Below are 142,969 nucleotides of genomic sequence, written 5' to 3'. Positions count from 1 at the left end.
GAATTATGGGAGTAAGCATAAAATCAAGTCTTGCACATCAGTTAAGTGGATTGATAAAGCTAAACATTCAAGTAACTGAAAATAAAATCAAGGAAAAGGATAAGTGTGGAATGGAGTTGCTGTGGGGGAGAGACCTTGTATTTGGGAAAACAAATGTGAAAGAAGTGGAGCAGATCAAACTAGAGGGAAATACAAAAACAAGAATAAGCAGGTACTGAATGGCCAATAGCCGTGTGTTACAAGCAAACTTCAGGCAGAGCTGGCAGGCGCCACCTAAAGTTAAGGTTGCCCTACACTTTCCATTATTAGACCCTGTTTGTAGTTTGCCAACTTCAACTATTTGGACTGAAGTTTCCTATGCTGGATGTGTCTCCAGCTGAAATTTTTTGGAACATGTAATCAAAAGTGGTTAGTTGTTTCCAGGAATGAGGTTAGGGGGAAATGTTTTGCCTGTTTTTTGGTTGTTTTTTTTTTTAAAATGTACACTCATGTCATTGAGATACTCTAGTGCTTCCACTGCTTCAAAGCATGACTTGAAATTTGTCTGGGTGGGGTCACCCTGGAGTCAGGGATGTGTCTTTTTGTCATCTCAATAGGAAGCCCCACATTTGCCCAAGTTATACGGGTTTGAAAAATCTCTCTGCACATGTTCAGTAGAGACGCGTTAGGATTTGTCAGCTAAATTCTCTGAAGAGTCTTAGCATGCGCCAGAGTGGGGCCGAGGAGGATTTTCCCTGCAATTGCTGCTCCTGGCAGGTACAGGCTGCTGTGACACTGGCAACAGGAACTGAGAGCAAAGAGATTCTCTCCTGGGCTCTGTGCCCCCTTTGCTGGGCTCAGGCAGTGTTGAGGAGGAGAAAACAGCCTGCTTTGAATGCAAAGGAGTGAAAATGGGATGGAGGAATAAGAGGGACAAATAGGAGTGCGGGCTGCAGGAGCTAAGGGTGTTGGGGAGCAGAGGAAGCAAGAACTCTGGAGTATGAGTAATGGGGGTGGGAGCCAGGAAATGAGCTGGATAGCAGTAGAGGTGATGTGTGGCAGGTGGTGGGATGGGTCCACATAGGAGCAGAGAAGGGGGAAATGAGGGTGGGGGATAGGGGGACAGAGCTGGATGGGAGCAGAGGGCATGAAGATAGACTTGAGACACGGGTAGAAGGACAAGAACCACTAGAGCACATTCCCCTCCAGAGCTCAGAAGTCCTCCTCTCCTGTCAGTAAAGAGATATGAAACTCAGTGGCAAGGGAGTCCACACAGATGATAACCATATAGAGCCTAATAGGGCTACCAGTTACTCCACTGGCTAAAGTAGCAGACCCAGGGGCGGCTCCAGGCACCAGTGCTCCAAGCGTATGCCTGGGGCAGAAAGCCGTAGGGGGCGGTCTGCCGGTCACCGCGAGGGCAGCAGTCAGGCTGCCTTCGGCGGCATGCCTGCGGGAGATCCACTGGTCCCACAATTTCAGCGGCAATTTGGTGGTGGGTACGCTGAAGGTGCAGGGCCATGGGACAGGGCCGCCTAGAGAATTCAGGGGGCCTGGGGTCTTCGGCGGTGGGGGGCACCTGCTTTGGCGGTAATTCGGTGGTGGGAGGTCCTTCCGCTCCGGGACCCGCCGCCGAAGTGCCCCGAAGACCTGACACTTCAGCGGCAGGTCCCAGCGTGGAAGGACCCCCTGCTGCCGAATTGCCACCGAAGACCCGGAGCAGAAGAAGACCTGGGGGCCTGGCTCCCGCAAGAGTTTTCCGGGGCCCCCGGAACGACTGAAGGACCCTGCTCCAGGGGCCTCAAAAAACTCTCGTGGGGGTGCCTGCGGGGCCTGGGACAAATTTCCCCACTTGTCCCCTCCCCCTCGGGCAGCCCTGCCATGGGACCTCCTGCAGCCATCCCACCACAAGCCACTCGACTGCCGTGCTTGGGGTGGCAAAATCCATAGAGCCACCCCTGAGCGGACATCTGAGCTGTGAATCTGAAGGACAGAACTCCACTGACTATCCAAGCTGGGGGTTAATAAGGTTCCACATGATAGAATCTTTTTATTCTTGTTTCTTTAATTTGAAAATAACACTTTTTTAATGTGAAGTTTGGAAGTCAAGCAATCAGAAGTTGGAAATGCCAGAATGAAGAATGCCTGTGCAATGTTAATTTTATCCCCATGTGCAAATGCATTCTAATACAGTTTTTAATTACATGATTATGCACTGTTTTTTTCCTACAGAACTCCTGTCTCATTCAGTGCATAGGATGGACTCTACTTTGGGAATGATTCAGGGTTGTGTTGCGAAGGAGACTGTAGTACACCTGCTCTGTTAGTTGCAGAAGTGTTGGAAGGTGCGTAGTGAATGGGGGCAGGGGAGGGGGGAAGTTTGGCAGGAAGAGATAGGATGGTCTCCTGGTTAAGGCAGTTGCATGCTGCCCTGGAAAACTGATTTCTATCCCTGCCTCTACCACATCCTGTGTGAGGCTGGGCAAGGCACTTAAACCAAAATTTTTAACAGGTGGCCACTGTCTGTGTGTTCCTTTGTTGAGTGCCCAGCATGAGACACCTGGGACAAACTTGTAGAAGTGCTGAGCACTCCTGGAGTCGTTGGGAGCTGTGTTTATGGACTGCAAAGTACTCTTGAAAATCAGAAGTTGGGCACCCAAAATTAGTGGATGCTTTCGGCCTTAATCTCGCACGTCAGTTCTCCAGCTGCAAAATGGGGGCCAACCTCCGTATGAGGTAAGATGGTATTGTGAAGATGAGTTCATTCATGTTTATGAAGCTCTAAGACACTCTGGTGATATCACCTTAGAAATGCGTGGGAGGAAATAATTCTGTAAGCAGTGCGGGGTTTGGACGGCATGTGTTAAATAAGGTCTAGGGCCACATATTGAATGTGGAAGATGAAAAATATACAGAATAACTGTGATCCTGTAATTGAACTGTATCATCGTGCATACCCATAAGGGGGCTGAATTAAGGTTGTACAGGCAACCTTGTTTCTGGCATTTCCTAACTTGAGTGCTTGCCTTAATGTTTTTTTCAATGTAGTTTTTGGCATGTAATATCGTTTATATGATCCTGTGGTTTCAAATGAATTCTAACTCACTTTACAAAGCAGAAACAAGGAATCAAAATTTCACTCTCAATTAGCTTTCGCAGTTGATATGATCTGGAGCTCTCTGTTCTGATTCTTCCCACAACCCTGCGCCTTCATCAACAGCATTATTGAATAAGGAGAATAGATGTACAAACCACATTAGCCTCGTCTGCTCCGTTACAGCCATGGTAAGGAACACAATTATGACATGGCTGTGTTCTAACCATGCTATAACATAGTTTGGATTTGCCTGTGTCTTTTAACCACCACGCTAAGGGAATCATGCTATCGCCTTATGGTTATAACATGGTTTGGTCTGGTCCTTGCAAGCAAAACCAAACCATATTATAGCATGGTCCGAACCCACCCTTGATGAAAGTGGGTTCTCTACCATGGCTGTAATCGTAGTCTGGATGTTATCAAAGTGCTTGGATTTTTAAAGCCTGGAGGCGGCATGGAAAGGGATGATTTCAGTGCAGTTTAGCAGGGGCATGCTGAATAGTGCGAATGGTGTGTTGTCTGTGCCTTTGTCTCAACTTCTCCAGTGAAATATGACCAATTCACTCTTAAATCGCTAAGGGACAAAATGCTGGCTCTGGGTTTGCGTCTCTCACATAGTGAGAACTGCAGCCAGGCCTGCTACCAAGGCCAGGTGTGGCTTTCAAGACAGCTTTAATCTTCTAACTGGCAGGATGTAAGCAGCCGGTGCTGAAACTCCCCTGAGCCTTAAGCTCTTTAGACTAGTAATTGGAAGGTATTACACAATTGGTGAAAAGCAGGCTCATTTGGTTGCACCTGACTCTTTCTAACTGAGCTCCAGTTGCCCAGGTGGCTGGTACCTGGGAAGAGTAGTGTTGTATTTAAGTCCCATGCATAGACAAAAGTTTCACAATGCATCAGACACCCAAATGCTTTAGTGCAATAATGTTGAGCGCTTTTCATTGTGGCAGAAACCCAAGTGAAACAGGGAGCCTGCAATGAATGCTGGATTTTTCTGAAGCAAGGCAACCCCCTTTCTGTGCCACTGCAGGCAGAGCTGTCTGCAGAAGACACAGCCAACAAACGTTCTCTTGGCCTAATGAACAATCCATCCTAATCTAGGAGGCCAGGAACACAAATGGGCTGGTGACTGCTTTGCCCCCCTATCTGGCTGAGGAAGCCTGTACCTGTCAGTAATTCCTGCTTTTAGGGACCTTCATTTTCTTTCTTCCTGCCTAAAGATCATACGCAGTCCCCACCACTACCACCCAGGGCTGGCCTCAGCACCACGGAGACTGCAGCCACAGGGCCCTTGGCATTAGCGACAGCAGACTCATTTCTGGCTGCAGGGGACAGAGGTGGCTCTAGGCATTTTGCTGCCCCAAGCACGACAGGCATGCTGCCTTCAGCGGCTTGCCTGAGGAGGGTTCGCTGGTCCCGTGGCTTCGGCGGACCTCATGCAGGTACGGGAGGTCTGCCGAAGCCACGGGACCAGTGGACCCTCCACAGGCATGCCGCCGAAGGCAGCCTGCCTGCCACCCTTGCAGCGACCAGCAGAGCGCCCCCAGTCGCTTGCCGCCCCAAGCACGCGCTTGGCGTGCTGGAGCCTGGAGCCACCCCGGCAGGGGATAGGGTTGCTCCCATGCAGGGCTGGCTTTAGGCTGATTTCCCCCGATTCCCAGGAATCGGGCCCCGTGTCTTAGGTGCCTTTTAAATGTTTTTTACTCTCCCAGCACCCACGGGGAGGGGTCCTGGTCTTTGGTGGCATTTCGGCAGCAGGGAGGGTCCACTCCGGGTCTTCAGCGGCATTTCAGCAGCAGGGGGGGTCCCCTCTGGGTCTTCGGTGGCATTTTGGTGGCGGGGGGTCATTCAGTGCCGTGGAAGACCCAGAGCAACCCCCCCGCCACTGAAGTGCCACCGAAGCCCCGGACCACCACTGGGTATTCAAATCAGGCCCTGCAGTTCATAAAGCTGGCCCTGCTCCCATGGCTGCTCACAACACTACAGTTGTCACAAAGCTTCTACCCAACTGACTTCTCTGCAGTGTGTGGCCTGCTCAACAAATGAGTAGCAGTCTGGTGCCGGGCTGTCTTTGTTCTGTGCCTACTGTCCTAGTCCGTGACCGGGGCTCCTGGGTACTTCGGTAATACAAATAATAATGGGACTGAAAGCAAGGGGCCTCATGCATTATAACTGTAGCACTGCCACTGATTCTCACTGACCTTCAGCTGAGCCTCTTAACCTTCTGCCTGGGTGTCCTCCTGAGATGTGGTGCTGTGATGAAGGCTTATAAAGCTCTAAAATTCACCAGAATGTTCCTGCACCCTGTAATGGCCCAATCTTAGTTCAGGAATCGTCCCTTGTAAATGCTGGCAAGTGTGTAATGGACGCAAGCGACTGAACTCTTCTGGGACCGGCACAGAGGTTATACTCCTTACACGCACTCTTTGAGTCGGTGTGGTTAGCCACAAAGAATCCTCTCCCCGAGTCCTCCTCACACCCTCGGCCCAGCCCTGTGATCATGGCTGACAGGCGTTTAGAGGAGGGAAGCTGTTGGGGGTTCTGTGTATTTCCAAGGCAATCATTGGACCCAGTTTGACTCTGAGGCAGCATTGAGTCTAAGTACAAACACAAACATGTGGCTGGTTTAGAACCAGAATGGAAACGGATAAACACAAGAGTTTCTTTTCTTTAAACTCACCCGGAAAAAATCTTATTTCAGACGTTTTGTCCGTATCCAAGGGACTGAGATGACTTGTTCCTGTTTGTGCAAGACAGTTTGTGAGGCTCCAATATTTTAGTATGTGAAATTATTGAGCACTCAATTCTCCTGTTGCTCAGTTAACCCCCTAAAATCCACATGAAGCTGGTAGTCTAACTGCCAGTGGCATCATGCAGCTGTCAGAAATATTGTAAGTTAATAAACTTTCCTTGTGACTGGCGCTGACGGTGACAAAGTGAGCAGTCGCAGAGCAGCTTTCGTGCACTTAAGCATTCAGCTTTCTCTGGTTTTCTCTGTCTCCACCCATCTGGAGTCTGCTCTGGCAACCTTCCTCCTCCCTTGGCTGAGGAGGAGGGAAAGGGGTGGAGAGGGAGGACCAAACAGCTGTTCCTTTAGGCTTCAAATCAATGCGGCTCCTTAGCGAGCTGGCAGTGTGAGTTCATACGTTAGGAAGGCTGTCCTTTCATGCAGGGAGACTGCAAGAGCCAGTTCTTCCCTGGCCTGGGGCCGATAGGGTAGAGAGTTCAGCCTTTTCCAACATGGACTATCAGGCTGGCACAGGTTTCATATGTTTCCATTATGGGATGATACAGACTTGAACTGTACAGCGAAGGACCGTGCTGACACTTACGGAGCGCTCTGGTGCTATTATTTCTCTGCACACTACTGAAGTTTTGCAGTCTGCATGTTAACTTCCCTTTGTGTATTAAAGCCACTCTGCTGAGAATGTGTATGAGATCTTGATGTTTTAATTTAGAAGGGCCAAATTCTGCTCTTTTAAGCCTGTGTAACTATAGAGTGATTTTACTCAAGCCAAACTGGGCTGGTGTCATCAGCTGATTTCCCCCAGCTGAGGATCTGGCCCAATAGATTTGCGCTGGTGGAACTAAGAGCAGAATCTGGCTTTGCATAGTCGGATTTTAATCCTACAGTTTTCTCTGCTCCTCACATGACCTCCAGATAGCAGGAATGGTTGGTATTTATAAATGCTAGTACAGTGCAATACGTTAGCTGAACAGACATACCAGAGTAATGATCCAAAAGCAAATGCCACTTACAGAGCAATACCCAAATCTAAAAGGATAAAGGAGAACATCACCCTTCCTTTCAATACTGAAGCAGGATAATAGGGGTCTGATTTTTTAGAAGTGCTGAGCACCCACAGCCCCAGTGGAAGTCAATGAGAACAGTGGATTTTCCATCATCTGTCTAAACTCAGGAGTTGGGCTTTAATTCAGGACTAACACATACAGACTAACACGGCTACCCCTCTGATACTTAGTTCAGGACTGTTGCTCCAGGCATGGCACCGGAGAGGTCTGTTTCCCTAAGCAGTTGTGTTTAAAGTGGCAGAGATGCATCTTGAAAGCTATGGGTGGGGAGTATTACAGCTGAAATCTCCCTAGTAAATAACATGTCTTGTGTACAGAATTCCACATCCCCTTCATTGACCTCTTGCCCTGCAGGATTTGACTGGCAGGCCTCAGGATAGTTTCTTGCCTTTTCAGTGTGAACAGAAGGTCTGTGCTGGTGTACAGGTGATACAGGAAGAATGCCTGATGATTGCATTACAGGGGGAAATGGGGATTTCAGCAAGCCTTCTACTTAGCAGCAGAAAAGTGAATTACTGAAAAAGATGCTGCTTTTCAGCTGCTGTATTTCTTTTTAAGTAGTTGAGGGTACGAATGCTCTTCTACCATCTGTTGGACTTGGACTGCAGCTATTGGGAAGTGGCCTCCCACACCAGTGCCAATCTTTGGAACCCTAGGAACCTGCCTGAAGATTAGGTACCATTACTGATAGCAGCAGCACGTCGAAATGAAAGTAATGGCAGAGACTCCAGCCATAGGGGCAGAAGCAGCGAGAGCAGGGAGCTCTGGACGTTCAGAGATCTTCCTGTGTCCTATGCCAATTGGTGTTTGCTTCAGCCCCCTCCCTCTTCCCCTTCCGCCCCCCACCCCTTACCAAAGTATGGACCTAACCTGAGAATTGCTGTCATCATGTAGGTAAGTCTGTATTTTACCCCATCCCTCATCCTGTCTGTCTTGGTCCCTGCCCCGAAGAGCTTACCATGCAGCTGGGCATCTGCTTCTCTGTGTTTGTACAGCACCTAGCACAATAGATTTGTCCCTCATCACTACTGTAACAAACAGCATTAAGAATGGTGAAAAATAATTGAACTACCAAATACATTAGCCTAATGCCATACCAAGGTGTCAGCGATGTAATGTTTCCCTAATTAAAGATGGTTCCTGTGTAGTCACTACTCTTCAGGGCAGTGACTCTCTCTTACTCTGTGCCTACAGTGCCTAGCGTAATGGGCCCCCCCAGCCTGACTCATGAGACCTCGAGGTGCTACTGTAATACAAATAATTAATAATAATGCCCTTAGTTCTAGCTGTGAAACCCTAGTGTTTTCATGCACTGGTAATTGTAATTGGGAGAAAAATTATTTGCAGACCCCCGAGGCTGCAGAGCCGTTCCAGTAGCAAGGATGTGCGCAGGGGCCTCCTGTTAACAATTCTGCAAGACTTAGACAATAACCCGTTCCGCTCCCCCACGGCTGGGTTAGTTCTGCAGTGCGACATTGGTAAAACACAGTGAAAATGTACAGCAGAGTGCCCTGAGGAGTGGCCCCTGCTCAGGAGTACATCTAGTGCCCCTGAAATAGTAATATTAGGGCAGTGCAAAGGAGTCCAGACAAAACTTGATTCAGTGCAGGGGGAGTGGCTGCTTGGTCACTGGGCTGTCCCCGTTTTCTATCTGCGCTGCCTGCTTATTCCTTCTGAGTCCAAGACTTTACTTGTATTTCTACCCAATCTCCGCTATTTGCCTGCAGCCCCTGCTGCTCTAATCTCTCCAGGTCACTCTGGGGTTTGTGTGTTTGCTCCCCCTCTGTTGTTTGCTTCCATCAGCGCATTGGATCATGGTTGAATTTACATCCAGGAAACACTTGACCAAAAACGAAGGTTGATAATAGACTCCCGTTTCTTTGTAGCAAGCAAAATAGGCTGAGGCAGACAAGGGAGCTGTGGCAGGAAGAGAGGGGAGCTGGGCTCTAGTTTCAGGCTTTCAGCTTAGCTCTGCTTCCCTCTTCTGATAGAAGTGTTGGATACTCACCATAACTGTTAAAAAAAATCGAGAGAACTGCCACTGATACAATGGGGAATCCAGGCTAGAAGGAAAATAAAGCTGGCATCATTCCTTTCCTATGAAACCAGCAAGTGTCTAGAAAGCAGGGAGGCATAAAAACGCCACACGCTAACCAGCAGAGAGGAAGAAAAAGTCTCTGCTCATGGGGGAAGAACTGCTGGTATTGTAGCACCAGCAGCACAATTCATAGCCTATCCCCACCGCCCCCCAGGAGCGTTGAACCAAACTTCACAGTGGAGATAAAAGGGTCTAATCCAATATGTGAACTCTCTGCACACGTGGCGCCTCCCAATTCCCTCCCCACACCTCAAAAGGTGGCTGAGAAGTGCCCAAGTGGTTTCAGTAGTAAAACGCCTAACCTGGTGTCGGGACAGCTGAGTATTTAATCATCTCCACTTCTGACAGGCATTCCAGACTGTCCTTTTTCATATCTAGGGCATTTGCTGCTGAGAGCTGCCTTGTATTGTCATAGTCAAAACAATAAATATTTCTGTCCAGTCAAGATTACGCAGTGACGTATAAGAAGCCTATTTGTATCAGCTCCCAGAGTTAACAAAAAGTCACCGTGAGTGTCATCTGATTGTCCTCCTTAGGGCTTGAGTAACATGTGCAAGATTAGGCTGTGCATCTCTTTGAGATGTGAAGAGGGTTTTGTGCACCTGTGGCCCAACTAGACTCTTATTCCTCTACAAGGAAGCAAAAACAAATACCATCCGAGCCCTATATTGTTTCTTATAGGATTCACCCCTTGGTGTGCAGCGGGTGTTATGTCTGGAGGAATAGGAAAGCCAGGGCCTGATCCATCCAAAAATATCTGCAGCCTTCCAGGCTCAGCCAGTCCTGGAAGGCTGCACATGCTGGCTCTGCAGTGGCTTGGTCTTTCTGGGTGAAAGGTGAGCTTACTGAAGACTCTGAATGGAGCATCAAAGCCCAGTTGACAGGAGCTGTGGAGCTGCTCCAGGGAAGAGAGCTCACGTAAATACTCTCTACAGCTGCCTTGGTACTGGTAGGGACCTGCTGCCCTTTTCCTCGACTGAAGCAACACAGCCAGCAAAGGCTCATCACCCTGGAATAGGGGCCAGGCACAACTCTGAGAGGAACATCAGGTTCTGGGCCAGCTTATGCTCCGCTGTGAGCTGTCTTGGGAGCTGGATTGCTTTCTAACATTGAAAACACAACCCTCACACCCATCCTTCAGCCTGGAATGGCTGAATACATGGGGCCTGATTATTTCCCCTTTCTGAATTAGGAAACAGAGGGATGCCTGGCCTGAAATCCTAGATTTGAATCTCGTATCTCTGTAATCGGCCTAACCGAACTCATCCAAAATCTTCAGGCACTATGATAATGGCAGTGGTGCCAGCAGGCATCATTTTACTGTGACTTTCCTCAAATCTAGTGCGCTGTGCTCAGATTTCCCCCATCCCAGGGAGAGGTTGGTGCTCTGAACTTGGTTTTGAAACTGTATCTCTAGAGACCTGACTGGCAGCTCCGCAGCCGGTTTCCTGGGATTACCCCTGGGAGGTGCTGGGGCACAGAAGCCATGCATCTCTGGGAGGAGCCCTGTCCAGCCCCACCCACCCCTGCCAGCTGGGCTCCTTCCTTGCCTGCCTGTCCTGCATTCTTGGCATGCCCTGCTCCCACTGCTGCTGCGTCCTGCCCTGCCCACTTCCCTCAGGCCAGGAAGCAGAGAGTGCGAGGGCGGCAGCGCACGCTAGCAGCAGGAGAGGCCAAGGGTGGAGAAGAGCTGGCGCAGGTCCAGCCACTTGAAGGGAGCAAGGGTTGCCGCACAAGGGAGCTGAGGAGGGAGTGTGAGGCTGTCCAGCTGCCTGGGGGTGGATCTTCTGTTTCTCTCAGAGGGAGGGCGAGGGGAGGGGAGGGTTAGAAGAGATGCAGGAGCAGGGGGAGAGATTGGATTTGGCTGGGGGACAGAACTGGTAGCCGAGTCTCCCTGGCTCCAATCTCTCACAATAGAGCCCTGTGTTCAGTCTGCGTCCCAAGGATGAAAAGCCAGAGCTCTCCATACAGTGGCTTGGGACGTTCCGAGCCTCCCTCAGGCGGGCCAGCGCTGCGCTCCATTGCCTGTATCTTCGCTGCCTCTGCAGCAGGGGGTACAGTCCCCCCAAGTGTCAGCAAATTGTCTCCAGCCACTAGCCCCCAGCCAGACGGGAAGGCTTTGTGGGCTAAGCATGGCCTAGTGGTGCCAGCTCTTGTGATATTTGTGTTTTTTCTTAAAACCCCAGCAGCTGGACTCATGCCACTACATAAGAATCTCAGCTTTCATTTTGAAAAAAAAATGTTTCTAGCCCTCATGGTTGCAGAGAAAGTGCCCCAAGAGCACCCTGAAGGCTCAGCAACCAGCAGGCACCAGGAAAAGAACCCAGCGCTTATTATTTTGTAAAAATCTCAGGGCTTTTTCAGCCAACCTCATGATTCCGGGGGCCTTCATCATTTCTGAGCATTTGGGGATGGGCACACTGCACAGGGATGGGTAAAAGCTGGATTGCTTGGAAGCATGGACTCAAATCCTGACACATCCTTTCTTCCCTTAGAGGTAGTGTGTTTGAGTGCTATGCTGTTTACTTTGTGGGCAAGACCATAGAAACTGAAGTCCTGTCTGTTCTGATTAGAAAGGAAAGATTCCCTGGCAGCTCGGAGCACAGGTTTGCCCTGATGTCCTTGGCTGACATTCCCTTCTGCCTAACTGTTGTAAAGCTTGCTGTGTGTGCCAATATAACCCTCCCTGCTGCCCTCCACCCCAGAGGTGGCTGCATTTCATGATGATGCTTGTAAAGTGCTTTGGGATTAAAGGTGCTATATACATGTAAAATAAATATTCGTTAGTGGTGTCCAAATGAATCTATCCTCTGTTGTTAAGTGAATGGCTAAAAATCCACCAGGGCCATTGCATGTTGCTTCAGAGGTTGGCCTCAGTACTCAGAAGACTCAGCTTTCACAGCAGTGTAGTGAGAGTGAGGAAATCCCTAGCCTGTTTCTTCCATCCTCCTACTCTATTTCCACTCAAACATTACCTGCCTCAGGCTGAAGATTTGATATGGTTCCCTCTGCATCTGGTCTATGCTATTGTCTGTATGGGGCACCAGCCTAAGAAAGCGGTCGGCACACATGCTGTTATTCAGTAGCTGATTGTTTTACCCTCCCTAAGGGCAGCCCTGCGATCTGTGGGAGCCGTAAGCCAACCCCCTCAACCTGCCAGCTCACGGACATGGAACTAATGCTCCTTGACGGCAGAGTCAATAAATAAATAAATCCATCTTTGAAAAGTCATTTGACAGTGAACTGTAAAGTAACTTCTCCCCCTGTAAGTTGTCGCTTCCCTTTCTTGTGCAGTAGAAAGCTGGCTGGTCACTGTTTTAAAAGACTGAGGCTGGGAGGGATGTGGGTTTTTAACAATTTAAATATCTGGTCATTGCCGCCTTCCTGTTTTGCTGGAGGATCTTAGCAAGGTCTCTGGAGGCCCTGGATTGTGCAGTCTTGCTAGGGTTGCCAACTTTCTACTCACACAAAACTGATCACCCTTGCTCTGCTCCCTGCCCCACCCCTCCTCTAAGGCCCACCCCCCACTCACTCCATCCCCCCTCCCTCTGTCACTTGCTCTCCTTATCCTCACTCACTTGCTCATTTTCACCCAACAGGCTCCAGGGGTTGGGTCGTGGGAGAGGGTTAGGGGTGTAGGCTCCAGGCGGTGCTTACCACAGGCAGCTCCCCAAAGCAGCATCATGTCCCCCCTCTGGCTACTATGCAGAGGTATGACCAGGTGTGTCTGTGCACTGCCCCAGCTGCAAGTGCCACAGTTCCCATTGGCTGTGGTTCCCAGCCAATGGGAGCTGCAGAGCTGGCGCTTGGGGCGGGGGCAGCATGTGGAGACTCCTGCTTGCCCCTACTCCTAGGAGCCAGAGGGGAGACATGCTGCTGCTTCCCAGAGCCATGCAGAACCAAGGCAGGGTGGGAGCCTGCCTTAGCCCCACTGCACTTAGGGTGACCAGATTCCAGATTTTATAGGAACAGTCCTGATTTTGGGGGGCTTTGTCTTATTTAGGTGCCTATTACCCCCCCACCCTGTCCTGATTTTTCATACTTGCTATCTGGTCACCCTAAGTGCACTGCCAACCTGACTTTTAACAGCCCGCTCAGGGGTACTGACCAGAGCTGCCAAGGTCCCTTTTTGACCAGGTATTCTGGTTGAAAACCAGACACCTGGCAACCCTAGGTCTCGCTATGTTGCGTGCACTTTTCCATTAGTGATGCCACCCAATTAAAGAGACAGCATTTTGAAAAATACATTGACTTTCTCTTCTGCCTCTGGCTTGTGGAGCAAATATATCTTGGACTGAGATATGGAGCAACAACAGTGCTCGATCCTTGCTGTTGCCCTGAGCCAAGCTTAAATTGCCCTCTGGCCCAGTCCATCTAGCAGCAGGAAGTAAAAACCCAGTATGTTGCTCCAACAGATCAGAGAACCATCAAGTTGTCTGTACTGAAACAATGATGGAGTCAAATCAAAACTACAGGGGAAAAACTGTCTGGAAGCACCTGTGTCTCTCTTCTCTCTTTGTGTCTTTTGCCCCCTGTGTGTCTCTCCTTGTTTACAGTTGTCCTGGGCCTTGACCTACCTGGTCCATAGGTAAATACAGCACTGCAGCGTGGAGCAAATGACAGCTGAGCAATCATTGAAAAGGGGACTCAGAGCTGAAATACCACTGCGGTATGGCAGTGAGTCCACGGGAATTCAGAAAACTGCATCCTGGAGATTAAAAATAATATTCTCCTTATGGGAGTAGTAAGACTCCTCACTAATTGTTGGTTTACGTGAAAAAAACTGAAACCTACTGAAAAATTGACTCAGTTACTGTATCTTAATCGCCTGGTTCCTTTCTCGCCTTGCTAATAAGAAGTAAGGCTAATTTAATTTTTACAAGGCCCCAGATCTGTGGCTACACAATTCAGAGGCTTAATAAGCTTCTCCTGCCAAGCCAAGAAGAGCTTAGTGGTTTTCAGCTTGTTTTCTCTTTATGTATGTTCAAGACACTCCTGCAGTGACCAAGGCAATCGTGCTAGAAAAGCCTGTATTTCATCAGGCTTAGCCAGTGCCTCTGCTTAAGTGATTTTATTATATACATATGTCTATCTCTGTATAAAAACCCAGCACTATACTCACATACAAACTTCAGAGCAGCCCAGTGACCATGCAGATGTTGCAGCTGCTCCTACCGCCATATTTATATGGTGGTACATTGTTACTGTGGTGCCTCTTGGGGTTCTGTGAGAGAGTTCATGATATCAATAGGTGCCTGTTGTTTGTTCCCTATGATAACACAGCAGCAATATACATTCATGTAGAAGATGTATTTCAGGCATCCTATTCTGGAGTTATGTGTCAACTATTTTGCTGGGTGACAACCAACTTCTGCATTATGGCGAGGGGGTGCACAGTAAGCCTTGGGCTTTGTCCACAGGCGGGAATGGCATCATGTTAGAAAATGTGTTAACTGACATGATGTTAAACTTGATTCGTCCCCTTAGTGTGGACAAGGCTAGTTGGGTTTAAACACCTGTTAGCTGGGCATGGCGAGGTGTTAGCTTTCCATGGTTATTAGTTGACAGGCCTCACCCACAAAGTTAACCATGTCCAACTACCACGTTTTACAGCATGACTTGTCCCTGCCTACACTGGCTGCTAAAGCACTTAACAGCATGGTTATTACAATATGTTGTTTGACACATTTGTCAGCAGCCTGCGTGTCTCTGGCAGAGAAATGGTCATAACAATGGGGGGGAGGGGCATTTCTGAACCCAAAGGTCCAAATTCTGTTTTCACTTACAGCTGGTAGTTACCCCAGGGTAAATCTGGTGTTAACTGAGAAGACAAAATTGATGAAAACTGTCCACAGTCTTTTTTGGTTGTATTTTGCTTGCCTGGTACAGGTTGCTAGGTTTGCTCTCACCCACGTACAACTTGCTAAGAGCTGGGTTCCTGGGAGTTGAAATCTTGTCGATGTGACCTGGAGGAAGCGATTCAGCACTGAAAGCAGCCCAGCAAGTTTGAGACGATGACTTTCCCAGGCTTAATGTGTTGTGTTCCCCCTCCTGTCAGAAAATGACCAGCCAGGCGGAGTGGAACTCTACCCTGAAACACTCAGCCAGAGCCCAGACTTAATGACGGGGTTTGGCTCAGAGCAGATGTTAGGGTGCGTGGAATGGTGGCTGCGTTGTGCTGCTACCGAGTCAAAGTGCATCTGCTCCATGCTTGGATTTGTGAAGTTAATGGGTGGGGCAAGGCCAGCGGCAGCCACAGCAGGAGTGCTACAAGGCGGTGTGCACTGCAATCATTTACCTCAGTAGCAGGGGCTTGGTTCACACAAATAGGGGTAGGAGTCAAGCCTGTGCTGTGTGTATGCAGCAGCCCCATGGAAATGTTACTGCCTTCTGGCCCCATTTGTATTGCAGCCTGGCCTAGGGGTGATTAAAGATTAACTACACTGTGGGCTGGTGATTTTCAGCACCTTTCCCATCACCCTGATTGTTGTATGGGCCGAGCCTGGGAGCTATTCAGTACCTGCCGCCTGGGGCTAAGCATCCTCCACTTCCAGCAATTGACAGCAAAGCACTCAGCATCTCCCAGGCTCAGCGCTAGGCCTGTGCTGTGCTAACCTTGTCTTCCACCTTTGTGCGCCTATTTCATCACCCTAACCCAAAGGAGTCTCACCTCCACACCCCAGTTCCCTTCCCTCTCTCTTCCCTGTATGCACCAATTAGTGCCACCCCACCCCACAGTGGGCCATTGGCCCCATCTACCCCCTTTGCTGCAAGGAGCAGCTCTGGGTTCCATCCTGGTTCTTTTCTGGCTGGTCCCCTGACACCAATTCCTGCCCTGAGGGAGTGGCTGGGAGGCAGCAGAGGGGAAGGGGGGGAATAGGAGTTTTGGCAGGAGAACTAGGTGGGGCTTGCTGCATCTTAGAGCCCAGCCTTGCTCCCACTTCCAAGTGCTAAGCATAGACCCTGCCCTCCCACCCCAGCTGTCACTTAACCCATCTGGGAAGTAGCGAGGCCCCTGTGTGCCTGCCCCGGGGTGTACCACTGGAGCTGGTTGAATAATTCATAGCAAATGGTTCACTAGACAGATTTCCCCTCTTGCTCTGTCCAGCGGCCATTTGCAATATTCATAAAGGTGTTAGTTGTCATTAGGTATTGTTTACATCCCAGTAGCACCCACAAGCCCAGGCACCATCCACTCAGTCATATAGTCATTTGAATAATCATGTTACTTTCTGAAAATAATTCTTGGTCTCTTCAATGTCCACGAGCTGTTAAAGTGGGGCTATTCAGTATCCATAATCTGAGGGCTGCTGGTTACTTTGGCACAGTCCCATGGCACTGGAGAACTGGGCTATAGATAGCAACATGAAATGCAATAAAGACAAATGTAATGTGCTACACTTAGGGAAGAAAAACCAAATGCACAAATACAGAATGGAGTGGGGGGGGGGATGGCTTGGCAGCAGCACTGCTGAGCAGGATCTGGGGGTTGTGGTGGATCACAGCCTCAACATGAAACAGCAATGGGGTGCTGTTGCCAAAAAGACAAATGCAATATAAGGTTGCATTAACAGAGGCATCGCATGCAAATCATGGGAGGCGCTAGTACTGCTCTGCTTGGTGCTGGTTAGCCCTCAGCTGGAGTACTGTGTCCAAGTTTGGTCACCAATGTACAGAAAGGATCCAGAGGCAAGCAGCAAAGATGACCAAAAGGATGGACTGCGTGTCATATGAGCAAAGGCTGAAGGACCTGGGCACGTTTAGTTTGGAAAAGAGACGATTGGGGTGGGGGGTGGGGAGGGCAGGGGTATAATAGCAGTCTTCAGATACTTGAAAGGCTACCATAAAAAAGCTGGACAAAAGTTGTTCTCTCTTGCCGCAGAGGGCAGAACAAGAGGCCACAGGTTCAAACTACAGCACCGCAGATTTAGATTACATCTCAGGGAAAACTTCCTAACTGTAAGACCAGCAGGCCAATGGAAAAGGCGCCTCAGGAGGTTGTGGGGACTTCTTCACGGGAGGTTTTCAAAAGAAGGCTGGGTGGTTTAGGCACAACAGAGCCTGCATCTTGCCAGGAGGTTAGACTAGATGCCCTTTCTAGCCTTAGGATTGTTTCTGGCCTTTGAAGGGTTGAACATAACTCTTAGGATCAGGTTTCTGGTGCAGAAAGTCATGTTGGCGAGATCTACGTAGCTTTACCAGGAATAGTCACTAACATTTGCTGACAATTCTTTGTTTCTGTGAACATTCCTGCCAATCAGCTCGATCATTAGGGTGTTAGCAAAGCAAAGCAAAAGGGGTGCGAGCAGAACCACATTGAAGCCAGGTATTGCACAGTAGCAGATATTCCTAGGGGGGGTCATTTTGATGCAATCACCCACCTCTTCTTAGAATACTGTGAGGCACTCGCCTGACTTGGCAGCTATATGCTCACTAGGCTCATGGCTGGACTGGATGTGGCTGCCCCTCCTCATGTCAGTTTGGTTTTGGGCAGTGATCGCCCTTTCCGCTTCATCTCCCTGGTCCCCCGCTCATTTTTGCCTTGCATTCCCTCAATTTGTCTAGCTCACAGACTACAGGGAAATGATTTCCCTACACACACACTCCAGCTGTGCAGGTGCAGTCGGTGGAGTTGCATGCATGTATCTGAGTGCCAAACACAGCCCATAGATATTGGAAGGACCTACAGTCCTGGAGTCTTAACTTGCACCTGTCCTGCCCAGGTCACAGGACTGCAGTTACTGGCCATGCAGAGGGGAAGCCTTTGCAGAAGTTAAAATTTCAGGATTAGGCCAGTTAGTTTCTCTGCTGCCCGGGCAGGATTATGCCCCAGTGTTCTGACAAGCTCATCTTTAAATGGCTCAGGTCATGCTGCTGGGTCCATCTCCATAGTGCCCCATACTGAAGGGTACAGGGCAAATTCTGCCCTCACTTTCAGCCAGCGGAATGGCACTGACTGTGTGGAGTCTCAGGGGAGCAAGAATTAGGAGCAAAGAGTTGCTCTGTTTTTAACCCTTGACGTGCCTTAAAGCTATGGTTATAGACACTACAAGGCAGAGGTTCTCCACCTTCTTATTTCTGTTTTGGGGGACTGTGACTGAAGACAAGCAGTGGTGCCCCTCCCTGTGGGGCTGAAGCCGGGAGCTATGGGGCTAAAGACTCCAGGGCTGGGGACTTAGGACTCTGGGCTCCGACCACCCGGCAGGCATAGGCATGGTTTGACTTCTGGTTTGGGGGCAGGGCCCAGAGGGGCTCAGGCCAGTTCCACACAGCAGGATGTGGGGTGGAAGCACCACCTCCATATCCTGACCGAGGGGGAGGGGCAGGGTTAGCTCAGTGGTTTGAGCATTGGCCTGCTAAACCCAGGGTTGTGAGTTCAATCCTTGAGGGGGCAGCTTAGGGAGCTGGGGCAAGAATCAGTACTTGGTCTTGCTGGTGGGGGTAGGGGGCTGGACCTGATGACCTTTCAAGGTCCCTTCCAGTTGTAGGAGATAGGTATAGCTCCAATTAAATAAATAATAATTAAAAAAAGACTCACCTCAGCTTGTCACCTAGCCAGTCTGGGTTGTGGGGAGGGGTGCAACCAAAAATTATAGCTCAAAGCAGGAGGCTGACTCAAAAAGTGCAGGCAGGGGGGTAGCTCAGGGTGCAGGGAAGGGGTAGTGAGGGGCTGTGTGCAGGCAAGCAGTAGCTGGGCTGTGTGCAGGCAGGGGGATAGCTCAGGGTGCAGATGGGGTAGCTGGGCTGTGTACAGGCAGGGAGTAGCTCAGGGTGCAGGGAAGAGGTAGCAAAGGGCTGTGTGCAGGCAGGGGGTAGCTCAGGATGCTGGGAGAGGGGGAGCCTAGGGGCTGTGTGCTGGGAGGGCCCCTCACCTGCAGGTGCTGAACTTCCTGCGGGCTCTGCAAGCCCCAGGGCTGGCTCCCCCTGCCTGGGCAGTTCTTACCGATGCACAAGCAGTCAAAGGGAGCTGGAGTGGTCAGTGGCAGCGTTCCCCGTCTCCTCCTCCTGTAACCCCAGACACCAGCAGGAGGAGGAGACGGGGAACGCTGCCACTGACCACTCCATGGCCCCAGCCAAGGCAATAGCAGCTCCTGGCCTCTGACCTACCCAGGGGCTGCAGGAGAGACAGAGGGATGGGGGGGTGGGAGAGAGCTTCCCCTGGGAATGTCCCTTCTCGCTAAGGCAGTGTAGTTTGGATTGCAATGACCCTATGCCCCCCAACTCCACTCATGGGGTCAAGGCTTTAGTCCTGCAGGGAGAGGCAGGACTTCAGCTCCCAGCTTCACACTCCCCCCCCTCCCCCCAGGGGAGCATCGGGGCTTCAGCCTCAGGCCCTGTGACCCTCCTGAAATGACTTACCTCCGGTTGAGAACCGCTGCTTTAAGGTATAGGTTCACATTCAGTTTTGTACATAGAGGTGATGCCTTAAAAGTGTATAGTGGTGGCATACGTTCCCTCGCAGTCACAAGCAGACAAACCAAGAGTAAACGTCTAATCTGCAAGTTCTTTAGTTAAAATAACTGGAAATGGTCCCAAGCTGCCGAGTTCAGATCTGGATGGGGACTCCCTCCCTCCCTCCCAAAGCCCATCAGGAATGTCTGGCTCTAGGCCTGAGGATTTGGGCTTGTAATGAAAAATAAACTAGCTTACTTGTAGGACAGCAGCTTCCTGACGTTTTCCAGAACATTAGCCTTCACATAAATGAACTTCAGCAGGGTTCCCTGATAAACAGAGTAGGTTGTGGATGGGTGAGATGTGTGCGAGAGAGATGCAGACTACATAGGGTACATCCACACTGCAATAAAAAACAAACAAACATGGCTCCGAGTCTCAGCACCCAGATAAATTGACTCGAGCTTGTGGGGCTCAGACTGTAGAGGCTAAAAATTGCACCATAGACATTTGGACTCAGGCAGGTTAATGCAGAAAATACAATACAAGCCGATGAGATTCCAGCTGAAGAAAAGGCAGCATTTTCCCAATGATGCCGTTTTTCTCCATATCCTCGTACACCCGCCCAGACAAGTGGATTTATTTCCTCCTGCCAGCAGGTAGAGACAAGAGAAGAACAAGATTTGGCCAAAAAAGCCCTTGCTGGCTGCATCAGCTCTGCTGGACGGTTTCCAGGCAATGGAACTAAACTTACCCTGAGCTGCCTAGAACTGTTCTTCCCCCCCGTGAGTGGGTGGCGGAGGAGAAACAAGCTCAACAGGTATGAAATTACCCTGCCCCAAAATCTTACAGTAGCAGCCTAGACAAGTCAGACTACTAAAGCAATAGCCACCTTTCGCACCTAGAAAAGAGGCAGGCACCTACGGCCTACAATGGACTGCAGACCCTGCAGCAGTGTCACCAACTCCGGCGACTGTTAGAAAGCGTCACAACATTTGGTGTCTGTCTTAAAGCCCCAGCGCTTGGAGTCAGCTTATTTCATGAGACTCTCAGCTTTCGGTTAAATAAATAAAGTTGGTCACTAGCCCTCATGGTTGTGGAGAAAAGGGGACCCTAAGGATTCAGTAACCTCCCCTCACCCCCATTTATTATCTTTAACATCTGCTGGTTGTTAAGCTGGTCGGATGATTCCGGGAGTGCCTGAGGCATGATTTTTTGAATGCTTGGGGGCAGCCAGAGAGAGGCACCGTCAGAGTGAGTGGCTGGACTCAGTCAGTAGTGATGGCAGCAAGTATGGGGACAGGCCCCATGAGCCATTCGCTGCACATACATGTCAGGACAAAGCCTTTGCTTTCTCCAGTCAGGATGCTGTCACTGGCATAAGCCTCCCAGGCCTCAGGAGGCTCTGCACCAATGCTGACTAACTTGTTCTCCCTGACTCAGTCTTGACTGTATGACCCCACTCCTGGGTGTCCCTAGGCAGTGCACATGGCCTGCTTTCCAAAGGGGGTAGACCTCTCTGATGGACATAACCAGAGCCCGTCTGCCGTCCAGCATGGGAAGCCCCTTCTCCTTCTGCATCCCTGGCCAAGGATGCAAGGCAGGTGGGGCCACAGAGGAGCCTCGCCTGGGGCAGTGAGTATGGAATAGCAAAGAAGCCAAGTATTGCAACTAACCTCTTCCCTGCACTGGTTGTCCCTGACTGGCCTGGCGTGCGAGTCCCTCCTGCAGTCACACCAGGGGCCGCCCTCTCAGGCTGGGGGAGGCTTTAATCAAACTCAGGGCAGAGTTAACTCCTGGCTGGAGTCTAGAAGTGGCCCCACTAGAAAAGAGAGAGGGGAATCAAATGACAAATTAAATCTCATTAAACATCAGAAAATTGAAATGAACTTAACTGGCTCCGCAGGCTGGCCCTCAGCAAGTGCTTAACTGCAGCCATGTGTCATGGGTGTTGGTGGTGGTGGTGTGTGTCTGTCCATCCATCTGTCTGTCTTGCAGGATAGCTCTACTGGGAGGGGACTTGCAGAAGAGAGACCTAGAGCTCCATATGAAAACACAAGTGACACAAGCAGTACATTGATGGAATTACAGAACCCCCATCCCCCCAAGAGTAACCCGAAGAAATGAGCATACCCTGAAGTAATGGGCAAATCTGGTATCATGATCTAGTTACACAGCTCTAAGCCCCATCGTGTGGCTCTACTTATAACAGTGCCTTAAACTGGGCTGGCTTAATCCCATTAAGGAAGCAGGCCTGAGCTACACTGCTTTATCCCAGCAGAACTGCAGCCCCATGTGGCAGCGCTGTACTGGTATAACTAATTGTAGCGCTAAAGTGGCGCAGACTTTCTTGTGTAGCCAAAGCCGAAGGCGCCTAAGTGACTTGAGCACTTTGAAAATGTTACGCAAGCCCTTTAGCCCACGGTAGCTGGGCCATGTTGATGAACACATGCCACCATCACACCTTTGACGCCTAGCCCAGCAAGGCCTTTGTGGTAGTGAGCTTGGCACGGGCACCCAGTGCACTGACGTGAGGATGTGGGAAACTGTTTTTGCTGGTGCTGTTGCAATAAAGGTGTGTGTTGGGAGGAGGGGGCAGGGAAGGCCTGTGGCCTTGATGCACACACTAGTCCAGTGCAGGCTTCCAGACACAGAATTTTTTGGTGCAGTTTTTGAACAGACAGGCAATGGCACCTGCTCTTTGAACATTTTCTGGGGGAGGGTGTTCTCGCCCAGATCCCTCTTTACTCTGCTGGTTCCTGCTTGCTTTTGGCTAGCTCCCAGCACAAGGAGAATGGAAGGTGAAGAATTGGGGGGAGGGAAAGGTAACAGGTTTAGTTTGGGAGTGTGTGCAATCTACCAGGGACGATGGATTATTTCTAAAAGAGGGGGTGGGGGCACAAGGCCCTGCCCCATCCATGCCCCCCTTCCCTCCCCCCAAAGGCCCCACCTCCCAGTCAAGCCAGACGCTAGATCCAGGCTGGGGAGCCTGGGCACCTCTACCTGCCCGGGTGGCAGGACTTGAGAGCAGATCCCTGCCACTTGGGCAGGTGGAGCGGCTGTGACTCCCCACAGCAGCCATGGGTGGCTCTTACCCTGTTCTGGCTTCTAGCTGGGGGGCAGGGAGGTTCAGAGCTGCAGCCAGGCCATGGTACAAGTGCCAGGGCAGCTGTGGAGCCACGGACCCTCCACCTGCCCTGGGTGGGGGATCCGGGGAGCGGGGACACAGGCCAGAGGATGCTTTTGGGCCCTCCCACCGCAGGCAGGTGGAGGGTCTGCAGCTCCCCACAGCTGCTCAGGCTCCCGGACCACTCTTACCTGAACTGGCTCCAGCTTCTGACCTGGCTGGGAAGTGGGGCCTCAGGGGGAAGAGGAAGGGCAGGAGGCTGGACCCATGCCAAAAAGTGGACAGGCCAGGTCCATCCTCTTTCAAAAATGGGAGGGCCATGGCCCCTTTGTTCCTCCGTCCATCCCGCTATCTACTCCCCACCTCATCCCCAGCAGCACCTCCCTCCTGAACTTGAAACCCCCTAGCGCTCCTCCCACTCCTTCAGATGAGCCCACCCCTTTACCCTTCAGTCCTACATTAACATTGGAGCTACTCTACTCACTGCCCGTTCTCCACACCAACTCTGAATTTCAGCTTCACAGAAACTGGCTGGATTCAGTGACTGATCAGAAGCACCGGCAGGCTCCAGTGGTAATGATGTCCTGTTGCCCCAGGCCTAGGGAGTTGCTTTGATGCCTGTACTATGCTCCTGCTGGAAGGTTAGGGGAGCAGGCAAGGAGAAATGGAGTCCCTGGTATGAAGAGGGAGGACACCAGATACTCCCTGAACATAAAGTGATAGCCTGACTCATTGCCTTGATGGTTGGCAGCAGATGGCTGCATGAGCAAGGGAGACATGGACTTTGGGAATGGAAAAGGGACATTTAGATTGTAGTTGCTCTCTTGCTTTGAGGAGGGGTACATTTAAACTCCTCAGCAGAGTGACAGCAATAGACTTGCATGACTGTCCCATCCTTCCAGAATGATCTAGGAGTCCCAACTCAAATACCATGGGCCTGAGTCTGATCCCGTCTACACTGATGTCATCGCATGGCCCTTAATGGTGCTGCACCTAATTAAACATGGAGTGAGGTCAGACTCACAGCACCCTTCATTTCCCTCACTTGGGCCCTACAGCAGTAACAGCACAAGCATCTATTGTTTGAGCTAAAAGAGTAACTCTGTTATCTAGCAGCTATAGTAGACCCTTCTCCTATATGGACCAGCCATTAAAAGGAGACACAGATCACTCTGCCAGTGTAGGGAAAAGCCCTTAGCTTATTGAATTGGAACAATAAGCAGAGCAGCTTTCAAAAAGGGGACAAACTCCACCCTCACCACCAATCCAGGCAGGGTAGAAACTGCATTCTACCAACAGCTTGAGATGTAGACTGAATCTATACTCTATTCTGCAAAAGTAAAGATCCATGTGAATAAATGGCCAAGATGTTTTAAAAATTAAATGTCAACCAAACTGGTATTACTTAAAAAAACCAAAATCCCCACCCCTTTACTAATAGGCTCCAGTTAGGTAATTAGGCTAATGATTCCTAATATTGGATTAAGAATATTAGATTCCTTAAGTGCAAGAGTGAATGTACAGTGCAGATGGGAGTGCTAGGGAGAGTGAGCACGCACTACACATCTGATCAGGTATCGAAGAGTTTGGGGAGATTGTTTGCTTTATCATCGCGCAGTTACATTTCACCCTTATTTAAATGGTTCCTGGTCTTAAGAGAAATAGAAAAGCAAATTCCCCCACTACATCACCACCAGCCTGTCCATAAGCCTCCCAGTCATCTCACTGGCCTCGATATTTCTTGTGTCCTCTATTCCTGCAGCCACTTGTTACAATTGCCGAGCAACAGACCTTAGTAGCAGCTGGTCTGCAGCGCTGTCACAAGCATTCTAAATGCAGTCCCCTGCCATTGCTGGCTGTGATTCCGGTAACATGAGCCAGCTCTCTGTAGTCGAGATGGTGTCTGTGGCATGTTAAGACAGGAAAACTCACTGCTTTCCTGCAGTTTTGAATCCCCAGCTCAAGCTGCATCGCCAGTGTCTGAACCGATGGCCCTGACTGAATTTGTAAGAGCACCACCACCTCTGGGAATATGCAAGGCCAAACGTAACCAGGGTGATAAGATTCAACTCCTATGTACCTGACCACAGCAAAACCCAGTCCTGATGTAGATTCTGCTCAATGAGACGCATTATTGCTTAATACTGCTCGAGCAAAGACAAGCCCTGGCCCTCCCCACTCCTGCTATCCTGGGAAGTAAATACCACTCAGCTAGAGCTGGGGTTTTCAGGACAAAATTTTTAGTGGCCTCAGAGTGTGGCCACCAACTCTTGCTGGTGGCCACTCTCCAATTTTTTCCTAAAACACTTAATTAGCTTTAGGAAAAACAAATAAATATGCACATATACATCACTGTAATTCCTTTATTGCCAGCTAGTAAGTCTGGTGCGAAAAGTGGTATTAACAAACATACAAGTATCATTTTTTGCACCAGACTTACTCAGCCCAGGCAAGCTCGGGGACAAATTAAGCCCTGGATAGGTAGGATAGGAGAGTGGGGGCGGCAGTGGGGGCTAGAGCCTGAAACACCACAGCCACAGCCGAAAGCCCTGCGGCAGAGGGACAGGGCCCAGGGATGGAGCCCAAAGCTCTGTGGCTGGAACCTGAGGCCTGCCGCTGTGCAGCCAGAGCTGAGGGCTAGAGCCTGAAGCCCCACGGATAGGCTCTTCTCCCCTGCCACCCCACAGATGAAGCCCGAAGCCTGGGCCCCACCACCCCTGGGAAAGTGGAGAACTCACCTGCTGCCTGTTCCCCAGGTGACTCCAGGGGGGTGCAGGGCTCAACCCCTGCTGGCAGCCCCTGAAAGCAACACCAACTTCCAGGAGCAACATGGAGGGGGAGAGGCCATCCCCCCACTCCTCCAAAAAGAAAAAAAAACCCACCACAGTCCAGGAGGCTGTGGCTGCAAGAAAAGTCCCTGGTGGCCACATTTGAGAAATGCTGACTTAGAGGGATGATAGGGTGACATCTGAAATCCAGCAGGGGATTATATAGCAAATGGTTCCAGCTAGCTTTTAATGCTGTAACTTAAAGTGCCTTCCGTCCCTTAAAATGGGACAGATTCTGTTCTCAGCTGCACCAGCTGAAATCCAGAGAAACTCCACAGAAGGCCCCAGGATTACTCCGGGCTCACCCCAGTGAGAGCAGGATTGTTCCTTCTTCTCTGTAAACTGATGCAGCCCCACCAGTCAAATGCAGCTACTGATTCTACATCTAACACTTGGTGATTAATGCTGCAGGACATAAGGCCAAGACCACACTGCTTCCACACTAAACTCAGGGCTGGCCCACCCTGCCCGCAGCCAAACTATTCGGAGGGTGCTCCAAGGGCAGAATCTCCCTCGGGAGTGTCCTCTTATTGTTGTTGGGGTGCAGGGTCTGCTCCCCTGTGGAATGAGCCACCTCCAACCCTGCAGAGACAACTAATGGGAGTCAAGATCTATCCCTGTGGAGGCCTTGTGCCTGGGCGGTCCTGTTCCCTGACGCCCCTCGTCCAGCCTGGCTCCAACTTAGCTATGCTACCAGCAACTGCCACCGACCCTTCTCCCTTACAAGGAAAACTCGTATCATGGAGGGGGTTCCACAGGCAACGCAGGTCAAAGCTGTATTTACCTTTCTGGGGGAATCTCCACAGAGGAACTAGGGAGTAGAATGCGTCTCGCTCGCACCACCAGTCCCATTCAACCGTACGTGAGGCCAACCCTAATCTAACGGAGATGGAGAAGTCTGGGGATGCAAACCCCCTTCCTCGGTCAATAGGTCTCCCAAACCCTGTCTGGATTCCCTTTTAACACAATGTTTTGGGTCATGAACATAAAAATAAGGGACAAGGGTTTTGTATCTTTTAATTGTTTATTGTATAATATAAAACTACAAAAGTAAGACTGCTCATTTCCATGTACATTTGTCCAATTGTTTTGATTACAGCCCATACCTACATGTGAATACAGTAATCTGGGTTCAAATGTATATGTCTGTAATATTGCATAGAAAAGGCACAGCGCTAAGGTCTGTGGGGGAAAAAAATACAGCCTTCTTTTTGACAATAACAAGCCCTCTTCAACCACCATGCACGGAACATGTCACACTATATATATACACACCTTTTCCAGAATCTCTGCCTTTACAGATTCTAGCCTGGGTTACATTATTAACCCTCTAAAAAGTTTTTGTTTCTTTTTAAAAAGAATTCCAGAATTTGCATAAGGCCTATTTCCTGAAAGAGGGGGGGAGGGGAAGCTCAGACTGAACTAATTTCTGAGAAACATTCAGACTCATTAACGTAAGCACTGAAAGCAACTTTCACAAGAGCAGGATGCTGAAATCTGTTCAACATTAAATCAATGTTCAAGCCTCCTCGGAGCGAGTGAACCCATTTCTCAGGCAGGAACCATTACAATTTGCTCGTTTAGTTTTTGAAGAACGTTTAAACTTTGGGATCACAACATTGAAGGTGATTAACATACAGCAGGGAGAAAACTACAATGGCTGCAGCACAAGCTAAGAGTTTAGTCTCACACTGGGCGTTTCAGGTGGCATCTCGATCATCTTATTTTGTAGCTCACTGCGAGGAACATGAATAGACAGATGCCTTTAATTTTTAATACTTTACTGCTCCTCGAAGTTTCTTTTAAAAGGAATCTCTCCTTGCTTTGCATACAGATATGTGCAGTCCACTAGGACTCTGAGCAGGGACTGTTACTGGGGCCAATCCTGTATTGCTGGCAAAATTTCCACTGAGAACTACATATGAGCAAGGACTGCCTGATCAGTAAGCAATAGCAAAACCCAAACCCATGCAAAAAAACATGGAGCCCTTGGAAAGTGCATTTACCACTTTTTGTCTGTGTCTTACCATTTTGCACAAATGCAGTGTCAGTTCTGTTGCACTTTCTGGAGTAAGGGCATCACTCTGCAAACTCTTACTCGCTCATAGAGCCCCACAGACTTCACGGGGACTGCTTGCATCAGTAAAGATTTAGGGCAAGTCTACACTACAGTGCAGTATGGGCGAGCTGCATTGGCTGTAGCGCGTCTTGTGAAGATGCTCTTTGCTGATGGGAAAGTGCTTTCCCATTGGCATAATTACTCCACCTCGGTGACACGCCAAAGCTACGTCAGTGGGAGAGTGTCTCCCACCGATATAGTGCTGGTGTGGACTGAGTGAAACTTGTGCTGCCCGGGGGGAGGCTTTTTCACACCCCTGAGCGACATAAGTTAGATTGAGTTAAGCGGTAGTGTAGACCTGCCCTAAACTCATGCATTTACAAGATCAACCCCTAAAGGAACAGCAGTGGTATGTGGACCTTGCTGCTGCTTCTACTCAAGACTCCACCTGACTTTAAAGGGCGCAAGCACAAGCCCCTTTAAAGGAACGGATGCATTACTAGTCTGATTTTTAGGACTAATTTTGAGTATTAAAGTCTCCCTCATCCATACTTTTTGCATATTTCAAACAACCAGACCCATGTTGGAAAAGAGTGTGTGTATGTGGGGGGGGGGGAGGGAATTAATATGAACCTTGCATATCCCGAATAGAACCCAATGCATTTTCTCTGAATCAGGCTCCCATCCCTTTCCATACAGATTTACATTCCTACAAGAGAATACATTCCTACCATACATTCTGCACATGTTACAATCCAGATGTTGTTAGCTCCACAATAAAATAAATATATTTACAATGAAAAAAAGGAATAAATAACTTATGAAAAAATCACTTCAAATCCAAAGCTCTTTTATTCTGCTCTCATCTTGTCACTTCATTGCACATCATTGTCAATATACATCACCTGGGTATTCATCTTTTATAAAGAAATCTTATCTTGACTGTTATACTCAGCCCTTTGCTAGAAGGCCATGCTATAGAAAGAAAGTTACTGCCAAAGCAGAAGATTCCGATAAGCATTTCAATCTATAGAATTAAAGGTTACAGTTCAAAATAAGAATGATCAACCTTTTGCCTAATTTTATAAATCAGGTGTTTTGCTCTTTGTGTATCTCCTGTCAACTTCCTTTAAGTACACCTCTACCTGAATATAACGCTGTCCTCAGGAGCCAAAATATCTTGTCGCGTTATAGGTGAAACCGCGTTATATCAAACTTGCTTTGGTCTGCGGGAGCGCGCAGCCCCGCCCTCCCGGAGCGCTGCTTTACCGCGTTATATCCGAATTCGTGTTCTATCAGGTCACGTTATATCAGGGTAGAGGTGTACTCTAATATTAAGGATTTCCCTACTTTATTACCAAGGATACACAGATTTCTTTGGAGTGGTAAAGAGTATTTTGAGATTCTCTCTCTTGTTCTGCAATTACAAAGAGACTTCAAACAACCACTTTCAAACAGCAGTTCACTGCTCTGAAAAATGGCGTTTATTTGAACTGTTGCCTAACATATGGTGCTTGTCTAAAAACACAATTAACTAATCCAAAGAAAGGGCAGTTGTTAAGAACTGCTTTACAATAACTTAGAACAACAATAATCAACTGCTTACCATGTTATTGTTCTGAACAATCAACATTATTGCATGGCTTTAGGTTTTTGTATACAGATTGATACACCTTATGGTTGCTATGGTTCCTTGGGTGTTCCAGTTATAAAACTTGTGGAGCCTGTGGCAGGATTGTTCTCTTACAAGGAATGGAAGCTGCTGAATGAACAATAGCCAAACATTACTGGATGCAAAACAGAGCGACCCTTCCCCAGCTAGCCCTGAGCCAGCAATTAAAAATGGTCCTTAATTTTAGTTGGCTGCTGCTGTTCTGTTTGAAGTTAGAAAATACTATATTGTAAGCAAACAATTGCGATTATATCAACATCTTGTTGTGTCAGATACTATTTCTCTTTAAAATAGACTAAAACTGGCTGATTAATTAGGATCTAGAAGCATTTCCGAATTGTACATGATGCATGCATTTAGAGTAGCAGTTCCTTCACTGCAAAATTTATTTGCTTTGTGTTATGTGTGTGCATTATGTATATTTACTAGTAAATATATATGGCCTGTTTAAAGTGCCAATTTATAAAGCTGCCTTCTTAAAAGCAGACAAGACCCAATTTTATCCATGACAAGAAGTGAGCAGAACTGACTGAATATTGCCAAATGACATAAAACATAATTTAAAATTTCTTAAATAAATATAAAAGTTATTCCTAAAGAAGCCATAGGCATGTCAACAATATAGGTTGTAACCTGCACTCAGCAGCTAAAGTACCATTGAAAAACTAAAATGCCATAGCAATTTCAGCAACAGGCATGATACATTGCAAACTTTTTTTTTTTAATTAAATGTACACCACAATGAATACAAAAATGCTATTGGTGCATCTCAGGTGTTACTGGGGAAGGAAACATGCATAGAAAGCTGTGTCTGTATATTCATTGTAAAACAGGTCTATAAAGTGTAAAGCAGGTAACACGGTTGATACAAGAAACGAACCCTAGAGGAGATGCCAAGTGATGTAACATGACTGGCTCCAGTTTCAACAGCAATGGATACTAAAAATAAGTCCATCCAGTGCAGATAAGAGATGAGCTTCACTGCAGTAATACTGAAGTTGCATTTTTCAGCACTTATTAACACAGTGAGGGAGAAAGAATGCTCCAAGAAAGGGCAAGTGGAATCTTGAACGCAAATTAATTGGAACAAATACCATGTAGATCTTCTTTAAGAAAAATTACAAAGATGTATTTGTAAATGGTGTGTATATTCTCATTAAAATAATTCACAATCACTTCAGCTAAGGAAATGCCGACTTGCTAAAATGGTAACACATTTCAAGTAACAAAGACAATTGGCTGTTCCAAATTTAGAAAAAAAACCAAAAAACTTTGCTTAAAAATAAAAAGATTATACGTTTGCTTGACATACTGGCTTCAGGATCAGGTTTTCAGTAGCCTCACAAGAGAACACTTAGAATGAAGTTTCACAATTATCTCCTGCCAACTGTTTAACATAGGTCTCGGAGTTGACATGGCTCTAGGTTTTCAAATCACAGCAGTGCACAGGTGGCTACAGCAGCAAGTAAATATTTGTGAAACAGCCCCCAGCCCTTTCTTAAAGCACAGCTTGCATTCAGGGAGACCTAACTGCAGATTTATTTGATCCATATTTCTCTTTGCACCATACACATATAAAACATTACAACTCTGTATAAAAGTACAAGTGGTTCTTGTACATCAATTATGCAGGAACTATGTGAGCAAATCCTATCAAAATAGCTATTTTTTTGTGTGTATAAACAGCATTTGTTTTTAGAAAAAACAATATAATAAACTGCAGAATCTGTACAAAAATATAAAATAAATTTGGGCAGCAGTTTCTAAACAGCCATGTAAATGCAACACTTAAAGAAGACTAGTTAATGCCTCCAAAGGGCTGAATTGCTAAGTCAACCTATACAGGGCTAAAATGCCAAAAAGGTACTGAGATTATCTAAATAATAATTTTTTTACCTCTTGCAATAAAACTTATAGAAAAAATAGACAAATATGCACATGCAAATTTACAGCTTTCCCCAACATAATCCTTGTGCTTAGCTTTTACAATTCAATTTTTTTGTCGTAATATCATTGTAATATTGTCTACAATATGTATTCTTTCCTATACCAGGGTATTAGGTCTTCCTTGAGGAACCACTTAAAAAAAATACATTGAAAGTGGTCATACACGGATGAAGGCACTCCAACTCTGCTTGAAGCAAAAACTAGTGTGATCCTTTTCTTTAAAAAAAAAAGGCAAGCAAGGACGCATGCACAGTGCTGTGAATTTGGAGGGGCGGGGAGGGAGGGAAGGGTTGTGAAAATACTACCAAGTGTATATACTGGTACATAAAAAGTCGGTATACTTTAAGACCCAACAAGCACCTCCATTATGTGATCCAGTTCTGTGAGGTCCATTTTGAAAGGCTGATTTGGGGTTACTGGTTGACTGCTATAGGGGGCTAGAGTTTTTAGGAGATCATCTGCTGAGACAGGAGCCATTTTTGAGGCAGCCCCTGTAGCAGATGTGCAAGGGTCAAAATCATACATAGATGTGTCAATGTCAGCAAACAGAATATCATCCAAGGTCAAGTCTGTAAGAAAACCTGTGGAAGTTGTTATTTCAAAATTGCCGGGTAAAGAGTCCATGAGTTTTGATTCACTTGTTCTGCTCTCTTGGACTCCCTCAGACTTTTGAACATTAGACTCACTGGAGTTGTCTTTAGAGTCATCTATTGTTGCTGCTGCTTCTGTTGCTACTACTACTGCCTCGGTAGAGGTAGGTGTTGGACAAAGCTCCTCAATTTCGTCCAAGGCCGAGGAGAAACTGTCTTTTACCGGTTGGACAGCTGGAGGTGGTAGTTTTGTAGGACCATCATGTTGGACAGTCTGGGAAGTGCAAAAAGTGTCATCCTCAAGCAAAGAGGCAGGGGTGAGGCAAGACTCTAATGGTGTAGTGCTTACTAAGTCAGTGGGGTGAACTGGCTGAGAGGCAAGATGACTGAACGCAGGCTGAGCCTCTCGAAAGCTGTCACCCAGAGGGTCAGTAGGCTGTGAAGTGGTGATGAACACAGGCCTCAAGCTGCCTTCTTGTTTGAGTTCCTCCTGGATTCGCCTCAGCATGTTGTTAATTAAAACTGTCTTTTGCAAGCTTGGCTCTGTTAATGGCCTGTGGTTATAAAGTTTCATAAGGGAAATGTTGAAGATAGTCTGGCGCTGTAAGGTGTAAGACACCTTAGATGGACCGTCAGTAGGAGACACCGCTTTGCCTTCCAACCCATCTTCATACTCGTCAAACTTCCGCTTCCCTCCTTTCCCCAACATATATCTGAAAAAGAGGGAAGGCGCAGGAAACCATTACAATAAATCATTTAAAATATTTGTATCTTACAGCAAAACATTGTCTTTATGCTTCACACCGACAGCTCAGCGTCAAACAGTTTCTACCTACCCTAGGCAGATATTCTACATACCAGTGACACAGATGGGCCTGAATCAGATCCCATTCATACTGGTTTCCCAATGGAGTTATTCCTGATTTACACTGGTCCAATAGAGAGAACAGAATTAGGCACAGATAGGTCTAGTCAGAGCAAAACCTACCTTAGTAACACTACGGCTGATAATTTAAACAAACCTAAAGTAAATTTGAAGTATGTTTAGAGCTGCAACTATAACCCAGCCCTCTGCATACCTGTAGTATTTACACTATACACTGTTAGGTGCATTAGTTACATCCCTCTCATGCCAATGTGGGCACGCAGGGTGGAAATGAGGCTCTTCCATTCCTCTCCAGCATTTGCTGCTGCTTCCACCTGCTCTGCGGTGTTGAGGCTGACCTGCCCTCCTCCCTCCTAGGTGTATGCCTTCAAATACAGCTCTCCTACAGGCATTAATCATTCCCAATCATAACACTGCATTTAATGTAGGGGGTTTTATACTGAATTTCCCTTTTTATTTTAAATTAAAAAAATTCCAAGCAACTGTACACAAAGAGATTGCAGAGTCAACTCTCTGGCATTCCACATATATGCATACCCCAACCTGTTTTAGTCAAATGATTAAAATAAACTCTAGACCGGGAAATGCTTGTTTCACCTCTCCAAAGCACATACATTACAAATGAGGGGGAAAAATCTTTTCAAGTCATTTAGTCCATCCTCCTGCCAGTGCAGGACTATTCTCTCCTGTGCAGTCTCCCATTTAGGGTAATGTTAACAGCTACAGCCACTATCAAAAAGCTACTAGTAATTTGGGGCACCTAAAGTTCAGGGTGCCCAAATTTAGACTCCTTAAAGAGGCCTGATTTCCAGAATGTGCTGAGGACCCACCCTGCAGAAATCAGACACCCAATAATCAAAACACTCAAAAAACAAAAAAATCACTGATCCTGGTCTATTAAGAGTATTTGTTTCTAGGCATTTCAATGTCCCAAACTGAGGCAGTCACAAATGCGCAGTTAAATTCGTCACCCTATTAATGCTGAGCACTAGGATCATGACAGTCTGACAGCCTACCTCTGCCACCACCTGCCCTTTGGGTGGGGGGCTCGCCCTGCATATTTGCAGTCACTGTGGATCTTAGGCCCTGACTTTTAAAGGTATTCAGCATTCATCTGCTCAAGGTTGCAAGGCCTAGGCCCAGATTCGCAAAGGTACTGAGGTAAAATCAGTGGGAACTAGGCACCTAAATACCTTTGAGAATCCTGACCTAAGTGGCTGACATGGCTAAATTCTATTTTCATTTTACACTCCTATGTGCCTAAATCACATTTGGGACTGGGACTCGGGCGTCTAAGTCACTTGGGCCTTGCAACACAGAGAAGCAATGCCTTTACAAATCTGAACTTTGCCATTTTCTATGTTCATTTACTTAAGGGAAGGAGCTTCCATCATTTTGTTCGGGGCACTATTTAGGCTGAACAACAGGAAACGTTGACTAACAATGTTGTCAAAAGTTTCATTTCACTCATTTTTCACCTTGTTTATTTGAAGAAACATCAGCTGCCTTTTTCCAGTTGTTAGACTGTGTATAACATCCACATGCATCTGATGCGTGTATCTCACTAATCATACTGAATCAACAGGGGAATATGACACACTACTGCACTTGCACAATGAGTCTTATTTTAAAAAGCCTAATCAAAGCACCTTCCTCACTGAGGCCGACATCCATGTAAAGTTGGAAGCGTAACAATTTCTTTTGAGGTATCAGAGGACAACATTAAAAAAAAAAAAAAGTGTCAGCGTGCACACACATCTTCCTAACACTAAGATACATTTTAAAAAAGGACCATCGGAATTTCACCCAACTTTCCCAAGAACGTAAGAAAGCAGCATGGTGCTTTTCTAATCACAGATGTTTTATCAGAAAGTTAGAGAGCACCTGAAAAGAGAGGCTAGAACGTGTTACTCCCATCTAATCAGAGTACCATAACTATGACCATATTATTGCCAGCAGTATTCATTGAGTGGAAAAACATCATATTTGAGACACACAGTAATCAGCTCAACAACCAAATTCTACCTTCATAAGAAGAGGTGCATCTTATGCTATACACTTGGTGTGTACACAGTACTCAACTACTTGTCAACCATGTGCAACTTCCAATAGTTCTGGAAGCAAACAGAGGTTTGGTTTTGCTTGGGGTGTTTTTTGAATATCAATTATTATTCAGAAAAACAGATTGCAAAGCCTGATGTGGAAATATATTTTCTGCTACAGCTGGCCTCCAGATATTTTTTCAGTGCTTGTGAGATTTCAGCCGCAGTCATTTTCCCCCTACAATTAGGCTGCATGGAATGAATATATTGTACAAGAGGTTTTATTGGACCTAATCTAAACAGTCGAGAAGAGAGGCCATCAATACATCTCCCTTACCTGCGCCACCTCCATCAACCCCATCTGAGGAAAATCCTGCAGGAGGGAGACACTCTAAGCTGCTCTCACTGCATCAATCCACTGTGGGGGGTGGAATATCGCACGTTGACACGGGGTAGAGGGTAGAGGGCCGAGGGCCCTAGCAAGCCCACATGTGTACAAAAGCCTCCCCCCTTTGCATTGTTCACTTGGCTCCCGCACTCCGGAGTGGCACTTCACACCCAGGAGCTGTGCTGCCACTGGCTCCCTGCCCACCCTTTCCTTTCACTGGGGCAAGGAGGATAAAGCAGAAAGTAAGGAGCAGAGAACTCACATGGTTTGACCCGGAGACAACACAGAGCTTTGTGAGAGTGCCTTGAAACAGGCCTAACGAGTGAGAGCACCGAGTCAGGCGTGAAACACTGCAGAGATGCACCTCCAGTTACCTGGAATGCTGCACCAATGGTTACTGCAATGAAAAAACGAACCACAGAGCTGCTGTCCCCTCAGCCTGACACCTCACTCCCCCAAAGTGCAAGGTTCACATGGAGGGCTATGCAGGGGGCTGGCGGGGCAGTGCTTCCTTGGCTCAGCTTCCCTTGCTCTAACACCCCCTCCCCATCGGACAGCGGTGGAGAGGAGGCGGCCTAGAAAGATTCTCATTTACTCAAGGCCATCTCTGCTCAGTCCCTGGGGTAAAACACAGAGTGGCAGATGAGATCAACTCCAGATGCACAGACGGAAATTACAACAGAAGTATAAGTAGATCTGAACCCCAAACCTGACCCTTACACAATCCTTACTGTGTTGCCATAAAGGTCTAAGGCAGTGGCCCCCAAACTATTCACAGTCACGCCCCCCCTTACTCCTATCCACATATCAGGGCCAGGAGCGGGGCAGTGTGGCTGCAGCAGAGAGCTGCCTGAGTCCAGAATCGGGCAGGATTATACTTGGAAATGCACTCATGCTGCCCATGCTCCTGTTTGTAGTGTGCTAGCTCGTGTATGTCTACATAAGCTGGACATTTCGTCTTCCAGCTGCTATGCAGACAGACCCTAAGGGGACATCCACATAGCAATAAAAGAAGAGCCGTGGCCTGCTATGGCTGGCCCAGGTCTACTGACTTGGGCTCAGCTCGGGTTCCCAGTCTCAGAGCTCAGGCTCCAGCGTGAACCAGAATTTCTACACTGCAGTTTTCTAGCCCCTGCAAGCCCAAGTCAGCTGACCCAGGCTCTGAGACTCAGTGCCCCGGGGCTTTTACTGTAGTATAGATATATCCCAAGAGACAACTTCTGCAGTCCTTATTCAAGCAGAATTTCCAGTTCACCTGATGGGAGTTGGGCCCGAGGAAGGACTGCGCCGCCTGTACCCACTGGTTTAACTCTTGTGCAGCTTTCATGTGAATTGATCTAAGATCTTCAATCTTTCTTCTCAGCCCCACACTTGTTTTAGGGTAAAAGAAGCGTGAGGGAAATACTCTGACACTTTCTGAAGTTTGTCTAACATTGAATCTAAAACAAGTGGGGGGAAAGTCAATCTTTATGCCTAAAAATAAATCCAAACTCCAGATCTCTTTCTGGAGTTACACCTCTACCTCGATATAACGCCGTCCTCGGGAGCCAAAAAATCTTACCGCGTTATAGGTGAAACCGCATTATATCAAACTTGCTTTGATCCACCGGAGTATGCAGCCCCGCCTCCCCTGGAGCACGGCTTTACTGTGTTATATCCGAATTTGTGTTATGTCAGGTCACGTTATATCAGGGTAGAGTTGTACATGCAATTTAAAAAGGGGGAAGGGGGCAAAAAACCCAAAGAAACCAAGAAAAGCTGAGGAACCTGAAGGCACTAATCCAAATTTCTTGGCTGGCTACCAAAAATCCTTGTGCCTGGAATCTCGGGTGAACGAAAACTCTGAAATGTAGCATTACCCCATGGAAGTCTGTGTTTTCTCTCAACCCTAGTGCCAATTTCACGGAATGATCAGTCCTTTTTTTTGGTTTAAATTCTGCAGTGGCATGCTTCCTTTCACTTTAAATGTGCGTGCCAAGAGCAGAATCGCAAGGCTGACAGACACAGGATACATCAAAGTAAAGTGTTCTGAGCCCAGCAGTTTTAGAAGCTTTGTGTTAGGATGAGCACTGGCAGCGTTACAAGCAGAAAGAGACGACTATCAATAGAACGTAACAGCCCTACTGGGCCAGGCCAAAGGTCCATCTAGTCCAGTATCCTGTCTTCCAACAGTGGCCAATGCCAGGTGCCCCAGAGGAAATGAACAGAACAGGTAGTCAAGTGATCCATCCTGTCGCCCATTCCCAGCTTCTGGCAGACAGAGGCCAGGACACCATCCCTGTCCATCCTGGCTAATAGCCATTGATGGACCTATCCTCCATGAACTTATCTAGTACTTCTTCTCCAGATTTGTTTTTAAAGCAGAGGTTTTTTAATGGTGTGGTGTCTGCTGGAGAAGGTTTAAAGTTTGTCAGACCCTGGAAGTAGTTAGTGTTTTAATACTAGAAAATATTCACCGTACAAAGCAAACCCTTCCTCCCTCCCACTAAGAGGAAAGCAGGCTGTTTGGGTGGCTAACACAGCCTTTCCATGCCAAGTTTTTTGGGTTTTTTTTTTGTTTTTTTTTTTTTGTTTTTTTTTTAAAAGGAGCTGGTTTCTCTACTAGGCACCAAAGAGCACAGTACCTGAAGTAAGCTCCTAAAGTGACAAAGGACGGACACACACACACACACACACAACCAATAAACAAAATAACTTCTCTACATTGTTTTCCAGGAAGCTTAGAAATGACTGAAGACTTCCTGTACACATGACAGTCTAGCTTTCACATATCATTCAGCCTTTACGCAGCTCAGTTCAAACAGAGTGCTGGTGGTGTCTTTTTTAAAGACAGAATGTATCAAGTAACTCATAACTTCACCTACTAACTTTACAGTATTTCCCCCCTCCAGAAATCCCCTATCAAATGGCTCTAAAACTTTCAATCTACAGAAGTAGCTACTTCTAGCCTACACAAGGAGATTTTCATTTCCCTAATTAGGGGACTAGAATGACTAGCATTGGAACATAAATCTAGCATTAAAAATATTTTAATTCTGGAGCATAAATGGGAATTGTTTTGAAAAAAGAAGAGTCTTTCCCAATTTCCATCAATTGCTTGTTCATTCCACATGACTCCTCTCCCCCCCACCAGTGATCTTGGGTCTACATTAGAAAACACTTCAATTTTGCATATCTTGACTTGTTAAAGTATTGAGTGATTTAAAGTAAAAAATACTGAGGGAATATGCACCACATAAGAAACACTCTCTCCAGCTTGACTCCACTGGACTTGGTGAAGAGCCCGCTCCTACACACACAAGTCAAAACTCCTGTTGAGGAACTGAGAAGGCCAACTTACCGGTCCGGCCAGGCAAAGAGTAAAAATTAGTGTAAACTTAAATATATTCACGCCCTCCACATATAGGAAGTCACAGTAAGTCTGAGTCAGACAATTATAGAAGGCAGGGATAAACAACCCGACAAAATGCAGCACTGTCATGGACCATTTGGTATTCTCAGAAAGGCAGCGTCCAGTAAGAACTCCAAAGTATATTACATCTCTTAGGAGCTGGTTTACAGTGACCTCAGGACCTCTTCCTGGCTACACAGGTTCCTTTTCCTTGGTAATTGTATCCCATTTCTAGTAATCTCTTGCAACATATTTCTGTAGTTGTGTATAGTGCTATTCAGGTCAAGCCCAAAGATGACCGACTACATGCTATGGTCACGTGTTTTAAGGTTTGATGTGGTCATGGGCACGAGCTACTTTTAAAGAGAGAGACAATGCAGAACTGATTCAGCCATTCAAAAGAAAAAGAAAAGTTGCTTTGAGATTTTTCCGAGATATTAGCCACAAAGTAAGCTTCACCGGCTCCAGCTTTTGAAAGACTCAGTCCAAAAAAGCATCTAAGAACCATCCACTCTGTTTCAGTAAGTCTGAACTTGCTTTTTTGTCCCCTGCACTTTAGGATGATTACATACACTCTAGTAGAAGATGAACTTTACAAGAGTAAAGCTAATGTCATTAGCACAGTGGGTTTGGTTTGGTTTTTAATTAAAAAGACAAGTGATGTTATTGAAAAACATCTTTTGCCCTTTATGAAGAATCTGGTTTTGTTTCACTGAAGAGAAACTGGTTTTGGTTTTGTATCACCAAAGAGAAACAGTCTGAAGATGGTGGCTGTCTAAAGCCAACGGCAAATGATTAGTAAGTGTGGGGAAGCTTATAACATTTCTGGTTCTAATTACTGATATGAGCCCTTCACTTTCTAGAGAACACAGATCCATACACATCTCTGAAGTAGTATTTGCCAATCCTGGTCATCAGGGTATTCTTTGCTATTGCTGGGCCCAATCCTGAAGTCTTTACTAATTGGGAATTTTGCCTAAATAAGAACTGCAGCACTGGAGCCATAAAAAGTAAAATGAAAAAGAAAACGGTTTGGTCTTCTTGTCCCTAGACAATACAGGCTTGGTTCCCTACTGTATATACTGCAAGGCTTTTCCCAGTTTAGTTTTAAATGTCTCCCATTCACAGTGGCTTTTCTTGGAAAAGCTATTCCAGAATGTAACAGCCCTCATTGCTAACGACGAAACAAAAAGGTTATTTTAAAAAGCAGTTTAACACCTCAGGAAATATATCCTACAGAATCCACAGAATTGGAATTGGATTTTTAAGAAGCCATATCCCCAATCCTTTTACTTGCGCAGTCAACCTTAGGAGTTCTCGATACCGAATGGCCTAAGACTCACTCTCAAAGCTAACCCGGAGAGTTTTTTAAAAGGTACTCATATAAATCTCCACAATTCACAGGCAATGATTTGTCCTCATGGGTCCAAAGTTTGAAGGAAAGAAAAAACTAGGAGGAGCTGGTGTGTGCAGGGTGGCTTAAAGCAGACCTGGCAGCGTCCACTTCCTGACTGAAATCCTGTATAGCTGAAACCACAGCACTTAAATAAAAATTAAAAGAGAGGGAAAATGGATTATTTCACTTTCTTTTCCCTCAGAAAAAACTAAAGCCCAAATGCTGCAGGCTGAAAAGGGAACTGGGGAAATTTTCTCTAACTCTGAGTACACAGCTTTTCAAGCCTCAGTGATGATCGCTCTGAGATTTTAAGTTTTTCAGGCACTTTCTGTGCTGTTTCTGTAACATGGAATATTATTTCTCTTCCCTACTTCAAATCTCAGAGGGCCAAATTCTGGTGAAACTGAAGTCAGCGAGTGTTTTGTTACAGACTTCAATGGAATCAGGGTTTGGCACGCAATGCCACAGGACCATGAGTAAAGGGTATTTTGTGTCAATTGGGTAATTCAACTGGCAACACCATGGGCCAGCTCTGATCCAGCCCATCTGTGTTTGGCACAAGGACAGAGTGGGCAACTTTAAGCCTTCTTGATAATCCCAGATCCTAGGGTTGGTCAGGGCAGCCAGAGGGACAAGCTTAAATTATACCCAGCCACCCCTGGGGTCAAGAGGCCATTTGCACAGTGAGGAGCGAGCAGAGCAAAAGCACACCTCTTCATACACCTTTTCCCTCGGCCACACCCTGGAGTGAATCCCTCACAGGGCCAGACCTGCCAGCTTTGTGGCTGATTTGTGTTGCCCAAGCAAAGCCCACGATCTGGCCCCTAAATTCCTAGCAAGGAAGACACTGATTGTGCCACCCTATGACCACCAGCTGGCCAGAGGAAGGAGTCAGAAGATTAAATCTGTCCATAAAGATGGAAGCCCTCCAACCTCCTAAAGGAGCAATGGACCCCTTCTCCCACAACCACTTGTTAAAGCTAGAAAGGAAAGGTCATTACCAAGGATAAAACGTGGTTACTCAGCTCTGGCTGGAGAAAGCGAACAAATCTAGCATCCATTTCTCATTTCACTTCGTATTTTTTTTAAATCCATACATACTGGGTTTTACCAGGGAATTAGAAGAACAAATTATGTTGATTTAAAAAACAAAACAAAAAACACCCACAGTCCTTAAATCACACTTTCTTAAAGATTTTGTTTGCTTGGTACAAAGGGGTTTTTAAATCCTAGCATAGCAATGTCACACTGGGTAGCTAGTACAGTACGTACTCCATGGTAATGAGCAACTAGATTTGATATGCTGCAGCTGGCTCAGAATCTGTACGTTAACTGTTTTTGCAAGACTTCTTAGTGTCTGATTCTGATCTCTATGATGCAGGCTGAACACCAGCGTGATTCAGCTTACTCCTAAGGAGTTTTACTCCAGAGTTACACTACTGTAGGCAAGAATCACATCCCAGGTCTTGATATTATGGGCACATGACGGGTGGGAGAAGCCAGAAAAGATGCAATGCTATATGGAAACGGATAATACTGAGGTTGCTCTCCTCTCTGACTTTTAATAGTTAGGATTTCCCATTTACAGTGGTTTTTTTTCCTAACATCAAGTCGTTAGTTTTAGGTCAATTCTGACCCAAGTTCCCTCTAAGCCACGTGGCCGCGCAGCAAGCTATCAAGGGCCATGCAGGCAGGGAGAGGCGCCTCTCCTCTGGCCCCGGGCTGCTGCTAGGAGGAGTCCTCTCTCCCCACCGCAGCCCCAGGGCAGCCTGCATCCCAAATCTCTCATCCCCAGCCCCACCCCAGAGCCTACACCCCTCATTGGAGCCCTCACCCCCCCCAACCCTCTGCCTCAGCCCTGAGCCCCCTCCCGCACCTCAATCCCCTAATCCCTGGCCCCATTCCAGAGCCCACACCCTCAGCCGGATCCCTCACCCGCCTGCATCTCCTACTGATTTTTTTTTTAAGGAGTAAAAATATTTTTTAATAAGCATTCGCAAAACTCTCTCGGTTGAATATCAAAAATTACAGTTCCGCACTCCCAGAGAGCATAGCATCACTCACATTCACCAGCCTTCTCTTCAAAGTGCTAGCAAAAACTGTAAATGCCAGGTGGTTTTGGGGGGTGTTCTGCAGGAAGCTACCTCCCATTTGCTTTTGTGGGCTGGTCTACACTGGGGGGGGGTAGTGATCTAAGATACGCAACTTCAGCTACGTGAATAGCGTAGCTGAAGTCAAAGTATCTTAGATCGATTTACCTCGGGTCCTCACAGCACAGGATCGACATCCGCAGCTCCCCGTGTCGACTCCGCTACCGTCGCTTGCTCTGGTGGAGTTCCAGAGTCGACGGGAGCGCATTTGGGGATCGATATATCGCGTATATCGATCCCCGAAAAATCGATTGCTACCCGCCGATACAGTGGGTAGTCTGGATGTACCCTATGTGTGTGTGTGGGAGGGGGATTATAGCAAGTTTTAAACCTCAATAGTAGAGGCTAGTAAAAATGCACCCCATACATGTCAACTCAAGCTAGAATTTTCAGAGGTGCCAGTCATGCACAACCATAGTCATGACGGCCATTGTGTGTGTTTAGTTCCTCTGAAAATCTGGCTGGTTTTATACAGATACTGTGGTACGCACTGACACCTGGTAAATTAAATAATAATGCTTAAACAAAAGAAAACAAAAACCCCACAGGGGAAATTTTTAGCAGCTATCTTAAGTAGGTTTTAGTGCAGCGTAATGAAAGTTATGGCAGTCGTAACGCTAGGATTCCCGAGGAAGTTTAGAATCTCAGTATAGGAACATGGGAAGTCCCGCCGTTATCGCTGGAGTTCTGCTTTGCACTTCCAGGAGGTCTGAGGTCCCTGCAGTGACATCCATGTTAATTGGAAAGTAAGGTGAAGCCTTCCCTAACAAATAAGCAATGCAATTATAAAGCAAGTCAATAGCGTAAACCCAGCTAATGTGTTCCAGTGATATTTTGAAACTGTAATCCGATACTACTGTTTCCATCCTCGTGCCTTGCCTGCACTCCCTTGTTGCATACTGTACTATTTGAGGCCCAGAGGGCAAGGCAAGCTCCTGCTGTTTATTAATGATCAGACACTGCATTTCAACTGAGATCCGCATGCACACCACCCGCACTACTTTCTCATTAGTTCCTTAAACTTGCAGATTGAAACCCTATCAGAAAGTTAACCTTTTTGGAACAACTTAAGCAAGCAACCCCTCCTCCCCTCCCCGCAACTCTCTCGTTTTAAATCTCCAGCAGTTTTTACTGTGCTAAAAAAGGCAAAGCCACTCGAAGCAAGTCTCTACTCTTGCAGTCTGCTAAGTTTTGCAGGAAGCATATGCTTCTATTAAATTAGAAACAGTTTCTAATGCTGTCAGTTTGCTAAGTGTAACCTTTTCTCTTGGAAGAGAAGCTGGTTTAATGTTTTTGACAAACTGCACTCAGCAAACAGAACTATGTCAGATAAAGCTGGAACAGGCTCCAATAAATATAATTTAAAATAAATTAGGGCCTCATTAAATAATCATTTGAAAGAGGGGCAGGTTTTGTATGTTATAGCTGTGTTAATAAAAGCGTTCATAATAGTAGAAATTGTATTAAGTTTTATTGCCCTAATACAAGTTGAAATCAAATTGACCCTCCCTTAGCTTGTTAAGCCAGTAAAAATTACACTGAAAAAATTAGGAGGTGCTCCAAAGTACACAGGTGTTGTATATGGAAGGAAGACCAAGCATTTTAAAATGGTCACTTGAATAGAAATCACGAGCAAATAGCACAGGCAGTATAACACAAGTGATTGGATCTTCTTTCTGATACAAAGGAGAACAAGTGATGTGATTTTAGAATAAAGTATTAATATGTAAAACACACACACTGCTTACTGTCTGGCATGGAGCTGTCTTTAAAGCAGGAATGAACTGTTTTGTGGCAATACATATTATTTTTATGCCAGAGCCCCCAGCTAGCCAAAAGGTCAGTTCTGACATATTCTACCTTGTGTAGAACTTCTCTTTTGCCTCCTTGAAACAGTGACCAAGGGCATCAGTCAAGTGTGAACAGGGTCACGAGACTCAAGCCTACTCCCTTTAGGGATCAACAACTAGGGAGTTTCATGCAAAAAATTGCTACCATTGCTAACTCTGGCTCAGCTCCACCAGTGGGAGTGCTAGTATAGACCCTATGACCACGGGCATAATTTAGACCTGCTTGGGGCAAGAGTAGTTAACACTGTGAAATACACTGGCAGCTCATTTAGACCATTGCTACCACTGGCATTGGCAACGAGGGGAAAATATTTGCAAAACACAGACATGGCCTTATCCTGGGGGCACCTGTTTGTCCAAAGTCCTCATTACTCTTTTCCCCGGAAAATCTGCGCACACTGCAAACCAACGAAGGCAAAACCAGGATTCCTACATGGAATCTACAATGCCGCCTGGGAGCGCTGGGAAAAAAGAGCACATTCTCCCCTGGCAGAACGGGAGCGGTAGCTCTGCAAGGATTCGTCTCAGCCAACGTGAAGAGCGAGACTGAGGTTATTCTGAAACTCGGATCTCCACGTGGCAGTGCTGAGGAAGTTGTCAGGCCTGCCAAGCACGACTCAAGTTATATTATGCTGTATACACATGGTTCAGACTCCTTTCAAATGGTGAATTGTGCTGCCAATATACAGTAACACCAATATCTCAAACATCATGGTTTGGTTCCCTGCACTTCTTCTGAGGGAGAGAATAAGAAATGCATTAACTAAATAGGATCCAAGGCTAATCAAGGTGCATGGACTGTACAGAATAATCCTAATCTGATAAAAAACAGGTGATGCTTTTTGTTATCTGAAGCTACGCCATGGGGCCTATTCAAAGTTACCTCAGGGGGCTGAACTCAGTTATGACGTCTCCGAGCATGTCTCACATTAAGGGGCTTTCTTGTCCAGCAGTCAGCAATGCTACGGGCCACAATCCTGAAAGGAGAACCACATGGGCAGACCCGAATGAAACCGCACTCAAACCCATGGGGCTCTCTGCAGCATCATGCACTTTTACTTGGAGAACCTGGTCCCCAGTTTCTCAAAGCCGAGAAGCCTCAACAGTTAAGATGACTGGGCACTGCTTTAGGGCCAAATCCAGTTGATTGTCCTCCATTCCCGCTGACTTCAGAGGCTTCAGGAATCCGTATACTGAAAAGCCTACCAGGCAGGCGCAGCTTAATTGTAAATTAAATTCAAAACAATCTGAAAGACTACTACACTAACAAAATAGACCTTTTCCTTTCACAGTTAAAATTGTAACCTGTGATCATGGTATGCTACTGTACACAGACGATAAGGGGGATGCTGAAATATTTAACACTTATTTATCCCTCCCTTCCTCCTCCCTTGTAATTTTGTTAATGTGCTAAACAATGGGGTATGGCTGTGCTGTGTCATGTTCAGCTGGTTAAACAAGACATCTTTATTGGCATATACATGTCATGGTCTGCTTGATGTATTTAAAGATCCAAAAGTCTTCAGAGTCTATTCTTCCCTGGATGCACGCAATTCCTGTAAAGGTTAATGGAATTATGTGCGCATCAAAGGGAGACGAGGCCCCTTTGTGTATAATAGAAGGTAGTTTCTCTCATGTATTTATAATTACTTGGATGGAGTCTTTGCTTTCAGCCTTTTCATAGAGAGTCTTTTCCCCAAAGGTACCTTGTTTTTCCCCTCACATTTTAGGCCCTTAATACAACACACTGAGAACCCCCTCCCCCCCACTTAAAACAGAAGTTGAAGTGTTTGCCAGAATGCATATTATAGCTTTGAAAATGGAGTATTGCATAAGTTACCACAGTCAAACTGAAAAGAAGCAACTAGACTGTTTTTTTTTCTTTTCTGTAAAGAAAAGTGTGCCATAAAATGCAAACTACATGTCAGCAATGGGAAATCATCTTAGCTTCTGTCTTGTAGGTTTCATATGTTAACCAGTTTCTTGCCTCTGAAAGTAAAAAAACCATGAACAGACTATAACAGAAAGTATTTCCATGATGCTGTTCTCAAAGTGATTGTTCTTATGTGCTTAGGAGTAGTTATCAACTTTTTTGCTTTAATAAGCGAAGCACCTATTGCTTTAAACAGACAGATAGGTCACAACAATCCTCAGGATCATTAGATTTACATATGTCATCTAATCAGAGGTAATTGTTATTTTTGTGCCAGGTACTGCAAACGGAGGGCTTCAAATGTTCTGATACTAAAGAATCTGTGCATTATTACATGTAACAAATCTTAATAATATGTTGAAAGGAGAATAAAACATTTTAATTTATTTCAATAGAAGGAGTAGCTATTATCCTGCCTCTACCACACGTGTGAACACAAGCAGAAAAAAATGATCCTGAAGAACCAATGTGAAAGTTTGCCAAGACAGCATTAAATGAGGTTAGACAAGTGGACAACTGTTGGCCTTTCAATCTAGTGCACTAAAGCTCTCGCATTTGTTGAAATACAGTGTGTGTTTTCATGTTTCCTGAAGTAGAATTCCAAAAGCTGATAAAGGGAACTTTGGCTAGCGTTGAACTATAATGAACCTATGGCAATGGCAAGTAAGAGGCAGAGAGATTTAATTTTCATGGTCTCTGATTCCACAGTCAGAATAACTAAATAGACACACAAAAATAGTATAATTGTGAATATTAACCCACTCGAGCTGCATAATGTCCAGTAATTGAAGTGCTAATATCCTCAGAAAAAAAACTGTCATGCTACACCTACATGGTTTTATCCAATTATCCTATTTTGGAACACTTATATTTTATGGCACACTTTAGGATCAATTCCACATTTTAAAGCCTCACTAATACAGGTCAGTTAGCTTGGAATACTGTAACTTAAACACTGATACAGTGTGTGCATTTGGGGGATGGGAAGCTAGCCCACATTTCACAGAAAAGTAACCTTAGAAGAACAGAATAAAAAGAAAAGAGAAAGTGTTCTAAGTTGCATTTCTCCTTTAAGCCAGACACAAATCATACATCATAGCCAAGTTCCACATTACATTAGTTTTCTTTCAGAGTTACAGAGACTAGAAAAAAAAAACGTAACCCAACACAGCAACTGTGTATTGCGCATGTCTTTTTGCACTCACAACTAGGGCATCGCACCAGACAACCAAGGCTTAAGTTTAAAAATACAAAAAGGTATAATATTCCCTTCTGTACATTTGCAATATTTTGTGCAATGAGTGTGTGTGTAATCTTAGAAGCAACAATGTCCCAAATATATGGGGGTTGGAGTGTTTCAGAGGCTATGTATCTCATCACAGGAAGGTAACAGAAGTAAAATTACTGTATCCACAGGAAGGTGGGTACTAAAGTAGCCCCCTATTCAAAGCCCTCCTGACTGTGAGTGATATGTTACTGGTCTTGGCGAGAGGAAAGGCAAGGGGATATGCGCTGATTTGCAGCAAAACACACTATAGTGAATGCTTAAATATTGCAGATCGTCACACACACACTCTCTCTCTCTCTGTGCAATAAGGAAGCAAATTTTACTACTGTTGAAAACACTCGGGTGGATTTCATGCACACCAGAGTCTCCTTTTTATGATGAATTAAGGAGACTTACTCTAATAAAAGAAAAATGTATATTTTACAATATTAAAATACTATATATTTTAAAGAAAAAAATATTTTTCCAGGGGGAGGGGCTATCCTCAACACGTGAAAAATACTGAGTGCATGAGAACACAGGAAGATGTTGCCATATTTATGAATTAGATTTAAGAACTTCATTTTTGCAGCTACCTACAGTTAAGACAAAGCTGCCTTTAGGCATTTAAAACTAGTCAGACCTGCTGTAGCAGCTGCACAGTCTGCTTCGAATATGCCCTCTATACTCCTTCTAACCCCCACCCCTACATATCCGCATAGTTTACCTCCAATCATGGGCGTTTCTTTCTATAGTGCAGTTCACTCAACAATCTTATTGCCTCCTGTGCAAGGGAAAGAGTTGCAAAAAGAGCAGTGTGAAAAGACTACTAAGAAAAAGTTGGATGTTAGCAAATCATAGATGCTAATCACATTTCAGTTGAAAGTCTGTTCAGATCCTGCAGCACAATCGTTTTACCATGGATTCAAAATCATGGCTCAAAGAAAAAATGTGTGGTTTGTTACAGATAATCCTGTCAGGTATTAAATCTGAGGAAATGAAATCCTTTCCTTAAACACTGTAGTGACTGAATACGTGTCCAATAGAAGGAAGGGTCTAAACCTACCTCATTCAAAATTCCTTTGATCAAATTAGTACCATTTTCTGTCACTCTGTTTTTTAAAAAGCAGTTTTTAAAAGATTCCGGTCATGCACTTGTATCTGCTTCATATAATTTTCATATATGTCGTAACACTTCTCTTTTGCTGTTTTTTTCTTAACAGGAAACACAGGAAACGGGACCAAATCCGGTTCATTCACTTATGTGTAAGTAAGCCCAGTAGGATCTGGCCCCCACTGATTACACAGAATGAGACATATGACACTTAAAGTAATATAAAAATTCAACTCCAAAGCCCCCTGGGAGAGGCCATCCCAGCTTTTCCAAAGGCACAACAGGGCTGTAATGGGACTGAGGTTCTGGATCAAAGACTTCAACAGAGTTACACCAGTGTAACAGAGAGCAGAATCTAGCCATGTAATCTACCTACCACAGTCACATATTATTTATATTGTGGTAGTGCCCAGAAACCCCAGTCATGGTCCTGGACCCCTGTGTGGCAGGCACTATACAAATACAGAACAAAATGACTGCCCACCACAAAATCCTTACAATCCAAAGGCTGTACAGTCACTCTGAATTTGGCTTCTCCGGACTTTTCATTGACTGTGCAATCAGAATGTTGCAGTAACAGTTTGTGTTCCGTTTACATTACACATTATTTTTTGCTGACTGCACTGGTAATGCTGGGAAAAAACAAAAAAAAAAAGGAAGACCAGTTGTGGCAAACATTAAAGTTCACTTTATTTATAACAGGTAAAAAAGTATATACATTAAAAGGTCTCTCTCAATTCAGGAGAAGCAGGCCCTTCTGTTCAGAAGCAGCTATACTTTTCCTGATTGATCAGTGTACTTGTAAAATAAACTATTGGTAGAAATATGTCAATTGCATCTATTAAAAAAAAAACCAACACAGCTACCATTCTCAGATTTGCCGATTCCACTTTTTATAAACTAATAATTAGTGAGACGATCAGCTACACTAAGGATTTGCACTATTACCAGCTGGCTTCCCTTTAAACTGGACCTTGCTCTCTTTTCTTTGCTGCATTCATGATCTTTGGACTCAGCAATTGAAGTCTGCTGTTTCTGGCACAGATTGATTTTTTTTTTGGCCAAGAAACTGTTGCCACTGAAGCGGTCTCCTTTTGCGCCCGGCTTACAAATATGAACTAACTCACAAGATAGCATACTTGCATTAAAAAGAACTTATAAAAGTAAGTGGGTCATCAGAAGATTGTCTATACTGTTGAAGGGATGCATTACCTTTTATGAAAAGCTACACTGTAGTATATGTTACCTAAATGAAAAATGGTCATCACAACTCTGGATTACCTGCCTTCCTTCAGCACTCCCAGTCATGGACTATGGCAAAGCATTATACATCAGTGTGAAATATAAAACAACATTCTAAATTGTTTTTCAGATAAATGATTCACAGAAAAAAAAGGCTCATTAATTGTTGGCAACTAGATACTACTAAGATCTGCTGCATCCAATGGAGATGAAACTTCACCTAAAGAAAATGTCAACCTACATTATAAAGTTTGAGTTCTCATGCTGACTGCTTTTAGCACGGTGTGCACAATTGTGCGATGTCTTTCAAGCAATCATTTTCAGTACTTGAGAATTATTATTTGTATTACTTCCACCAAAAGCATTGTGAAAAACTCATTATCTTATATTTTGGTAAATTATGCTAATAGCAGCAGCAGGTGTCTAAGGAACACAGGACACTTCACAATAAATCGGCATATACACCTGTTTAATTCTGTATATTGAAATGGTTTTAAATAAAGACAAACCTACATACATTTAGGCTAAGAAGTTTCTTTCGTTTGCCTGTTTTTTAAACAAACTTCCGAGTGAATAAAAATCAGCTTGACGTGAAAATCAAAAGGAGTACTTTAATAAGCACAAGGTATAGCTTCATTGTCCAAAGAGCGTAATTCTGCTTCTACTGAAGACAACTGGAAGTTTTGCTATTGACTTACATGGAAGTAGAATCAGGCTCTAAAGGAGGAAACTGCAGCTGTTATGTTAGATGCTGCAATACTTGTCTGGACAATGGAAGTGTTCCCTAGGATACATGCCCTAATGTACCTGTCCAGGACCATAAGCTACTAATCCTCCTTCCATCTCTAACAGAGGGAGTAACAGTATTAATACTAGCCCATAAAGGTAAATCAGGCTCAGAAGACACCAAGCTTGTTTTATTATGCATTAAAAAATATCAGTTTTACTGTGAGCAGGAAGAGCTACTTTTAATTAGCCTACCTAATCAACTGCTTAGTTTATAAAGTAATATATGTATGTTAAGCAGTAAGTTATAAGAAAACTTAATTAGTTATGTAATTTCTTTACCATGTGAAAATCCTGATGGCACTGGATCAGAAAGCTAGGTAGGGTTGTGTACCTTGTGTACAATTTCTATACCCTCTATACACTTTGTCTGGCTGTAGGGAGTCTTACGCAGGTAAATCTCTGCACACTGAAAAGAAAAACTATGAACCTGATTCTTCTGTCACTTTAATCCATGTAAAATCAGAAGTGGCTCCATTTACTTAACTGGAGTTACACTAGTGTTAAATTGGTATGATGGGAGAATCAGTCCTCTGCACTGTGAGCAGTACAGGTATGCTGTTGGGGAAGAATACAAAATCCCCTGGAGTCAGAGAGAGTTTGTCCAGTGATTTCAATACACAATGGATAGGCCCTGGGTGAGGGATGCCTGACTGTTGCTTTGGACTCCTCTGAACATGAATTGCCAAGTGCAGCAACTCATACCACTTTCTATGTCACAACTTAGTAAAGGCAACAACCTCCACCTGGGAGGAAACAAACTAGCAATTTCATTTTTCGCCATCAGCTGATCAGAACTGGAACCCAAACTTTAATCAACCACTCCTGGCTTCTCCATAACTGCACATGAACAATTTGGTGCTTCCTAACAAAACTCTCCTTGCATCACAAAATACAAGAACTATAGCATGTAATATGCACTACAAATGAATGCCTTTCCCTTGAAAGACTCACCTTTCCAGAAGGACCAGTGAGTGACACACAAGAAATGCTAAAATCTCAGGATACCCCAACAGCCAGGAATCTACTTTTACAAATCCCAAAATATTCATGCAAATAAAGCATAAGTCACTTTGAAGCCAACAGTCACTGCAGAAGAATAAAGTAATTCTTGCTTTGAATAAAATGCTTCCAACATTCCCTAAACCTGCATATTCCTTGATGTGCTGACATTACCATCAAAAAAAAAGTGATTAAATCTTGTTCTCTAACACACACACACACACACACACACACACACGTTTTTCCTCTGCTGGCATTGCTTCTCTCGAGGAGAAATATAAATGCACTGCTGCTCGATGAAAAGACACAATAACCCCCTGCCCTGATGCCACACAGACACCAAGCATGGACTAATCCAGCTCTTCTCTAACCTATCTGGGACAGGCAGAGCCTCCACCAGGGTAAGTCGTTTCAGCTCCAACATATCTGAAGTCTTCTAGATTCAGAACCCCCTCCAAACCCTTTAGTTTGCCCTGCAAAGATACACACTTCCAGGGGGGACTCCCAAGTCCTGTCTGTCAGGGTCTGAAGGCAGTGGGGGAAGGGAAGGGAAGGGGGAAAGATGGGGCAGATTGTAGATGCAATTGTATTGCACCTTGTCTCTTGCCGGTTTCCAGAGCTCTCCGGCCCATACTTAAAGTTATCACAGCACAGACTTGTTTCTGCAAGTTGGAGGTAAACAGGGCTCTGGGAACACTAACGCGCAGCGCTCACAGAGCGCTGCCCAACAACCCCCCTTGAGAAAGTACGTACACATTTAAACCACACACACACACACACACACTTGGAGACAGTCCTTTTAACACGATCCTCTTTTCTGCTCATCCCCCTCAGAGCCCAGCCGCCTCTGGAGGGGGCAGATCCTCGCTCCCGAGGATTACAAATACTGCCCCAAAAAAAAAAAAAAAAAAAAGCACTAGACCCGTGGCTCCCCCTACCCCCAAGTCACTTCTTGCAGAGTTTTTGTCTTTAGTTCTAACTAACCAAGGGAAATCGATTGTTTGTAGACACAGCACCAGTGTCATTGTGTTATTACGTATCGACCCCCCCCCCCAAAACAAGCACACACTTTTCTCCCCAGCACCTCCCCACCTTCTCCTCCCCCAGCACCTGCAGTCCCAGCCGCCCCCGGCAGCTGGACAGCAGAGCCCCCCCGCGCAGAGAGCTGAACTTACCACATGCAGTTCCACCTGAGAACTAAAGCATCAGGGTCTGCACGCTCCGACCCTACACCCGCTCCATATGTCGCTCGCTCGCTGGCGGGGACAGGGGGCGGGTGGGGGGAGGCGGAGGCAGCTTGAGGGTTTAAGCGGCTGGTTGCTCCGCGCTGCCGCCGCGCTCACGAAGCATTATACAATGGAGGCGGGCGGCCGGGGGGGCGGAGAGCAGCCCGTGTGCCCAGCACTTGCCATGCACAGTGACGCGGGGAGCAAGTGAGGCTCTGGCGAGCTCCTCGCCCCCTGGCTCACGGCGAAGCTCCGCCCCTGTGCTAGTCTCCCCCCCTCCGCCGCCTGCTGCTGCTCCTCCTCCCCCGGCTCCCGCAGCAGGGCTGGGAAAGCAGCGGCGCGTCCCCGGGCCGGGCCGGCCAAGGCGAGGCGGAGCTGCGCTCCCCGGGATCCCTGCACGTGCCTTTGTCCCGGGAGAGCCCGGCGCTGCCCGCCGGGGAGAGGCTGGGAGCCAGCGGCAGCACCTCCCCGAGCCCCCCCCCCCAGGGGGGCACCTGCCGGGGTGTGCGCAGCTGCCCCGGGCGCAGGCGGGGACAAAAGGCAGGGGCCGGGGCGCACCGCGCAGCCGGCCTGCGCAGCGCAGCGCAACCACAACTATGACAAGCATTCGAGCTATCCGACAACTTGGGACTGGTCTGCAAGTCGGGCTGCAGCGCGGCGAGTTCCTGCAGCAGCGGGCAGGCTCCGCCGGAGGAACAACAGCTGGGGGCCTGCCCCCGCAGCTCGCAGGCGGGGGCGGGCTGGAGCGCTGCCCGGCCCCCGGGAGGGCCTCAGTCATTTGGCGTGTGCAAAAAGTGGAAGGGCCGATTGGGCACCATAGTTGTGCTGCACTTTCTCTAGGTTCCCCAAGCACCAGCTAGAAACCCCCCACCCCCATCCCCGGCGACTGTTAGGTGAAGGAGGAGAAAGCCCAGCGAGTTGCGCAACTGAGGCCGGGGTGCAGCAGAAAAACACAAGCAGAGCAGTGGGCTTGTAAGGTCCCGAGCTCCCTTCTGCTTCTGGAAATGTTCTTTGCAACCTCAAGGCTCTTTAGAGACGAGTCACCATGTCCTGATGAACCGCCCCACGCCTTCCCCAGGTCAAAGTCTTCATCCAGCCTGTCTGTGGGCTGCAAAAGGAAGGACTGGCCTAAATCAGTTCTCAACTTTTCCGGACTATGGTAGCCCTTTTAGGAGTCTGATATATATTCTAGACCCCTCCTAGGTTTCACCTCGCTTAAAAACTACTTGCTTACAAAATCAGGCATAAAAATACAAAAAAGTGTCACAGCACGTTATTACTGAAAAATTGCTTTCTCATTGTTACCATACAATTATAAAATCTATTGACATAAACATTGTACTTACATTTCAACATATAGTATATAGAGCAGTATAAACAAGTCACTATATGAAATGTTAGTTTGTACTGACTTTGCTAGTGCTTTTTATGTAGCCTGTTGTAAAACTAGGCAAATATCTAAATGAGTTGATCTACCCCCAGAAGACTTCTGCACATCCCTGGGGTATGCATACCCCTGTTGAGAAAAACTGGCCTAGACTCTCCCTCTTTTCTATTTCAGAGTTAAGAATGTGTTTTGGTTTTTCAGATTTTTGTATTGTAGCTTCTAAAACTATACAAACAGAAAAACAAGGTGCACACATCCCCCTCTATGAACAGAAAAATAGTGCCTTGATCAGTGCACTGTACAAACACTCAGTAATGCAATCCTGTGCAGTTAATTATGTATTACACCCATTTTACAGAAGGGGAAACATACAGAGAAATTAAATCATGAAAAAGGTAACACAGCAAGTCAATGGCAGTACTTGGATTATTATTAAATTCTTAGTTCACAGACTTCCTTTGGGTGTCACAGTGCCCACCCTCAAACACCTCACCTTTTCAAAAAAGGGTTACGTGGTTTTAAAACAAACTAGTAGAGACAATTAAATTAGCAGAGAAACCTGTGCACACTTGTTCTCCCTCATCTTGGAAATATATTTTTACCTGGGAAAATTAATTTTGATAGTGATTTTTCTTCCCTCTATAGAATCCTAGATTCTAAATTTGGCTTTACAGATATATGCCCATGCACAAAATTAGGCCAAATGGGTGTGTTCAAATGCATAAAGACTTGAAGGGGGAAAGCTTTGAACCATGTGTTATCTGCAAAGAAAGACTGTTATAAGTTACCTAAATAATTATGCATTTTAAAATGCATTTCTAGACAGTATTATAAAAGGCAATACAAACACCTTCACATTTTGGCTGCAACCCCAAAAGCATCTCAGATCATTTTGGTCCACTAGACCAGTATTTTGTGACAATAAAGCTTTAAGACCTAACATAAAGGAGGTCATTAGTCATTAATATCACAACAAGTTTAGGTATTATGTTCAAAATGTTCTAGAATGATTTGCAATCAATTCAATTTATGATCTTGTTGCAATTTTCAACCAGAGAACTGAAAGAAGAATCATACTTTTGAAAAAAGCTGAATTTAGCTGGAAGCTGCATGCAGATAAAATCCACAAAGTCAAAACATTTTGAAATGAAAATTATCATAAGAAACCACTGAAGATTTTACTAATTTTTAAATTATAATTTAAAAAGACAGGTAATTTATATTTTAAATTTCTAGTCTTTTAGGGTCATTTTTAGATGGTACTTCACTTCACATGGTTATGGCATACATCATTAAAAAAATATTAGACCTGAAGCATTGGTGCTTTTCCATTTCCACCAGAGCTGTGTATTTTGGAGGCCTCCTCATATCTTAGTGTTCTTTCCCATTCCTCCCTCCCTATCAGTCACTCATTTTGAGGAAATCAAATGAAATAATACCTATAATCTCCTGTGATACAAAGGTAGCACTGAAGCAGATTTGCAAAGCAATTCATGAACCATTTATTGAATTTTGATAAGTGGCTCATGAATTGATCAGAAGCAGGAAAAAATTAATAGTAGTCTTTCTGATAGCTGGATACTATCCAGCAGATAAGAACCTTCTGTCTGCTTGAAGGAAGCAAATCGTGTCTTGAAGGCAAAAAAGAAAAAAAAAAAAAAAGTAACTTCATTTTATTGCTGAACTGAACTGTGATATAGCAAAGACTCAGGCAGGTTTCAGCATTCTCATAAGCCACTACATATTTTTATGTATATTTAAAAATAATTTCCACGTGCTATATCTACTCAATTTTGCTCTCTGTTGCGTGAATGAACATCCTGAGTAACCCTTCGATTTTAGTGGATTTACACCAGAGAAACTATGAACAGATTTGGCCTACAATAATTGTTAGATTTAAATTTCAGACAGTATTATGAATAGATTTTCTCCAATATCTTTCATAAAAGAAGGCCAAGGCACATAGTGGATGCTACAACACTTACTAATACCACTCCTACACTAGGTGATTAACTCTATAAATGGAGAGGCCAGATTCTGATGTGTTTTTTTAGGCTAGTGTCATTTTGGAGTAAATCCACTGAGCCCAATTCTTCTCTTAGTTACACCAGTGGAAATCTGGAGTAATTCCATTACTTTCATCAGTTACTCCAGATTTGTACTGGTGTAATTAAGAATAGAATCTGGCCCTGAGTGTGTTGCCTATACGATACGTTCAGACTACAGAGGCCTGCACCATGGAATTCAAAAAGTTTACAATTAACTTTCAGCTTCTGCACGCCAGTGAGTTTGCTAAAGAAGCAGTTGGGTTTGGTTCTGATATCTAAGGGCTCAGTCTTGCAGTTATATATTGCATGGCATAAGGCCAGAGTCCATATCAGTTTTAAACTGGTATAATGCTACTGACTTCAATGGAGTTGCTTCCAATGTACACCAGACTGAAGAAAAATCAGGATTAGCCTACCCTTCTGCTTATAATGGTTAGCGACCCCACTGGACTTTTCTTGATGAGAGTTTTTTTGGTCATGTGGTAACACAATTGTTCCCTCCAGTGGGAATATAGTACATCCTGTGTCTGTGCACAAAAGTCCCTCAACTGGGTGTCGTCACACATGCTACGTAGCCTAGGAGCTTCAGCACAACTGAGGGCTTGTCTACACTACTCTGCAGGGTCAATCTAAGATATGCAACTTCAGCTACGTGAATGGCATAGCTGAAGTCGACATACTTACATACTTACCGCGGTGTCTTCAACAGCTGACGCTCACCCGTTGACTCTGCTTGCGCTCTTTGTTCTGGTGGAGTCGACGGAAGAGCGCTCAGCGGTCAATTTATCGCATCTATACTAGAGATGTGATAAATTGACCCCAATGGATCAATTGCTATCCACCAATCCAGCTCCACTATGTCAGGTCAATATGTCACTGCCAGTGTACACAAAGATTACACTACATATATCAGATGAGCCTACCATTGGCTGTCCCACACTGTGAACATGGCTTCTCTGTAACAAAACTCTACTGCCTCAAGATCAAACTGACCAGATCCTGCTATTATGGCGCTAGGGTGAACTCAACCTTAGACCCCTTTCAGTCCCTCCGAAGTACGTCGTTTAAGGGACTGCACTAGCTTCCTGCACCTCACTCAGAGTGGAGCCAGGCAATGCAACCACTTTGGATGTTGGCCCCTCGGTTCTGAACCATGCTAACAACACAGGTTCAACTTGGTTTTGGCATCTGTAATACTTTCCTTTCAGGAGTGTGACAGTCTAAGTTTGCAGTGACATAGACAGACACAGTGTCTTCAAAACAAAGCCTTCTTTGTTCCGCAAAGCATATAGAACAAAGGGTAAAAACAATAAGAGGCCCACATACGGGTCTTAGTTGTACCTTAAACTTTCTTTGACAGCTGTTGCAAGTTCCCCTCAGCCCAGTTAACTTTGGGCTGGTCTACACTGGGGGAGGAGGGGGTATCAATCTAAGACATGCAACTTCAGCTACGTGAATAGTGTAGCTGAAGTTGAAGTATCTTAGATCGATTTACCTCGGGTCCTCACGGCGCAGGATCAATGGCCGCAGCTCCCCATGTCGACTCCGCTACTGCCGCTCGCTCCAGTGGAGTTCCGAAGTTGACAGGAGCGCGTTTAGGGATCGATATACTGCGTCTAGATGAGACATGATATATCGATCTCCGACAAATCGATCGCTACCCACCGATACGGCGGGTAGTCTGGACGTACCCTTTGTCTCTATCAGGAAGAAGCAGCCTATCCTACTGCAGCAGGCTCCCCGTCTCTGCGTGTCAGTCAGATGGTCAGCTTTCCCAGACATTCCCTGGGTAGCCTACGACCACTCACTCAACTCCTCTTTCCCCAGCATCTCTGAGGTTTAGGATCCTATTTGATCTTAGGCTCAGCCTTGGAAAGAGCCAGCCACTCCAGTCCGGATGGAGCCAGCTGGGGTATTCCCCAACTGATAGTTGTTTCCTCAAGGAGCTTTATCTTTCTCATTGTTTCATTTCCCGTGGATTGGTTTCCGCCTTTACAGCCTCCTTTGATTTAACTCCTGCCATTCAAGCAAGTTAATATCAAATAGATAATCTCAGGGGCGAATGAGATTTGTGACAAACACTACACAGAACTCCCCATTCTCCACAGTGCCTACAAGAGGTTCGCGTAAACCATGTTGGTCAGCACAGAAACAGCTGGGGACTGAGACAGGTGTTGCTGCACAGAGAAATAAGTTGATGGAGGCTTCTAGAACATGAAGGAATTCTGGAAGTTTGACCATAATCCTCCTGGGCATGCACAAGTCCTCCCAGAGGGCAGTTAGCAATCACCCACAATGCACCACAGTTTGGAATGGTGTGAGCAATGTTTTCGCAGAAGGCATTGCTGCTAAGCTGACTGAATGCAGATCTAGTCTGGATGCAGGGCATAACAACCAGTCTACTAAAACATGAACATGAATGCCACAGGAAGATAGCCTGCACTGTGTTTGCTACAACGGAGTCCAAGCATAGCCTCACACCTTTGCTTTGATTGGTAAAAACATCCACAGGATAGATCAGGCTCTTTTACGCTTTCAAATATTTGATATTGAAGTATTAGCATAACGTTACCATTACAAGGCTCACCTTTGAACTCCTTACTTAAGCAAAACTCACCGGAGTAAGAATTGCTGCAGCAGGCCTGTCACTGGTATCCTTACCCAGAATCCAGGTGTGACGGCATTTACAGCTGCAGATTTTTGGTTCTTCTCAAAGTAATTAGACTATTATGAACTGCTCAATAACATTTGAATACCAAGATGCGTGCTGATTAGGAAACAACAGCAATACTGAGACTGCAATATTAGTTTGAACATCTATATCTTTAAATTTTTCAAAAAGAATCAGTAAAAAAAAGTTTGTTGCATTTCTAGTGTGATCCTTTACCCATTTTAAAATGTATTGGACACTAGTGTTTTGTGAGATTTCACCTGGTAATTCTAGTTACAAATCTAGTCGTTAACAGCATTCTCAAGGAATGATTTTGTATTGAACTGAATTCAAACAACAGTATTTGGTGCTATAAAGAATTTTTACCTCCTCAGTTCTCAATTGTTGAACAAGATTGAAAACACAAGTGAGATGTTTTTTTAAGACACTTTTTTAAAGAAGTGGAAAAATAGCAATACAGGAAGGAGTCCTGAGCTGGATCAATGCAAAACAAAGGAATACATTCTAAATAAAAGTACAGAAATGTTGGGAAAACACCAGAGGAAGCAATCAGTCTATGGGCCAAATTAACCATCGGCATAAAGAGACTTAACTCCACGGAATCCAGCAGAGTTGGGCCACTAATTCTAGTTCCGAGCATGCCCCAATGTGTGAATGGTACTGCTGTTTACTTACAGAGTGTGTTAGCCCAACAATGTCTGTAAAAAGGTCACCACACTCAGTTTTACTGATGCATTATTCACTTCAGGTTCATAATCAAAATTGGACTAAACTTCAATAACTCAGTGTACAGCAAGCTCTGCAGATACTACAGATCTTTTTTGCAAGAATGCTTGTAATAAAGTAATTTCCACAGTGATGTAATACAGAGACACATTTACTAGTGCAGATGCACCCAACACAGATCCTTAACATATTAAAACACAGTTTGGTTCTTTCTACGCAGGCAAGACCAAACATGTTATAATATATTTGGGTCATTACCATGAAACAGGGCTTGAATACCATAAATTTTTAAGCATGAATAGGACCAGATAGGTGATCACAAGCAGAATTTGGCTAGCATGGCTCGTAAAGGAAAATGCGCTGGCTCACATTTATTGATAGCAGTGACTGCTGCTCGTGCAATTTCAGTCATAGTAAGGATAAAGCCTAGATGCTGATGTGGACTGATAAACTCATTTAAACCCATACTGTCAGAGTTCCAACATGCTCTTGTTTATATTTGCTACGAACGTGCTTATGCTGAAGAATAAATTTTGGTCTCGTTTACGTGTAAACATGCATATGCATGTACACATCAAAATGGATGCCCATATTTCTACCTACTTTTGCTTAAAACAAAAAAACAAAAACCACCAATGGTACAATCAAGCTAAGCTTTCATAGTGTTTCTGAGGTTTGACACTCCATTAGAAACTTTAGGAAACATCACAGGGAGTACAGATTCAAGAGGTGCCTACTGACACAGGCATTTTATTAATAACCCAAAATTTTAATGCTATAACCCTGCTTCTATCATCACAAAAAAGTGCAAAAAGTAAAAGAAAAAACCATCATGCAAACATGCAGTTATCTGAGGGTCTGATCAAACAGTGAATGATCTACACCAATGGTTAACAAGTCGTTCTTTTTGGGCTCAGGACCCACTTGTAAATGTTTATTTACTGGGTGGCAACAGGCCATGGTCTGGGGTGGTGGGTAGGATCCGGGGGGAGATGGTTGGGTGCTGGCCAGCACTCACCCTACAGGGGCGGCTCCTGCACTGTGTGGCTGGCTGGGCTCGGCTCTCCACTCTGGGTGTTGCAACCTCTAGGGTTGCGCAGCATTGCTCAAGTTTAGCCCCGCCTCCTGGACTGGACCCCTCTCAGAAATTTGGAATTGTGTCCTGGCTCATGGGGTTGCAGTGCCACTCACTCAAATGTAGCCTACTCAGACTCCCATCCTCATGATGGCTGGGCGGAATCTGAGTGCCACAGGGAGGGTCCCGGAGGCTGCAGTGCCTGGAGCAGGGAGGGGAGCTCAACCAGCCCTGTGGGGCAGAAACCGCAGGAGCTGCTGCCCAACCCTTTGAAACATTCTGGCAACCCAATTTTGGGTCCCGACCCACAGGCTGAAAGCCCTGCTCCACACAGCTTCCCCTTACAAAAACAAAACAAAAAAAAAAAAGAAGTTGAATCTGCACCACCGAATTCAGAGGATAAAGTATCTGACAGCAACTTGCACAAGATCAGATGTAGCATAAATTCCCACTGCTGTTCTGTTCCATTACAAATAATTACACGGCAGACAGGGCCTAAAGTCATTGAACCAAGGCATTAAATTACATTTGCAAGTGTTTCACCTTCCCTCCCTTTAAAAAATACAATAAAATGTACAACCTTTGAAATCCATGTAAGTGAATAAAGCCTCATGTCCAATTCTTTACTGACCACAGCTACAGTAATGACTCACTTGGCCTTATTAGATTTATGTTAGGTGAGAAGACGAGTCAGCAAAATCCAGTACTGAACATGCAGGTAAACAGCAACTAGTCTGTGGAAGCAACATTTGCAATCCCAGCACCACCTGAAACTAACACCGTAATGGTCATTACCACATTACCCTCTAGACGATTAAATAAAAAGGACTACATGCGTAATAAAATTTGTATATTTCCCTTTTAATAATTTCTAATTCTTTCCCACTTCAAGCACAGAGTGAACAAGAGCAGTTCTCCATCTGTAGGAGAACTGGACTATTACAGTGATGGTTTCAGGTGGTGCTGGGAGTGCAAATGTTGCTTCCACAGGCTAGTAACTATTTACCTAAGACTTGACGGCTCTACAAATCACTATTTCTAATTTACAGGTAAAACATAATATCCTTGTGGACAGACTCGAGAATCAGTGTCCATTGCAAGGGAGAGAAAGCAGAAGAGACTCCGAAACTCAACACAAAGGGCCATGTACTCCCACTCTTTCCACCTGTGCTAGCAGAGGGAAGCCAAAGCCACCAGAATCTGGCAGGGCGTGTGGAAGTGGGGAGAGGCAGCTGTGCTCCATTTATCCCCACCCCTCTGCTGTCACAGCCTGTGAGTAGAGATTCAGAGGAAGGAAAGGGGATATTACTGAGGCAGGATGGCATGGAGCTGGGGAAGCAGTTGCTTATGCGGTATGCTCCTCCCTGGGCCTGGTGGCGTTCTTTGAGTGAGCTGGAAGCTGCACAGCTTTCAAGTAGCATTAACTCCCGCTTCTGTGCTTTCTAACCACATGGGAGTAGGGAAAGGAGAGGCAATACGGAACACTAGGGCGGGGGGGGGGGGGGGAGCCGATGACAAGGCAGAGCCATTATGCCAGACAAAAGGAGTGGCTAAGTCACAACCCTGGTACCTGCCAGTCTGCAGCCTGGCTAGGCTCGTGGGGCTTCCCAGCTGTGCCCTGGGGAAAGGAGAATGGGAAGGCAATTCCATGAGGCAAACCAGAGCCGCCCCCCCGCCCCCGGCTTTTCCTCCTCCTGTGGATATTTCAGCACAAAGAAAAGGCCAGGCCCCTAGATCTCCTCTCTTCCATGAACAGATGAATTGTATTTGGTGGAATAACTTTATAAGCAAATTTCTATCTAAGCACATTTCTTAAAGCAAACACAGGAATTGCCATAAGGCCCATAGTCCATCTAGTCCAACAGCCAATCCTTGACAGTGGCCAGCATCAAATGCTTCAGTGTCAAGTGTTAAAATCCCTGTAAGGAACAATTATAGAATAACATGGCTGCAGGAGAAGTTTCTTCCAACACCCTGTCAGTTAGTGGTTGGTTTCTGCACTGAAGCATGACTGTCTATATCTTTTTATTAGCCTATCTAATGTAACAGTGGATGATCTAAATCATTCATAGAAGTAGCTGATCATTTCTTGAGTACTGCTAAACCTGTGGCAATAAGTTGCACATGCAGATTTCCCCACGTGGCTATGGACTTTAAAAGGATTTCTGTTAGCCTTTAGTTTAAATATTTGTGGATGTTCTCTTCTGCAAACTCCGTTTACTCTAATGTTTAGCCAAGGTCACAATGATAACAGTAGAAGCAAGGCACATCTTCAAGTACACCCTCCCCCGCCCCCATCCCTGCTCAGTGCTCAGAAACCTCTCACATGCCAGTAGCTCCCCCAGAAGGAAACTCTCTCTCACCCGATATGTTGAGATTCCAGAAGTGCAAGTAGTGTACTCCTAACATAAGTAGTTATGAGGCCAATCAGAAAAGATGTCTCCTAAAAATGGCAGGCACTACTTGCTGGCCCCTTAATGTTCCAGACAGCTTAGCTATAAATTTAAAAAGGAAACTTAGGGTTTGTTTTCTTTTAACACCACATTTGCTTTTAAGTAATAGTGTCTCCCCCATGATGCTCAAGTGAACACCTCTAAAACTCCAACACATTTTGCCTGCCTTTTGTGAGCTCTCTTTTGGTGGGAGAAAAAAATGCATTTGTCGTCTTGAACTTTGGGAATGCGAGTTGCCTCCCACTTTACTGAGTGAATCTTCACCTTAAGTAAATTGAAACAGGTAGATCTTTTTGAAATAAGACTTAAAAAAGTTTTAATCACACAATTTCTTGCTAGCTCGCAGTCATTCAGTAGCTAGGTGGTTCTAAATAAAGAATTCTAGTCAACAACAGGAAATAACTCCCACAGAAAAAAGGGCAGAATACAAACTCTCACCAACTCTCGTACACAGCTCACAACGGTCTTTAGTTTCATGCACAGTACGTCTAAAATCTTTACTTTTCAGAGCATGTTCTTACTAAAAAAAAGTTTTCTGACAAGATTTTCAAAACGGACTTGTTCTCAGTCAGAGACATTTCACAAGGGCCTGATTTTCAGAAAGCGCGGGGCACCTGCTTTCTGAAAATCAGACCCTTTTAAAAGGTGTCTCCAGCTGGGAATACCACAAGTCACCAGACATTTTTAACAGTTTAGGCCTTTATCTTGAATGATCTACTTCTAAATGATATGTTATGGGCCTGATCCTGGAAACACTCTTAATTGCTTGCTTCTTCAGCATGGTTTTACTTCAATGGTTACCAGGATCTGGCCCTACAAGTAACACAAGACAATACAAATCTGAGTCTACATATTCTGGGAAGGAAAAGGAAACATTTATACTGACTCTTTTTACACCACATTTCTGTAATTCAGATTAACCAGTCCAGATTGATGGGCTACTCTGGCCTTCATTCTACAAATTAGACAGATTGATAGGAGGGGAAGATGTTCACACTGACAACTCCTCGAGGTTCCCCACTCAGTCTAGCCTCCAGTTCAATGTTTCTGTAGAAAAATGCAGAGAAAAACTATCCCATCTGCATGAATCAGCTGAAATGGAAGAATTCTGGAAGGGTGACTGAGGCTTCTCTACACGAGCATTTAGTTCCCAGGAAGCTGGGGTGTAAATCTATGTCGCACTAGCCCGCTGCACACTACCTTTTCCACACAGACCCTACTGACATGCACTTACAGTTCCTTTGTGTGCTTCGATTTCGTCCCACTTTGAAATATGACTAAACCAACGTGCATTAAAAAACTGTTAGTGTGCATCAACAGGGTCCCCAATGACTGTTAGTGCAGGGTAGATTTACACTCCAGTTTGCCACAAACTAAATGTTCATGTACACAAGCCCTAACTCAAAGAAGTCCAGCTCAGCCTGGCCCAGCTGTGGACACAAGTAGTCCTCTACATTGCTATTGGAAGACCTGGGTTTGTTGTTTCCAAAGCTGGCTGGGGCTAGATCTGTGGTAGCTCCAGTGCTCAGTCTCTTCAGGAAGGAGCCCAGAAAGGGAGTGCCTTGTGTTGCCCCATGGTAACAAGAAGCATTAATGAGCTCTGGAAAGAATCCAATCTTGCAGAAGTCTTCAGCCAGAGGATGACCAGGATGCAAACCCTAAAAATATGCTGGGCTATCGACTGGGAGCAAAATGAGGAAGGACCCTCAGGGCTCCAATATGATGAAATAAGAAAATCCAACTTACAAGTAGGAAATGTCCCTTCCTGTGCACACTGACAGGTTCTGCATAGTTGTCTCACCCTGCCATTAGTTAACAGCGTGAGAAAGCTAAGAGGAATATACATAGCGAAAGTTAGCGCTAACTTTAATGAGAGCAATGAAAACTCTACAGCCAAAATCTTGCACTAGCAGAGGCTCCAACATCTAGTCAACTGCATCTAGAAAATTGATACAAATCATAAGCATTCAGAAATAACAACTAACTAACTAACTAACTCACTCCATATTCACATAACAGAGCCATTAAGGAAACCTGGGTCAATAATCTGCATTTTTTAAAAGTCCTTCAATTTTCATTGACCTTATTCTGTTATTGTCAACATCCTGGCTGCAAAATGTACTAGGATTTGGGGCAGTGAGGTTTGAGTACACATCCCTGTGCTCTTAGGGTACGTCTACACTACAGGATTATTCCGATTTTACATAAACCAGTTTTGCAAAACAGATTGTATAAAGTCGAGTGCATGTGGCCACACAAAGCACAATAATTCAGTGGTGTGCGTCCCTGTACCGAGGCTAGCGTCGATTTCTGGAGCGTTGCACTGTGGGTAGCTATCCCGTAGCTATCCCATAGTTCCCGCAGTCTCCCTCGCCCACTGGAATTCTGGGTTGAGATCCCAATGCATGATGGTGCAAAAACACTGTCGTGGGTGATTCTGGGTAAATGTTGTCACTCATTCCTTCCTCCGTGAAAGCAACGGCAGACAATCATTTCGCGCCCTTTTTCCCTGGATTGCCCTGGCAGATGCTATAACATGGCAACTATGGAGCCCGTTTTGCCTTTTGCCAGTCACCATATGTGTACTGGATGCCGCTGACAGAGGCGATACTGCAGCGCTACACAGCAGCATTCATTTGCCTTTGCAAGGTAGCAGAGATGGTTATCAATTGTTCTGTACCGTCTGCTGTGCCATTGTAAATTGGCGATGAGATGACGGTTATCAGTCATTCTGTACCGTCTGCTGCTGTCATGGGTGCTCCTGGCTGACGCAAAGACAAAAATGGGAATGACTCCCCGGGTCATTCCCTCCTTTATGTTGTATCTAAAAATAGAGTCAGTCCTGCCTGGAACATGGGGCAAGTGTACTAGAGAACCAGTGTACCAGAGAGCACAGCCGCTCTGTCAGATCCAGCAGAAATGATGAGCTGCATGCCATTCTCGGGGGTGCCCCTGCAACAATCCCACCCGTTGCTTCCCTCCTCCCCCAACCCTCCTAGGCTACCATTGCAGGGTCCCCCCATTTGGGTGATGAAGTAATAAAGAATGCAGGAATAAGAAACACTGACTTTTTAGTGAGATAAAATGAGGGGGAGGCAGCCTCCAGCTGCTATGATAGTCCAGGCAGGACATTAAATGGTGGTGGGGAGAGGAGCCCAGCATCCCGCTGCTATGATAGTCCAGGCAGTACAGAATCTTTTCTTTAGACATGAAAGGAGGGGTGCTGATGGAGCTCAGCCCCCAGTTGCTATGATGAGGACGGTTACCAGCCATTCTGTACCATCTGCCGGGAATAACCGGAAGTCATTCCTATTTTTACCCAGGCACCCCCAGTCGACCTCACCTGAGGCCAGCCAGGAGCACTCACGAGATAAGGACAGCTACCAGTCCTTCTGCACTGTACCGTCTGCCACGAGAAAGGGAGGGGGGAGGATGCTGCTGTTCAGTGCCACAGCACCGCGTCTACCAGCAGCATGCAGTAGACATACGGTGACATTGAAAAAAGTCAAGAAACGATTTTTTTCCCTTTTCTTTCACGGGGGAGGGGAGTGTAAATTGACAAGATATCTCCTGAACCACCCTGGACAATGTGTTTGACCCTACAGGCATTGGGAGCTCAGCCAAGAATGCAAATACTTTTCGGAGACTGCGGGGACTGTGGGATAGCTGGAGTCCTCAGTACCCCCTCCCTCCCTCTATGAGCGTCCATTTGATTCTTTGGCTTTCCATTACGCTTGTCACACAGCACTGTGCTGTGGACTCTGTATCATAGCCTGGAGATTTTTTTCAAATGCTTTGGCATTTCGTCTTCTGTAACAGAGCTCTGATACAACAGATTTGTCTCCCCATACAGCGATCAGATCCAGCATCTCCCGTACGGTCCATGCTGGAGCTCTTTTTGGATTTGGGACTGCATCGCCACCCATGCTGATCAGAGCTCCACGCTGGGAAAACAGGAAATGCAATTCAAAAGTTTGCGGGGCTTTTTCTGTCTAGTCGGCCAGTGTATCCAAGTTCAGATTGCTGTCCAGAGCGGTCACAGTGGTGCACTGTGGGATACTGTCTGGAGGCCAATACCATCAATTTGTTGCCACACTAACCCTAAACCGACATGGCAATATTGATTTCAGCACTACTCCTCTCGTCGGGGAGGAGTACAGAAACCGGTTTAAAGAGCCCTTTATGATCGATATAAAGTGCCTCGTTGTGTGGACGGGTGCAGGGTTAAATCAGTTTAACGCTACTAAAATCGGTTTAAACGCATAGTGTAGACCAGGCCTTAGTGGAAGTTTGCTGTCCTCAGCCTCAAAAAAAGGGAGGGTACAATCTGCTCTATCAGGAGGAGATTTTAAACTAAAATTTCCTTTCAGAAAAATAAGGCTCTTGACCCAAAGGGTGGATTATCACGCTGTCACAAGGTGCACTAGGTCATTAAAGAAGGAACTGCTCCTGCCCGCCTGTGCCACATTAACAGCCTTGGTGTGGGGCCTGATGAAGGACAGGGATCCTGTAAGAGCGCAGGAAGTGACAGTGAGAGGGAGAGGAAGCTGGGCAGACAGCAGGAGGCTCCTGCAAGTAGAGTGACCAGATGTCCCGATTTTATAGGGACAGTACCAATTTTTGGGTCTTTTTCTTATATAGGCTCCTATTGCCCTTCCAACCCCATTGCGATTTTTCACAGTTGCTGTCTGGTCACCCTACCTGCAAGAGACCCTGACTGGGAGAAGGGCTTGCGCCTGGAAGCCAGAGCCAGAAGGCTGAGGGCCAGAACAGCAGAGGGTTTTGACTGTTCACTTTGCAAAACTGGAGAGTTGAGCTTGCCCAGAGAACAATGAGAATGGGAGTTGAACTTGCCCAGAGAACACTGTAGCCTAGTGTTTTGTAGTTCTAAGCTGGGCACCAGGAGGTTGTTGGACCCTTTCCTGGAGAAGAAAGGATTCCAGGTGGGAATACTGGGGAGTTCTTGCTGGGAAGAGGAGGGACGGACTCCAGCTAGAAGTCCTTAAAAAGCGGGCTGGGACGGAAGAAGAGCCTCAGGACTGGCAGAGCTGAACAGGTGTTGCATTGATGGACTACATTTTGGGACTTAGACGACACTTGGAATTATTTTGTGTGTGTGTTTGTTATGGACTTAGGACCCAAATCTACCAGCTTTACTCAAGTACAGTAGTACTTTACTCCCTATAAAATAACAGTTGATATCTCACCAAATGGCAGAATCAGGTCAAAAGATTAAGGGCCTGATCCTGCAATGTAATCCTCACTCATCAAATAGTACCATTTACTTCACTGGGACTACTCGTGGTAATAAGGATTACATGGCCCCCATGTATAACCATGCATACTGTGAGACATACCAATATACGGATTATTGCCCCAGTTATCCCTCATAGATCAATTGTGCAAACATGTAGATAGTTTAAAAATGCATATTATTTGCTAGCTACCATGTGGTAGGCATCTTTAGGACATTGTTACAATTTGTAAATACTGTACGTATTTCAAAACCACGTTTTAGAGTTACATGTCTCAAGCATTTCTACTTCAAAAGGTCAGTGTTATTATACCACATTATAACTTAATCCCAAAACAAAATTTGATTTTAGAACTCCAAGCCTGGTTTGAGTCATACAACTGCGAGAAGTCAGTTTGAATTGGTCAGCTCGCTTTTCTTATTCCCTTCTTTAAAAATTTACAGAAAAGGTCAAACCAAAATTTTATACAAAAAAACCTGACTCTTTGGCTGAAAATTCTATATGTAGGGATTTAGCCTGGGATGAAATTTTGTGGCTGTGTTACGAACCCTTGAAAAAAGTAGGTGTACAGAGTGTCGATACCATGGTCTTTGCTACTACTGAGAAGCCGTGGTGGTCACTGCTGTAGTGGTCAGACGTGACTTTAGCACTTTCTAAGGGAAGAAAAGCTAAAACAGACAAACAAGTATCCAGCAGCAAATGCACACAGTTCACAAGCTCTCAGCTGCTGGCTGAAATACTATAACTATTTCAGCTGATTATCTGACTTTTGAACAAGTACTATACTTCAGTGATATTTCAGCCCACGTATACTGACACACACAATGTCTGAAACTGCCATGATTCATCCTCAGTTCTAGTCATGCTCACAAGTGATGTGGCATGCTATATGTGCCTACAGTATCTGCGTAATTTAGCTTCATTTTCCTCAGCCCCCATCCTGCATTAAGCGAAGCTCCAACAAAACACAGTCATCCACCTCCAACTCATCCTCCTACCTGCTTGGAGGATGCATACAGCAGGATACTGATGAATAAAAAGGATGACAAAAGGTAGAGAGAGTTGTTAGAAAGCTTTCTAACATCTTCCGAGAGTCAAAAATAATAAGGATAATAATTGAAATAGTCACTGTATAGTGTAGTCGTATTGTAGCAGCTGCACTTATCTTAATTAATTATTACACATTTCATATTTTTGTGACCTTGCCTTTAAGTGACTGTTTGCATGAAAGAAAGATTTCTCTCTTCTTTTTTATGTCACAATCCAGGTTTCATGAAGGCACCCACAACATCAGCTGCTTTCCACAATAACCCTGCGGCGACCACTAGCTTTCCTACCCTGTCCTGGTCAGACTGCTCTGACTAGGCACAAGAGTTAGTGCAACCTCCCTACCAGTCCAACTGTAGATCTCTTGTATCCATGGCATCCAGTGGCTGCCAGTCATTCTGAATTACGTGTGGTGGTTTTGTGATCCAGCTTACAGATCACTGAAGACTGAGCTAAAATCCACTCGTTGGAGACATTAGGTCGGGTTTGAACAGAAATGAAAGACAAGCTCTTCATTTGACAAATCTCATATCTCACCGACATTCAAAATACACCCCAGTCACAGAATTACAATGTCGTTCTAAAATTACTTAAAGCGTAGTGATGCTTCAGCATATAAATGGTGCATGATTTAGAAAATGTTTACACCCCTTTGCTAACATTTCCAACCTTTCTTTCTTGTAAGATGGAGGGAATAAACACTCATTTTTATTTATTTGTTTACAATTGAAAAGGAAAAAATAAAAAAAAAGTCAGTCGTGTTCCTTGCAGCAGCAGCAGCAGGAGACCCCAGATAGAATGAGTCACCTCGCCTCCCTTAACATTGCTGTAGAGGGGCTGCGTGACTTCCCTCCCACCCCCAGATGTTATGAAACTTGGAAGAAGGGCAATTAGCATCAGAAGACAGGAGGGAGAGAAGGTGCTGAAATACTGTGATGTTAGGGGTCATAGAAGTACCGAGGTAAATCTAGAGTAGACAAGAGCAACAACAAACGAAGAGAATGGATAAATTCCTCCGTTTACAGGGTCACTGTGTCTGCCTGTCTGTCATCATCACCCACAAAACCTGCCAGCTAGCCAGTGTCACATTGCTGATTCCCCATTCATGATCCTAGCTGACTCAACACCAGCAGGCCAGAGCAGAGATTAAATTCCCTACCTGCCCATGGGCCCTCCCTTGCTCACTGAACTGTCATTCAGCTCTGCCTGCCTGGCTTGCCAGCCAGCTTTCTGCTACACCCCTAGCTGTTGCCAGATGTGTGTGATTGACAGGCATGAGTACAACACCTGCTGGGGTGTACAAGCTGGCTGACCTGTCAAGACCCAGTGGATGAAGCTCATGAGGCAAACTGAGTTATCCACAGTCTGCAAAAGTTGCATCGTAGTGGTGCGACTTGCCCAGAATTCATCACTTTCTCATCAAGTAAGTTCAGTTCAAATCAAACCACGAATCAGTCAGCGGGACAATAGCAGTCTGGCTGGCTCCCCTCCCTACCTTCTTTTACCAAAGCCCCTGAAGTGGTGAGCGCCACTCTGGATTTTATTTTCTTAAGGTACATTTTGTTATACTGCACTGGCCCAAATGCCAAATCATTGCCACTGGGTTTTAAATCTCCCTCATTCCACCAAAGAACCTGGTTTCTGCAGGGCTTGCCCAGTTTAGTTCTTAGGCAGTCTGAGAAATACACTGAGTTTTCTTGTGTTCATTTGTTCCTGCCCCCTCCTTTCCTAGTGCTCACAAATCCTCACAAAACAAGTGAAAGAGTTGCCATAGCTTGAGGGGTGAGTGGTCACTGGCAGGAAGTGACTGGGGTGTGCGTTAGCTATACAGTAGAACCTCAGAGTTATGAACACCAGAGTTATGAACTGACCAGTCAACCGCACACCTCATCTGGAACCAGAAGTACCCAATCGGGCAGCAGCAGAGAACAACAACAAAAAAGCAAATACAGTCCAGTACTATGTTAAATGTAAACCACTACAAAATAAAAAGCAGCATTTTTCTTCTACATAGTAAAGTTTCAAAGCTGTATTAAGTCAATGTTCAGTTGTAAACTTTTGAAAGAACTGTAACATTTTATTCACAGTTACTAACAACCTCTGTTCCTGAGCTGTCTGCAACTCTGAGGTTCTGCTGTACATGAGGGCTGGAGGAAAACTTAGTCCTAAATTGAGAGGGTGCTGGCTGGAGTCCCACGTGGCTGTTTGACACGACATAGGGCTCTGCATATGCTGCGTTAGGCCCTGAAGGCATTAGGGGATTGTAGTAGTAGTAGGGGATTTTAACAGTAGTAGAAGAGTAACACCCAAAGGCCCCAAGACAACTGGGACTTGTGTTAAAGCACAGTACAGACAGACAGAAAGAATATCTCTATGTTGTAATCCAAGGTGTGGCAACAGCGCGGGTAGGTATAGCCATACTAGCATGGCTACAAATAGCAGCATAGATCCCCTGGCATGGGCTGTGCAGGCATGCTGGGGACACTAGGTATGCGCTCCTGTTGCTAGCCAGTGCCAATGCGCATCCCATCACTGCTACAGTTAAGACATACTTGTACAGGCAGGTCTACCTGTTTCTGCAATCACACCTCGGGTTGCAATGTAGACCTACTCTGAGATGGAGCTTACAAACTAAACAGACAAGACAAAGGCTAGGAGAAAGGAAGGATTAATCTCATTGTAGAGATGGGGAACTGAGGCACAGAGAAATTAAGTGACTTGCCCAAGGTTACACAGGAAGCCTGTGTCAGATGTGGGAATTTGAACCCAGATTTCTTGCATTCCAGTGCCTTAACCACAAGTTGATCTTTCCTCTAAATGTCTAGTTTATAAACCAGATCGTAAGGTCTTCAGGGCAGGGATGGTCTCTCTTACTTTTCTATTTTATGATGTGCTCATTCTAGGTTCCTCCAGAACCTATAGATTTCTCATTCTGTGCACCTGGTACATACATCTAGATAAAAACATAAGAATATAAAAATAGCCATGCTGGGTCAGACCAATGGCCCATCTAGCCCAGTATCTGGTTTTCCAACAGTGGCCAATGCCAGGTGTTCCAGAGGGAATGAACAGAACAGGTAATCATCAAGTGATCCATCCCCCTGTCGCCCATTCCCAGCTTCTGGCAAACAGACACCACCCCTGCCCATCCTGGATAATAGCCATTGATGGACCTATCCTTCATGGACTTCTCTAGTTCTTTTTTGAACCCTGTTATAGTCATGGCCTTCACAATGTCCCCTGGCAAGGAGTTCCACAGGTTGACTGTCCGTTGTGTGAAAAAAAATACTTCCTTTTGTTTGTTTTAAACCTGCTGCCTATTAATTTCATTTGGTGACCCCTAGTTCTTGTGTTAGGAGAAGGAGTAAATAACACTTCCTTATTTACTTTCTCCACACCAGTCATGATTTTATAGACCTCTATAATATCCCCCCTTAGTCATCTCTTTGCAAGTTGAAAAGTCCCAGTCTTATTAATCTCGCCTCATATGGCAGCCGTTTCACACCCCTTATCATTTTTGTTGCCCATTTCTGAACCTTTTCCAATTCCAATATATCTTTTTTTGAGATCTAGCAAGCACATTCGCACACAGTATTCAAGATAGATTCAGAGACACTCTCAAAGTGTCCCAAATTGGGCATCCTGTCCCAAGCCTCAGAGAACATAGTTTCCTCATTATTTCAGCTCTTCCTGTCCCAAGGTAGGAAAGCTGTTGGTCTCCCATGTGGTAATGCATTATGTTGTCAGCCCAGCCTATTTTATTTAATTTACTCAAGAAGGTAAGTGGCAGACCTCCTTGTGCAAAGGTTTACAATGTGATCTGAGAAACAGCAGTCGTAATCATATACAATGGCAGGAAAATCCACAGGGAAATCATGTTAATTCATGGAGATTTTTTCCTTCTCCCCTCCAGCAAGTGTTAGAGCCAAGAAATTCAGAATGAGCCTCTGTTAAATATCTCCTGGTTAGGCTAACAAAATGGGTCAGTGTCGGTTAGCCCACTGCTTCCCTAATAATGAGGTTTACAGTTCTCAGCTTCTCTGAAACACGAAAAAAGATGCTTCAGTGCTTAGCTAAAGATGGCAGGTTCATCAGTCTGTGCCCACAAGAAGTGCCAAAGCAGAGAGGAAAAAAATTGTTTTGTCACTATTATCATTTCTTCAAAGTAGAGATACAACAACCCCAAACTTTGCACTTTGCATCTTGACCATGGTCTAACCAAGCCGCGAAAGACTTTTCACATGACAAACCACCAAAAATCAGTTCAGTCATTTGTGCGATGGAGAACACACGTGCAGTTTCAAACTCATTCACAAAAAAAACAGTTGCCACACTAACTTTTCAGCAAAGATTTTTTTAAAATGAGTAACGCCGAAGCTCTGAGGAGCAAACGCTACAAACACTGCACCACAATGGAGCCCATTCTTCTCCCCATGCACGTGCATAACCCATTAACATGAACGGGAGTTGAGCTTGCCCAGAGAATATTGTAGCCTAGTGTTTTATAGTTCTAAGCTGTGCATGCTTTTTTCCCCCTCCCAGATTCGACCAAGGAGAGCCAAGCTCCCAGAGTGATGATCTTACACTTTCAATATGGATTCTGATCAGCCAACTCACTCCTGGCTATTTTGAAAGATTTTGGTAATTATTCTTCCTCAACTGATGTACATCCCTAGTTGATTAGGTCACAACACACTTGTGTACAAACTGATGTAACAGAGATATCTTTAACCAGCTAAATAAAGGCATGCTTTCTGTTTTGAGAAAGTAACTTAACTGGAGTGCATGGAGAGTAAGGGCTACTTACTGAAGCAGTTTAGATACAGAAGTATAACAGCCACAAAAAATTAACGTTAGAGCTTTGAAAGAGAAACTGGGCATAGCCTAAAAAAAGCTTCGCTGTCATACACTTTTGGTTCATTTTGTTCGCTAGTTGTGCAGATCACAATGGTTCCTGAATAGTTACAGTTATACAACAACTGTCTCCCGGAGGTACAAAGGTGATTCAGTCTATGGGATGGAAAGAATTGAAAAAGGTAACTTCTGCTTCACATAAAAGAAAGCAGAGTCCTTGTCCGCTCAAGTCGGGCCTATTTGCTTTAGTCATTAGAAATGGACAAAAGTTATTTTTACACGCACGGCTAAGAATTGCAGCATAGATGGTTGATTTAATGCTGATGGTTCCATGAGCTTCTGAACACTGGAGTAATACCACCTACTGCTGGCCTGCATTCTGCTACAATTTCTAATGATACACCTCTACCCCGATATAATGCGACCCGATATAACACGAATTTGGATATAACATGGTAAAGCAGTGCTCCGGGGGGGCGGGGCTGTGCACTCCAGTGGATCAAAGCAAGTTCGATATAACACGGTTTCACCTTTAAACGCAGTAATATTTTTTGGCTCCCGAGGACAGCGTTATATCGAGGTAGAGGCGTATATCCATCATAGTACAAGTTATTTGCTTCTTAAACCCTTGCCCTCTCCCCCGCCCAAAAAAGTCCAAACACATACAACCACTCATGGGGACCTGACTTCAGAAAAATGCCCTATTTACTTCTTATATTTAAAACAAGATTTGCTTTACGGACTATGGCCCTGATACTGCAAACATGTATGCACGTGCTTAACATGAGCATGTGAGTAGTTCAACTGAAGTCAAGCATCTGCAGGACTGGAGCCTATTCTTCCTGTTGCATTGAAGAATACATTATAGAGTTATGAATAAATAAAAATAATAAAAACTAACATGAGGTTTGACTGACACAGAATTCCCCCACCCCACCCCGCCCTACCCCCACACAACCCCAAGCTGACAGAAAAACATTTACAATTTAAAAATATATATATATATGATAAGGACTTGGCTCGATCAAGCTCTATTACCAGCTTTAGACCATGTTGGTTTTAAAGCCTGGAAACAGATTGGGTGCCTCTTAATCTCCTAGATTAAAATCACTTAGCGAATATTGTATTGTTTTACTGTCCTTGCTGTCACTTCAGCATTCAAGGGCCTCACTGGAGTTCTTCTGCTGGCTAGTTTACAAGCTAATGAAACCTAGCACAGGAACAGCTGCCTGAATCTATGTCAAACTGCATCTGGCACCCATCTATCTTCCAACCAACTAAATTCACCTCTGAAATCATACAAAAGCAGCCACAGAGCTCCCTGCAGCCACTCCAACACACCCGTCTTTGTCTCATCAAGCCTGTTAAGCAATTTATTTTTTAATTTGCCTTGTATTTTATAGTGGCAGCTTTTCAAAGGAAGGGGAGAAGTTAAAAAAAAAAAAGGAGTATGTGTGTAGAAAATAAAGCCTTAACAAAAAGTGCTGTCAAGCTCTGACTATCATTAAACCAGTTTTGGCTGAAACTGTATGTTTAGGGGTTTTCCAATGGAGACACTCTGGTGCCTGCAACACCCAGACAGGGAGGGGAGACTGCTATACAATTCTTGAATTGTTGTCACGGTTATTAAATATGCCGTAGTACAAACACCCACCAGGGCTGAAGGTTTTCAGTGCATTTGCTCTGGAGAGGTATCAAAAATACTGGTATTAACTAGCAGATAATTTACAGTTACAAACTCTGAACAGAAGATTAAGTCAATGTTGGAAAAAGGTTATTAAATCTCCCTTATCCCCCACAATTATTTGGCTTAAGTATCTTGTAAGTTAAAAACATTTGACATTTTTCTTTAGTGTTCAATTGACTGAATTGCCCTTAGAAATTGAGGACCTACTTTCTGTCCCCCCTATAGCACACACTCACACATGCACACCCAGAGCCTTGCATCTTACGGCTTGCTACACTTGGGTAAAGATGTCTGTGGCACTGACACAGACAAGCCACAAGTTGCTGACTAAAACAGGCGAATGAAAAACAAGTTAGTGAGTGAAAATGAAACTTCTCATTTCTCCCAAGAACAGGGTGTATTTTTCACTTGCTGCGCTAGCAAGTTTAATGTTTGCAAAAGCTGCTCAATAGACAAAGTCAGGTACAGCAATACAAGTGTCACTGCACTGCCTGTGTCAGAGCACGCTAGCAGGCAGGCCTGCCTGCAGAAGGAAAAGGCCTGGCCCTAGTGTTTGAACACAGATTCTGGACTGGAGCCAGGAAGTCCCCAAATTCTAATCCTGGGTCAGTCTCTCACCGTAAACATGAGCATGTCACTTAGGAACGAATTTTCAAAGAAGCTTGCATGTACATGCAGCGGGACTTGTAAGCACATGCTCTTCTGCACACATTGGGGGCATCAGTTTTCAAAGATTTATGTGGGCATCTAGACAGACTGAAAAAACTGGATAGCCATTGTGTGTAGCCAACCCCTGGGTCGGCGGAGATTGCAGCTACATGCACAACAGCGGGATCTTGAAACAGGGGCTTGTGTGCATCATCCAGCTCACATGTCTGTTTCTGCTCCCTGGGGGCATCGGCAGCTCAGATTGTCATTATACCATAGGGCCAACAGTAGATGAAGCACCAGGCTGTTTTGACCAGATGCAAGCTGAATGTTACAAGCTGTGGAATGAGCAGGAGATGAACTGGATGAATAGGCCAGTCTCCTCAACACACATCTTTCTAAGACTTTGATATTTTCCTAAGAAAAAGACCCTCCTTCCTTGACTGGACCTAGAGCCCACACAGAGCTGCTCAAATACATTTCGAATCATTTGCAGTCGATGTCTGAGGGTTGGGGGAGACGATTACTAGGACAAACTAAGACTACTTTTGCATATAGTCCTCCTATCTATCCATTAAATTATTTTATATTGTAGCCAGCACCACTGAACCTGAACTGCTTTGGCAGGTCCATGATCTGCACATTTCCAGTAACCCCCTTTGAAAACTCTATGCATGCCCCTTTCTTGCTTGGGTCCCAGATTAAGCATCCAAGGACTTGCACTGATGCAAGTGTTTGAAAATTTGGCACTTCATCTCTCAGCCTCACTTCCCCTCCATCTGCAACATGAGGATGCTAAATATGTGCTTACCAACCTCAGAGAGGTGTATGGATTAAATCTGGTGAGGCAACTTTGAAGATGAAAAGCTCTATTTCAGTTTGGTTTTCATGCCATCCAATCCTATGGTCTCCCAGTTGGGATTTGCAAAAAGGAGGCCTGTTGAGATGGTGGTCATCTTGGTGTGGAGAACTGTCCATTAGGAAAAAGACTGAGATCAGCAACTCATTTTACATAGCAAAATGGAGTGCATCTTAACCAGTCAGCCTAGGGACAGAAATCACCTTAGCCAGCCAGTGGAGCTATAGTATACCGAATTTTTACAGGGTTCTTCCCTCCCCCATTTATAAATGTGATAATGCCCAATGTTGTGAGCATTCTCACAAGCTGAAGTCACTGCTTTGAAGATAGGCACGTTTGTGGAACATCGTATGACATGCAGCAGAATACACAGTTGGCATATGATGGTCATCCACAGAACAGGTTTGGATGTCATTGTTTGATTTGTATCTACGCTGGGAATGTCAATTTCATAGTGACTCTGTTCTCAAAAAAGGGTTTTTATTATAATTTAGCATCATTGGTGTACTAAGCCCTGCACAGGCATGTCGTCAAAGTCTCAGTCCTGAGGAACATACAATCTAGAAATACAACATGCTGATGAAGAGTGGAAGACAGAATGGTGACAAGAAGCAAAGTGACATGGAACCACTTTTCACTAGAGTAGAATCTCAGAGTTACGAACACCTCCAGAATGGAGATTGTTCCTAACTCTGAAATGTAACGTTTTGTTCAACGTTACGAACAGTTGTTCTTTCGAAAGTTTACAACTGAACACTGACTTAATACAGCTTTGAAACTTTACCATGCAGAAAAAAAATGCTGCTTTCCCTTTATTTTTTGAGTACTTTACATTTAATACAGTACTGTACTGTATTGGGGGTTTTGGGGTTTTTTTTTTCATCTCTGCTGCTGCCTGATTGTGTACTTCCAGTTCCAAATGAGGTGTGGGGTTGACTGGTCAGTTCATAACTCTAGGGTTCTACTGTACAAGATTTTACTAGGCCTCATGGAAGAAGAATGTTTGCAGACGGAAATAGGAAGAGAACAAGATGGAAGCGCAGCAGACTAGGGCTACAAAGGGAGAGTACTAAGCACAAGGACTCAAGGGGAAGAAGACACAGTGAGGTGAGTGAAGGAAATGAAGGAGTTCTGTAGCTTGGATTGAGCGAAAAGAGATGAGAGAGGATTAGGTGTTTGAAACTAAACTGTGTAGGCCTTACAGGTAAAGACAAGGAACTTGTATTCAGTGTTGATGCATGGGTATACAGAATAGTACACTATATTTAGGACACTGTATATGGTTACTACTAAACATGCCAAAACCCATGTGAAAGAAAAGTCCCTTAATTGAGGGTTACGTGTATGAAAATCCACAAAAGTCCAGGGAGGGAAGCTACTAGTGATCTCAATCTCAAAAATTAAGAGCTCAGTTTTGGATGATTGTGGTGATATCATCCTTACGATATCCTCCCACACTCGGCTCCATGCCTACCCCTTTCCCTTCCCCAGCCCCACAAAAAATGGCAATAAAGCACTGAGAACCTTCAAACATGCTGAACACCTCCCTGCCACTGGGTGCAAAGCAGATCACCTGCAAAGGAAGCACCCATCTCTCACGGCTACGAAGTGTCATCATAATTCTACCAGAATGTGGCTTCATGACCAGCACGAGAAATTAGCAGGGGGTATCTAACACAGATATAATTCTTTCCTCTGCTGATATATTGCCTTCTGGCACGTAAATTTATTCCTTAAATATTTTTCCCCAAATGACCATTAATTGGGAAAGCCATGATCAGCATGGTTAAGAACTGTCTCAGGTCATATTTATTTATTAACTGGATAAGTATGACAATTGAGTATAATGGCAAATCTATTGCCCACAGAGGTTCATTCCGTTAACAGAGAAAATATTTGTTTAAATAATCCTCTATTTCACATACTGTGCACCACAAAATTAGTTTCCTGGCAACTGAAAACTGGTACCATTTGACAGATAACTTTCAGCATCCTGTGTAAAATCTTCTTTGGCATGAATTGATGCATCCTTGATCTCCTTACCTTTTGTTGCCAATTTTACATAACTTCTTAGAGTGACTTTCCCTGCCAGAGGTATGGAGCTAGGCACTAGCATCCTGAATGTTTGCAGGATATTTATAATACACTCTCATGCAAAGACTAAGTACCCAGCTAGGCATCTAGAGGGCAGGGAAAGAAATACTCTCTCCACTGCCACTCTGCAGAGGACATTTCCACCCAATAACTTTGAAGGAGCCCTCCTTGGCCTTAGTGCATCATCATGGGAGAGGACCTGTGCAGCAGAAGATCCTGTAGGCCTGTCTCTTCTTTGATGCCTACCTATTCACTGCTCAATGCTTCTGTGCAGGGAATTCCTGGGCAGCTGTATCTTTGTACGTTGCAGTAGGTGACCTGTCCTGACCCAGTGCTCTGTGTTGATGTGCAGGGGATGCCCTCCAGAGCTGTGACGCAATAAGCATGTAGTGCCTGCGTGGCCCACAAATCCAGTTCCTTCAACCCTTCCTTGCCTTAATGGTTCTGATTCCATGAGACTGCTAAGGAGGCGGGTGCTGGATGTGTCCCTTGAGGCATAATTTGGAAGGGTATTATTGTTTAAAAATATATATATTTTTTTAATGGAAAATCCAGACGGCTTTTAATTTAATGGCGCTGTTCCTGTGTTGGGTGTTTGTTAGGTAAACTTTACTGTAGGGAAACAGTTCTCCAAACAGGCCAGCCAAGAACTCTCACATTTGGTTATCTATAAATCAGGGCTGGAGAGAAAGGGAATGTGGTCCTAGGGTGGTGTGTTTCAGTTCAAGCCACTGCTAAAACAAGCCATGTAGGTAAGCAGCTAAAAGACCCCGTTAACAGTCAAAAGGGTCACATATATGGTGTTAAAGCACAGAAACAAAACTACAACAAAGTCCACTTATTTATGCAAAAGGGACGAGCAAGCTATCAGCATGCACTTTACAGACAAACAGGAGGAACGCAGGGTGACCAAATGTCCCATTTTTATAGGGACAGTTCCGTTTTTTGAGACTTTTTCTTATATAGGCGCCTATTACCCCCACCCCCTGTCCCGTTTTTTCATAGTTGCTATCTGATCACCCTAACTAGGTTCTTGTGGCAAAGAGCTTACAACCTAAACGGTGTATAAAAAGAGGGATGCAATGCAAGGGGCAGCAAGTGACTGAGCCGTGAGGTTATTCTGACGTTTTGCGAGACAGTGATTATTCGTGACCAGTTTTGCTAACACTTCCCTGTGGACGGGATGAAGATTTACAGGCCCTGTATTTCACAGAGGAATTGTTCCGAGTTAAGGGTGGAGGCCCCTTTGGATGGGAGATTCCAATCACAGGGAAAATGGTGCGAGAGATGGTAGGGACACAATAAAGCGTCTATTTGTGCAGCTTGGGCATGGCAAAGATAGCAGGCAAAACACCAGGGCACAGAGACAGGCTGGAGCGAAACTGTGCAGCCTGAAGGAAAGAATATGCTGCTTAAAGCGGGTAGAGAAGGTGCTCCAAACCAGTGAAAGGATTTGAAGAGGGGCTAGACCTGACTAGAGCAGCAGGGAGCAGACATGATTTTTGCAGCAGCACTTTGGATGGATTAAAGGGGGCCGAAGGGAGAGCCTGGGAGGCCAGGGATGGGGAAGGTTGCAGTAATGCAAGCAAACAATGATCGGTTTGGACAAAGGTGTTAGAGGGAACGGAGAGGAACGAAGGGAGTTTGGAAATGGTCTGGAGAAAATACAGCAGGATTCGGCAACAGCATCGATGGGCGGGAGGGAGTCAAAAAAATACTGAAGTTGCAAGCCTCTTTTCACAACATTAATTCAGCAAAGAAACACTGAATCAAATGGGTCTGAACAATGGACTATTCATTGAGTGGAGGGGGGGATGTTGTTCCCTTCAGCCAAGTAAACTATTGTCCAGAGATTTTAAATATTTTTTAAAATTGCAGAGGGTGAACCACTACCCGATAGCTTTGTTCAGAACTGCTGCCCTTGTGCCCAGTCACAGCATTGTGTGTTCTTTAGTTTTCTGGTGAACATGGGGATAATCGCTCTCTGTGTAAGTAAATAACTATGACTACAAAGTGACCCTCCCTCCCCCACTCCAATCTGGAAACAAAGTGATGCACAAAAGGCTGCTACATTTTCAATTGCAGTTCTATTCTGGAAATCGACTCTGGTTTAAATAAATACATAAAACCTAAAGGCATCCTCTTACTCAACAGATGCTTCCTCGGTGTGTGTCAAAGCTGAGCACTTCAACAGCAGGCTTTTTGCTACCCCTGCCTTTAGCACTGCTGTTATAGGAGAACGAACTGGATTCTATTCTAACTTGCACATCACCAAGAGGTGTTTAGGAAGTTCTAGTCAGAGGTTGCTTTCACTGACAGCCATGCAACCCCACTGAAGAGACAGCTTGGAACAGAGGGCAGAATTTGACCTGCAGAATCTTTCCTGCTGATGTCAAGAGCCGGACAGACCCTAGCATGGCTTTCAGAGCCCACGATGAGGGTGTCAGACTGGCTATTAGAAAAAGACATCATTGGGCCTAGAAAGTATGATGGCTGGCACTCTCCGAGTGCTGAGGATAGGCTTTCTGCTTGTAAAGTGAGCACCCTTGGTATGGAAGTCGAAGAGGACCAAGGAACCCCACAGTGACATTTCTAACTTGCAGTTCAGAACCACACTAGTTGGGGCAAACCAGGAGGCTCTGTGCAGATAAAACACTTCAGGTCAAACCATAACATTTAGCCACCAGGCCACAATCACATGGCCGCAGGGGGTGCTCTAAGATGGATGTGTCTCAGCCACAACGCTCCCCTGAGCCGCCAGCCCAGCATACTGGCGAACATGATATCCTGTTTATCTGTTCATCACTGCCCTGGCCCCCGAGTGTGGCCTCCATGCTCTTGGGGCTAGCATGGGGATGCGGCCCCACCTCCTCTAGGTTCCCAGGGGCATAGGGAGGGAACAGTCCTTGGGCTCTGCAGAAAGCAGGGACTGCAATTGCGAGAGGTATTTGCATCATCTATACAAGGGGGGAGGAAGGCAAGGCTGCCTGTGCTTCCCTTCCCTGCACACGTGCGCACACACACACGGGCATAAGGACCTGTCAGTCTGGCCGACCTATATTCAGAGATTAATAAGACCAGAAGGCACCTGTATGATCTTCTATGCTGACCTCCTGCATGACACAGGCCACAGAACCTCACCCAGCAGTTTGTACATCGAGCCCATAACTAGTTTGTGCTATGGCATATCTGTTAGAAAGCAACCCAAGTCTCAACACCACTCTCCCTGCAGAACTGTAGTGGAAATCACCTGGGCAAGGGGCTGTCTCACAAAGTTTCTAGTATTTCTTGCTTCTGCTGAGGTCAGAAATACCATAAGAGCCTGTCTAGTTGGTATTTCATCACTACTACTTCCACCAGGAACCAGGAGTTACTTCTGTGCATTGCTAAAATGATCCTTTTAAGCAAGTCAGCCAAACTTTGGATTGTTTAAGTAAAGCTTTGCAGGAGAAAGCTCAGCTCCGTTCTTTTTGTAAAATCCAAGCACAGTCTTGGGAACACCAGAAATGACAGAACACCACCTCTTATGTTTTGTCTTTCATACAAAAACGCCATGGGCTTCATTTAGTTCTGGAATACACTGCCAGCACAGGGGCCCATCAGAGAAACGTCAGCCTGACTGGGGTGGGGGGGGGAAACTGTACAAGTAGCATTTAATTTGTAATTTAATATTGCATAAATGTAGTCTGTGCATATTATATATTGCACACGCAGTTTGCACACAAAGACCATACCTATTACGCAGGAGAGAAGTGAAGGCAGATGAGGTGATATTATATAAAACAGTCCAAATCATCAAGTTTACAATTTTCATATACACGATACATAATTTCATATTGTTTCATATTTAGGGTTAATGTAGTTCACAAAGTATCTTAATACACCACTCAAGCATCGTGAATGACTATAGTTTAGGGACTGACATATAATAAGTGTCAGCTAAGCGCCAACAAGTATACCTTAAAAACACCACACTTCAATCTCCTGGGTAACTGGTTGTGCCTGGAGTCCACCTTTGTGGCCCCTGGCCATAAGTCCCATGGTTTTCCAGGTCTCTCTAACATTGATTTGAGCTTTCACTTTAAGAGGAAAAAAAAAAAGTTTACCTCTTTTCATTGTGAAAAGAACCTTCAAAATGTGAACTGAAGGCTAGGGCTAAAAGGACAAAACAACTCCCTCCCCGCCCACCCCCAAGTCATTCATAGTCCCCACCACCCTCTCCCCAAAAGAACCATCACACTAGGTTACCAAAATAGCTAGGAATGACCCCAGCTGTGCCGAGAACGCCTGCTTGCAATTCTTAGGCTACTATGCAGAATACACACTGGCAGATAACTATACTTCCCAAGGCTGCTCTCCTCACAGCTTTGCCAGTATGCCTGCACCACACATTTTTGTCTATCACCTACACACCGAGGACTTCTCCAATCCCCTCCATCAAAGGTGCAGAGGGAAAATGATTCACAGGCTGGCTTGCAAAGCCTGGCCTGCCCTTCAGGAGCACTACAATCCCCCGAAAAGCTACTGCTCCCTTTTCCTTCCATGCAGCCACCAACATACAGAAGAGAAGGAATAATGCCAGGATAGGGTCAGGGAAGAGAACCATTGGGGGAGGAAAGACCAAGAGAAGGCATGAGAGGAGATATGAAGGTGAAGTCAGACCAGTAGGTGAAAGGTTTGAGGGAAGAAGACTGGTGGGTGGAATGAAAAAGAGAAACAAACACACTGAAGTTAAGAATTAGAGGGAGGACATGGCCAATTCAGAAAATAAAAGGAAAAAAAGACTATTTTATAGAAAGAAGAAAGGATCAAACATTTAAAAATGATGACGTTAGCCTAAGGAAATGCACTTACCTTGAAAATGATTACAAGGAAGATATACCAATAGAGAGAGACAAAACAAGTGGAGGATAGGAAGAGGAAAGGAAAATAAGAAGGGAACAAACATGGAACCAGTTATTTTTGCCTTCACTCACACAAGTGCAACTCTCCTTAAAGTTCATGTTTAAGTGAGACAAGAATTGGGCCCCATATTTGACAGTCCCAGCAGATCATCTTCACACTAGGATTAGTGGCCCCCTCCACTCCAAAAAGGATATTCTAAGAATGCCTCTGACAAACCCTCCATTACAAGCAAGGACATGCAGTATCTAGACCAGGGGTCAGCAACCTTTCAGAAGTGGTGGGCTGAGTCTTCATTTATTCACTCTAATTTAAGGTTTCGCGAGCCAGTAATACATTTTAACGTTTTTAGAAGGTCTCTTTCTATAAGTCTATAATATATAACTAAACTATTGTTGTATGTAAAGTGAATAAGGTTTTTTAAATGTTTAAGAAGCTTCATTTAAAATTAAATTAAAATGCAGAGCCCCCCGGACCGGTGGCCAGGACCTGGGCTGCGTGAGTGCCACTGACAATTAGCTTGCGTGCTGACTTCTGCACCCATGCCATAGGTTGCCTACCCCAATCTAGACTATTCTCATTGATTTTAAAATCAGATTACCAGACTCAAGGTACCGATCAACACACATTATCAGTTCAAATTATTTCAGCTGAAAATTTTTAATTTATCAAATACATTTTTTACTTGTAGGTTAAACATTGTAGTAACAAAACTTCTAAAAAGCATTGCACTATCCCCTATGAAACAAAAATAAGGCTCGCCCAATCACATACCAGTACCACACTTTGCCTCCAAACTCCATGAAAGTCTGGCATGAACTTCCCTTTCAGGCATCATACTTCCCAAGGACAGACTTATAGAAAAGATGCACTAGATCCCTTACATCATATGTACATGGACTCAGGGGCAGATAAAAAATGGCTGTGTGAATGTACTCTGTGCAGATGAAGCTGCAAGCAAATGTCTTCACTCTTTCTGTTGTAATATGATACCTGGCTTTCGTGATCATTCCAGCTCTTGAATTAGGAATGGAAAATGTGAAAGCTCTTTCACAGCAACGGTTTAGGCACAAAAATCTCCATGCTACTTTCTTATGATATTTGCTTTACAATGGACTTTAACACCTGTGATAGACACGCACAGATCTGTGTGCAAAGGCTGCCAACCAGTGTCTCTTATACTGTGGCTCCCGTAAAGCCTAAGTTTCCCTGAATTTATTTCAAGTGCCATATTTTTAAAGGTGGCTTCTTCAGCTTTGCTGCTGCAAGTTGCAATTTTGTGGATGCAAAAAAAGCATTTAAACAAATAGCTACAACTACTAGTTAATGTTGCAAATCAGAGAGTTAGATATCTAACTACCAATAGCTGCTTCTGCAAAAACTGTTCCTGTAGTTGACTGCAGGAGTAAAACAAGAGGCTGAGTTGAGATCCCTACAAAAATTTTTGTCGTCCTTAATTTAAAAAAAATAAAATAAAAATTCCTTCAGTACACACATGCAAGCGAATCAAGGCATCTTCGTGCACATTTGCTTCTTAATGTACCCTCTCATACAACTGGTAACTTTAATTCCCTTATAAAGTATGTGTTTTGTTTTGTAAGGGTATACAGTCATTATACTTTGCAATATAAATCTAAATGCTTGGCTTCCACAGACAGTTTTGCATTGGTGAAAGGTATGGTATAGTACAGGGATCGGCAACCTTTGGCACATGGCCCGCCAGGGTAAGTACCCTAGTGGGCGAGACCGGCTGGTTTACTTGCTGCGTATGCAGGTTTGGCCAATCGGGGCTCCCACTGGTTGCGGTTCGCCGCTCCAGGTCAAGGAGGGTGGCGGGAAATGGTGGCCAGCACATCCCGCGCCGCTTCCTGCAGCCTCCATTGGCCTGGGATGGCAAACCGTGGCCAGCAGGTGCCACAATCAGCCAAACCTGCGGATGAGGCAGGTAAACAAACCGACCTGGCCAGCCAGGTTAACGTGCCAAAGGTTGCTGATCCCTGGTGTAGTCGCATGCTCCAAAAGGAGAAACTTTCTCGCTGAGTGTTGTGTCAAAGTGATTTCAATTAAACAATTATATATGTTGCCACGCATTACTGTAAAATGCTGCAAGGCTTTTGATGGCAACATGATTTAATACAGGGGTTCTCAAACTAAGGGTTGGGACCCCTCGGGGGTTGCAAGGTTACTACAGGGGTGTCACGAGCGCTCAGCCTCCACTCCTAACCCTGCTTTGCCTCCAGCATTTATAATGGTGGTAAATATATAAAAAAGTGTTTTTAAATTTATAAAGGGGGGGATGTCACACTCAGAGGCTTGCTATGTGAAAGGGGTCACCAATACAAAAAAGTTTGAGAACCACTAATTTAATAGGTGGGGAGCAGGGGAGTGGCACAGCCCCACAATCCTGCTGAATCCAGCAAAATAATTCTCGATGTCCAATTTGCGACTATTACTATAGGAAAAGGCAGAGTATCTTCTTTCCCCTCTGTTCTAATAGAGCTTCCCACTTAGGCTCGAGGTCTACAGGAGAACAGAAAAATGGTTCAATATGGGTCAAGAGAATTTGGTAGCTCTTGAGATTAGCATACTGATTGCTTCCTCCAAGTGACAGAGCTTTACGTCTAACTCAGGTGGCAAATTTCTGCATGCCCCACAGTGAAGAAAAAGTAAATCAGTGCAGCATCAGTCAATGACCATTCAATAAAAGCCCAGAATTCATTAATATAGCATCAGGACAGTCATTTTAAGACTTTGCATCAGAAAATGCAAGCAGATTAAATTACAGAAGCAGGGCCAAATTCAGAGGAAGTCAAAGATGGTATAATTTCACCTCCCACAAAGGTTTAAGAGCATTCATTTTTTCATTGGCAGTCTTGTTGTTATAACTATGTTGATCCCAGGACATCAGAGAGAAGGTAGGTGAGGTCATCTCTTTTATTGGACCAATTTCTGTTCAGGAAAGGGACAAGCTTTTGAACTACTCAGAGCTCTTCTTCAGGTCTGGCAGATCTCATTTTTCTGAACAGCTGAGAGGTTTCTAAAACTGCAGCTACTGTGCATATGGAATTTACTCTAGTGAGACCATTGTGGGGCCCCATAAATGTTTACATTTGGCCGTGTGGTGGGAAATAGGAGTTCATTATGCAAATTAATAATGAAAAATAAAAGCCTGCCCTCTGAACTAAACATTAGGGCAAGGGGAACCTAGACTGCTGGGTCCGAAACTGTGTTTTGTGGAGCGTTGGCTGGTCACATGTTGCTAGCTTTCTATCTCATTTCCAGCTGCTTCTACAGATGCCAAGGCTCTTCATTGCAAAGGAGAACTGGCAGACTGGTAAAAGCAGCCAGATCAGTGGTTCTCAAACTTTTGTACTGGTGACCCCTTTCACACAGCAAGCCTTTGAGTGCGACCCCCCCCCCCCATATAAATATATAAAAAAATGTGTTTTTAATTTAACACCATTATAAATGCTGGAGGCAAAGTGGGGTTTGGGGTGGAGCTTGACTGCTCGCGTGTCCCCCCCGCCCTCTGTGTAATAACCTCGTGACCCCCTGAGGGGTCTCGACCCCCAGTTTGAGAACCCCTGAGCTAGAGGAAAAAAAGAGGAAGCGGAAGCAGACTGGCTGTCTCCAATAAGAGCATCAGAGGGCACAACTGCACTGCCCTCCGGCACCACTAGTATGACTGGAGCTGCTAACCACCGGTAAAAGAATAATAACCAGGGAGAAAAAACTGAGGCAGCAAGATATTATGTCTAGGGGAGAAGGGACAGAAGAGGGCCAGGTCGCTGGGCAGCATCTTAAAAGAGATGAAGAATGGAGCCAAAGAGAGGAGAAAAATGTGGTCAAGTAAGAGAAGCATGTGCAAGAAAGAAGGGAAAGAATCACAGAGTAGATGGGAGGAGATGATGAGTAGACACAGTGAGCAACTTCTTTTTCCCCAGATGGGTCTGACCAAAATGAAGACAACTAAAATGTAGACACACTTTCCTAATATTACTTTGCTATGTAGACAGTTGAGATGGTCCACAAGACAAATCTCTTTATTCAGATATGGTCCAAACCATTAAAAAAAAAGGCCCTCATCCCAGTCTCCTAGTGCTAACGAGTTACATGTTATGCTGTGTCTGTCTTTACTGTAGCGCCACGGTAGCAGTTCTGCATGTAACACAGAAGCAGTCCTATTGCTTCCAGCATGATCTCCCAAATACTCTCACCCCCTGCCTGTGGCCAGGAAAAGACTTGCCCTGCAGTGTAATTTGAACCCATATCCTAAACTTTACCTGCATCAGTAGCCAGACATCTAAATCTCTGATGCCACAGTGCTGGCTTCTGCAAAACACTGCTCCTGTAAAGGAGCTATTCATGGAGCAGCTGGGAATGCTTCTCTCAAGCTTACTGAACATGGATATATGAGCTAAGATTTGCTATTACATATATTTACAAAAGGTGCCTGTCTAGACCCATTTTACATTATTTAGATAAAGAGACATTTTCCCCATTACAGGGAACATATACCGCTTTTCCTTCTGTATTTATTGGTCCAACCTCCACGAAATGGGGGAAGAGCCAGAAGACCAATCATGGAAAATTCTTTACAGGCCTGGACAAATGTAGCCAGAATCAGTCTCAGATGGGTCTCTGGTGAATGCCTGCTGTTGAGAACATGCTGCACCCAGCTTCTGTGAGCTCTCCTACTGGGACAAAACACAGTAGACATATCCCTGATGAGCACAGGTGGCATGGTGGCAGCATACAGGAAGAGGCCATCTTTGAGAGAGCCAGATTCTACACCATGCACAGCTTTGCACACCATAATAATTGGTCCCTTGAATTTTTCCCAGACACAGATTGGCAGCCAAAGTAAAGTATGGAGGACAGGTGTAAGATGCTCTGGCCAACATGCCCTCTTCCCAAGGTGGGCAGCTGTGTTCTACAATAGCAGCTCTTCTGGGAAAGGCCCACACAGAGTGCCCTGCCACAGTATGGCCATGCGAAAGGGAGGCAAAACTGCATTTTACAGAAAATGCTGCAAACTCCTGGCAAGCCAAAAGATGAAAAGGGGCATCTCCTGGGTCACTAGAGAGTGAGAATCCAATAGAAGTGACTGTGATCCCCTTTGATAACTGGCAGACAGATTAATCAACTGGGAGTGCACTCACTGACCGTGCAAATTTCTCAAAATTTTCTCCTTTGCCAACATGCTTCACCTCCCTCTTATCCAGGCGGTGCCAAAGCTCACTAGATTTCACACAAGTCACCATCTCACCAGACACTCCACTTAGGTAGGTGCCTTAGGCAGATGCTAAGTGAGCAGGGAAGAGCTCAAACTGGGCCTGATGAGATGGAGACAAAGAGGAATGTTGTCAGTATATCGATAACACTTGCAGCCCTCAGCACCTCACAGTCTTCATATATACACATCAGCAAGAGAGCAAGACTGAACCCTTCAGGTCTCCAGACAAAGTATCCTCATGACACAGGATGGTAAAAATGTCTCAGGCTGCAATTACATTTCCTTTAATGCATGGACTCTACACACACCTCTCCTGCTTCATCTCTCACAGTTCATTAGAAATTCATGGCAACCTGTTAGGATGATTCGGGGAGAGGGGCCCATTTGGTCCTACAGCATGTCCTAAACTAGGGATGGGCAAACTACGGCCCCGGGGCCACATCCGGGCCTTCAGATGTTGTAATCTGGTCCTCAAGCTCCCGCCGGGGAGCAGGGTCTGGGACTTCCCTGTCTCTGTGCCGTGGCTCTGCACAGCACACCCCCCCTCTGGTTCCTATGTGCAGGGGTAACCAGGGGGCTCTGCACGCTGCTGCACCCAAAGCTCCCATTGGCCAGGAACTGTGACCAATGGGAGCTGCAGGGGTGGCATCTGAGGATGGGGCAGCAAGCGGAGCCCCCAGCTGCCCCTGTGCATAGAAGAAGGAGGGGGGCATGCCACTGCTTCTGGGAGCTGATTGAGGTAAGTACTGCCCGAAGCCTGCACCCCTTACCTCCTCCTGTGCCCCAACCCCCTGCCCTAGCCCTGATCCCTCTCCTGCCCTCTCCTGCCCTCTGAGCCCCTCAGTCCCAGCCCAGAACACCCTCCTGCACCCCTAACCCTTCATTTCCAGCCCCAGCTGGAGCCCTCAGATCCCCCCCACTCCCTCCAGAGCCCCTCCCCACACCTTGAACTCCTAATTTCTGGAGCCCTCACCCTCTCCCGCAACCCAACCCCCAATTTCATGAACATTCATGACCTGCCATACAATTTCCATACCCAGATGTGGCCCTTGGGCCAAAATGTTTGCCCACCCCTGTCCATCACAGCAGGCCTATTGCACAGTAAGAAGGCTGGAAACAAACACTTTTACCTTGGGCTGGAAGAGATCGTGCTCAGACCACGCAAGTTCCTTATACCCCCAGCATCATACTGTAAAAATCAGGTCCAGGGTGTATCCACTTACACAATTAGAATCAACAGTCACATGGGATGACCTCAGGAGTGACATGAAAGTCATGAGATGCCAGGTCACTGAGCTAAAGATATTGTCCACACAAAGTTCCCCAGGGCAACCAGTCTTGGTGACACCAGTACAAGCACCTGTCTGCCAGCTCGAAAAGGAAGCCTGTGAGGAAGAGGGATGTACACCAATAAGATTGCCAGCAGATTGTCACAGGAGTTGCACATCAAGAGGGTGCACTTCAACAACTTCAACCTTGATATGGGGATCTTCTACACATAGGGCCAGATGGAAAAAAGCAACAGAAAATGGATGGTGCTGTGAAGGAGATGGTCTACTTGTAGTTCATCTGTAGAACTATATAAAACAATACGAATGCGTTTTATCAGGCCATTTATGCCAGGACATTTAGAATTCCTTCTGGGGATTGGAATCTTGTAGACACATCAGACTAATAATATTCTTGTTTTTATAAAAACACTCTGGTATCAAGGTTATATTGTTCGAAAACAGTTCAAACATGCAGTTTCAAATCACAGTTTATTTGTAAAATGTGTATATCAAAGGGGAAAAAAAACTCCAGAGCTCTGGAAATTTCATAGATCTACGCAACACGAACACAATGGTCAGCAGGATTTACTGCATTCGGAAGAATACTTGGAAGCACTGGGTGGGGTGCCCCAACAGATGCTGACCACTGCTACTGAGAGATGTAAAATAGAAGTGAGGCCAGGAAATGGGTGGGGAGGGGCGAACAGTGAATGACATGGCCGTGGTCAGGAAATGCACTTGGCAAGAGGTGTGGAAAGCAGAGCTTAACAGGAGTAAAAGACACACCACAAAGCAGGAGGAGGAGGAGAATTGCCAGCTATGGAGAATTGGGAATGGTGCCATTTGACAGCACATTACGACTAGCAGTTGCTTGGTGCTGGTTAAGGCCTGGTATCATGTGATCTGTGCTCAGATACAAGGGAGTAAAGGAAAATGAAGACTAGGAGACACCTTTATAATAAGGTAATAAAACAGTTAAAATTAGGAGGTTGGAGCAAACACCTCTGTCAAGAGCAATACATTGGAAACAATGGATTTCTATAGGGGGTTAGTTTTGCAGTAAAGGCAGTCACCAGTAAACTGTATTTGACAAGCAAGTAAGCTACAGAGCTGTCCCTTTACACGGCGGAGCTGAAGTAATACTTCCCCCTTTTTAGGATGATGTATCTTTTGAGAAGGGAATAAAATAAGAGATCAGAGTGCAGGGCACTGTACCATTTTGACACCGACAGATGGCTCAGTAAGTCCCAAGAACGCCATCAGAATCATCCTGCTGCGTCTGGATGCCAGGCCCAGCGATAGCAAGTAGCCAGCCTGTGCAGGAGTTACACCCTCTTAAATGAGAGAGTGCATGTGTAATGTAGGTCAGAAACTGGAGCAACAACAGGGCAAAAGAACAGTAAGAGAGTCACTTGAAGGGATGCTCCCAAGATAAGGAGATATCTAACCCCAAACACCATTAGGGATCCAGTGGAATCTTCAAGACATGAGCATAACTGAACTGTTCCCCTCATACTCAACTCCTGGTATCGTCTTATAGGACATGGATCTTTACAAATATATGATGAGAAAAAATCTCTGCCCCAAAGAACCTACAATCTAAACAGAAACGACAAAGGGTTGGAGAACGGTCATATTATTAATGGGGAATTGGGGCTGAAAAATTAAGTCACTTGCTCAAGCCCACACAGTGTGTGAGTGACAGATCTGGGAACTGAACTCAGTTCTCCAGAGTCCCAGTCTAGTCGTGCTTTTAGCACAAGACCATTCTTTCTCTCCTTATTGTCTCAATCACCCAGAGGGAAGGATAGCTCAGTGGTTGAGCACTGGCCTGCTAAACCCAGGGTTGTGAGCTCAGTCCTTGAGGGGGCTATTTAGGGATTTGGGGAAAAAATCTGTCTGGGGATTGGTTCTGCCTTGAGCAGGAGGTTGGACTGGATGACCTCACGAGGTCCCTTCCAACCCTGATATTCTGTGATTACAAAATCTTCAGGGCAGGTATCAATCCCTTTATTTATTCTGTGAGGTGCCTAACATTTTTGGGTGATGTAAAAATTAACATATTCCCTTAAAAAAACCACAAAGAACTAATCTTACTTGGAAGGTAGGAAAATGGGGTGTTCTATTATTTAGGGACAGGCATCTGTATTTGGGGCAGCAGAAAGAATAACTTCGGGGCATACACAGTACAGAAAAGAGTAAGAGAAAGTACAGTCTTATGGAGGCTAACTGAAAGCTCCTTGAGACATTACAAATTAGTGATGTTTGCACAGTATTTTGTAAACGTAAAATAATAAGCATTAAATATTAGGGATTCCTCTTAAATCAAGCCTAAGGATGTCTTAATCTGAGGGAATATTTCCAGTGACACCCAGTGCTTCTTGCTGAGCATTTAGGAACTGAGAATTCTGCACATTAGTTATTGCAAACTACAGTACAAAATGAACCATGAAGCTGGTTATTAGTGGAGTTACTGGACCAACCATGTCAACTAGGTCACAGGTTAGCTCATAGATGGGCAAGCCTAGAAGTGTTCATAAGGCCGGAGCTTTATAAACCAATGTGGTTCTTCACAGAGGGATCTTTTTGCCCAAGTGTAAATTAACCATTAAACATTTAAAATTACAAACAACATCCTTTGTGCACATATTCCAAGCACCCCATAACTGAAAGGTCAGTAGAATGTACAAAATGTTGTCCATTTGAAATACAATACTTTTATGAGAATTGTTTTGATTTAGCCAGCTTTTGGAACACAACAATTGACCTAACTTTGTGCAGCATGCTGACACAAGTAGCTGTTTAGAGCACACAGCTAATATAAATTTTTAATATATTGTGGTTTGACAATCTGATTCAACACGTGTCTGATTTAACATGCTTATCTGATTTCCCAACTACTAAGAAAAAGAAAATACTTTGACAAGGATTAGCACTATGCAAATATTTTGTGATGACAATTTTTCAAAAGTTTGTTTAAATTGGCTCCTGAGGCACGGGAAGAGAGCCCTTCACAAGGCAGTTTGGAGAGAACTGCAGTTTAAGAGCACTAGAGGATGTGTTTGCTCTCCAGGCTTACAGGAATCCCATTTCACCCCTCTCTAACTTCTATAAGTTGATCAGTACAGAGGCAATGAATTTTGCCGTCCTGGATGGTGCACAGAAAGTTACGATGAGTGCTGTAGGTTAAGACATCTCAGCATACTCAGTTTCTGCCATCTGAAACCAAACACAATATTCGCTACCTGTAACTAGAGACACCGGTTTATTTCGCTGATGCTTGCAAGTTATTTTTATAGGGACTTAATTATTTTTCTCTGGGTCTTGCCACTGCCAACTTATTATCCTGGGCAAAACCCGTCGGTGGTGGCAGACTTGCAGTCATGCACCTGTAACTGTGATTAGGTGACGGAGAACTGGACACCACTCACTCACCCTGACAGTGACACACACACACACTCTTCTCGAAACACCTTTCCAGGCCTTAAGAAAGTTCCCGGATGAAATCCTGGCTGCACTGAAGTCAACAACAATTGGCTTCAATGAAGCCAGGATCTCACCCCTGTCTTCAGCCCATCTCCTCAACCCTACCCCCTTTACAATCTCTGTAAGGTAAAGATCATAAGATAAATATCATCTTATTAAGGTAAAGCTCCTATTTCAAAGGCTGGTGGTCACAAGAGTAGCACGAAACTAGAACAGACACTGCATTTAACAAGTCCCAAGTTCGCTCGAATTACTGCCAAAGATCACCAGGCCTTGTAATGAAAGCCAAAGCCCAGCATGTGTTGTCCAGTTTCAAGTTTTGTAACAGAAGTTTCTCTCAGCATTATTGCTGTTTACCTTAAATGTTGGGGGGTGGGGAGGGAAGAAAGGTGTAAAGCGTGTGTATTTCAAGTGGGAACATACATCTCAAGTTCGTATCACTACAAATATTCCTTTGCCCAAACAATTTCTAAACAAACAAAACAAACCAAATTGTGTCCTTATTTATATTCAAATCAAGGGCACTGCCCGGTTATAACCAAGGACAGAATTTGATCCACTGTGCAAAGTTAAGTCAGCTAAAAAACTGGAAAGTGAACTAGCCCTCAGGGACTGGATGGCTCAAGGGACCCAAATGCAGTATAGAGCATCAGGTAACCTGTTTGAATCCAACCCAGACAGAAACCAGATCCCAGTTGCTGACTTTCCCTAGGGATATTTGAAGTCAACTTTTCCCCCAGAGAACTTCAGAGAACTCACCTCTGCAGCTGGTACTAACCTGGCTAGCAACATGCAATAAGAACAACCAAGGTAGGCAGGGCTGACTTTAGGCCAATTCAACCAATTCCCCTGTATCGGGCCCCAAACCCAAGCCCCAGTACGGCGTACGGGCAAGAGCCAGTGCACTGTACCAGGGTGGCCTGGCTTCCCCAGGGGGCAATTTAAAGGGTCTGGGGCTCCCAGCAGGGGCTGGAGTCCCAGGTCGTTTAAATTGCCACCAGAGTCCCACTGCTGGAGCCCTGGGGTGGGGCTGCAGGGCTCTGGGGGCTATTTAAAAAGTCTGAGGCTCCTGTTGCTTCTACCGCCCCGGCCCCTTAAATAGCCACTGGAGCCCCACAGCTTCCCCAGGGCTCCCTCGGCTATTTACAGGGCCAGGGCGGTGGAAGCAGGGGAGCCCCAGGCCCTTTAAACAGCCCCCGAACCCCAGGCTGCTGCTACCCTGATGGGAGAGGGAGGAGGAGGGGGCACTCACCATATAGGGTTGGCTATACCCGCAGCCAGCCCCTGCTGCATCCCCTGCCCGCACCAACCTTGTATCCTCTGCCGTACCTGGACCAGCCCGTCCGCAGTCAGCCCTGCACCTCCTGCCCTGTTCGCACCAGCCCGTCTCCAGCCAGCCCCACACCCCCTGCCCTGTCTCCAGCCCCGCACCCCCTGCCTGCACCAGCCCCTGCCTGTGGCCAGCCCCGCAGCCAGCCAGCCCCGCACGCCTTGCCCTGCCTCCAGCCTCGCACCCCCTGCCCTGTCCGCACCAGCCCGTCTCCAGCCAGCCCCGCACCCCCTGCCCTGTCTCCAACCCCGCACCTCCTGCCTGCACCAGCCCCTGCCTGCAGCCAGCCCGTCTCCAGTCAGCCCCGCACCCCCTGTCCGCAGCCAGCCCATCTCCAGCCAGCCCCCGCTGCACCCCCCTGCCTGAAGTCAGCCAGGCCTGCGCTCCTCTGTCTCCAGCCCGGTCAACCCATGCCACACACCCCTGTGGCCTTGCCTGAAGCCAGCCAGCCCACCCCACAACCCCTGTCTCCAGCCTGCCCCGCACCCCTTGCCCTGCCTGCAGCCAGACCCTACCTCCAATCAGCCCCCTGCCCTGCCCCCAGCCAGCCCCATGTCCACTGGTGCCCTGCAGTTCCCAGGGCAGTAACTCTGCACACCTGCTTCAATAAGGGGGGCAGGGAGCAGCTGGGACCCACACATTTGCACACCGTGGGGGACCAGACAGCAAGTGTGAAAAATCAGGACAGAGGGTGGGGGGTAATAGGCTCATATATAAGAAAAAGACCCAAAAATCAGGACTGTCCCTATAAAATTGGGACATCTGGTCACCCTAGCACACCCCCAGGGAGCTCCACACATGTGAAACGGGGCTCATTTCTAGTTCAGGCCCATCTTTTTAAAAAAGAACTTTAGGTAGGGTTAACATACACCCGTATTTTCCCGGACATGTCAGGCTTTTTGGTTCTTAAATTGCCATCCGGAAGGAAAATACGGACATATGGTAACCCTATTGGTACAAAAAAATACATACTGTGGCACATCCCTTAAATCAGAACTTTTTATAGGGAACCGGTTGCTAAGAAATGAAAGACTTTTTTTAAACATGCTTTTTTTTTTTTTTTTTTAAGTCATCCCTGCTGGGGTTATAACAGGCCCCGCCGAAAATGTTAGAATTGGGCCCCGCACTTCCTAAAGCCAACCCTGAAGGTAGGAATGGATTTGGAGACTAAGGGTATGTCTACACTACAGGATTATTCCAATTTTACATAAACCGGTTTTGTAAAACAGATTGTATAAAGTCTAGTGCACGTGGCCACACAAAGCACAATAAGTCGGCGGTGTGCGTCCATGTACCGAGACTAGCATCAATTTCGGAGCGTTACACTGTGGGTGGCTATCCTGTAGCTATCCCGTAGCTATCCCATAGTTCCCACAGTCTCCCTCGCCCATTGGAATTCTGGGCTGAGATCCCAATGCATGATGGTGCAAAAACAGTGTCACGGGTGATTCTGAGTAAATGTCGTCACTCATTCCTTCCTCCGTGAAAGCAATGGCAGACAATCATTTTGCCCCCTTTTTCCCTGGATTGCCCTGGCAGATGCCATAGAATGGCAACCATGGAGCCCGTTTTGCCTTTTGTCAGTCACCATATGTGTACTGGATGCTGCTGACAGAGGTGGTACTGCAGTGCTACACAGCAGCATTCATTTGCCTTTGCAAGGTAGCAGAGACGGTTACCATCCCTATTGTACCATCTGCCATGCCACTGTAAATCGGCAATGAGATGACGGTTATCAGTCGTTCTGTACCGTCTGCTGCTGTCATGGATGTTCCTGGCTGGCCTTCGATGAGGTCATCTGGGGGTGCAAAGACAAAAATGGGAATGACTCCCCAGGTCATTCCTTCCTTTATGTTGTATCTAAAAATAGAGTCAGTCCTGCCTAGAATATGGGGCAAGTGTACTAGAGAACCAGTGTACCAGAGAACCAGAGAGCACAACTGCTCCATGTCAGATCCCGCAGAAATGATGAACTGCATGCCATTCTAGGGGGTGCCCCTGCAACAACCCCACCCGTTGCTTCCCTCCTCCCTCAACCCTGCTGGGCTACCGTTGCAGCATCCCCCCATTTGTGTGATGAAGTAATAAAGAATGCAGGGATAAGAAACACTGACTTTTTAGTGAGATAAAATGAGGGGGAGGCAACCTCCAGCTGCTATGATAGTCCAGGCAGTACAGAATCTTTTCTTTAGACATGAAGGGGGGGGGGCTGATGGAGCTCAGCCCCCAGTTGCTATGATGAAGACGATTACCAGCCATTCTGTACCTTCTGCCGGGAATGACGGAGTCATTCCTATTTTTACCCAGGCGCCCCTGGCTGACCTCACCGAGGCCAGCCAGGAGCACTCACAGGATGATGAGGATGGCTATCAGTCATTTTGTACTGTACCGTCTGCCACCGGCGAGGGGAGCGGAGAGGATGCTGCTGTTCATTGCCGTGGCACCGTGTCTACCAGCAGCATGCAGTAGACATTGAAAAAAGTCAAGAAATGATTTTTTTCCCTTTTCTTTCACGAGGGGGGGAGGGAGAGTAAATTGACGAGATATACCCTGAATGACCCCGGACAATGTGTTTGACCCTACTGGCATTGGGAGCTCAGCCAAAAATGCAAATGCTTTTCAGAGACTGCGGGGACTGTGGGATAGCTGGAGTCCTCAGTACCCCTTCCCTCCCTCCATGAGCGTCCATTTGATTCTTTGGCTTTCCGTTACGCTTGTCACACAGCACTGTGCTGTGGCCTCTATCATAGTCCGGAGATTTTTTTCAAATGCTTTGTCATTTCATCTTCTGTAACGGAGCTGTGATACAAACAGATTTGTCTCCCTATACAGCGATCAGATCCAGTATCTCCCATACGGTCCATGCTGGAACTCTTTTTGGATTTGGGACTGCATCGCCACCAGTGCTGATCAGAGCTCCACGCTGGGCAAACAGGAAATGAAATTCACAAGTTCGCGTGGCTTTTCCTGTCTACGTGGCCAGTGCATCCGAGTTCAGATTGCTTTCCAGAGCGGTCACAATGGTGCATTGTGGGATACCGCCCGGAGGCCAATACCATCGATTTGCGGCCACACTAACCCTAATCCGACATGGCAATACCGATTTCAGTGCTACTCCTCTCATCAGGGAGGAGTGCAGAAACCGCTTTTAAAAGCCCTTTACATCAATATAAAGGGCCTCGTTGTGTGGACGGGTGCAGGGTTAAATCAGTTTAACGCTGCTAAATTCAGTTTAAACGCGTAGTGTAGACCAGGCCTAAGCAACCCTCATCCCCAGAGACAGACACTTCAGCTTAAGGCTGAGGTATGCTGGCAGGACATGTTGGGGCAGCTCACATGGATGCTACCTGGGCCACACCTGTTCTATGGGTAAGCAGAGGACTTCAATCTCCAAAACCTTTGGTTAATCTGGTTCCTTTCACAGTCACTTAAAACTAGGCATTTGGCTGTAGAACTCATTAAGAGCGCATCCATGTACAACTTCTCTCACTGATATAGTCAACATCAGTCCTTACATTTGTATGGCCTACAGCCATACCTTAGGCTGTGATCTCCTCAGTTCTTGCAAGCTGAGCAGGGTCAGATTGGGTCAACACATGAAAGAGAGACCTTCACAGAAAAATTCGAGTGTTGCAGGAAATGGAGTAGGTAGGGATTCAATAGTAGCACTCTTCTTCCCTCTGACTCATGTTGTTAAGCCAATGAGTATTTTTAAGGTGAGATACTGAAAACAATGTCCTGATCATTAAAGATCTAGCAGTACCTTTTGCAAGAAAAAGCTCGTGTGTCCTGACCCTCTCTCAGTTTAGGTTACCTATTTACTTAAGTTTCCCATACACTTTCAAATAGCTACAATAAACTTTTCCACTTCCTGTCCTAAACTCTTGTATGTTGCTGTACTGTTAAACAGCTGCTGCATTCCAGCTTACACCTGGCTGCTTTTCATTAGCAAGTGAAGTGATTTCTGCATGTGTACGTGAATAGCTTGCAAAGTGCATTAGGATCCTTCATGATGCATGATCCATTATAAATGTGTAATATTATTTACTTTTGTTAGAATTGCCAATGCGAGTGATTTCCACATCTATGACCAACAAACAAATGCATTTAAACCAGATAAATAAAGTGCACAAGATACAGTTTTTTCCAGCTGTAATTCATTCAAAAGTTCTCAAACTTTCTGTAAAAGCTAATGAGTTCATTTATGCAAGTCCCACGTGTCAGCTAGCAAAATGATCGCTTTTATACTATGTCATCTGACAGTTCCTGCACTCCCTGCAAATTTGTCTTGATATGAAATAGCACAAACTCTTGCAGGTACATTTTCCAAGGAATTATGTGGGATGCTAGCTGCACAGTTCCCACTGGAGCCAATGAGAGTCAGATAGCTAAAATCCCAAACAACTCTTTTGAAAATTTACCCCATGGAGTCAGTCACAAAGCTTTAATAATGGGACTTCCTCAGGGAGATAGCTTTAAACAGTTAGGGAAACTGCTAAAGAGAAACTTACAATAGCAATAATAGCAACTTGCTTTCTAATCTTTGTACTTTCAGCTACTTAAAGGTGTTTCGAGTTACTCCGAAATGACTATGTATGGCATTCTACCTCAGGGAAAAAAGGGCACTCCCATTAAGACTCTGCTTCTCCTTCATTAATATTTCCTGCAGATAAAGTTCAGATTTTTGTTATCCATGAAGTTATCAAATAAAATGTTTTCAATTCCTCAGTTCATTTGGATTGTTTTTAATTAGACCTCGTGCCTGTGTCAGAATACAATGCAAGAAACTCTGGAGTTACATTTTCCATTAATCATGTAGTAAACAGCCCATCAGAAAAAGTATCTTCCTAAAACATACATATAAAAATATAGGAGAGAGGAGAAAAACCAAACCCAGCATAGCTCTCTCCTACCAGAGCCATCCTGCATCATCACACACATATGCTGTATGTATTTAGAAAAAAAGATACAACAGGATTATTGTACAGGGGGTAATTTTGGTGAAATATGGGGGGAAAGGAAAGATTAATATTCTAGTACAATTTAAGAAAAAGAAAAAACCTTCCAAAAAACAAAACAAAAAACCAAAACCTTTCAAGTAACTTCATATCAGAAGAACATACACATTAACACTTCAAGCTAAAAAAGCTAGAGATCTGAAGCAAAATGCACTATGGCTATTCTTCCAACCAGATGTACTGTATAGTAATTGTCTAGGCAGTAAGATCACTGCTTATTTTGGAGTTAAACTAACAAGCTTGGGCTAAATTCTGCCCTCAGATCCACACAAGCTTCTCCTGTTGACTTCAGTTGTACAACATGAAAGTGACCTTGTCCCACATCTTACTTAAGACTTTTTTTTTTAAGAAACAGAAAAATAACATAAATATACCTCAGGGTGCAACTAAAAAGTTGCAACTTTGTGCCAAAACATAGTTGAGACAGACACTTTTTAACTTGGCTGGAAAGGACACAGTCCACTTGAAATCTAGCCAAGTGGGGGAGGGGAGGAACAGTTCACAAATTACTTTCAGTTCTATACCTGCCCCCATTGTTCCCTGTCAAATTTAGGGGGTTTACAATCACAAGGTTTCTATTTTTTTTTAAACTTCTCTACCAGTTGCCCTGTGAAAGACACACACACACACACACACACACACACACACACACACACACACACACACACACACACCAAAGAGTGGAACTAGCTACGACCAAAGCGTTATCAAAATTCACAAAGTCAACAAGCTGGGAAAAGAAAAGCTTTTCCCTCTAATCTCTTTCAGTTATAGTAATTTTGGATATTACTTGTATCAAAAGTAGATAAAATATTTTGGGGGCAAATGTGCGATTTCAAAAAAAAAAACTTGATCCCTTTCAAGTTAAAAAAATGTGTGTGGGGGGGGGTGTAAAGAACCACCCTCCGCCTAAGACAACTAAAAGGCCCCCCCATTCTGGAGAGTGTGCACTGTTATCACAGAAGCAGTTCTGTTGCTTTCTACTGAAGTGTTTGGTTGGTGAAACCACACCCTCTGTTTGGCACACTGCATATGCTGCTCCCCGCTCCCTCAGCAGGGCCCTGTGTTTGAGACAAGTACAGCAGAAAGGAAGTAAAAAGCTTTGGCCAGCAGCTGTTACTGCCGCTTACTCTCTGTCACTCACAGAAAGGGAAAGAAAAATGTGGAAGAGGCAGCAACTTGTTTTCTTTGTTGAGTTCCCCCCACCACCACCGCCCTGATCTATGATTCATTCAAATTGCCTTTGTTGTCACACATTCCCATTTTTAAGACATTGGTTCAAAGTCCTGCCTAAGAATTGCTTCAAAGAAAAAAAAAACCTATTTGTCCATTTTAAACTAAAGTGATCATTTTTACAACAGAAATAAGTGAATCTTCAGAAGAGGAGACAAGAGTTTCAATTGAGCGCTGTGAGATTTTTAACAGTAATGTGAACGCTATTCATAAAATCAGCAATCCATTTGCTCAATCACACGGACGTTATGCAGCTGCGTAAGGGCCTGCGCAATCTATCTGTCAAATTATTCAAATTCCTATTTGTGCTGCACAGGTCCATGAAACGCTGTTTCCTTCTGCCCTTGAGTTTCCCCACCCTCTGGTTTCCCTTCCTGACTTCTTCCTCCCAGTCTGACTTCTGTGGCTTCCCCACCAAGGGAGATCAGTACATTTCCTGTGCCTGCTGCTGCCCTTAAAAGGGCAAATCTGGAGGCAAGCAAGAGGGAGATCCTTTCCAGATTAAAGAACAGCATCAAGGTCAAGAATGACTGCCTGGCTGCAGAGACCTTCTCTTGGAGCTGGGATAGGGTACTTCATGGAGCTTTACCGTCAGGGCTAGGGTGGTAGGTGGGGTGACAGCATGGAGAAAATTCCTATCTACTTAGTGCTCTGCAGCAGGGGAGACTCTGTGGCCCACTGGAAAAATGGAGTGGGGGAGGGTACATAAGAATGGCTGTACTGGGTCAGACCAAAGGTCCATCTAGCCCAGTATCCTGTCTGCTGACAGTGGTCAATGCCAAGTGCCCCAGAGGGAATGAACCTAACAGGTAATGATCAAGTGATCTCTTTCCTGCCGTCCATCCCCACCCTCTGACAAACAGAGGCTAAGGACACCATTCCTTACCCATCCTGGCTAATAGCCATTAATGGACTTAACCTCCATGAATTTATCCAGTTCTCTTTTAAACCCTGTTATAGTCCTAGCCTTCACAACCTCCTCAGGCAAGGAGTTCCACAAGTTGACTGTGCGCTGTATGAAGAAAAACTTCCTTTTATTTGTTTTAAACCTGCTGCCCGTTAATTTCATTTGGGGGCCCCTAGTTCTTGTATTATGAGAATAAGTGAATAACTTTTCCTTATCTACTTTCTCCACATCACTCATGATTTTATATACCTCTATCATATCCCCCCATTAGTCTCCTCTTTTCCAAGCTGAAAAGTCCTAGTCTCTTTAATCTCTCCTCATATGGGACCCGTTCCAAACCCCTAATCATTTTAGTTGCCCTTCTCTGAACCTTTTCTAGTGCCAGTATATCTTTTTTGAGATGGAGACCACATCTGTATGCAGTATTCAAGATGTGGGCAGTACCATCGATTTATATAAGGGCAATAATATATCCTCTGTCTTATTCTCTATCCCCTTTTTAATGATTCCTAACATCCAGTTTGCTTTTTTGACCGCCTCTGCACACTGCGTGGATGTCTTCAGAGAACTATCCATGATGACTCCAAGATCTTTTTCCTGATTCGTTGTAGCTAAATTAGCCCCCATCATATTGTATGTATAGTTGAGGTTATTTTTTCCAATGTGCATTACTTTACATTTATCCACATTAAATTTCATTTGCCATTTTTTTGCCCAATCACTTAGTTTTGTGAGATCTTTTTGAAGTTCTTCACAGTCTGCTTTGGTCTTAACTATCTTGAGTTGGTATCATCTGCAAACTTTGCCACCTCACTTTTTACCCCTTTTCCCAGATCATTTATGAATAAGTTGAACAGGATTGGTCCTAGGACTGACCCTGGTTACCCCTCTCGATTCTGAGAATTTACCATTTATTCCTATCCATTGTTCCCTGTCTTTCAACCAGTTCTCAGTCCATAAAAGGACCTTCCATTTTATCGCATGACAACTTAATTTACATAAGAGCCTTTGGTGTGGGACTTTGTCAAAGGCTTTCTGGAAATCTAAGTATACTATGTCCACTGGATACCCCTTGTCCACATCCCTTCAAAGAACTCTAATAGATTAGTAAGACATGATTACCCTTTACAGAAACCATGTTGACTTTTGTCCAACAATTTATGTTCTTCTATGTGTCTGACAATTTTATTCTTTACTATTGTTTCAAATAATTTGCCTGTTACTGACGTTAGATTTACCAGTCTGTAATTGCCAGGATCATCTCTAGAGCCCTTTTTAAATATTCGCATTACATTACCTATCTTCCAGTCATTGGGTACAGAAGCCGATTTAAAGGACAGGTTACAAACCCTAGTTAATAGTTCCGCAACTTCACATTTGAGTTCTTTCAGAACTCTTGGGTGAATGCCATCTGGTCCCGGTGACTTGTTACTGTTAAATTTATCAATTAATTCCAAAACCTCCTCTAGTGACACTTCAATCTATGACAGTTTCCTCAGATTTGTCACCTACAAAAGCCGGCTCAGGTATGGGAATCTCCTAACATCCTCAACCGTGAAGACTGAAGCAAAGAATCCATTTAGTTTCTTCGCAATGACTTTATCGTCTTTAAGCGCTCCTTTTGTATTTTGATCAACAAGGGGCCCCACTGGTTGTTTAGCAGGCTTCCTGCTTCTGATGTTCTTAACAAAATGTTTTTTATTACCTTTTGAGTTTTTGGTTAGCCATTCTTCAAACTTTTCTTCGGTTTTTCTTATTACATTTTTACACTTAATTTGGCAGTGTTTATGCTCCTTTCTATTTACCTCACTAGGATCTGACTTCCACTTTTTAAAAAGATGCCTTTTTATCTCTCACTGCTTCTTTAACATGGTTGTTAAGCCACGGTGGCTCTTTCTTTAGTCCTTTTACTGTGTTTCTTAATTTGGGGTATACATTTAAGTTGGGGCTCTATTGTGGTGTCTTTAAAAAGTGTCCATGCAGCTTGCAGGAATTTCACTTTAGTCACTGTACTTTTAATTTCTGTTTAACTAACCCCCTCATTTTTGCATAGCTCTCCTTTTTGAAATTAAATGCCACAGTGTTGGGCTGTTGAGATGTTCTTCCCACCACAGGGATGTTAAATGTATTATATTATGGTCACTATTTCCAGACGGTCCTGTTATAGTCACCTCTTGGACCAGATCCTCTCCCCTTGTGGGTTCCCATACCAGCTGCTCCAAGAAGCTTTCATTTAAAGTATTGAGAAATTGTGTCTCTGCATTTCATCCTGAGCTGACATGTTCCCAGTCAATATGGGGATAATTGAAATCCCCCCACTATTGTTGAGTTCTTAATTTTGATAGCCTCTCTAATCTCCCTTAGCATTTCATCATCACTATCACTGCCCTGGTCAGGTGGTCAATAATAGATCCCTAATGTTATATTTTTATTAGAGCATGAAATTACCTCCATAGAGATTCTATGGAACATGTGGATTCACTTAAGATTTTTATTTCATTTGATTCTACATTTTCTTTCACATATAGTGCCACACACCCCCTGCATGACCTGTTCTGTCCTTCTGATGTATTCTGTACCCTGGAATGATTGTGTCCCATTGTTTGTCCTCTGTTCACCAGGTTTCTGTGATGCCTATTATGTCAATATCCTCCTTATCATAAGGCACTCTAGTTCACCCATTTTATTATTTAGACTTCTAGCATTTGTGTACAAGCACTTTAAAAATGTGTCACTCTATCTGGTTTGCCCTTTTCTGATATGTCCAATTCTTTATGTGAATGTTTCTCGTCTGATCTGGCCCTTACATTATCCTTTTCCATCCTCTGCTCCTGACTATAACCTAGAGAATCTCTATGAATAGACTTCTCCAGAGAAGTCTCTGTCCAAACCACATGCTCCTCTGCAGCAGTTGGCTTTCCCCCATCTCGGAGTTTAAAAACTGCTCTGCAACCTTTTAACGTTAAGTGCCATCAGTCTGGTTCCACTTTGGTTTAGGTGGAGCCCATCTCTCCTGAATAGGCTCCCCCTATTCCAAAAGTTTCCACAGTTCCTAATGAATCTAAACCCCTCCTCTCTACACCATCATCTCATCTATGCATTGAGGCTCCGAAGCTCTGCCTGCCTACCTGGGAGCATTTCTGAGAATGCCACCATAGAGGTCCTGGATTTCAGTCTCTTCCCTAGCAGCCTAAATTTGGCCTCCAAGACCTCTCTCCTACCCTTCCCTATGTCATTGGTACCTACATGTACCACGATCACCGGCTCCTCCCCAGCACTACACATAAAAGTCTGTTCAGATGCCTCGAGAGATCCGCAACCTTCACACCAGGCAGGCAAGTCACCATACGGTTCTCCCGGTCATCACAAACCCAGCTATCTATGTTTCTAATGATCGACTCTCCCATTACTAACACCTACCTTTTCCTAGCAATGGAGTTCCCTCCCCCGGAGAGGTCACCTCAGTGCGAGAGGATATCCTAACACCATCTGGAAGGAGGGTTCCAACTATGGGAAGGTTTCCCTCTGCTCTTGTTGACTGCTCTGCTTCCCTGGGTCTTACATCATCTTCAACAGCGCAGGGGCTGTCTGACCAGAGGTGGGACAATTCTACAGTGTCCTCCTGGAAAGCCTCATCAACATACCTCTCTGCCTCTCTTAGTTCCTCCAGTTCCGCCACCCTGGCCTCCAAAGCCCGGCACACATACGCCACCTGCCCACAGGGCAGGTAATCATACATGCTGCACTCAGCACAATAAACTGGATAGCTCCACTCTGCTGCTGGGCTTCTGCCTGCATTGTCTCCTACAGCAACCTAGTTAATGAAAGGGTTTTGTTTAAATCAAGAAGTTTTGAATGTAGTTTAGTTTACAGGTTTTAAAGAACAGCAAGTGAACCTTGCCCCCTTCCCACTCCCCTTCCAAATTCCCTGTTAGCAGCCCCTGTTCGCAAAGCATGAAGGCCATGATATTTATAGGGACAGTGGGATACTTGCAGGAGGGCTTAGTTGCTCTACATAGCAGCTGCCTTCCTCAGTTCCATAGCTCCCAGCTGCATAAGAGTAGGGTTATTCTCCAGTGGAGGCCGACACCTGAGAGGAGATGACTGTGTGGTCAGTGACAGGGCTAGGGCAGCAATGGCAGGCAGCAGAAGGAAGGTTTGTAGCACTTCTAGGGCCAGGTGACCGCTTGCAAGCGCAGGTGTCTTCTTTGCGGATTTCCTAAACCTCACTAGCGCTGCCTGCCCTCCTTCTATCCCCTTAGCCTTGCATGAAAGAAGAATGGGTTAAAAAAAAAAAAAGCCACCTCTTCTCCCTCCCACCCCCCACACACAGAGCAAAAGCTAATGTGAACTACCCTCCTGTGCACCCACTCACTTGAGCCAGTGCTTGGAGTAGCAGGAGCTCTCAGAATAGAACTCTAAGTACAGCTGAACTCCAATGGCAGGAGTCCTACACCCAGTGTCCGTTACGTGCCATGATGCCATCACCCCTGTTCTCCTTCCCTCGCTACATCTAGGCTTCCCCCTGCCAGATCACTGCAACAAGCAGCACAAGGCGCCTCAGTGGGGTGGACCCAGAGACCTACTCTTCATCTTTGTGAGCCTCTCCCTCCTCACACCGCCCTGTTGGTGCTCAAGGGAGCAGAATAAGGACACACACACCCCTCACTGGTAGGCTGCTGGGATAGCAAGACCTCAAAGAGAAGTAGATGGTCAGAGCCCCAGACAGAGGAAGAATTCCCAGCCTTAGCAGCAAGGGAATGGAAGAGCAGAGAGCCAAATGCCAGCCAGCCACCATTACCTCTCCCCTAAAGTGATCACGGCAAAGATTCACTCAACAACCTCCCATCACAACAGAGGGCGAGTTTGTAAGAATTTATGGTCCACCACTGACCTGAACAAACTTCAGAATTTAAGTCCCTCTCATTTCCATGAAGTCAGATCAAGGAGTGCTTCAGCCACAAACCCTCCCCACTTCACACACCTCGGGCTTGTGTACTTAGTAATTTGCTTCATGCCCAAGGGTCTGAAGAGAAGCCATCTTTGCAATAGTTCATCACTATTTTGATCATTGTGGAAATTCAGTAAGATGCCAGGGCAGTCTCATTGCCAGCTCTTGTGGTTTGATTCCTGTTCTTGCAATACTGGGTGTTTTTCTTAAAGCCTCACCTCCTGGAGTCAACCGATTACATGACAATCTAAAATTTCACTTCATTTTCAATAACATTAATTTCTAGCCGTTATAATTGTGGAGAAAAGCTTGAAAACCGGAACCGTAAAGCTCAAACACCAGAAGGCAAATACAAATCTTTTTTTTTTAATGAATAGTTCCAGGATTGTTAAGTTATTCTCATGATTTTGGGGGGACTGATCCATGACTTTTTAACACTGGAGCTGGCATTACATGACAAATGCCTAAGCTACATGACACACAGGAGCACAGAAGTGTAGGACTAGAATGGACCTCAGTAGGTCATCTAGTCCTGTCCCCAGCAGTCAGGGCAGGACTATGTAATAACTAGACCATTCACAACTGGTGTTTGTCTAAACTGTCCTTAGAAACCTCCAGTGAGAGTTTCCACAACCTCCTTAGGAAATGTGTATCAGTGCTTAACTACCCTAACAGGAAGTTTTTCCCAATGTCCAGCTTAAGTCTCCTTTGCTGCAATTTAAGCCCATTGAGGATAGGACGAGAAGCAGAGGTTGATTAGATCAATTTTTCACCCTCCTGCTTGTACAATCTCTTCTGAACTTGAAAACTTATCGTGTTCACCCTCCCCTCCCCGTCTTCTCTTCTCCAGACTAAACAAACCCAATTTTTTTCTCTCTTTCCTCACAGATCATGAGGTTTCTAGGCCTTTAATCATTTCTGTTGTTCTCTGGTGGACTTTCTCCAACATGTCCACATCTTTCCTGAAAAGCAAATAGACACTGAAAACAGATAAAGCAATCTGACACACTTTTTAAAAGAATTATTTCAGTAAAACAGGAGGTTATAGAAAAAAATTCATAATCAACTAACATTACTCTGTAACTCTGCTGGGCAAGTTTGGGACCATTGCCACATAAGTTGGGTCTAATGTGCTGCATGATATAAAAGAGGCTGACTATAAGCAATGAACCCTAGTTACAAAACCAGGGCAAACTGCCATCCTTACATGAGGGAACCACATGTAGGGGGGTGAGAGATCCCAGAGCAGGGCCAGCGGTGCAGCCATCTCAAGAGCCATCTTGCAGTTGCAGAGCAGGAAGTCTTGGCAAAACAGGCTGCAACACATGGCTTATTGTTCCTTGGACCGGGACTGGTTTGTACATGTCTGGCTAGGGATTACCACTGACAGCGTGTGCATTATGCATAGCCCATAGCCCCATTAAATTGCGCTACGTGACCAGCATGTTAGGTGGGCAAGAAGATGAAGCAGAAGAGCACCGTGGCACTTACACATGGGAGTAGGGAGAAGAGGAGAACCACCCTATTCGTTCTTTCTCCCACTCTTTGCAGAACAGACAGCAGGATCTGGTCTGTAGTGAGGCCGCACCTGAGAACCGAAATGCCTTTGCCGCTAGCTGATATTGGAAATTTACACGTGCTACAGAGGGCCAGCACAAGGCCCAGTACGCCACTTACGCCTCATATGGAAACTCTGGGTGAAATCCTGGCCCTACAGAAGTCAGTTGCAAAACACCCATCGATTTCAATGGAGTCAGGATTTCACCCTCTGTGGGCGTAAGTACAAAAACCGTGTCGGACCGTGGGAGAACGAAGACACACAGCAGAGACTGGGCTTACGCAATAGAGCAATATGCCACCAGATCAGAAAGGGACAGAAAATGATAGTGGACGCAGGGCACTGAACCTCACACACTGTGTAACTGCTCAGGAGGTGTCCTACCCTCTTTGAACTGAAGTCTGAGGGGATGTCTTTTTCTTACACTTTGGCACACTTCTCTAAATTTCTCATGCCCACAAAATTCTCACTGAGCTGTGCTTTGTCTGACACTCCGAGTCAGAGATCATCTGCACATCCCTTACACGAGCAGAAAGGAGCTACGTGCTGGTCCTGAATAGATTGGTGCACAAACCTGCTCCAGGGGAGAAGCCTTGGGATCCACATTTACATGGATTCAATGGCCCCCAGCTGGTGCAGAGGTGTGTGTAGCAAAATCAGTTCACTTGCTCTGGTTTGGGAGGGGTGAATTTCACCCCGCCGCCCCTCTACACTTCACCTGCAAAGAGTCCAAATATTTGGGCTTCAGGTGGTGGATGAATTTTACCCAAGTGGATTACTTGTGAGCATTCTTAGCTTAACTGGGTTATCTTTTACTTACAAGTCTGCTACAACATCAGGATTATCTGAAGGCTTCAATTGTTTTGTCTTATCTAAATGATCTGAGGCTTATGCATAAGTCAAGAAGGACCAGATACCATTACCACTTGCCAAAAACCTTGCATGCGGGCTGAGTACTTTCTACCCACATTGATTTCAAGGAATAGCCTAGCTAACAGCAGGCTACGGCTCTTCCAGGTTTAAGAGATACACTATTGTGCATCCTTTCTGAGATCGAAACAATCCCTGTTTTACATTCTTTCTATAAAATGCATGGGAAATACCCTATGGTTGTTTTCATTCTATACCAAGTAGTTTCTTTATGAAGTGATCTATGACTCTGCACTGATGATTGTGAAAACACCTAACAAAAAGAGACCCCCTCCTCTTCTCTCCCCTTCCTTGCCCCCCTAAATAAAGCCAGATTGTATTACTAACCCCCTTCATGTATACCCTTAAAAAGAGATTTAAACATTTTTGTAATTGTAAGGTTTACTATTGTTCTCATTCCCTTCTGGGGTTTTACAGATTCTGCAAACTCTCACTACAAAATAGACAAGGAATACGTACTTTTTAGCTGTCTCCACAGCACCACAAGGAATAATGCAGACATGCAACTCTTTTACACGAGACAAATATTTTAACCTGTGACGGAGTCCTTTTCTGGCCCGTATTTTAACCATGGAAAGTTGTTTATAGCAGTTTGTCAACTTTTTGCTATAATATTCTGATTTTCTGTCAAACAGTACCGTGATTTTTCATGTTTGTTTTGACCCTCCCACTGTTACCAGCACAACAGAATTACAAACCATTCATTTTTAGCTGTGGATTTTGGCACAGGAATATTGTATGTTCATAATTCAAACGAGCTTTCAGTGGTAAACGGAACAATAGAAAAGTCTCTAACTGTCTGGATATGAGGAAAACCAGTTGTTAATAAATTTAAGTCACAATGGTTCTATTTCAGAAGTACAATAGAGGCTTCAATAGCTGTACAATCAAAATATTTGTAGTGTTACACTAGAGTAAGTATTCACAGCTCCCACTCCCCAAGGAGATCCTATGTAAAGGGAGGTAATCTGTTGGTTTCCAACCGCTGCGTACTGTTGGAGATTCCCTGAAACACTTCACTGCAGCCTAATTTAGCCATTATTTATTTAGCCATTCACTGTATCAAAGGCTACACTTTATTACTGGTGTCTACATTTTGGTATGAACAAGTAAGTAGCGTATGCAGTTGGAAGAAATATTCTTTATACTGGTAATATAAAGATATATAGAACCTTAGTTAGAAGCTTAAAATGTCAAGTTCAGTTCCCTGAACTATATCTAGACTAAATAAAAAACAAACACACTAAGAACTGAAACCATAATGAAAAAAAGTGTTTAATTCAACACAATGGGGAAGTCAAATTTCCATCATCTGCTTGATTGCCTGTTACACGGTACTTTAATTGTGCTGCGATCTCCAGTACAATCATGGCAACTCTACAAAGCAGTAAATATTTTAGAGCATGAATTGACAGAAAGGACTACTACATACAGTGAGATCAGAATCAAAATACCTCTTATCCAGCACTTAAAATCACTTCTCCATTGCATGCAAAGTTATCAGGAATTGCTCTATTATTTCTGTCATTAACCAATTTTTTTTTTCACCAAGTCCTGTAAAGTCCAGCCAGAGATTATCAAAGCCAACGACAGGCTTTCAACAGCTTGGCCAGTTGAAAATCTCTCAAGTTGCACTGCTATCACCACTGCACGAGCTGACGTCAGACTGTTGTTTACAGGAGATGGGATACTGCCAATTTCCACTAAGCTGAAGACAGCAGTGCCCGGCCTCTTTTGGCTGCGCACGAGCAAGAACAAACTCCTTTTGTGTGTTGGTGCACGTGGGAGAGAAGGAATGAGTGCGCGCACATGTATGCGAGTGCATGCAGGCAAAATGCTACTTATTCTTCACTAGGACACCAAAAAAGCCAAAACAAAAACCAAACAATCAATCTTCTCTAGGACAGCAAAGCCTCATTGTCAGACTGCAAATAAAAACATGGTTCCATTTTTATCATATTAGATATACTGCATATGAAAACCATAGTTGCAAACACAATGGATAGCAAGGAAGTTTGGAGTTCTCTTTACTGCCCCTGTAAATACTCCCAAACTCCAAAAATGTTTTCCCACCAATAAAAGGATTAAGATGAAAATGTCAATACACAATGTCAAAACTTTGCACTGAGTGACCAAGCATTACAGGAACCATTTAAAATTTCAGAGTAGCTACAGTTCCTTCCTCTTCTAAGACCAGGAAATCCCCTTGTCAGTGCTAACATACATGAATAGAATCCACCATAGGAAGATATTGTGTCAAATTTACTGCCAGTAGAGAAAAAAATAAGAGTGCCTGACTTAACCTTCCCCCCACCCCCCATTTATGGTATTTCCTGGAACATGGCAAACTTAAATGTAGGTGTGTTTTCAGGGCGAGGGTGAGAGGGGGAGCGATGGCAAAGCAGAAGCGGGAGATGCGGAATAGGGACAGTATCAGGTCCAGTCTTTCTTCAGCTAACTTTTACTTATTAATCTTGCTTTTCAAACAAACAAAACAAACAAAACAAAAACAGCCAACCAACAACAGACAAATAGATCCATATCAAGTTTGCAAGTGCCACACCATAGCTTCTGCCTGTAAGAAAGTTTCAGTTAAGTTCTAAGCATGGAAAAAGAACGTACACATATTTGTACCTAAAGTGAAGCTTCTAGGATTGGAAGGTGATCTAAGAGCCTGCATTTCTGTTCTCAGCCCCTATGGCTAGAGGCTACAATGCAAAAAGCTAAAATATCCAACCTTCAGCATAGAGTTGGCAGAAAGTATATTAACAGACTTCCCAGAGGCGGCAACACGTTGCAGATTTCCTTTACAGGAGTCTACTTCCTCACAATCCAAAAGCCAACGATTGCCTTTTTCAAATACTCCAGGACAAAGTGAACAAGATAGCGCTTCTGCGATCTGTCTGGGATTCTGCTACATCTCAATACTAAGTAGGAATAAGACAGACACTTCCCTTTGTAAGCTGACAAAAAGAGCATTTCACCAGCACAAAAGCTACCTCTCCATTTGGACAGGATTCTCATTTCTGAGTCTTGTGCTTCTTAGTACAAGACAGGTGCCTCTCCCTTAGGTTTCTGAGCCCAAAGGATAATGGTAGTTGTGTACTACTAAGGACAAAGTCAGTCAGAACGTGCTTGACCAGTCTGTAAAAGAAGCTGTGTAATATGAATGTTACACAAAAAAGATTGTGCTGGTAATAGACTGGACCCACTGATAATACATAGTTAGGGCTTGACGTGTGTGACTGAAAGGATATATCAAAGAGGACCAATGAAATGAGTCAGTCATGAATTGTGGGATATAGCCATTACTAGGTCATGGAATCCCATGGTGAACAGGTACAATACACAATATGTTATTGCATTGTTACTTGATGTGTTGTCTGTGCCAATCTTGGACCAGGGCTGAGTGGAAATTCCATGCAGTGCTTTTGCATTCTGCTTCTTGTATTTATTACAGATTTCAAAAACTTATCTTCAGTGGAAGCATGAGTGCCTGGCCACAACATGACATCCCAGCCTCTGTTCTTGCATTTTTCTGTACTCAGATTGTGATTTGCATTTATGACCTCTTGCTGTGGTATTATGACATAACATCCTTTACACAGAAATCCATCATCTGTAGAAATTCCATATCCCAGTAAGTTTTTATGCATGAAAATACCTGGCCTTTACTCACTTTGTGTTTCTTATTTGAGCTTATCGAATTTTGTTAAAGAATTGGGTAGTTCTTGAACTGCACTTATTTCAAATTCCTCTTCCTACAGTTTTTTGCTTTCAGTATTTCTAGACATCCAACCACATGAACTTACATTTACTCCAATTTTAGGCTCCTGGTTCATCTCAAAATATTTCAGTACGGATGTTTCTATAACAGTTCTTTCTTTTTAATTCCATGAAGTTTTCCCTTTTCCCAGTCATACTATTGCCATTCTGTGTTGTCCTCAAGCTGTGGTCACACTTAATTGTAACAAATTAATAATCAATTTACTTAGCAATAACATGCTCATGAATCTCTATGTTAGGGCCTTCTTGTTTTGTGGTCTTTCCACTAGTACAACGGCTTCAAGCTTTCTTGGGTCTGGTCAAACTCCTTTGTCAATGGGCGTATGTTCTCCCCAAATCAAGCCAGCATCAACAATTACCTTCCCTCAATGCAGATTAGAAGATGTGAGACATGGAGTGTTCATCCAGAACTGAATATACTTTGGTTTTTTAAAGTCTAGACATGGTTTCCTCATTTACTTTCATCGGCTAGAGCAGGGGTTCTCAACCTTTTTCCTTCCGAGCCCCCTCCTCCTGACATGCTATAACAGCCTCCACGGCCCACCTGTGACAAAACAACTGTTTTTCTGCATATCCAGTAGATTAAAAGCCAGGGCTGGCGTTAGGGGGTAACATGCAGGGCAACTGCCTGTGGCCCCACACTACAGGATGCCCTGCAAAGCCGAGTTGCTCGGTCTTTGGCTTCAGCCCTACGCAGCTTGGGCTTCAGCTTTCTGCCCTGAGCCTCAGGGAGTCTAATGCTGGCCCTGTTCTCTGGTTTATTTTGGTGCCCCCCCGAACCCTGCTTGCGCCCCCCGCCCCAGCGGGCCTTGGACCCCTAGTTGAGAACTGGTGGACTAGAGCTCTAGTGTTTGATGGCCTTATTTAGACTTTTTTGGATAGGTACACATATATTTAAACTTTTTTTCCAGTGACCACACTCTTAATTCGGCTGCTATCTGTATTGAAGCAATAAATAAACTATTGTTTGGTCATTTTCATCTTTTGCTTCATCGCTCACATGTGAATATGGTGTATGTATCTTGGTGATGCACTGAGATCTCTCTTATATGTTGTATTGCATCCTTAATTCATCTCAGTCCATGAAACACCTCATCATATTTGTTAAGAACCCTATTCTGTACACCCATTTGAGCATCCGTATTTGCAGACTGTTCTTCAATCCTACATACGACACTCTTTCAGGCTTTACTGAATAGTATCTGCCCTTATTCAGGCATGCCTGTGTGGCTTTGCCACATGGCTTCATTGTGTGCCAGCTACATGAAACTAGCTTAGTTTATTTTAACATCAGGCAGTCACTAATATTTCTGTATATGTTTGCTGTGATTTCTTTACACTCAGCTCCAGTATCTACTTTCAAATTCATTGTTTGTTCATTTATTTTCAGGGTCACAGACCACTCTGTTGCAGAACCTTCCTTGGTCATTTTAGTTAAGTGACCCAACTGCATCATGATTTGATTTTTGTCCTTCAGCTGTATGTTCATGATCGTTTGCTTTTATACTTTCAAATTGGTGCTGACGTGATGTGCTTTTTCAAAATGGTAGCATACGTTATGTATGCATTGTGCTGGACCTCTTGGCTTTATATTGCAATTACCTCTGCATTTGTTACAAACAAATCTGGGTTTGCCATTTCTGTTTACGAATGAATTCTGTCTTTATGGCTCCATATGTTTTTTAGTTAGCTACACTTCAGTTCTTCCACTGCTTATTAACATTATCATTGAGGGAAAAGCGCAGTTTTCACCAACCCTGCAAATACCCACTGCTCTTTGCAAAGTCAAGGCTGTTGCTCATGATACCTTTTTCATCTTATCAGTTATACCACAAATCATTTGGTTTCCAATTAGTCCATCTGCTAACAGTTCAAAAATCACATGACTTAGCTTTATGCAAGTGTGGAGTACTCTGGTAAACGGGAGCTAGCATAAAGAAAGTGTACCTTTCCCAAATGATATTCCTGCATTGATCAAAGGATTAAATGATGTGTTTTAATGACTTTCTAGCAGTTTGCAGTTCTCCCCATGCTTCCATAGCAAACAGCTGTAGATCTCAATTGCTGCATGTGTCAAGAGTCAGAACCAAAATGCCCTCCCCAACTCCTCTGCAATGCCACTTGTTTTGAGAAAGATTTGGAAGTACTGCAACCACATCCTCCAGTTCTTTGCCAGGCTTCCTTCCAGGCCAAGGGATTCAAGTGGCTTCGTTTGCTCAATTTTTGTCAAATATCTGATTTACTTCCAATACCATTTAATAGACGTCTGACCACACAGGAGTGCAAGTAAGAGACTGAACTTTGTTTCCTGACATGGGTCAGGGGTACAAAAAAATACCGTTTGTCACATGACAGGGGTCAGTATCCACAAGCCACTCCTCCAGCTTTCCATCCCATCCCAGCTTTCAGGCGGGTTCAGGTATACTTTTCTGGTGTGTCTCTTTCTGCCTTCCAGTTGGGTCCATTCCTCATATTTGCTTTTCAGGAGCGAGCAGCCTTCTGGCCTCCAATCAATCAGGATGCACTGAGAGAGCTTCAGTCTCTGCTCTCCAAAGACCCTGGAGAAAACCGAGCCACACTTGGATCATTGTCGGTGCCTTGGTACTTTGATGAAAATTCCCCCTCCCCTTAGCCTGCCACGATGACCTCATGGCAAATAGAGCCACTGGGCCAATGGCACCAGGTGACTGAGGAAAAGAATCTCTTCTAGGAACTTTCTGATCCTTTCAGACATGAAGGCCCCAGCTCACCCTGGCTCTCAGGGACCTCAGTCAACACCTAGTCAAGGAAAATTCATGGGATTGGGGTGCTTGTCAATGGAAGGTTGAGTCCCCCCACTCCCCACGCTGTGAGATGAGTGGGCAAGCAGGCAAAGGAGATACTAGGAGGGGCTGCTGACAGAGCAGAAGTCCTCCCCTATTAAACTGAGGGGCTGTACACTTGGCATGTGTCCAGGATTGGTGACTGTTTAACTCTCCAGGGCTGAGGGAGAACACAGCGATTCTGAAGCCCCAGCTGCTTCAGCCTTAGTGATAAGAGGCCCAGAAGGAGCTGGCAAAGGGCTGTAACTCTCCTTTGCTGTCTTTTTTCCAGGCTGTCACTGAAGCTTTTGTTGACGAGGCTCCGGTGTATTGAACAAGAGTGGTGGAGCCGGTTGCAACTTTGCTGCTTGGTGGCAGACTAGAAACTGGCTCTCAGGAGAGAGAGAGAGAAACTAGTCAAGCCAGTCTCAGAACAACATCATTCCTATTGGTTCATTGTGCCTGAGTGACAAGCTAGAGAGACTGGAAATTAAATTAGTCTAAATTAATGGGTATGTTGAGTGAACCAGATATTCCAAAGATACAGAGCGTGTTTTTACTTAGGCTGCATCTGTAACGGCAGTAGGGACCATGACTGTAGCTCTCCGTGCTGGCATCGCAGTCCCTTCCTTGCTTTATCCTTACCTCTGGCAATTGTGCATGGGGTGAATTGCTCTCATCCTCTCCCTAAACCAGATGCCATGAAGCTGCAGGGAAGTGAATGCTGGGGGCCCATTACCGCAGCCCCAGCCATTGTAGGGTGGGCACATACCATGCCCCCCAATCCTCCAGAAACCAGCTCATTCTTCCAACTCCTACAGACCCGTGCAGAAAGGACAATCCCCCTCTACTGAATTGACACCAACTTACATGACTCCACACAGTGAGAAGAACAGGCATTCCAGCTACCACTCACTGGCTTTGCAGCAACTGACAGAACAGTGTGCATGGTGCGTCCCTATTCTCCAGTCCCAGATGCTATTGCTTCTGCATCCTCCCTATTGCACAACATTGCTTGCTCTGCTCCTTAGCTGGCATTGTTCTTGGGAGGGGGGAAGGATCAGGGTCTGGGGAGACTCAGATGATTCATGTTAAAATAAAAATTTAAAACACATTTTAAAAAACAATTTTATATTGAATTTTTCATATTGAATGGGAGAATCTTTCCCACATGCTCAATTGCATATTGCCCCCCCAGAACCATGAGAGCCCCCACAAATGGAGACTTTCCAGCAGAAGCCTCACAGATGGGCAGATAGAGGCTACAAGCAGGACCTCTGGTACTAGCTCTGAGAACTAGTATCATAACAGTACAACGACTGTAGTTGCTTTTTAGCATCACGGTGAATTTGAAAAATAAATACTTGGCCCATATATGGCACTGCTCATCTTCACGGTGTTTTACAGATCTGTAAAATCAGCCCTCTCAACAACTCTGAAGTGGGCAGGTATCACTCCTGTTCTACAGACAGGGAAATTCAGGGAGAGAGAGTAGGTAATTTGGTTCTGGTTACAGAAGTCAGTATTTGAGAACAAGCATTTGAACCCCAAAGATCCTGACTCCCCATCCTATTATCTCTCTTCTCACTCTTACGATAAAGTTCTATTTCCAGCTTAAAAAAATAAACAAACAACAAAACAAAAAAACCCCCAATATTTGTGCTTACATGTTAAACAAGATGAATGGGGAAGCAAATGAATTGAACTGAGTGGGAGGCTACTAAACTTCTGCCTTGTAGGTGTATGGTTTGAACTCCACTGTAGTAAAGTCCTTTGCAAACATCTACCTAAAAGCAATATATAGCAAATATTGACTTTTTTAAATGGAAAATTGCTAGCAGATGTCACTCTTATCAAATGTCGACTTTCAACGGCAACTACTGCATCTTTGTCGGTTGTTCAATAAAGGTACCTTGCTGATTTTTTCCTCAAGAACCAAGCTGCATACACGGCCATACATATCATGTACAAAAACCATGCATAAGTATCACACCACCAAGTACCAACAGGAGGAAGAGAATCTACTGGAGACATGTGGCTCAGACACTGCTGGGAGTTTCAGCATCCTTCCTCACACTGAATTTACTCTCACTAAAACTCATTGCAACCTAACTGCATGTGAAAAATTTCTGCTTAGGAATTCCAGTTCTAACAATTAAGCTTATGGACAAAATGTCCTTTTCTCCCCTTTAATGAATTTACTATTTATTTCAAAACTATGATGAGTACTTATTTCATTATGGTATCCCGTGACAACTCATCATTCACTGAACTTCACATTATGATACATGAGAAACTGCAGCACTAGCTTAGACAGTTCTATTTAAACTAGCCCCTGCAGTTGAAACAAATCATTCCAACAGCAGTATTGAATTATGGAAAGGACCATTCAAAATCTGAAGACATAATATTCTTCAGTATTCATAGAGCTTAATATCTTCAAACAGAAATTACTCAAACTGATGTATCTCATTATTATGGAGTCAAAGTTCCTCCCAAAAGGAGAAAAATGTAATAGAGAATAAGAGACTGTCGGGGCCAGCATACGGAGAGATCAGGTCAGAGCAGAGATCAGTTCCTGTCCCTTTCTCCAAGCCAGCAAGACTAGGAGTGCTACAGAGGAAATACACTTTGTACCTCCTGTTTAAAACAGGGAAATCCCTCTTCTCATTCAACAGTGCTCCTTCCAGTACCAGTGAGCAAAGAACATTGCCCAAGCCCTCTTGGCTAAAAGGATGGTAGCTGTGATATAGAGCTTGAAAGCTGGAAGGAATGTAAAAATGCAGGGAGATAACATGTACTCCATAAAAATGCCCGTGGCTTTTTTCCTCCCATGCCACTGGGAACAATGTCATACAAGACAAAAGACCTGATCAGGAGATGTGGAACACCTGTAACACCTCTCAGGATCAGGCTCTGCATTTCATAGGCACTAGGGGGATAAGTTTGGGACTTAAATTGCTCAAACTGGGGCTGGTGAGAGGCTAGGAGCCCAATCTGATATGCACAGAAGCCCTCTAGAAAATGAAAAGCTCTACCATTGGCCTAGACTGCTCTCCAACAGCTTCAGATGATTTCAGAGGCAATATATTAAAAATATAAAAGCAGATTAGGCCTTTCAGTGTCAGAGACCAGAGTGGAAATACCCCAATTCTGACTCAAGCTGGTAGATGCTGAGCGTGCGGTATATGAGAAATATGCCATCTGTAGTACTTCTTGGTGCATCTGGGGCCCCTATACGTTGTACACTGACCTTTCACATAGGAAACAACAGTGTGGAATCTGTGTAAAATGAAGTACACCTCTACCCCGATATAACGCGGTCCTCGGGAGACAAAAAAAATCTCACCAGTTATATAAAACTTCCTTTGGCCCCCCGATTCCTTGTTCCCTGACTGCCCCCTCCAGAGACTTCGGTCCCTAATCACCCCCAGGACCTCACCCCCTACCCAACACCCCTGTCCCCTGACTGCTCCGACCCCTATCCACACACCCTGCCCCTAACAGGCTCTCACTGGCAGAGGCAGGAAGCAGAGCAGCCCGGCCCCAGCTCACTCCACTCTGCTAGCTCCCAGCTGTGGCGCTCCGCTTTCTGCTGACAGTGAGTATGGGGAGGTTGGGGAAAGGACCCCCCTCCCCCCACCTCCGCACTCACCTGTGGCAGGAAGCAGAGCGACGTGGCTGGGCTGCTCCACTTCCCGCCACCGGTGAGTGTGGGGAGGTTGGGGAAAGGACGCCCCCCATACTCACCTGTGGCGAGAAGCAGAGCGACGTGGCTGGGAGCTGGAGGAGCGGAGCTGGCTGGGGCTGGGCTGCTCCGCTTCCACCACTGCTGGTGAGTGTAGGGGGGGACCCCTTCCCCCAACCCCCCCCCGAGCGACATTGCTAGGGCTGGGGAAGCAGACCGGGCTGCTTCCAGCCCCCTGCTAATCCCCTGGGCCACTCTGGGACTGCAGGGCCCCCAAAAGTGCCCTCCCACAGCTCCTGCCCCCCAGACCTTGGAGGGGGGGAGCTCCGACTGCTCCCGAGACCCTTTGCCCCTTATCCAACCCCTCGGCCCCAACCTGGCCCAGCACCTTAACACGCTGCTCAGAGCAGCATGTCAGAGCTTTACTGCCTTGTATGCGAACCCGTGTTATATCGGGTCACGTTATATGAGGGTAGAAGTGTATGTACGCAGTCAGCATAACATGAGGGACGTAGGATTGCCATCTCCTACATTCCCAGCCTACCAGAGCACACAGCTGCTTGGAGTTAGCCTTAAAGAAAACCAGTTTGCACTTTATACCTCATGCTTATCGCTGCCTGACCACTAACCAGAGTCAAGCCACTGAACTAATTTCCAGCTCTGGATGGTATTATTTCCTTTCCTTCTGTTAATATAGATCAGGAAATAGGTATAATGGCCATACCTCATACATAATTAAGAAAGATGGCAGTGGTACGCTGTAATATAGATAGCATCCCCCACACCTGAGTTAAGTCAGTCAGTATCATGTGTAAGCCATTAAAATGGAGGAGAGATAGAAGTAGCAGCTTGTGATATAGTACAGGAAAAGCCCTCCATTATGAAGACTTAGATACTCACACCCATGTATATTTTGCTGTGGGCCCACCACATCAAGTGGCTTTCATCTACATACCTACAAAACCTCTGTGCCCAAACTACATGCTGTTTGTACAGAAGAGCTTCAGGGAGAGAAAGATGCTGTTTAGAATTTCTCCTCATTTACTATCTAAGGCCCTCGTATGGGCTCTCAACATCCTAGCATCTAAGCGCCTCACAATATTGAGCGCATTTATCTTCACAGCTCTCTGAGATAGAGAAGCACTGTCATCTCCATATTGCAGATGGGGAACTGAGACAGAGAGAGACTAAGTGACTTGCCAAGGGCCACACAGGAAATCTGTGGCGGAGCAGGAATTGAACTCGTCTCCCGGACAGCCCAGGCTAGCACTCTAACTACTGGGCCATCCTTCCATTACATGCTTACAACTCATCTTTGCTTGGTCCATGAACACCTTTTGTTCCCTCTGTACCTAAAAGCCAAGAGGATGATTTGGCTGCACATACTGCTATCCACACATCTGTCTCCTTCTCAGTTACTAAAAGCTTAGAAATAATATGAGAAAACCAAAAATACAACCACTAAGCACTAAGACACATGAACAAAACCTCTCCCTATGACATAATTTATAGTGTCATGTACAGAGAAACACTAACAAAATATCTCCACTTACTACGTGATCGTGCATTGTATATACAAGTCTGCATGGGGAGGTGGAGCCACTAACAAGGTAACAATTTAAGCTGCTTTTTAGTAAGTGGTTCAAGAAATATCTTGTGATTAAAGCAGAGGACGGATAGTCAGAAGGTCTTTCTTCTACTGCTACTTCTGACTCAGATTTCCGGGGGAGAGGAGGAATATCCGTGCTTCAGTTTCCTCATCCGTAAAAGAGGGATGAAACTCTCATTCCATCTGACAGGATGCTTGCGAGTTTAAGTTAGCTGGACCAGATCCTCAGCCCCGTCAAACAGCTGAAGCAGAGCAAACATAGTCAATGCTGACTTAAGTGGCTAGGTAAGGATTCCTCTTGTGTAGCAGAATCCTCCAGGACCAGGGATCCAGGATAGCTAGCCCCAAACTACCTCCTCACAGCCTCCAGCACAGGGGCAGGCCAAGGTCAGCCACAGGCAGCATGGGCCCATTCCTGCTGAGAAGCCTTCAGATACGACAGTGATTTGTCAGTAGATTTTTTTCTCCAAAGAACTTTCATACCCCTCTATGCTGAAAAGGAGAAGACCAGGGCCTCAATAACATCCCTACTGTGAGAACACCACAAATGCAAGCACAGGATTGATAAGCAAACAGCCCATGAGGTATTTGCAACCAACACCCCCTTACGATATATTGAGCTTCCACAGGTTAAGCAAGCTGAACTGTTTCGACCAGGCTGTCCTCCTCCATTAGAGCCTGCAGTCTGACGTCAATGGGTCTTGTGCTCCTGAGTCACTTCGTTGCCTAAGACTGAGCTAAGAAGCCTAACTGTAGGTTATTTTTGAACATTTTGATCTGTGTGCATAAAAAAGTTTGTCAATATGTTAACGTTATTGTGAATCTAAATAACTTTTCACGGTTTACACTGAAGCAATTTTTTTTTGAAGTGACAGATTTTATGCCACTAGGAGAAATTTGCTTAACAATAACCCAATTTTAGCCCTTTGAAATCAATGGGAGCATTCATGTGCGTGAAGCTATGTACCTGCTTGTGTGTTCACAGGATAACGCCTCAGTTTTCAATATTTTGATTTTTGCTTACGGCAATTTTGTAAAATTCAAAATACGATATCCACTGAGTAGTGGCACTTAAGTACATTTTAAATGTACAATTAAATTATAATCCAACATTGTAATAGCGTACATTTTCAAATTAGTTTTCATGAAGCCTCAATCTGATTTAAGTCAATTATTAAAAAAAAAAATCAAGTGATTTAAGTCAATGATCAGAATCACCTTTAATTAATCACTCCATCTTGCTGTGCTCAGGGCATTCAGTGCTATTATGTTATTACTTTACTGTGCGCAGAACGCTGAGGGTTAGAAATTATCTGAAGTCCTCCACCACGTAATGGCACTGCCAATTACATACCCGACTTCTCATCTCCCCACCCATCCCAGGATGTTCCCACTGCTCCCCTGCAAATTCGGCTCCCATCGTTCTCACCCCTTCTGTCGTACTGTCAAATAAAGAAAAAATGGTTTATTACCGTTGCTCCCAGGCCATGTTCTTTGGCCACCAATGAGGCCACACACAACCACACTGTGTGTCTCCAGGACCAGCTCAGCATGCAGATGTCTTGTGAACGAGCACACTGCACAAGCATTATGTTTCCAGTAGCAAGAAGGATAGGAAAATTGCCAGCCACTTGCTGTAAACATTTTGTAATGCCACTTATTGGCTAATTTGAGGACACATGTTAGATACCTTCTTAGAAAGAGCTCTGCATTTCATCCTTCCAAATGGAGGAAGAAAGAGAGAAAAAGAGAGAGACTCTCTCTCTCTCTCTCTCACACACACACACACACACGTAATCATAGAATTATGGCTGAAGAGTTTTTATTCTAAATTATTATAAGAACATACATAAGAATGGCCATACTAGGTGAGACCAGAGGTCCATTTGGCCCAGTAGCCTGTCTTATGATAGTGGCCAGGTGCCCCAGAGGGAATGAACAGAACAGGTAATCATCAAGTAATCCATCCCATCACCCATGCCCAGCTTCTGGCAAACAGAGGCTAGGGACACCATCCCTGACCATCCTGACTAATAGCCATTGATGGACCTGTCCTCCATGAACTTATCTAGTTCTTTTTTTGAATCCAGTTATAGTCTTGGCTTCACAACATCCTCTGGCAAGGAGTTCCACAGGTTCACTGTGCGTTATGTGAAAAAAATACACCCTTTTGTGTTTTAAACTGGATTATTGATTATTTGTACTACCCTAGCACCCAGAGGCCTCTCAGCACTGTTTGAAACATAAATATATGAGACAGCCCTGGCCCCAATGTTCTTTCAGTCAAAGTCCCTGGTTTCAGGTACTTACAACTTTCAGAGAAGTTACTCTTTGCACTGAAGTGTCTCATGGTTACTCTTTGCACCGAAGTGTCTCAACCCAAAAGTAATGGGAACTCAACATGGCATGCACTCAGTTAATGTTTTTTACTCCTGTTAGAACACTTAGGAAATTAGATGCAAAAGACATTTTAAAAAAATCCCTACACGAACTCAACATTATATAGCTGAGAGTTTAAATGAAAAAGAGCCAGAAAATTCAAGTGTACAATAGCTGCTAACATAATAAATTCAACCACACTGCAGCTTGTATATACATTGTAACTTAACTCCCCTTTCTGAATCCTTCTGTTGGCTTCCCATCCGATTATACCAAACTCAAATGTAAGTTTCTGCTCACCACTCTCAAAGTTCTGTCTCTCCCTTCTTATCCTTCCTGTCAAACACTGCCTTGCCTCCCCGCCTCTCCCTCTCCCCATTCCCAACCTCGTTCACTCATTTTGTCAGATTTGCACAAAATCTGTGCCACACACCTCCTTTCATGCAGCCCCCTACACAGGGTTTGACCTCCCTGAGGTCACCTGCAAGGCATCTAACCCTGCCCGCATTTACATCTCTCTTAAAAGCCCCAGCTCTCACATGCTGCCTATAGTAAATCCTGTTGATTTGTATATAAATTGCCTATTGTTATTCTCCTTCCCCTGACTTATGACTTTAGCTTGTGAGCTTCTTGGAGCAGGAACTGTCATCAACTGCCTGGCACACAGTGGGCACTATTGCACATAAATAATAGCACAACACACACAAGTATATATATTAATATAACTAAATAGTGGTCTCGTCTTTGACCCAAAAAATGAGCACAGTAGTAGCTCCTGGAGGTGATGGTGTGGAACTTACACCCTTTGCTCATCCAATTGGGAAAGTGTTCAGATTTGCCTTCTCCCAGACATGTTACCTCGCTCTGAAATGATCCACTGCCCCCTTTTCATTATAATAATTTCTAATCAGTTTTGTGGCATGGCAAAAATCCAGCATAACCATTAAAAACACACACATGGAAACCACACACACACAAATCTAGCCTCTTGATTTAAAATAAATAACTCATGTATGTAATGCAGATACATAATCTGGGGGGATCAGGGCCAGATGAATAGCCCCATGGCTCTCCAGCACTTACCTGATGCTGATTTTTCATAAGGGGTGCTACTATCTCACTCCCCTTTTCCTCTGGAAAGAGGAAATGTCACTGTCCTCTCACAGAAGTCAAGGAAAGGGGAGCAGCAGAGAAACCTTCATTCCTCTCCCTTGGAGGCAGAGGGATGTCATTGTAGGGCCAGAGGGAGCCCTTGGGAGCTTTCTCTGTCCCATCCCTGCTTCTCCCATGAGCCTGGGAAAGCAGTAGGAGATCTTCCCAGCTTCTCCACGTCAGAACATGAGTCCAATTGGTGCATGGGGAGGGAAAACAAACAAACAAACAAAAAAAGACTATCAGAGGAGAAAAGCAACGGAGTTACTGGTTAGAGTTCTTACTTTCCATGTGATCTGGAACACAGGACTTGCTACAGACTCCCCTTACTAGTACCTGAAGAAACCCACTTGCCTGAGTAAGAGCAGTATGGATTTATTACTACATTCATAAATGGGGCAGACAGTGCTTGCTTCCTGCTCTTACTCTCAGGCAAAAGCAGGATCCTCAGAGGCCAGGATTCTCAGGCAAAGCCAAGGAGAGTGCTGCACCCAGAAAAAGAGAGGGAAGGAGAAATCAACAAGCACTTAAAGAAGAGCGGCTGCGTGAGCTTGAATTGCAGGTGACAGAGAATGTGGGTGCGTGCAGGTAAATCACCCAACATGCGTGTATGCCCTGGACAAAGGGGGTATGTTGACCATGATGGGCATAAATGAACACACACAGGAATATTAACGAGTGTGTGTGCAAAAAAGGACAAGTTAACAAATGTTCTGGAAACTGTAACTTTTGAATTTTCTGCACTGTGTACTTAAATCCTTAGCATGGTCATTTTGTGTGGGTAACCACTTATGCTTGGACAACTGTGATGCCGCCCCTACAGAATAATAAAGTGTATGAAGGAACGAAGTTTAATCCATACGATACCATCCAAGAAATCCAATATTTGCCCTGAGCAAAAAGGCAGTTCATCTAATTTTTAATTAACTACTGGGAAAAAAAGCCCGTGATTTAGGAGAGTGAATTTTCTAAGTTAGGGATGCCACATGTGCCACTATGTCAAGCCCCTCAATCTAAAAGTTTGAAAGATAAGAAGCACTTTTTCCTGGGAACAAATTAAATATTTGAGAGTGAGGAAAATTTTAAATTTAAAAGTTTAAGCAAAACAATTTTGTCAGTTTCAAAGTTAAAAAAAATTTGCTTGGGAAAGAAGAAAGGGGACTACTGCTACTTTTATGTTTTTAGTGCCATTGCAAGCCAATTTCCAACCTGCTTTCAGTACTGATTTAACAGCCTAGACATCAGCTTCCTGCTTTTACCCTGCAGAGTCATCATAGCAAGATGACCCTGGCTAGCAGTAGCCTTAGATACGGCAAGTCTATTTAGAAATTATATTTTCAAATAGGTTACTCATCATGGTGAAAAGCACTGCTTACCTTTCAAATTTTCAGATTACTGGGCCCAGTAGAATAGCTGGTGTGGTCCTTTAAGAACTAATAGGAGATGTATCTTTTACCACTACAGTATTCCTAAGTTGGATTTGTGCAGCATGTAAATTATAACACAAATGCACCAAAAATTGCCTTTTCCCTGTCTACATTCATTTTTTAAAATATATATTTTGGTGCCTAACCTGACCGTACATGTATTCTTCTGGTATGTGAAGTCAGTGGGCCTAATTGTGATTTCATATATTCCTGTATAAGTCAGGAGACATTCCACTGAAATCAGTGATGCTGCACCAGTGTAAATGGTATCAGAAGAGAAATGTTTATGGCTACAGAACAGTCCCAAAATGCACTCTGAAAAGTCACTCAGACTCAGAGTGTATTTAAGATGGAAAAGAGCAAATGGATGAGGAACACAAAAAACAGAAAGCAGAAAGAGGTGAAAAGATATGAGGTGGGTGATCTACTGGACAGGGTACTGGGGTGCGGCTCTGGACCTATCTTCTATTCCTGGCTATCCTCCTCACCTGCTTTGTGCCACCTTGGGCAAGTCATTACACCTCACTCTGCCTCTGTTTCCCCTCCCACCCTTTGTTTATCTTGTCTGGTCAAGTTGTAGGCTCTTTGGAGCAGGGACAGCTACTATGGTTTTGTATAATGTGCCTAGCAAAAGGTGATCCCAATCCTGACTTCAGCACCTAAGGTCTAATGTAACTCAATAATTGATAATACTAATAACGGTACTAAGAGGTAAAAGGAGAAAGAAGGAGGAAAGAAACAAAAGGGATCAAGAGGAGAGGGAGAGGAGAAAACAAGAGAGGACACTGAGAGGAAATGGAAGAGATACGAGACAGAAGAAGAGAAGTAGAAGGAGGAGGAGTAAACACAGGGGTAAATATGCACATCTTCTATTTTATTTCAAGAAAAATACAATGCATGTTCCTTACCACAGTGTTAGTGCTTTATTTTCCCCCAAAGTTTAACTAACTAAAAACTTCCCCAAAGTTTCTAGTATATATAGGAAAATGCAATAAATTCAAATTTTAATTTTGACAAGGAAAATTCCAAGTTCACAAGAAATTTGATGTCAGAATTAATGCTCTTTAACCTCACTGTTAATGGCCGAATGGTTTACAAGACAGAAACAACGGTGTGATTACAATTTCCTCTCCACTTGGAAGCTTCACATTTTATGTGACTTTATGAAAAGTAACCTCTTCGTTATTTCTTGAGATTCTGGCTTTATGTTATTGAATCTAACAGAAGTTTGTTCTGGCTCACGTTAGGATTTCTTTATCCCTGTTTTTCACTTCTATGTTCTTACAACTATCCTTGAACTGATTCCCACAGCAGTGCCAAAGAAAAGTAGTGAAGGCCACAGGGTCATAATAAGTTTCCTTAACTACAGGCAATATTTTGGAGAATGAGGAACCTATTTGTAAAATGTGCTAACTCTGACTCCCATGGTCTTTTGGGAACACAACCTGACCAGAAGACAAAATACCGCTTCTAAAATGCAGATGAACACTAAAAGCCCCACTCTGACCCTCAATGGCTCTGTTTAATAATAGATTAACAACAAACAATAAAATGCTGAAGATTACAAACATTTTCTCAGTTTCACCATAGAAAGGATTTTGGCTGGGGTGGAGAAAAGGGGCACACTGCTGATTGTGTGTGTTTCAATGCAGTGAAAAAATGAAGGTCCATAAGAACCCCCAGAACAGATTGGGGTGTGGCTCACTCCAATCTGCATTCCCTCTTAAATGTCAACATGAACCATATTATTACATTTTCCAAGTTGGTGACCTTTACTGTTGCATGCATCATGAATATGGCATTTTGAACAGTTTCTGTTCATACAAGAACAAGCTTTGTAAGCCCCCAACATTCCAAAACTCTGTACTTTCACTCCTCAGATGTGTCATGATGTAGGTTCTTCATAAAGCTGCGGACTTGGAGTTTGTTATATATTAATTTTAGGGGAGTTAAGAATTACAGTATAGATCACTAAGGCAGGCAAGTTTCCTCACAAGAAAAGATTCAGAATTCCTTATTTTGCTTGAATAAATGTTTTGGAGTATCTGGTTCAGGATCATAACACTCTGGAGATTTTGAACGGGTTATCTTATTTTAATTAAGTAATGTTAATTTCAGCTGCAAAACACAAAGTCCCAACATTAAGGATTAACAGCTCCCATTTACTGCCCCACAGTACCTCATACAGATCACCAATACTTAATGATTCATACATGCTACAGAGGAAGGCTGTCAATTTGTTACTTCTTTCTTCCCAGGTACTTAATGTGACCGATGGTCTAGTTACTTCTTTTGCTAATCCCAGAACAGGTGGACCTTTGAGGCAAGGCGATTCTACAGGGATCAATACCAACTCTCTCCACTCCACTCTCTAAAATACTTCAGGTCACAATTTCTCTTTCAAATTTACTTTGGGTACATCACATCCTGGTATATTGGAACTTTCCATACACCTGAGTTACTTCAAAGCATGAGCATGAGTATGGAACCATAAGCTGGAAGCGAAGGAATATACAATATTTAGGCAGTAGGAACCAATGTCATGCCAGCATGTCATCTGAAAAATAAGTGAGCTTCTCTCTTGATTCTGCTGACAGACACACTGAAATCACTTACAGGCCAGCATGTTAGTGTGATTTCTGGAAGGCAATCTAATAACTAAAGATTGAAAAAAACAAAAGCAAAAAATATTTATCATCTTTACATGTATTATCTAAACTGAAGAGAACGCCTTCCTAAATTAACTATTTAGCAAGCCAATGTGAAATGCTGCCAAGAAATAGCATCTTTTTCTTTTAACGTGGATCTACGATTAGAAGAAAAATCAGAATTTTATTGATTTTCATAAAATCATTTCCATGGCTTAACAGACTCACTAGATTGCTAAATGGTAATTTTCTAATACTATGGAATCTTCCCATTTAATTACATAACCTCCACTTGTTAGAGCCCAGGGTACTGTTTTTAACTTTCCAGAGGACTACTGTGATGGTCTTGCACAAAAGACAAATAGCAAATACAAACTGAAAACAAATTATGGTTTATTTGGTATGGAAAGTCAGAGGAAAACTGAGAATAGTTTTCTAATGTTTTACAGTATGTTTACACACCAACACCTTAGAATGTTGACAGTGTAAAATAATTCCAATTTAAATTCCCCCTCCGCCATAGTATTTCTCCTGTAAGTATATTATGAATATAAAAACAGAACACAAATATCCTTGCAATTATGATTTCTATTGAGATTCTAACATGAATCACATTCAGCTCTCAAGTATTTCATAGGGGCAATTCAAAGTCAGATTTAAAGATTTCTATTAATTTCACTATAATCAATCTGAAAGAATTAATTCAAATATCATGTACTTCCTCTATATAAAACATTCTTAGACTTTAATCATTTCTTCTAAAGCACTTTTGTTTAGAAAAGTTAGGGTGTAAAACTAATATCACCCTTCAAGCTATGCGGAGGTTTTTAGAGACAACAAAGCAAAAATTAAAAGCAACAAAAAACAAAAAAAGAAGAATTAAAGAAAGTTGCCTGTTCCATCAGCTTGTTTTGCCAAAGCTAGCACTTTACTACCAGCCAAAATCTGTTTTCCTTAAGCAGGTAAAAAATTCTCACATACTTAAAATGGAAACTTTATTCAAATAAGGACTGCAGATTTTACTCAAAAATCCTGTCTATCTTTAAAGAATATGGTGAAACTCTAAAGTCTAGATACTCTCTTCACACAGCCACTATACTTACTTCCTATTTTGTATCCTTGTTTCTGTGCCTAATTATTTCAGATCAAATTGTGTGACTAAGCAGTGCTGTCAAATAAAAAATTTCACAAAATGTTTGAGCTAAAAGTGGTATGTTTGTTTCCCATGCAGAAACTATTTTGTAACGAAGAGCTGTAGTTCCTTCAGCATCCTGAAATGTATGCATTCTTGTTTAACAAACAAACAAGATGACAATATCAACACAGAGTGGGAGAACCTCTAAAAACAATCTAGTTTGCACAATTAATGTTAATTACAATAACATCGCAATCAGTGACACAAAAGCATAGCAATGAATACAGTCATAAAAGGAAGTGAAAACATGAAACAGACATGAAATAATTGTCTTTCATCCTGAGCGTGTCCTATACAAGTTTCAGGAAATTTATAAAAAAGTACATGTAATGCATCAAGACAGGAAACAACATCACTTCACTAGACAGTCTTTCTTCTTAACAGTCTGTTTAGCACAGGTCTTTCTGCTAAGACAGAAGGCAGAGGAGTAGCATTGTGAACACTTCCTACAACATCAACTGCTCTAAGAAAGACTATCCCACTGTTTCTGCTCCCACTGAAATCAACAATAAAATTCTTCATGGCATATTGTAAAAAAGCACCTCTAACACTCCATTACCAACTTGCTTCCTGCAAGACCTTTAGTTTTCAAAGTTCTCTCCAGCACAGAATTTCATTACAAGATACTGAATTTCAGAACAATCTTTCTACCTTCCACAGCATCAAGAGACACACCCAGAATACTTAACTTGCTTGCTTATTTCATTTGTAGCACAGGGATCATCTTAAACAGTTATTTCTGGTGTAAACATTTAATAGAATAACTTCACACTTAGTTCTCAGAAAAATTTGCCATGACCCCAAGAAATATATCAGTAATCCAGTATATTCTTATTTCAAGGAAAAAAATATATATTAAGGGCCTGATCCTGTCACTCTTACTCACACTGATTGGTACTTTAGCATGTGAGTAGTCACACCGGGATCAAAGGGACTATTCGTGTAATAAAATACCACTCGGTGTGAGTAACAGTAGCAGAACTGCCTCCGCTGACAGCTGGAATCTCAGTTTGTCATGTAAGTATCTGGAGGCTTTCTGAAAACAGTGGATTCTAATCTCTTCCCATACAGATGTAAATAAAGAGTAACTCCATTAAAATTATTGGCGGTGTACTAGTATAAAAACTGGTTTCAGAGAGGTGAATCAGGTCTATGTATAGGGCCTCACCAAATTCACAGCCATAAAAAACACATCACAGACTGTGAAATCTGGTCTGCCATCATGAAATCTGGTCTGTTGTGTGCTTTTACACTATACTACGCAGATTACAGGGGGGAGACCAGCGTTTCTCAAATTGAGTGCCCTGACCCAAAAGGGAGTTGTGGGGCGGGGGTCACAAGGTTATTTTAGGGAGGTTGCAGTATTGCCACGCTTACTTCTGCGCTGCCTTTAGAGCTGGGCAGCTGGAGAGCGGCAGCTGTTGGCTGGGTGCCCAGCTCTGAAGGCAACACCCCACCAACAGCAGCGCAGAAGTAAGGGTGGCAATACCATGCCATGCCATCCTTATTTCTGTGCTGCAGCTAGCAGCGGCGCTGCTGTCAGAGCTGGGTGCCCAGCCAGCAGCCGCCGCTCTCCAGCTGCTTAGCTCTGAAGGCAGCACCGCTGCCAGCAGCAGCGCAGAAGTAAGGGTAGCTGTACCACAAGCCCCCCTACAATAACCTTGTGACCACCCCACTCCTCTTTTTCGGGTCAGGACCCCTACAATTACAATACTGTGAAATTTCAGATTTAAATAGCTGAAACCATGACATGATTTTTAAAATCCTATGACCGTGAAATTGACCAAAATGGGCCATGAATTTGGTAGGGCCATAACTATGTAATATTGACTCAACAGACCATATCTAAAAGGGCCCCATGAGAACAATTGTAACAGGTATTTTAAAAAGATTTACACACATTGGGCAAATTCATGCTTGCTGTAAGTACATGGGGTCTGACAGTGTTATGCACGCAATGATTTTGGCTCATAATTGATATGTACAATAAAAAGTTAACAGAAAGTAGTTACTAAGCTCTGAATTTAGTATCTCAGCCATCTACGTTTTTTCCCCCCTTTTTCCATGTCATGGGTGACAACATATGAATTTCTCACCTGTCCAATTTTTTTGTCTCTGGACAATCGCTGAAATCGCTGGGTTTCATTTCAGAAGTCACTGGCTAACGAAATCATAGCTATCTTGATTTCTTCTCATTTACAAATATATATATATTTTACAGGACTGTTGAAACTTGGTGTACAAGATCTTAGTCTGGCGTGAATTATTGATTTTAACAGTTTAATGGAAATTTCTAGTGACTGTTTTTAGCCACGAGTTAGAGACAAAATTGGAGTGTTGTAAAAAAGGAGCGTAAACATCCAAACATCACAATTCAAAACTGCTTTATTTACCTGATTTGAATGTTGTACGTTACTAGTCTGCTATTTAAAATATTTTATACATAGATCAAAGTACTGTATACTTTTATACATAGTAAACATAGATAAAGTACTGAGGCTTAGAAAGTATCTTCTGGAGATACGCTGTAACTACTTGTTGGGGTTGGGACTTAGTTTTTCATTTTAGTAACTTTGGATATTATGGTTATACAAAACACAAACTAATGCTCCAGTCTCATTTTTTAATTATATATTAAATGATCAATATAAATTCCAGGTCAAACTATTTTACACTAATATTTTGAATCTGAGTTTAGTCCACTAAAAGGACATTCATACTGAAGGCTAAAAATCTAATGGGATACACTCATTTTCCTGTGATTCAGTCATAAGGCTCATACATTTCATATATGTGTTGAAATATCTAGACAGATCAGAGTGTGGTAAGGATGCAGTGGTAAAACAAATGAATTTCCTTGTTTGTTGTGGGTTCAAACTACTTAATAGTTTCGTTTTAATAAAAAGGACATACACACAGCACAAAATTTCAAAGAGTTGAACTGCAGTATGATTTGGGTAGTGAGATGTCTACTGCTCCATCAAACTACATTTCAATATGAATTACTTTGAAAAGTTGGTATATATGACATAGATTTTTTCCCAATGTCAGAAAAAGAAATATTTTTATTTCAAAACAACGAATGTATCTATAGCTATTTCATGTGAATTTGTACTGATCATAGGTACTTTATAAAAATAAAAAAAATTAAAATCTAGACAGACAAAAGATGAGTAAAAGGGAGGGAGTAAAATAAGATAAAGGAGAGAGAAAAAAGTATCATCCTTGATCCATATCAGAGTTAACTTTAAAGAAATCAATTCAACTTTTAAACAGTTTGCAACAGATAAGTGACCCATTCAGCAAGTAGCAGTGGTAAAGGATAATGATCATTTACCCTCTCTCCCACCCTCATTTTCTTTTTAATTCTAGATCTTTATTGAATAAGCAAACAGCACATGCCAAGGCAGACCCCAAAACCCATATAAGACTTTTTTCCATTAAAAGAGGGTACCGCTCAAAAACGTTAAGTCAGAAAGGCCATGTCTTGTACTCACCCTTTTCAGAAGAACTCAACAAATCTAGGCTCCAAGACAAGGGGAAAGGGAAGAACAAAATAAAGAAGGGAAAGGAAGAACCAAGGAATAGGAGGAGACAGGCTGTAATAAATAGGAGCCCAGGTGCTGGAGTGGCTTTGCTCTATCCCATCACTTTGCAGCAGCCCCGGGCAGGAGGAGACTAGCTGGGGGGGAAGTTGGTGCTGCAGCTGGCGGGGAGGATGTGACACTGTAACAAGTCCAGCCAGCCATGTATCAGAGGGGGAAGCGGCGGCAGCCCATACACAGGGGCTGGGGCAGCGCAGGGAGCAGCAGAGGCAGCACCGCCTGCCCGCACACGGCATTTAATAGGATTGATGGGTTGTGCAGTGACTCACAGACTTTAGTTAGTCACAGCAGGGGGAAGAGCCCCGCCCACACTGCTCCAGGGAGCCTATGGCCAGGCCGGCCAGGCTGAGTAGCAGGGCTCCCAACCAGTGCCCTGGCAGCTCTCTCCCAAAAAGGGGGGGGGCGGCCTTCGCCCAATGAGTCTTCTGAGGACACTGCTGCGAAGGGAAAGGGAGAGGAGGGGAGCCCTGTGGGGACCGAGCCTCTCCTGGTCTGGCAGCCTGGCCAATGAGCTGCGGGCTTCAATTTAATGGGCATGGCACATCCGGCCAATCAGAGGTAAGGGGGAGGCAGAAGAGGCGGCATCGTCCCCCTCCTCCCTCTAAATTGGTCACGCAAAGGCAGGGGGAAGGCTGGGAGCCTGACAAGGAGGGAGAGGCGGGATGCACTGGGGGCTGCGAAGCCAGGGGCAGGGGGAGGGGAGCCTTGCCCTGGGGGAGCCTGCAGCACGCGTATGGGGCGGGGGGGATGGAGAGCCTTGCTCTGCCGTGGAGGAGCCTATATCACGCGTGGGGGGGGGCTGCCCTGGGAGAGTCTCCAACACGCATGGGGGAGGGGGATTTTGCCCGGGGGGAGCCTGCAGCACGCGTGGGAGGTGGGGAACCCTGCTGCAGCACGCGTGGGGGTGGGGGGAGCCCTGCTGCAACACGCCTGGGGGGGGCTGTCCTGGGGGAGCCTGCAGCACGCGTGGGAGGTGGGGAACCCTGCTGCAGCACGCGTGGGGGTGGGGGAGCCTGCGGCACTCAGGGGGAGTGGGGAACCCTGCTGCAACACGCCTGGGGGGGGCCTGTCCTGGGGGAGCCTGCAGCACGCGTTGGGGGGGTGAGGACCTTGCAGCGGGGGAGGGGGAGCTGTCCCCGAGGGCGGGGCAGGACCCGGTGCGGGCAGGCTCTTGCACTGAGCGGAGCAGGAGATGGGGCGAGCGAAGGAGCTGCCGTCCCTCGTGCTGGGGGAGACCTGGCCCTGGAGCCCGGGCAGAGCTTACTTTGAGCCCGGGCTGAGCCGCGGCACCGCTGAGCTTGGCAGCCCCTGCCCCGGACCCCGTTTCTTTACCGATTAGGCCCGGGGGACGGTCTCCGAGGCTGCCTCTGGCAGCCGGCGGAAGCCGCGGGGGCTGCCCGGCAGAGCCGCCAGCTCCGGGCGTGGCGCGGCTGGAGCCCAGGAGGGCGGTGCCTGTGGGCTCGGGGCGGGGCCCTGTGCTGGCGGGGCGGGGCTCGCTGGCTCCGGCGCAAATTGAGATGGGCTTTCCAAGTGAGGGTGGGGAAGGCGTGTGACTCCACGGCCCCTGCTGGGAGTCAGGTTCCCTGAGCTTGGGCAGGCCCATCCCGCCAGGTTTGCAAGTGGTGACTTTAGAGGTGTCTGCTCAGTGCCCAGGATTTTTTTTTCTTAAGTTTGAGTTGGCTTTGTAAAAACTAGGACACTTAAAAATACTCACATGTTAATTATTTACATGAAATTGACCCCAGGTGCTGAGATACAAAATCGAGTCGGTGAAAAAATCATAGTTGCATTACAAGTATTAGTCTCTTGCCTTGTGGATTGCCAGACAAAACTGAAAGCTAAGGAGAACATTATTTGTGGATAAGTGCAACATACATTATCTTTCTAGACTACATTCCCGTTATTAATAATGGACATTTTTTGTTTTTTGGTGTTTAGGGAAAGTAAGACATTAACACTTTACTACTATTTGTCAATGAATTCTGATCCTGCCAGGCAAGCCTTATTACAACCAACAAAAACAGATATTCAAGGCTGAGCATTCATACACACATACAGCAACCCTAAAATTCTGCAGTGTTTTAAGGGTTAATTTTTACAGCAAGAATGTATGATAATTGTCAGCCAGAGGTATAGGGGTTTTTTGGTTTTGTTTTTTTAAGCAAGGCTACCAAAAGAAAAACCATCCCAGCCTTCTGCAAAAAAAACATACCTGTTCTAAAGATGACCTGAGAGAGAGAATTGCATTGTGTCCTTTTTACATCATGATAAAAGGCCTTAAAAACCCCTTAAATGATTTATTCTGCTTGGTTTTACCTTAGAAATATCAGGAATAACCGGACTCCTCCTCTTTGCTTTTGCTATGGATCAATGAACTAGAGTGGATGCTTTCATATCCCTCCAGTGAAAGAGTAGGAATGTTGAATCACAACGATCTTTTTTCCAAAGTGCTTTGGTCTCTCTTGGTGTTTGTGATGATGTCATCTTACTAGTTCTCCAGTCATCCATTGAGCCTTTGAGGAAATACAGGTTAGGCAAGACCTGAATTTCTAGTATGAGAGAGTAATAAGAATAAAGCCATTTGGGCCATCATAGAGAGAAACTTATTTTTAACTTTTGCAGAAAGGTATATTTTCATTGAAGGGCTCCTGGTAAGTCAGAGCTATCCTCACTATGCTTACACATGTACCTAGGGCTATCCAGATCTAGGGTGACCAGATGTCCTGATTTTATAGGGACAGTCCTGATTTTTGGGTCTTTTTCTTATATAGGCTTCTATTACCCCCCACCCTGTCCCAATTTTTCACACTTGCTGTCTGGTGACCCTACCCTGATCGCACAAGAAATTTTAGGAACTAGGCTGTCATTTTAGTAGTATTTTATTTAAAACTTACTATGCAATAGTTATGTTGACATGAGTTATGTGAATGAGTTAAACTCAATTTATATTGTGCCGCTGCAATGAGATTAATTGGGGTACAAAGGAGTTAACATTTGTCTGCAGACCCAGGAAAACAGTACTGCTTTGGCCACACTCAGTTCACAGGCATGAAAGCTAGAAACTTTCTCCCAGCCTGGGTAGACAGACACATGCTAGCTCTGCTTGAGCAAGAATGCTAAAACTGGCGGTGTGGGTGTCGCAGCATGAGCTAGCCATCCCACGCTGTTCACAACACTGCTACTTTTAGGCTTTGTCTATGCTGCCAATTGAACGACAAAACTTTTGTTCACAGGTGCTTAAAAAAGCTTCTCCTCCCCCCCAAGATAAAAGTTTTGCGGTGGAAGTATTTGTCGGCAAAAGTGCCAACAAACAGCATTTACACGGCTGTGTCGCTAAAAGCTATGTAGTGTAGACAAAGCCTTAGTGAGCAGAGCCGACATGTCTGTCTCCCTGGCCTGGGATGCATGCTCCCAGCTGCAGTGTTCCTTTAGAGTGAATTCCAGACTCCGTTGAAGTCAATGGCAAAACTCCCATTGACTTCAATGGAGTCAGGGTTTCAACCTTTTTTTTTTTTTTTTAACGTAGATTCTGCACAATCTGCATATGGATTGGAGAGGGTCATGTAGAGCAGACCAGATTTGGCCTATGGGACATGTTAGACACCTCTGGATAGACTAGTGAATCAAACCTAGAAACAGAACTGTAAGACCCTGCCCAAGAAGAGGTAGCATCCCGTTACACAATGATATTTTTCTCCATATGCACTGACGATATTAAAGTACGTTTGTCTGCTCTTCATAAGAGGACACTGGCATTTTGAACTGTCGCTTTTGATTTCTTCTCCAGCCCAGTTTTGCAGTCCTTTTGTATGTAGACTGCTATTGATGTCAAGGAGAATTTTATGTAGCCAAGTGCTTCAAGATCGGTTGTTAGGATAGGCAGGCAACCAGTATTTGAAGTGACATTATGTGGCATTTTGGATGCTGTACGTTGTAAGTTTATGGTCCAAAAGTTAGAACATAAAGCAGAGTTTTCCCAAAAGCTCTACAGTGGTAACCTCACAGGTTTGCTTTCTTAACCCTGCACCAACTTTTCTGAAAGTCACAATTAAGACCAGAACAGTTAAAGCTGTAGTCTTTATCAATACCCACACCATAGGTTCCAGTTTTAGGGGCACATGCGGAGAATGTTTGAAGGCTCCCCACAACTGTTGACTAGTATTTGGAGTGAAACCTAGTAATGTCCCATTGAAACGAGCTGGGTTTTTATATTTCCATTTCTTTTGTTCTGTATCTGACATGTGTAACAACTATGCTGTAAATGGTACTATGGAAAATTCTACTTCAATTAATACTGGATTGTGGTCCACAAGGGACTAAATCCAAACACTGGATCAGACTCATCCTATTATTATCTAGTTTCATCTTATTTTATGTATCTCAAATTTTGCTTTTCTTTTAATGACGTTTCACATTAAAATGTGAAAGTCTGAAGACACATTTTACTTGGAATGGGCCCATTTTCACTCAAACACAAGCCAATATACACTGGATAGGAAGTTAATTTTTAAGCTAAAAATTGGGACACGTGGCAGTTTCTGAATCATAATAAAATGCCACCATTTAGTTTTTCAAGGATTTTTGCTTGGCGTTATGAATATTTTGAACACCAGCTGTCAGGCATTGGGAACTTTATCAATATTTGTATGGCTCTCCATGCTCAAAGACTTCTGGGTCTGCCGAAAAACATGTCTAAAAACCATAGGCAAAATGTCTAGCAAATAAAGTCGGTGACAAAATAAATCAACCCCTCACCAAAACAAGTTCCTTCAAAGAACCAGAAGTGTGTGTTTGTGTGCTGGGGGAGGGGGGACCAAAAGTCAGCAGTATGAGACCACTGATCACACACAGCTACCACAATGGGACATAGTATATCCACACTACAGCAGTTAAATATCAGGAGTTAGCTGTGTTAGTCTGTATCCACAAAAATAACAAGGAGTCTGGTGGCACCTTAAAGACTAACAGGTTTATTTGGGCATAAGCTTTCGTGGGTAAAAAACCAAGTGAGGTTTTTTACCCACGAAAGCTTATGCCCAAATAAATCTGTAAGTCTTTAAGGTGCCCCCAGACACTATAGCTGGGAGATGAGAGTCCCAGTACAGATAGACTCACTCGAGCTCCGGCTCAGCTAAAGCATGAAAAAACAAACAAACCCAGCATGGACATTGCTGCACAGGCAGCAGTTTGAGCCAGTCACCACGATCCAAGCCCACCAAACCTCTCAGTCCAAGCTTGGGCAGCTAGTCCAAACCACTCCCGCCGGTGCTGCAACATCCACACTGCTATTTTTAGCATACTAGCTCAAGCTGTGCTAGCACAAGTCTGTCTACCCACCCGGAATCACACCTCTCAACTACAGTGTAGACACATCCACTTGACACATCTTCCCTCAGACGGGCATCGTACACGGTTGGCAAGCCCTTGAGGCACACTAAATGGATAACAAGCGGCTAATGCAGTTCACTAATGTGGGCATCCTCATACCACTGCATTCTGAACTGCAAGTAATCTACAACTGGGTATCAGTGCAAGGCAGGCCCTAGTAAAGCACATATACACACAGCTCACTGTTACCAACTCTTGCAATTTTATTGCAAGTCTCGCAATATTTGGTATTTTTTCTTAAGGCTCTGCTCCTTCAGTAAAGTGATTACAAAAGAATCTCAGCTTTCATTTTAAAATTAAGTTTCTTGCCCTCATTGCAGAGAAAAACTTGAAAACCTGACCCCAGCGTACCTAACCAGTGCAAACCCTTTTGCAGACACTCTTATTTTGATTTAAGAATGGCATTTAAACAAACAAAAAAAAGGTTTAGCTTAAGTTTATTGGGAACTGGCTTAAGTTAAACAGAAATAAGCCCCTCGAAGTCAAAATAAGAGTGTCCACACAGAGCTTTGCACTAGTTTAACTAAATCAGTTAAAAAATTATTTAAGTTAAATTGGTACAACTTCCCTGTGTTGACAAGACCTAACTGTAGTTGCTATTTCTAGCTTACAGGTCCAGTAACTCATAGTCCATAATGTAGATGTGGTATAGAACTTTGGAAGAGGGTTGCATGTCTCAGTTTTGGTCCTACCTCACCCCCATCTTTGTTGCTCCAGTATTTCTCCTTTTATTGCTTTTGTAGCCATGACAAATGAGATAGAGGCAGTGGGCAAAGAAAAATGCCACTTTCAATTCGGTATCAGAGGGTAGCCGTGTTAGTCTGGATCTGTAAAAGCAGCAAAGAATCCTGTGGCACCTTATAGACTAACAGACGTTTTGGAGCATGAGCTTTTGTGGGTGAATACCCACTTCCTCAGATGCATGTAATGGAAATATCCAGGGGCAGGTATATATATGTGTGCTAACAAGCAAGCTAGAGATAACGAGGTCAGTTCAATCAGGGAGGATGAGGCCCTGTTCTAGCAGTTGAGGTGTGAAAACCAAGAGAGGAGAAACTGGTTCTGTAATTGGCAAGCCATTCACAGTCTTTGTTCAATCCTGAGCTGATGGTGTCAAATTTGCAGATGAACTGAAGCTCAGCAGTTTCTCTTTGAAGTCTGGTCCTGAAGTTTTTTTGCTGCAGGATGGTCACCTTAAGGTCTGCTATAGTGTGGCCAGGGAGGTTGAAGTGCTCTCCTACAGGTTTTTGTGTATTGCCATTCCTAATGTCTGATTTGTGTCCATTTATCCTTTTCTGTAGAGACTGTCCAGTTTGGCCAATGTACATAGCAGAGGGGCATTGCTGGCATATGATGGCGTATATTACATTGGTGGATGTGCAGGTGAATGAACCAGTGATGGTGTGGCTGAACTTTCAGTTCGGTTAGTTTGTAGAGATATCACTGTGACACTACTCCCCATATTCTTTATAGAGATATTGTCATGATATGAATATGGCATAACTAAGAGGTGTTCTGTGCAAGATGGGTCATGTGAGAGATCATTGGAAAGGTTATTATTTACTGAATATGATTATCCTGTTTGTATGCACGTATCATTTCTGTATCTGAAGTTAGAAATATTAACTATGTAACAATCACAAGTGGGTGTACATCTGGGGAACGCCCACCAGACAGAAGGCAATCAGCCTGGATGGGCCATCAGGGAGAACAATAGGACTTTGAAGATGCTAATCTCCCACCTCCCTGCGAAGCTTCCTGGGATGCTGCAAACAACCTTTGACTCATGGCTGCTGTGACACTGCAGGGCCATGTGATTATGTCACCTGGTACCAGGGCCGGCTCTAACTTTTTGCCGCCCCAAGCAAAAAAGAAGAGTGCCGCCCGCCGTACCCCCCCCATGAGCTCCACGCCGCTGAACCCCCCACCAGCGCCGCACCACCGAAACCGCTGCCCACCCCAAGCACCATGCCACCCAAAGCCCTGCCCCCCTGAGTGCTGCACAAGCCCTCACACCCCCAGCACCGTGCCGCCCAATGCCCCACCTCCCCCAGTGCCATGCCGCCCGAAGCCCCACCACCCCGAGCGCCACAGAAGCCCCCGCCCCCCAGCGCCGCGCTGCCCGAAGCCCCCACCCCCCTGAGCGCCATGCCGCCTGAAGCCTGGCTCCCCGGATGCCACGCTGCCGAAACAAAAAAAATCCCCTCCAGTGCTGCCCTGACGAACCCCCCCCCCAAAAAAAATGAGCGCCGCCCCACCCCAAGGTGCTGCCCCAAGCACATGCTTGGTCGGCTGGTGCCTGGAGCCGGCCCTGCCTGGTACTGGACTCCATCTTAGACTACTAGTATTTTTTCACTAATTGAGAGTGGAGAACAAACTGGGAAACTAAGGATTCCTGCCACATGTAAATCCTATCTAAGGCAGGGAAGTGAGTTAATCAGGGTTCATTCTTCACTGAATCCTGGCTCAGGATGACTACTGGAAACATCTAAGAAACAAAGACAAAAAGGGGGAGGGAGAAGAACTGAGCCCAGGCTGAAAAAGGTGTCTGGCCTATGAAATAAATGCCTGAAACAACATTTAAGGTGAGAAGTTACTACTTGTAACCAGTTTCTTTTGTGTCTTAAGCTTACATTGCAGTTTTTGTTTTATTTGCTAAGTAATCTGCTTTGATCTGTTTGCTATCCCATATAATCACTTACAATCTACCTTTTGTAGTTAATAAACTTGTTTTTGTTTATTCTAAAAGCAGTTTGTGGAATTCCTAATGGGGGGGGAGCTTTGCATATCTTCCTCCACATCGAAGAAGGGGGCGAATTTCATTTGTTTACGCTGTACAGTTCTCAGTGCAGCGCAAGACAAAACAACTTTGGGTTTACACTCCAGAGGGGGTGTGCACTTGAGTGCTGGGCAAATCCCCAGCTGAGTCTCCCCATACAGAGCTGATCTCAGTGGCTGTGTCTTTCTGCAGCTGGGTGTGCACTGGAGGAGGCTTGAGGGCCTGGCTTAGCAGGACAATGTAAGGGAGCCCAGACTGGTGGAACAGGCGGGCTCAGTGGTACCCCAGTACATCAGGTGGCACGTTGGAGTGGAGGGTAACTCATCACAATCATTAATGCACAGCTTTATTATGCCCCTGAAATCCAGCACAGTCTGTCACAAATATATACTATTCCATAATGAGGCAGATCCCAAGAGTTTCACTCTGCTCTCTCTCTCTCACTGCTCTAACTCAGGAGGAACTCCACTGAAGTCTCTAAAGTTATACTAATGTTAAAAGACTAAGAGAGATGAATCTGGCAGCAAGGGCCCAATTTTACATTGCGTTGCATTTCGGTGCATACACACCTGTGCAAAGTTCATGTAAAATACTACCACTTCTGAATTCTT

The 142,969-nt window shown here is 44.8% G+C and overlaps 1 protein-coding gene across 4 annotated transcripts; it reads right to left on the bottom strand.

Moving 5' to 3' along the window:
* Nucleotides 1-31,234: 31,234 nt before the first annotated feature.
* SERTAD2 (SERTA domain containing 2) lies at nucleotides 31,235-134,358 on the bottom strand. 4 transcript variants are annotated; one of them, XM_030557901.1, is made up of 2 exons: nucleotides 134,084-134,358; nucleotides 31,235-32,315 (listed from the first exon to the last, which is right to left on the bottom strand). In XM_030557901.1, exon 2 carries the CDS (start codon nucleotides 32,309-32,311, stop codon nucleotides 31,355-31,357), a length of 957 nt encoding a protein of 318 aa, XP_030413761.1. In that variant the 5' UTR covers nucleotides 32,312-32,315; nucleotides 134,084-134,358; the 3' UTR covers nucleotides 31,235-31,354. The 4 variants fall into 4 exon arrangements, with proteins under 4 accessions (XP_030413761.1, XP_030413762.1, XP_030413760.1 ...); XM_030557902.1 differs by lacking the exon at nucleotides 134,084-134,358 and adding an exon at nucleotides 125,248-125,485; XM_030557900.1 differs by lacking the exon at nucleotides 134,084-134,358 and adding an exon at nucleotides 52,225-52,549.
* Between the last annotated feature and the right edge of the window lie 8,611 nt (nucleotides 134,359-142,969).

Source organism: Gopherus evgoodei, chromosome 3, assembly GCF_007399415.2.
Source record: "Gopherus evgoodei ecotype Sinaloan lineage chromosome 3, rGopEvg1_v1.p, whole genome shotgun sequence".
Lineage (NCBI taxonomy): Eukaryota > Metazoa > Chordata > Testudines > Testudinidae > Gopherus > Gopherus evgoodei.
Note: the sequence above shows the minus strand (reverse complement) of the source record. Positions and strands in the feature narration are given on the sequence as shown.

Coding starts and splice junctions, on each gene's coding strand:
- SERTAD2 (XM_030557901.1), bottom strand. CDS start 32,311: ATGTTGGGGAAAGGAGGGAAGCGGAAGTTTGACGAGTATGAAGATGGG.